General features: G+C 29.9%; 1 protein-coding gene across 1 annotated transcript; it reads left to right on the top strand.

Moving 5' to 3' along the window:
- The first annotated feature begins 135,519 nt into the window (after window positions 1-135,519).
- On the top strand, window positions 135,520-144,175 carry LOC149529668 (origin of replication complex subunit 3-like). Its single transcript, XM_089808173.1, has 4 exons — window positions 135,520-135,546; window positions 136,802-137,019; window positions 137,450-137,519; window positions 144,044-144,175. Exons 1-4 carry the CDS (start codon window positions 135,520-135,522, stop codon window positions 144,173-144,175), a joined length of 447 nt encoding a protein of 148 aa, XP_089664299.1.
- Window positions 144,176-144,179: the final 4 nt, after the last annotated feature.

Below are 144,179 nucleotides of genomic sequence, written 5' to 3' on the forward strand. Positions count from 1 at the left end.
AGATTTTGTTGAGATATTTAATTTAATAAAATGAGATATGCTCTCATAATTACTTTTTCTATTTAATTAAATAGTATTTAATTAATTAAAGACACTTTTGTTATTTAATTAAATAACTTCATTTAATTAATTAGGAATGGCTTCTCATTTAATTAAATAACTTTGTTTAATTAAATAGAAGTAAGTACTCCATTTAATTAAATAATTTTGGTTAATTATTTCAAAATTCTTTTCGAAACTAGTCAACTCAAGTCAACTATGGTTAAATCTGGTCAACTTTTGGTCAAACTTGATATTTGCATATGTGAATATGAGCAAATGTGAGTATGAATTCTAGCAACTATTCGATGCAAATTCTCATTCAACCTTTTAAAATGAAGAGATGAGGGTCTTTTAAATAGAATTTTTTGAAATTCATCAACAGTTGAGATCGATTTCAATCAACGGTCAGGATTAAAGGTGAAGTTCAATCATAAAGGAAGATTTCCAAATTAAAAGGAGTTAACAGATTTAATTTGAGTAAAATAAGGAGTTAACTGATTCAATTTGAGTAGAAAAAAGAGTTAACTCATTTAACTCATTTTTGATCAATAGTGAACTAGAAATTTCCTTTTTTGAACTGAAGAGAGATTTTGTTGAGATATTTAATTTAATAAAATGAGATATGCTCTCATAATTACTTATTTAATTTAATTAAGTAATCTTTAATTAATTAAAAACACTTTTCTTATTTAATTAAATAACTTCATTTAATTAATTAGGAATGGCTTCTCATTTAATTAAATAACTTTGTTTAATTAATTAGAAGTAAGTACTTCATTTAATTAAATAATTTCGTTTAATTATTTCAAAATTCTTTTCGAAACTAGTCAACTCAAGTCAACCGTAGTTAAATCTGGTCATCTTTTAGTCAAACATGATCTTTGCGTATGTGAATATGAGCAAATGTGAGTATAAATTCCAGCTACAATTCGATGCAAATTCTCATTCAACCTTTCAAAATGAAGAGATGAGGATCTCTTAAATACACTTTCCTGGAATTCATCATCGGTCAGGATTAAAGGTGAAGTTCAGTCATAAAGGGAGATTTCCAAATTAAAGAGAGTTAACAGATTTAATTTGAGTAAAATAAGGAGTTAACTGATTCAATTAGAGTAGCAAAAGGAGTTAACTGATTTAACTCGTTTTTGATCAATAGTGAACTGAAATTTTTCTTTTTGAACTGAAGAGAGATTTTGTTGAGATACTTAATTTAATAAAATGATATATGCTCTCATAATTACTTTTTCTATTTAATTAAATAATCTTTAATTAATTAGAGACACTTTTCTAATTTAATTAAATAACTTCATTTAATTAATTGGGAATGGGTTCTCATTTAATTAAATAGCTTTGTTTAATTAATTAGAAGTAAGTACTCCATTTAATTAAATAATTTTATTTAGTTATTTCAAAAAAAAATTTGAAACTAGTCAACTCAAGTCAACCGTGGTTAAATCTGGTCAACTTTTTGTCAAACTTTATCTCTACGTATGTGAACATGAGCAAATGTGAGTATGAATTTCAAAAACAATTCGATGCAAATTCTCATTGAACCTTTCAAAATGAAGAGATGAGGGTTTCTTAAATAGACTTTCCTAGAATTCATCAATGGTAGAGATCGATTTCAATCAACGGTCAGGATTAAAGGTGAAGTTCAGTCATAAAGAGAGATGTCCAAATTAAAGGGAGTTAACAGATTTAATTTGAGTAAAATAAGAAGTTAACCGATTCAATTTGAGTAGAAAAAGGAGTTAACTGATTTAACTCATTTTTGATCAATAGTGAACTAGATATTTCCCTTTTTGAACTGAAGAGAGATTTTTTTGAGATATTTAATTTAATAAAATGAAATATGCTCTCATAATTACTTTTTCTATTTAATTAAATAATCTTTAATTAATTAGAGACACTTTTCCTATTTAATTAAATAACTTCATTTAATTAATTAGGAATGGCTTCTCATTTAATTAAATAATTTTGTTTCATTAATTGGGAGTAACTACTCCATTTCATTAAATAATTTCATTTAATTATTTCAAAATTCTTTCCGAAACTAGTCAACTCAAGTCAATCATGGTTAAATCTAGTCAACTTTTGGTCAAACTTGATCTGTGTGTATGTGAATATGAGCAAATGTGAGTATGAATTCTAGCAACAATTCGATGCAAATTCTCATTCAACCTTTCAAAATGAAGAGATGAGGGTCTATTAAATAGACTTTCCTGGAATTCATCAACAGTTGAGATCGATTTCAATCAACGGTCAGGATTAAAGGTAAAGTTCAGTCAAAAAAGGGAGATTTATAAATTAAAGAGAGTTAACAGATTTAATTTGAGTAAACTAAGGAGTTAACTGATTCAATTTGAGTAGAAAAAGGAGTTAACTAATTTAACTCATTTTTGATCAATAGTGAACTGGAAATTTCCCTTTTGAACTGAAGAGAGATTTTGTTGAGATATTTAATTTAATAAAATGGGATATGCTCTCAGAATTAATTTTTCTATTTAATTAAATAATATTTAATTAATTAGAGACATTTTTCTTATTTAATTAAATAACTTCATTTAATTTATTAGAAATCACTTCTCATTTAATTAAATAACTTTGTTTAATTAATTAGAAGTAAGTACTCTATTTAATTAAATAATTTCGTTTAATTATTTCAAAATTCTTTTCGAAACTAGTCAACTCAAGTCAATCGTGGTTAAAGTTGGTGAACATTTGGTCAAACTTGATCTCTGCGTATGTGAATATGAGCAAATGTGAGTATGAATTCTAACAACAATTCGATGCAAATTCTCATTCAACCTTTCAAAATGAAGAGATGAGGATCTCTTAAATAGACTTTTCTAAAATTCATCAACGGTTGAGATTGATTTTAATCAAGGGTCATAATTAAAGGTGAAGTTTAGTGATAAAGGGAGATTTTCAAATTAAAGGCAGTTAACAGATTTAATTTGAGTGAAATAAAGAGTTAACTGATTCAATTTGAGTAGAAAAAAGAGTTAACTGATTTAACTCATTTTTGATCAATAGTGAACTGGAAATTTCCCTTTTTGAACTGAAGAGAGATTTTGTTGAGATATTTAATTTAATAAAATGAGATATGCTCTCATAATTACTTTTTCTATTTAATTAAATAATCTTTAATTAATTAGAGACACTTTTCTTATTTAATTAAATAATTTTATTTAATTAATTAGGAATGGCTTCTCATTTAATTAAATAAATTTGTTTAATTAATTAGAAGTAAGTACTCCATTTAATTAAATAATTTTGTTTAATTATTTCAAAAAAAAATTCAAAACTAGTCAACTCAAGTCAACCATGGTTAAATTTGGTCAACTTTTAGTCAAACTTAATATTTACGTATGTGAATATGAGCAAATGTGTGTATGAATTCCAGCAAAAATTCATTGCAAATTCTCATTGAACCTTTCAAAATGAAGAGATGAGGGTCTCTTAAAAAGACTTTCCTGGAATTCATCAACGGTTGAGATCGATTTGAATCATCGGTCAGGATTAAAGGTGAAATTCAGTCATAAAGGGAGATTTCCAAATTAAAGGAAGTTAACATATTTAATTTGAGTAAAATAAGGAGTTAACTGATTCAATTTGAGTAGAAAAAAGAGTTAATTGATTTAACTAATTTTTTTATCAATAGTGAATTGGGAATTTTCCTTTTTGAACTGAAGAAAGATTTTGTTGAGATATTTAATTTAATAAAATGAGATATGCTCTCATAATTACTTTTTCTATTTAATTAAATAATCTTTAATTAATTAGAGACACTTTTCTTATTTAATTAAATAATTTCATTTAATTAATTAGGAATGGCTTCTCATTTAATTAAATAACTTTGTTTAATTAATTAGAAGTAAGTACTCCATTTAAATAAATAATTTTGTTTAATTATTTTAATATTATTTTCAAAATTAATCAACTCAAGTCAACCGTGGTTAAATCAGGTCAACTTTTGGTCAAACTTGATCTCTGCGTATGTGAATATGAGCAAATGTGAGTATGAATTTTAACAACAATTTGATGCAAATTCTCATTCAACCTTTCAAAATGAAGAGATGAGGATCTCTTAAATAGACTTTCTTAAAATTCATCAACGGTTGAGATTGATTTTAATCAAGGGTCATAATTAAAGGTGAAGTTTAGTGATAAAGGGAGATTTTCAAATTAAAGGCAGTTAACAGATTTAATTTGAGTGAAATAAGGAGTTAACTGATTCAATTTGAGTAGGAAAAAGAGTTAACTGATTTAACTCATTTTTTATCAATAGTGAACTGGAAATTTCCCTTTTTGAACTGAAGATAGATTTTGTTTAGATATTTAATTTAATAAAATGAGATATGCTCTCATAATTACTTTTTCTATTTAATTAAATAATCTTTAATTAGTTAGAGACACTTTTCTTATTTAATTAAATAATTTTATTTAATTAATTAGGAATGGCTTCTCATTTAATTAAATAACTTTGTTTAATTAATTAGAAGTAAGTACTCCATTTAATTAAATAATTTTTTTTAATTATTTCAAAAAAAAATTTAAAACTAGTCAACTCAAGTCAACCATGGTTAAATTTGGTCAACTTTTAGTCAAACTTGATATTTACGTATGTGAATATGAGCAAATGTGTGTATGAATTCCAGCAAAAATTCATTGCAAATTCTCATTGAACCTTTCAAAATGAAGAGATGAGGGTCTCTTAAAAAGACTTTCCTGGAATTCATCAACGGTTGAGATCGATTTCAATCATCGGTCAGGATTAAAGGTGAAGTTCAGTCATAAAGGGAGATTTCTAAATTAAAGGGAGTTAACATATTTAATTTGAGTAAAATAAGGAGTTAACTGATTCAATTTGAGTAGAAAAAAGAGTTAATTGATTTAACTAATTTTTTTATCAATAGTGAATTGAGAATTTTCCTTTTTGAACTTAAGAAAGATTTTGTTGAGATATTTAATTTAATAAAATGAGATATGCTCTCATAATTACTTTTTCTATTTAATTAAATAATCTTTAATTAATTAGAGACACTTTTCTTATTTAATTAAATAATTTCATTTAATTAATTAGGAATGGCTTCTCATTTAATTAAATAACTTTGTTTAATTAATTAGAAGTAAGTACTCCATTTAAATAAATAATTTTGTTTAATTATTTTAATATTATTTTCAAAATTAATCAACTCAAGTCAACCGTGGTTAAATCAGGTCAACTTTTGGTCAAACTTGATCTCTGCGTATGTGAATATGAGCAAATGTGAGTATGAATTCCAAGAACAGTTCGATGCAAATTCTCATTCAACCTTTCAAAATGAAGAGATGAGGGTCTCTTAAATAGACTTTCTTCGAATTCATCAACGGTTGAGATCAATTTCAATCAACGGCCAGTATTAAAGGTGAAGTTCAGTCATAAAGGCAGATTTTCAAATTAAAGGCAGTTAACAAATTTAATTTGTGTAAAATAAGTAGTCAACTGATTCAATTTTAGTAGTAAAAGGAGTTAATTGATTTAACTCATTTTTGATCAATAGTGAACTGAAAATTTCCCTTTTTGAACTGAAGAGAGATTTTGCTGAGATATTTAATTTAATAAAATGAGATATGCTCTTATAATTATTTTTTCTATTTAATTAAATAATCTTTAATTAATTGGAGACACTTTTTTTATTTAATTAAACTTCATTTAATTAATTATGAATGGGTTCTCATTTAATTGAATAACTTTGTTTAATTAATTAGAAGTAAGTACTCCATTTAATTAAATAATTTTGTTTAATTATTTCAAAATTCTTTTCGAAACTAGTCAACTCAAGTCAACTTTTGTCAAATCTGGTCATAAAGGGAGATTTCCAAATTAAAGGGAGTTAACAGATTTAATTTGAGTAAAATAAGGAGTTAACTGATTACATTTGAGTAAAAAAATGAGTTAACTGATTTAACTCATTTTTTATCAATAGTGAACTGAAAATTTCCCTTTTGAAATGAAGGGAGATTTTGTTGAGATATTTAATTTAATAAAATGAGATATGCTCTCATAATTACTTTTTCTATTTAATTAAATAATCTTTAATTAATTAGAGACAATTTTTTTATTTAATTAAATAACTTCATTTAATTAATTAGGAATGGCTTCTCATTTAATTAAATAACTTTGTTTAATTAACTAGAAGTAAGTACTCAATTTAATTAAATAATTTCGTTTAATTATTTTAATTTTTCTTTCAAAATTAGTCAACTCAAGTCAACCATGGTTAAATTTGGTCAATTTTTGGTCAAACTTGATCTCTGCGTATGTTGATATGAGCAAATGTGAGTATGAATTACAGCAATAATTTGATGCAAATTCTCATTCAACCTTTCAAAATGAAGAGATGAGGGTCTCTTAAATAGACTTTCTTGAAATTCATCAACGGTTGTGATTGATTTCACTGATCGGTCAGGATTAAAGGTGAAGTTCAGTCATAAAGGGAAATTTTCAATTTCAAGGGCGTTAACAGATTTAATTTCAGTAAAATAAGGAGTTAACTGATTCAATTTGAGTAGAAAAAGGAGTTAACTGATTTAACTCATTTTTTATTAATAGTGAACTGGAAATTTCTCATTTTGAACCGAAGAGAGATTTTGTTGAGATATTTAATTTAATAAAATTAGATATGCTCTCATAATTACTTTTTCTATTTAATTAAATAATCTTTAATTAATTAGAGACACTTTTCTTATTTAATTAAATAACTTCATTTAATTAATTCGAAATGGCTTCTCATTTAATTAAATAACTTGGTTTAATTAATTAGAAGTAAGTACTCCATTTAATTAAATAATTTCGTTTAATTATTTCAAAATTCTTTTCAAAACTAGTCAACTCAAGTCAACCATGGTTAAAGCTGGTGAACTTTTGGTCAAACTTGATCTCTGCGTATGTGAATTTGAGCAAATCTGAGTATGAATTCTAACAACAATTTGATGTAAATTCTCATTCAACCTTTCAAAATGAAGAGATGAGGGTCTCTTAAATAGACTTTCCTAGGATTCATCAATGATTGAGATCGATTTCAATCAACAGTCAGGATTAAAGGTGAAGTTCAGTCATAAAGGGAGATTTTCAAATTAAAGGGAGTTAACAGATTTAATTTGAGTAAAATAAGGAGTTAACTGATTCAATTTTAGTTGAAAAAAGAGTTAACTGATTTAACTAATTTTTTATCAATAGTGAACTGAAAATTTCCCTTTTTGAATTGAAGAGAGATTTTGTTGAGATATTTAATTTAATAAATCGAGATATGCTCTCATAATTATCTTTTCTATTTAATTAAATAATCTTTAATTAATTAGAGACACTTTTCTTATTTAAATAAATAACGTAATTTAATTAATTAGGAATGGCTTCTCATTTAATTAAATAACTTTGTTTAATTAATTAGAAGTAAGTACTCCATTTAATTAAATTATTTCGTTTAATTATTTTAAAATTCTTTTCGAAACTAGTCAACTCAAGTCAACCGTGGTTAAATCTGGTCAACCTTTGGTCAAATTTGATCTTTGCGTATGTGAATATGAGCAAATGTGAGTATGAATTCTAGCAACAATTCAATGCATATTCTCATTCAACCTTTCAAAATGAAGAGATGAGGGTCTCTGAAATAGACTTTCCTGGAATTCATCGATGGTTGAAATCGATTTCAATCAACGGTCAGGATTAAAGGTGAAGTTCAGTCATAAAGGGAGATTTCCAAATTAAAGAGGGTTAACAGATTTAATTTGAGTAAAATAAGGAGTTAACTAATTCAATTTGAGTGGAAAAAGGAGTTAACTCATTTTGATCAATAGTGAACTAGAAATTTCTCGTTTTGAACAGAAGAGAGATTTTGTTGAGATATTTAATTTACTAAAATGAGATATGCTCTCATAATTACTTTTTCTATTTAATTAAATAATCTTTAATTAGTTAGAGACAATTTTCTTATTTAATTAAATAACTTCATTTAATTAATTAGGAATGGCTTCTCATTTAATTAAATAACTTTGTTTAATTAATTAGAAGTAAGTACTCCATTTAATTAAATAATCTCGTTAATGTATTTCAAATTTTTTTTCGAAATTAGTCAACTCAAGTCAATCGTGGTTAAATCTGGTCAACTTTTGGTCAAACTTAATCTTTGCATATGTGAATATGGGCAAATGTGAGTGTGAATTCCAGCAACAATTCGATGCAAATTCTCATTCAACCTTTCAAAATGAAGAGGTGAGGGTCTCTTAAATAGACTTTCCTCGAATTCATCAACGGTTGAGATCGATTTCAATTAGTGGTCAGGATTAAAGGTGAAGTTAAGTCATAAAGGGAGATTTCTAAATTAAACGGAGTTAACAGATTTAATTTGAGTAAAATGAGGAGTTAGCTGATTCAATTTGAGTAGAAAAAGGAGTTAACTGATTTAACTCATTTTTGATCAATAGTGAACTAGAAATTTCCCTTTTTGAACTGAAGAGAGATTTTGTTGAGATATTTAATTTAATAAAATGAGATATGCTCTCATAATTAGGTTTTCTATTTAATTAAATAATCTTTAATTAATTAGAGACACTTTTCTTATTTAATTAAATAACTTCATTTAATTAATTAAGAATGGCTTCTCATTTAATTAAATAATTTTTTTTAATTAATTAGATGTAAGAACTCCATTTAATTAAATAATTTTGTTTAATTATTTCAAAATTCTTTTCGAAACTAGTCAACTCAAGTCAATTGTGGTTAAATCTCGTCAACTTTTGGTCAAACTTGATCTCTACGTATGTGAATATGAGCAAATGTGAGTGTGAATTCCAACAACAATTCGATGCAAATTCTCATTCAACCTTTCAAAATGAAGGGATGAGGGTCTCTTAAATAGACTTTTCTTTAATTCATCAACGGTTGAGATCGATTTCAATCAACAGTCAGGATTAAAGGTGAAGTTCAGTCATAAAGGGACATTTTGAAATTTGTGAGGTCCCTCGCACATATTTTTTAAATATGAATTTCTCTGTCAAATCTGTTGTAGGAGATTTGAATGGATATGGAGTAATGTTGTAGGTTTTTAGATGTCCTAATGAAAATTGAGAACAACAGATACATCTATGCTTAAATATTTAAATATTAGAGAACGACTATGTTGTCTGGACTATTTAAACATTAAATTTGCACTAACAATAATACAAGGTGTTTCACTTAACGATGATGTTATTGATTTTGTTACCTCAATGATTATTCTTGTATTTAATCTGAATTAATGAATAAGTTTATGTCACATTGATTATGTAATGAATTAAATAGTTAAATAATTGAAGCATTATGTTTTGAGTTTGCCCCGATCCATCGTAGCATAGTGATACATTACTATTATTTTGATACTCACGACTCGAGATGTCGAGAAATTTTATGTTGCTAGAACATATGATATTATTTCATATTGTGTGATGTTATTTTCAGAGATTTGATGTCCGTCATTTAATGCTTTATGTATATGTATGTTGATGAATTAAGTAAAATGCAGGATTTACACATTTATTTTGGAATCTTTATGATTAAGGATATAAGTAGGATGCAAGAAACCTTGATTGATGTATGTTTCAATTTATGTGAATTTCTAACACGTATATATGTACATGTGATTTTCGAGACTACTGATGTGTACAATGAGTGTGCAGATATTTTAGCCAAAAAAATTGACAGAGGAACAGAACTGATCTCTATGTGTTAATTTTGAAAACATTGTTGTTCGTAAGTCAAGTATTTTAACTATGAGATGTATGTATGTATCCTTATGTGATTAGTAAATGTTAATGTTCGTGACTGTGTTCTTGTGGTGTCGCTTGACACTTGTGAATTGTTTATGTTCTTCAGTGTGCTGATTAGGATAAGCTGTATAACCTTTGGACCTATGTTGGCTTAAGTTAGTGTCAGTTGCTAATTGGGTTCTTAATCGAGTTTAGTCACCCTTAATTTAGATTAGTGCTTAATCTGCATTTTAGAGTTGTTAGTTGGTCCTAATTATTTCCTAGCTTTTGTTTGGTTCCAAACCTATTCCTAAGGCTTTAAAACATGAAATAATTATGCCCAAGGGGTATGGGTATGGGTTGGGGGTCTTTTCCAACCCCTAAGCCCCTTTTGTTGACTTTGGAGATCACTCAAAAAGTCTCATTTTACCTTTGTGCGAAAATTGCAAGTGGCTATCTTGAGTTACCTCACCTCACCTCCACTTAGTGTTTAACCATGGTGTAGGTTGAGTTAGAAGCTTCTTGATTTGTAGGTGGGTGGGTGTAGTTATTGTTCCTTTTGGGTGGTTGAGTTTGAGGCTTATTTAGAGGCCTTCCTTGGACTAGTGGAGGTTGTTACCCAATCTCTACATTTAGAGAGGAGTTCTTGAAGACTGAAGCAAGGAAAGGGAAACTCTATTCAAACTTGTTCATGGCCATTACCTCTTTGTGAAGGTTGGAATTCTAATCTCCCTTGTTCAGATTTCATCCTTGTTTCATGCTTATGCTACCTTGTTGTTGTTTCAATGGTTGTATGTTTGTGGGTATGTTGGGAAGATTTGAAAACCATGTTATTTTTTGGATGATTTCCTTTCATGTTTATGTTGCAATTTTGAGATTTTTCTTGCATGGGTGTTTTGGTATTACTCACCCTTGGAGAGGGCAGAAGTGACCAATTTTGGGAAAGGTTTGTTTAGTCAGACTCCAACCAGTGTAGGGTCTCTTCTCAAGATGAGAAGAGGGAGAAAGGGTAGGGTGTTATGGGCCCCTACCTGTTAGCACAAACCTTGTATGATTATGGTATGTTGAAATAGAAGAACAAAAGTTCTTGGTATATAGCCCTGATTGGGTATCTATTTGGTGTTGTGCTTGACTTCTCCTGGTTGGAAGAATCCACCTTTCCCTAGTCTTGATTCATAGTGAATTCTTTTGTGTAAACCATGTATGAATATGCATGTTTGATTGTCTCTTGGTTATGCTTGGTTGTCACTCGATCAGATTTTGTTCTCTCCACGGTTCTTAGAAATGTGTTGCAAAAAATGATGTTGATCCCTTGATAAGGGACTTGAAGGAAATTTATTTGATTGTTGTAAATTTTGGGATTGGAATCCTATGTAATTTGTATTTCAAAACCTTGTTTTAATGGCAACGACACCAGGTTTTCTTCCTGGTTCTTTCCCGACTGAGCCTTTGGATCAGGTTTGCCAATAAAATGGTGTTTGAGTATATATGCTTGCATTGAGTCGTATAGCTTTGTTTTCAGTTTTGCATATGTAAATTAAAAAAATTATATGTAATGGTGTTACCTTACTGCACATTTTTATGATTGGTAATCACATTCGTTTAAATTAGATTAATCAGATAACATGTTGATATATACTTAGCTATGCAATTTTAAGTTTAAAATATGTTAAGAAAATTTGCATTTGAGTTGTGCTTAAATTTTATAATTATACATAAGAGTGAGGAATTTAAGTGAATTTATTTGAATACTTGTTTATTACATTTAATCCTATTATCACTTTTAAATATTAAAACATAACTGGTTGGTGTTTTGGGCATGACATTTTGGTATCAGAGCCAGGTTTCGTAACACTGGGGCAATAAATGGGTCCATGTAAAGTGTGGACGTTTAAAACTACATGAATTAAACCTCCTCTAACATTTTTGTATTTGATTGAAAGAAGAATTAGGCCCATGAGATAAACAAACAAAACTTTAAACCCTATGTTATAATTCAAAAAAAAAGAAAAAAAAACATACTCCCTTGCCATAAAAATATAATTTGCATTCAAAATTTATACTTAACAAAAAAAAAAAAGAAGGACTTGCTAGAGCAAATGAGTCCTCTGGAAATTGTATGAGGAAAAACAAAAAAAATTATACCTTATTGTTACAGAAGATATTCTTGTTAGATTCTCTTTGAAAATCTATTACCAAATTTAATTAATATCAAAATAGATAAATAAATGCTTGTAAATCAATAAAATACCTTTTATCCTATGTATATCCTAAGTTTGTACCTAACAAACTTTTAAACATTACTACTTTGTCCCTAAGTCTTCATCGACCCATCCCACTTGGTCATTAAGTACATGGGGAACTCCACACATCACTCTCTGCATAGTACATCCCTAGGCGCCAAGTTGGAAGGAAGGGGAGTATAGGAATTTCAAAACAATCAAATCTATTAAAAGCTCAAAATCAATGGTGTCACAAGAAAAAAAATGCCCATCCACCTCGAATTCATCCCTTTGGTCGGCATGTGATGTGCAGGGATAGATTGGAGTTTAAAAGGTGAAGTCAATGTATTTAATCCAAGAATGAGGCTGGGCCATCATTAGATTGCAGTGACTTTATTATTTCTTTTTTTTTTCCTATGCGAATTCTGCCCAACAATGTGTGAATGCATTCTGACACTCCTTGGCAGGCATGTCATTATTACCCCATTTTTTTTAACGCGTTAGTTTGCAAGTGGTGAAGAATGGAGTTTTCAAAGCAAACATAGTTAACGTTTTCAATGCAGTGTTAAAATATTACTTTCCCCCTTTCATGTGCTTCGTTGCCAGCAATTTATGGACAACTTTTAAGGCCATGTACAGTCCCCTTAGCCTTTGACCTGCGCTTGGTAAAGCATGGGGAAGTGGGATTCCTACTTGCATGGCATGCCTAGGAAGTAGGGAGTTGGTGGATGTCTAGGGGGTAGGGCTAGTTAAGACTAGGTTAGTGGTTAGTGGGTGATAAGATAGGGTGTTAGGTGGTTGGTTAAGACATGATTAAAAAGTTAGGTAGTTTAAAAATTAATTGGGATTAGTATTATCTAAGTATTAGTTAAGAGTTTTAGTGTTATATTATATTGAATTTCAAAGCATATGCTAGGTAGAGTTGTTTAGTTGTAGGTTAGTTAAGTTTATGAATTTGATTGTTGTGAGTGTTGAATTAGAATTTATTAGGATTTATTTGGTAGGAGGGTTAGATTATTCTATTATTTTAATTAGTTTAGTTTAGAATTGTGATTAATTAAAGAGTTATTTAAATTAGTTTAATTTTAATTTAAAGTGTAATTTAGTATAATGTTATTTTAATATTAGCATTAATTAAATAGATTTATGTAGTTTATTTTGATGTTAGTATTAGTTGTTATTTTATTTTATTTTATTTATGTTAAAGTTAGTAAGATTAAATAAGTTAAGTTAAAGATTAGATTATTTGTAAATGTTTATTGTAGGGTTTAATTTTTATATTCATTTTGATTATTTAGTACGTGCCTATGTTTTAAATTTAGTGTTAAAATAATTATATAGGCATTAGATTTAAACGTTATTATTTTAGTGTTTTAAGTTTTTTTTTTTTAAATTTTTTTTACTAGTAGCATTTTGGTTTTAAATATGTACATCAATAAGATTATAGTTTTGAGTATGTTTAGTAATCGATTAATTTTGAAGTCTTACAATTTGACATTCTACAGATGTTTGGACAAACTTCAATAACTAGAAATAATTAAAGACGTGAGATTAAGTTATAAAATTGAGGATTAGAGATTTGATATTACAACCTAGGGTACAATTCTCTTGACACTAAATTTTTCCTCATATTCGAATTTTTCAAAAAGAAACCAATATTACAACAAAGGATTAAAGGAGCCTCATTTTAGTATCCTTGCATTTGCACTTTGAGTGAGTTCTGATCAAGGCAAACCCTTGTAGTAAACCCTAATTGCAGGGTGATGTCAATGAAGATAAGTATGTAGTTAGTATGAGGGATCAATTAGAGTTTGAGCGACATAGTCGTTAGACCACCATCTAAAATCAATTCTAGATCCCTGCAATGTTTTGGAAGACCTAAGATCCCTCATGTTCGTCAATGACCCTGGTATGGCCGCATTTTGTTAGTAATGTAAATTTTGTAAGTAATTGAATTTATGTCCTTATTTGGCCAATTTTAGATTTTGGTACTCTTAATGTTCTTCCTTTTTTCCATTAGTGTGATATGGGGCTTTTTAGCCAACTATGTTATTGATGACTCTATTTTGCCTCTTGATTATGCCTTTATTTCTTGATTAAAATTTTTCTATTGTGGCCACTCTTTATTTCTTTGTTTTTTTTTTTTTTTTACTTTTGCGTTGGAGGTTTCATCCTTGATGTTGAATTTAACTTGTGAGGCACTTTCTTTTAAATTTTGTTGGCAAAGTGTCATATGATGGGCCTACCAAAATAGGATTCCTGACAATTAAGTGGATGTTTAACATTAGCGTTTGGGGTTATTAGTGAGAGTATCTATGCCCCACCCTCTCTTAGGACTTGAGAATAGGACTAGTGTCATCTGTCAACTATTTGTGTAATGAAATTGCACCCAACATCAATTGAATAAGGTTATGGTTAACCAAAAGGACTTTTAGATGGAAAGGTGCATGTGAAGTGATGGACTCATTGGGTATCCTATCAAGAAATTAGTATGTTATGGGAACTCTAAAGTAAACATGTTTAACCTAAATAAAGAACCAAGTTGCTTTTTAAGGAAACCCCATTGGAGGGAGATTCATGCAGATTCTAGTTGTGCGACTTCCAGGAGGAAGTCAAAGACTAGTGGGGGAGGATGTGAGGTCCCTCCTCGCACGTATTTTTTAAATATGAATTTCTCTGTCAAATCTGTTGTAGGAGATTTGAATGGATATGGAGTAATGTTGTAGGTTTTTAGATGTCCTAATGAAAATTGAGAACAACAGATACATCCATGCTTAAATACTTAAAGATTAGAGAACGACTATGTTGTCTCGACTGTTAAACATTAAATTTGAACTAACAATAATACAAGGTGTTTCACTTAACGATGATGTTATTGATTTTGTTACCTCAATGATTATTCTTGTATTTAATCTAAATTAATGACTAAGTTATATGTCACATTGATTATGCAATAAATTAAATAGTTAAGTAATTGAAGCATTATGTTCTGAGTTTGCCCCGATCCATCGTAGCATAGTGATAGATTACTATTATTTTGATACTCACGACTCGAGATGTTGAGACATTATATGTTGCTAGAACATATCATATTATTTCATGTTGTGTGATGTTATTTTCAGAGATTTGATGTCCGTTATTTAATGCTTTATGTATATGTATGTTGATGAATTAAGTAAAATGTAGGATTTACACATTTATTTTGGAATATTTATGATTAAGGATATAAGTAGGATGCAAGAAACCCTGATTGATGTATGTTTCAATTTATGTGAATTTCTAACACGTATATATGTACATGTGATTTTTGGGACTACTGATGTGTGCAATGAGTGTGCAGATATTTTAGCTGAGAAAATCGATGGAGGAACAAAATTGATCTCTATGTGTTAATTTTGAAAACCTTGTTGTTCGTAATTCAAGTATTTTAACTATGAGATGTATGTATGTATCCTTATGTTATCAGTAAATGTTAATGTTCGTGACTATGTTCTTGTGGTGTTGCTTGACACTCGTGAATTGTTTATGTTTTTCAGTGTGCTGATTAGGATAAGCTGTGTAACCTTTGGACCTATATTGGTTTAAGTTAGTGTCAGTTGCTAATTAGGTTCTTAATCGAGTTTAGTCACCCTTAATTCAAATTAGTGCTTAATCTGCATTTTAGAGTTGTTAGTTGGTCCTAATTAGTTCCTAGCTTTTGTTTGGTTCCAAACCTATTCCTAAGGCTTTAAAACATGAAATAATTATGCCCAAGGGGTATGGGTATGGGTTGGGGGTCTTTTCCATCCCCTAAGCACCTTTTGTTGACTTTGGAGATCACTCAAAAAGTCTCATTTTACCTTTGTGCGAAAATTGCAAGTGGCTATCTTGAGTTATCTCACCTCACCTCCACTTAGTGTTTAACCATGGTGTGGGTTGAGTTAGGAACTTCTAGATTTGTAGGTGGGTGGGTGTAGTTATTATTCCTTTTGGGTGGTTGAGTTTGAGGCTTATTTAGAGGCCTTCCTTGGACTAGTGGAGGTTGTTACCCACTCTCTACATTTAGAGAGGAGTTCTTGAAGATTGAAGCAAGGAAATGGAAACTCTACTCAAACTTGTTCATAGCCATTACCTCTTTGTGAAGGTTGGAATTCTCATCTCCCTTGTTCAGATTTCATCCTTGTTTCATGCTTATGCTACCTTGTTGTTGTTTCAATGGTTGTATGTTTGTGGGTATGTTGGGAAGCTTTGAAAACCATGTTATTTTTTGGATGATTGACTTTCATGTTTATGTTGCAATTTTGAAATTTTTCTTGCATGGGTGTTTTGGTATTACTCACCCTTGGAGGGCAGAAGTGACCAATTTTGGGAAAGGTCTATTTAGTCAGACTCCAACTAGTGTAGAGTCTCTTCTCAAGATGAGAAGAGGGAGAAAGGGTAGGGTGTTATGGGCCCCTACCTATCAGCACAAACCTTGTATGATTATGGTATGTTGAAATGGAAGAACTAAAGTTCTTGGTATATAGCCCCGATTGGGCATCTGTTTGGTGTTGTGCTTGACTTCTCCTGGTTGGAAGAATCCACCTTTCCCTAATCTTGATTCATTGTGAATCCTATTGTGTAAACCATGTATGAATATGCATGTTTGATTGTCTCTTGGTTATGCTTAGTTGTCACCCGATCAGATTTTGTTCTCTCCACGGTTCTTAGAAATGTGTTGCAAAAAATGATGTTGATCCCTTGATAAGGGACTTGAAGGAAATTTATTTGATTGTTGTAAATTTTGGGATTGGAATCATATGTAATTTGTATTTCAAAACCATGTTGTAATGGCAACGACACCAAATTTTCTTCCTGGTTCTTTCTCGGCTGAGCCTTTGAATCAGGGTTGCTAATAAAATGGTGTTTGAGTATATATGCTTGCATTGATTCTTATAGCTTTGTTTTCAGTTTTGCATATGTAACTTTAAAAAATTAGATGTAATGGTGTTACCTTACTGCACATTTTTATGATTGGTAATCACATTCGTTTAAATTAGATGAATCAGATAACATGTTGATATATACTTAGCTATGCAATTTTAAGTTTAAAATATGTTAAGAAAATTGGCATTTTAGTTGTGCTTAAATTTTATAATTATACATAAGCGTGAAGAAGTTAGGTGAATTTATTTGAATACTTGTTTATTACATTTAATCCTATTATAACTTTTAAATATTAAATCATAACTAGTTGGTGTTTTGGGCATGAAAAAATTAAAGGGAGTTAACAGATTTAATTTGAGTAAAATAAAGAGTTAACTGATTCAATTTGAGTAGAAAAAGGAGTTAACTGATTTAACTCATTTTTTATCAATACTGAATTGGAAATTTCTTTTTTTGAACTGAAGAGAGATTTTGTTGAGATATTTAATTTAATAAAATGAGATAAGCTCTCATAATTACTTTTTCTACTTAATTAAATAATCTTTAATTAATTAGAGACACTTTTCTTATTTATTAAATAACTGCATTTAATTAATTAGAAATGGCTTCTCATTTAATTAAATAACTATGTTTAATTAATTAGAAGTACGTACTCCATTTAATTAAATAATTTTGTTTAATTAATTCAATTTTTTTTCGAAACTAGTCAACTCAAGTCAACTGTGATTAAATCTGGTCAACTTTTGGTCAACATTGAACTCTGCGTATGTGATAATGAGAAAATGTGAGTATGAATTCCAGCAAAAATTTGATGCAAATTCTCATTCAACCTTTTAAAATGAAGAGATGAGGGTCTCTTAAAAAAACTTTCCTAGAATTCATCAACGATTGAGATCGATTTCAATCAACGGTCTGGATTAATGGTGAAGTTTAGTCATAAAGGGAGATTCCCAAATTAAAGAGAGTTAACAGATTTAATTTGAGTAAAATAAGGAGTTAACTGATTCAATTTGAGTAGAAAAAGGAGTTAACTGATTTAACTCATTTTTTATCAATAGTGAACTATAAATTTCCCTTTTTGAACTGAAAAGAGATTTTCTTGAGATATTTAATTTAATAAAATGAGATATGCTCTCACAATTACATTTTCTATTTAATGAAATAATCTTTCATTAATTAGAGACACTTTTCTTATTTAAATAAATAACTTCATTTAATTAATAAGGAATGGCTTCTCATTTAATTAAATAACTTTGTTTAATTAATTAAAAATAAGTACTCCATTTAATTAAATAATTTCATTTAATTATTTGAAATTTTTTTTAGAAACTAGTCAACTCAAGTCAATTGTGCTTAAATTTGCTCAACTTTTGGTCAAACTTGATCTCTACGTATGTGAATATGAGCAAATGTGTGTATGAATTTCAGCAACAATTCGATGCAAATTCTCATTCAACCTTTCAAAATGAAGGGATGAGGGTCTCTTAAATAGACTTTTCTGAAATTCATCAACGGTTGAGATCGATTTCAATCAACGGTCAGGATTAAAGGTGAAGTTCAGCTATAAAAGGAGATTTTGAAATTAAAGGGAGTTAATAGATTTAATTTAAGTAAAATAAGGAGTTAACTGATTCAATTTGAGTAGAAAAAGGACTTAACTGATTTAACTCATTTTTGATCAATAGTGAACTGAAAATTTCTTTTTTTGAACTGAAGAGAGATTTTGTTGAGAAATTTAATTTAATAAAATGAGATATGCTCTCATTATTACTTTTTCTATTTAATTAAATAATCTTTAATTAATTAGAGACACTTTTCTTATTTAATTAAATAACTGCATTTAATTAATTAGGAATGACTTCTCATTTAATTAAATAAATTTGTTTAATTAATTAGAAGTAAGTACTCCATTTAATTAAATAATTTTGTTTAATTATTTCAAAAAAAAATTGAAACTAGTCAACTCAAGTCAACCGTGGTTAAATTTGGTCAACTTTTGGTCAAACTTGAACTCTGCGTATGTGAATATGAGCAAACGTGAGTATGAATTCCAACAACAATTCGATACAAATTCTCATTCAACCTTTCAAAATGAAGAGATGAGGGTCTCTAAAATAGACTTTCTTAGAATTCATCAACAATTGAGATCGATTTCAATCAACGGTCGGGATTAAACATGAAGTTCAGTCATAAAGGGAGATGTCCAAATTAAAGGGAGTTAACAGATTTAATTTGAGTAAAATAAGGAGTTACCTGATTCAATTTGAGCAGAAAAAAGAGTTAACTGATTTAACTCATTTTTGATCAATAGACAACTGGAAATTTCCCTTTTTGAACCGAAGAGAGATTTTGTTGAGATATTTAATTTAATAAAATGAGATATGCTCTCATAATTACTATATAAATTTAATTAAATAATCTTTAATTAATTAGAGACACTTTTTCTTATTTAATTAAATATATTCATTTAATTAATTAGGAATGGCTTCTCATTTAATTAAATAACTTTGTTTAATTAATTAGAAGTAAGTACTCCATTTATATAAATAATTTCGTTTAACTATTTCAAAATTCTTTTCGAAACTAGTCAACTCAAGTCAACCGTGGTTAAAGCTGGTGAACTTTTGGTCAATCTTGATCTCTATGTATGTGAATATGAGCAAATGTGAGTATGAATTCTAGCAACAATTCGATGTAAATTCGCATTCAACCTTTCAAAATTAAGAGATGAGGGTCTCTTAAATAGACTTTCCTAAGATTCATCAACGATTGAGATTGATTTCAATCAACGGTCAGGATTAAAGGTGAAGTTAAGTCATAAAGGGAGATTTCCAAATTAAAGGGAGTTAACAGATTTAATTTGAGTAAAATAAGGAGTTAACTGATTTAATTTGAGTAGAAAAAAGAGTTAACTGATTTAACTCATTTTTTATCAATAGTGAGCTGGAAATTTCCCTTTTTGAACTGAAGAGAGATTTTGTTGAGATATTTAATTTAATAAAATGAGATAAGCTCTCATAATTACCTTTTCTATTTAATTAAATAATTTTTAATTAATTAGAGACACTTTACTTATTTAAATAAATAACTTTATTTAATTAATTAGGAATGGCTTCTCATTTAATTAAATAAGTTTATTTAATTAGCTAGAAGTAAGTACTCCATTTAATTAAATAATTTCTTTTAATTATTTCAAACTTCTTTTCGAAACTATTCAAGTCAAGTCAACCATGGTTAAATCTGATCAACTTTTGATCAAACTTGACCTTTGTGTATGTGAATATGAGCAAATGTGAGTATGAATATCAGCAACAATTCGATGCAAATTCTCATTCAACCTTTCAAAATAAAGAGATGAGGGTCTCTTAAATAGACTTTCATGGAACTCATCAACGATTGAGATCGATTTCAACCAACGGTCAGGATTAAAGGTGAAGTTTAGTCATAAAGGGAGATTTCCAAATTAAAAGGAGTTAACAAATTTAATTTGAGTAAAATAAGGAGTTAACTGATTCAATTTGAGTAGAAAAAGGAGTTAATTGATTTAACTCATTTTTGATCAATAGTGAACTGAAAATTTCCCTTTTTGAACTAACGAGAGATTTTGTTGAGATATTTAATTTAATAAAATAAGATATGCTCACATAATTACTTTTTCTATTTAATTAAATAATCTTTAATTAATTAGAGACAATTTTCTTATTTAATTAAATAACTTCATTTAATTAATTAGGAATGACTTCTCATTTAATTAAATAACTTTGTTTAATTAATTAGAAGTAAGTACTACATTTAATTAAATAATTTTATTTAATTATTTCAAAATTTATTTCGAAACTAGTCAACTCAAGTCAACCGTGGTTAAATCTGGTCAACTTTTGGTCAAACTTGATCTTTGCGTATGTGAATATTAGCAAATGTGAGTATGAATTCCAGCTACAATTCGATGCAAATTCTCATTCAACCTTTCAAAATGAAGAGATGAGGGTCTCTTAAATAGACTTTCTTAGATTTCAATCAACGGTCAAGATTAAAGGTGAAGTTTAGTCATAAAAGGAGATTTCCAAATTAAAGGGAGTTAACAGATTTAATTTGAATAAAATAAGGAGTTAACTGATTCAATTTGAGTAGAAAAAGGAGTCAACAGATTTAACTCATTTTTGATTAATAGTGAACTGGAAATTTTCCTTTTTGAACTGAAGAGAGATTTTATTAAGATATTTAATTTAATAAAATGAGATATGCTCTCATAATTAGTTTTTCTATTTAATTAAATAATCTTTAATTAATTAGAGACACTTTTCTTATTTAATTAAATAATTTCATTTAATTAATTAGGAATGGCTTCTCATTTAATTAAATACCTTTGTTTAATTAATTAGAAGTAAGTACTGCATTAAATTAAATAATTTCATTTAATTTTTTCAAAAAAAATTTGAAACTAGTCAACTCAAGTCGACCATGGTTAAATCTGGTCAACTTTTGGTCAAACTTGATCTTTGCGTATGTGAATCTGAGCAAATGTGAGTATGAATTCCAACAACAATTCGATGCAAATTCTCATTCAATCTTTCAAAATGAAGAGATGAGGGTCTCTTAAATAGACTTTCTTCGAATTCATCAATGATTGAAATCGATTTCAATCAACGGTCAGAATTAAAGGTAAAGTTCAGTCATAAAGGGAGATTTCCAAATTAAAGGGAGTTAACAGATTTAATTTGAGTAAAATAAGGAGTTAACTGATTCAATTTCATTAGAAAAAAGAATTAACTGATTTAACTCATTTTTTATCAATAATGAATTAGAAATTTCCCTTTTTCAACTGAAGAGAGATTTTGTTGAGATATTTAATTTAATAAAATGAGATATGCTATCATAATTATTTTTTCTATTTAATTAAATAATCTTTAATTAATTAGAGACACTTTTCTTATTTAATTAAATAACTTCATTAAATAATTAGGAATGACTTCTCATTTAATTAAATAACTTTGTTTAATTTATTAGAAGTATGTACTCCATTTAATTAAATAATTTTGTTTAATTATTTCAAAATTCTTTTCGAAACTAGTCAACTCAAGTCAATCGTGGTTAAATCTAATTAACTTTTGGTCAAACTTGATCTTTGCGTATGTGAATATGACCAAATGTGAGTATGAATTCTAGCAACAATTCGATGCAAATTCTCATTCAACCTTTCAAAATGAAGAGATGAGGGTCTCTTAAATAGACTTTCTTAGATTTCAATCAACAGTCAGGATTAAAGGTGAAGTTCAGTCATAAAGAGAGATTTCCAAATTAAAGGGAGTTAACAGATTTAATTTGAATAAAATAAGGAGTTAACTAATTCAATTTGAGTAGAAAAAAGAGTCAATAGATTTAAATAATTTTTTATCAATAGTGAACTGGAAATTTCCCTTTTTGAACTGAAGAGAGATTTTATTAAGATATTTAATTTAATAAAATGAGATATGCTCTCATAATTACTTTTTCTATTTAATTAAATAATCTTTAATTAATTAGAGACACTTTTCTTATTTAATTAAATAACTTCATTTAATTAATTAGCAATGGATTCTCATTTAATTAAATAACTTTGTTTAATTAATTAAAAGTAAGTACTGCATTAAATTAAATAATTTCATCTAATTATTTCAAAAAAAAAATTGAAACTAGTCAACTCAAGTCGACCATGGTTAAATCTGGTCAACTTTTGGTCAAACTTGATCTTTGTGTATGTGAATATGAGCAAATGTGAGTATGAATTCCAGCAAAAATTCAATGCAAATTCTCATTCAACCTTTCAAAATGAAGAGATGAGGGTCTCTTAAATAGACTTTCTTCGAATTCATCAATGATTGAAATCGATTTTAATCAACGGTCAGAATTAAAGGTGAAGTTGAGTCATAAATGAAGATTTCCAAATTAAAGGGGGTTAACAGATTTAATTTGAGTAAAATAAGGAGTTAACTGATTCAATTTCATTAGAAAAAGGAGTTAACTAATTTAACTCATTTTTGATCAATAGTGAACTAAAAATTTCTCTTTTTAAACTAAAGAGAGATTTTGTTGAGATATTTAATTTAATAAAATGAGATATGCTCTCATAATTACTTTTTTCATTTAATTAAATAATCTTTAATTAATTAGAGACACTTTTCTAATTTAATTAAATAACTTCATTTAATTAATTAGGAATGGCTTTTCATTTAGTTAAATAACTTTATTTAATTAATTAGAAGTAAGTATTTCATTTAATTAAATAATTTCGTTTATTTATTTTAAATTTTTTTCGAAACTAGTCAACTCAAGTCAACCGTGGTTAAATCTGGTCAACTTTTGGTCCAACTTGATCTTTGCGTATGTGAATATGAGCAAATGTGAGTATAAATTCTAGCATCAATTCGATGCAAATTCTTATTCAACCTTTCAAAATGAAGAGATGAAGGTTTTTTAAATATACTTTCTTAGAAGTCATCAACGGTTGAGATCGATTTCAATCAACGGTCAGGATTAAAAGTGAAGTTCAGTCATAAAGGGAGATTTTCAAACTAAAGGGAGTTAACAGGTTTAATTTGAGTAAAATAAGGAGTTAACTGATTCAATTTGAGTAAAAAAAGGACTTAACTGATTTAACTCATTTTTTATCAATAGTGAATTGGAAATTTTTGTTTTTAAACTGAAGAGAGATTTTTTTGAGATATTTAATTTAATAAAATGAGATATGCTCTCATAATTACTTTTTCTATTTAATTAAATAATCTTTAATTAATTAGAGACACTTTTCTTATTTAATTAAATAACTTCATTTAATTAATTAGGAATGGCTTCTCATTTAATTAAATAACTTTGTTTAATTAATTAGAGGTAAGTACTCCATTTAATTAAATAATTTCATTGAATTATTTCAAAAAAAATTCAAAATTTGTCAACTCAAGTGAACTGTGGTTAAATTTGGTCAAAATTTGGTCAAACTTGATCTTTGCGTATGTGAATATGAGCAAATGTGAGTATGATTTTGAGCAACAATTCGATGCAAATTCTCATTCAACCTTTCAAAATGAAGAGATGAGGATCTCTTAAATAGACTTTCATGAAATTCATCAACGGTTGAGATTGATTTCAATCAACGGTCAGGATTAAAAGTGAAGTTCAATTATAAAGGGGGATTTTCAAATTAAAGGGAGTTAGCAGATTTAATTTGAGTAAAATAAGGAGTTAACTGTTTTAACTCATTTTTTATCAATAGTGAACAGAAAATTTTCTTTTTTGAACTAAAGACAGATATTGTTGAAATATTTAATTTAATAAAATGAGATATGCTCTCATAATTACTTTTTCTATTTAATTAAATAATCTTTAATTAATCAGAGACACTTTTCTTATTTAATTAAATAACTTCATTTAATTAATGAGGAATGACTTCTCATTTAATTAAATAACTTTGTTTAATTTATTAGAAGTAAGTATATAGTGCCTGCCTCTAGTTCACATTTTGTTATCATTGCTAAACTCTTTTAGAACTAGATTTATGTTGTTGGTTAACAACATTCTTTTGAGATTATCAGATATTGTGCTATGGATTCAGTTTATTATGTGATGAGATTACTTAGACTCTACATTTCATGTATGTATGATGATTATTTTTAGTGTTCAAAATTATTGATGATGATTATTACAATTCTTTCAATTACTAATAATGATTAGTAAGATGATTTATTATCATATGTGTTTTCTTATGGATATTTACCCCATACTTGCATGTGTATGGTGTGCGTGTTTTCTTTTGTATGGCGTGTCTGATGTGGTTAAAGAAGGGAGTCGTAGTCACCTGCTAGTCGAGATCTACACGATGCACCACTTCTTACCATTATCTGTTTAGTTTATTATATATTGTGTTTGTACATGCATAGTTTTTATGCAGGTTGCAGGTACCAGGTATCAACTTTTCTGAATTACTAGAATGAGCGTACCCTATCACATTATTTCATTGATAAAAGAGGCGAGATAAATTCTCAAGTCTAAATCTCAACCCTTTGAGCCATTTTTCCTAATTAGAAAATTAGGACAAGTATCTGAGTTGAATACCCACCGAATGTGTCGGATGACATATTTCATGATTTTTAACCCTTTAAATTTATTTTGTATGATTTGTTCTATGATGAGTTTTCATATTTTATCTTGGAGGTCTATGGTGAATTTTCCATTAATTAAGTCTTAATAAAGAGATTTAATTAATAAATTATTTATTTGAAAAAATTAATAAAATATCATGATCTTTGATATTTTGATTGTAATTAATTAAATGTGAATTATTGGAGAAAAGAAATTAAATAAAAGAAAACTAGAAATTAAAATTAATAATAATTATAAAATAATAATAAAGTAATAAATAAAATAATAATAATAAAAGTTATAAAAATTAAAATGAAAGTTATAAAATTTAAATAGAGATTATTTAAAAAGTAAATTGGAGTTATAAGCTTGCATGAGAATTAACATGTGTCAACAACACGGGGGTTAGTGCATCAATTAAGCACAAGGTGTCTACAACTCTATAACTCATCAAAAAAGAATTGGAAAAGACCCATGCTTAGTTGGTGACATCTTTCAACGGTTTCAAAAAGTATTCCAAAAGTTTCTTGAGAGCTCTTTATATTCAGGCATTCATAGAAGCTTAAAGAGGGGAGGTACAGAGCAGATGGAGCATTGGAGGATTCAGGAACTCTGAAGAAGGGAGCTTGCTCTGCAGGTTTTCTGAGGAAGAGCGAATTAGCATTAGAATTCGGGTAGATTCTTGTGATTTTTCTTATGCTATTTCTGCATCATGCATTCCTATCTTCTTCGTGTCTTCCATATGTCTTCTGAGAAATTTCATATTTTTATTGTATACATTTTTAATTTAGGCAATTAAATTTATTTGAGAATCTTATATGCATGGATTTTTAAAAAAAAAGAGAAAACGGGTTTGAGTTCAAATTAGAATCAAATTGAAATAGATTTGAAAATGGTTTCAAGATTTATGGCCAAATCCATTAGTGAAATTATTGGATAAATTTCGAAAAAAATTACCTTTTAAGAAGAAATTTTTGATTGTCTTATCGCTGCCCCTTGGATAGACCCAAACTCAGTCATTCATAACTTTTTATCGTGATCAAATTTATTCAATCGCTCAGGTCAGAATTGGCACAAATTGGCCCTCTTCAACATATTTAAACTTCAGCCCGATCCAACGGTTTATTAAGAAGATATGGCTGTCGTACTGAGACTTTTTTATTCAAAGACAGATATTTTTCCATTTCTAATAACCAAGAGTTCTTTATGCTTAAACTTCACAAAAATAATATATCAAAGCATGGAATGAATTAAGATATTATTGCAATCTTCTTTTATTAGAATCTTATTAGTATGCATTAGTTTTATATGGTTTATTATCTAATCTAATTAAATCAAATTTAATTAAGATTAGTTAATAGTAGAAGAAGTGTAATTAATTATTAGTCAATCTAAGTAAATAAATTTTTAAATGAGAGAAAAAAAATTTAAATTTTTTTTTTAATATAGTTTATATAGTGGACTTTCTGTAATGTATATTAAATACTATTTAATATATATTAAATAATTTAGAGATGGTAATTTTATATTAAGTTTTTAAATGAAGATACTTGAATGATAATGGATTAAGATTTAATTGACATGAAGTCACTATTATAACATTGTTATAATTTGAATTACTATGGTATTATTAATACGTTATATATTATTAACTAAATTATTGATATACCTTAATGGTATTAAGAGTTAACTAATGAAGCTTATGTAAAGTTCTCTAGATCAATTAATAATAGTTTTGATGAGTTTATTATTTATTAATGTTTGTTGGGACTAACAAACTATTAATAAATAATAGTGTAAATAGTTTAAATAGTTATCAATTAATACAATCAGAGTTAATCTAGAGGAGATTAGTTAATGATTGAAGTACTGTAAAAGATATTAATCAAATTGAATTGATTAATAATTTGGAGTATTAATTAATTGAATTATCGTACATAGGGAAAACTTATTTGAGATAATAATACTTGGTATTGGAGATTTATTATAACTTGTTATTATTAAAATAAAATGGGAACATTCTTGAAAGAATGACGAATGTGGTCATTATAGATTTATTAATAAGATTTCCAATATAGCTTGTTATTAAATATTAACAAGTTATTATTATTGAACTATGAATATGAATATTTGTGTAATAAATTATAGATGACTTTTAACTTACAAAATTATAGTTAGTTATTAGTCAATTGATATTAATTGGAATGTTGCCTTGGATATGTATTTATTAATTAAATTAATTAGAGTTAATTAGATTTAATTAATAATCAAGTTATGTAATAGTGTTTTAATTGATATGCTAATATCGATTCCTCTAGCAAAGTTGTAAAGTATTTACATCGAAGTTGATAAGTCGTACTCTCATGACTTAAATAACGACCTTAGATATTTTAATGGTGAGACTTAGTATTATTGAATTGGAAACTATTAGATGTCAATAGGTCATGGATGGTATACCTATGTTAATTCTTTGACTTAATTGATCATTTTAATAAAGTTATAATTCTTCTTAGTTTGATAATTGGTTCTTTTATAAATGAATAATGATCCTTGATTTATGAAGGAGAGGTTTACTACCTTACAACATAGATAAAAGATACATGTTTTGCAGCTAGAATGAGATTTAATTTTTAGTTTTGCCTTCGTTTAAATTTTTAGTAAAATTTTTGGTTTTGAAAGCTAAGTGTTGAAATATAAAAAATATGCAAGCAAAGGTTTTAAGTTCTATTTTTGTTCACCTAGTTTCAAGTTTTCAGTTTGAAAAAGATACACATGATAGTTTTAAGTTTTCATTTTATTCAACTAGTTAATAACTAGTAGCATTCCAATATACCCAGAGCTCCCAATGTTAAAACTCGAGCTCTGATATTTTAATTAAATAAATTCATTTAATTATTTCAAATTTTTTATGAAATTAGTCAACTCAAGTCAACCGTAGTTAAATCTGGTCAACTTTTGGTAAAACTTGATCTTTGCGTATGTGAATATGAGCAAATATGAGTATGAATTTCAGCAACAATTCGATGCAAATTCTCATTCAACCTTTCAAAATGAAGAGATGAGGGTCTCTTAAATAGACTTTCTTTTAATTTATCAATGGTTGAGATCGATTTAAATCAACGGTCAGGATTAAAGGTGAAGTTCAGTCATAAAGGGAAATTTCCAAATTAAAGGGAGTTAACAGATTTAATTTGAGTAAAATAAAGAGTTAACTGATTCAATTTGAGTAGAAAAATGAGTTAATTGATTTAACTCATTTTTTATCAATAGTGAACTGAAAATTTCTCTTTTTGAACTAAAGAGAGATTTTGTTTAAATATTTAATTTACTAAAATGAGATATGCTCTCATAATTACTTTTTCTATTTAATTAAACAATCTTTAATTAATTAGAGACACTTTTGTTATTTAACTAAATAACTTCATTTAATTAATTAGGAATGGCTTCTCATTTAATTAAATAAATTTGTTTAATTAATTAGAAGTAAGTACTCCATTTAATTAAATAATTTCGTTTAATTATTTAAAAAAAAATTTCAAAACTAGTCAACTCAAGTCAACCGTGGTTAAATCTGGTGAAATTTTGGTCAAACTTGATCTTTGCGTATGTGAATATGAGCAAATGTGAGAATGAATTTCAGCAACAATTCGATGCAAATTCTCATTCAAATTTTCAAAATGAAGAGATGAGGGTCTCTTAAATAGACATTTCTAGAATTCATCAACGGTTGAGATCAATTTCAATCAACGGTTAGGATTAAAGGTGAAGTTCAGTCATAAAGGGATATTTTCAAATTAAAGGAGGTTAACAGATTTAATTTAAGTAAAATAATGAGTTAACTAATTCAATTTGAGTAGAAAAAGGTGTTAACTGATTTAACATATTTTTTATCAATAGTGAACTAAAAATTTTTCTTGTTGAACTGAAGAGAGATTTTGTTGAGATATTTAATTTAATAAAATGAGATATGCTCTCATAATTACTTTTTTCATTTAATTAAATAATCTTTAATTAATTAGAGACACTTTTCTTATTTAATTAAATAACTTCATTTAATTAATTAGGAATAGCTTCTCATTTAATTAAATAACTTTTTTTAATTAATTAGAAGTAATTACTCCATTTAATTAAATAATTTAAGTTATTTATTTTAATTTTTTTTTGAAACTAGTCAACTAAAGTCAACTGTGGTTAAATCTAGTCAAATTTTGGTCAAATTTTGGTCAAATTTGATATTTGCGTATGTGAATATGAGCAAATGTGAGTATGAATTCCAGCAACAATTCGATGCAAATTCTCGTTCAACCTTTCAAAATGAAGAGATGAGGGTCTCTTAAATAGATTTTTTTGAAATTCATCAACGGTTGAGATCGATTTCAATCAATGGTCAGGATTAAAGGTGAAGTTTAGTCATAAAAGGAGATTTCCAAATTAGAAAGAGTTAACAGATTTAATTTGAGTAAAATAAGGAGTTATGTGATTCAATTCGAGTAGAAAAAAGAGTTAACTGATTTAACTTATTTTTTATCAATAGTGAACTGGAAATTTCCCTTTTTGAACTGAAGAGAGATTTTGTTGAGATATTTAATTTAATAAAATGAGATATGCTCTCATGATTACTTTCTCTATTTAATTAATTAGAGACACTTTTCTTATTTAATTAAATAACTTTGTTTAATTAATTAGAAGTACTCCATTTAATTAAATAATTTCATTTAATTATTTCAAAAATCTTTTCGAAACTAGTCAACTCAAGTCAACCGTGGTTAAATCTGGTCAACTTTTGGTCAAATTTGATCTTTGCATATGTGAATATGAGCAAATGTGAGTATGAATTTCAAAAACAATTCGATGCAAATTCTCATTCAACCTTTCAAAATGAAGAGATGAGGGTCTCTTAAATACACTTTCTTGGAATTCATGAACGGTTGAGATAGATTTCAATCAACATCAGGATTAAAGGTGAAGTTCAGTCATAAAGGGAGATCTCCAAATTAAAGGGAGTTAATAGATTTAATTTGAGTAAAATAAGAAGTTAACTGATTCAATTTGAGTATAAAAAGGAGTTAACTCATTTAACTCATTTTTGATCAATAGTGAACTAGAAATTTCCATTTTTGAACTGAAGAGAGATTTTGTTTAGATATTTAATTTAATCAAATGAGATATACTCTCATAATTAAATTTTTTATTTAATTAAATAATCTTTAATTAATTATAAACACTTTTCTTAATTAATTTAATAACTTTATTTAATTAATTAGGAATGGCTTCTCATTTAATTAAATAACTTTGTTTAATTAATTAGAAGTAAGTACTACATTTTAATTAAATAATTTCAAATTTTTTTTTGAAACTAGTCAACTCAAGTCAATCGTGGTTAAATCTGGCTAACTTTTGGTCAAACTTGATCTTTGCTTATTTGAATATCAGCAAATGTGAGTATGAATTTCAGCAACAATTCGATGCAAATTCTCATTCAACCTTTCAAAATGAAGAGATGAGGGTCTCTTAAATAGACTTTCTTAGAATTCATCAATGGTTGAGATCGATTTCAATCAACGATCAGGATTAAAGGTGAAGTTTAGTCATAAAGGGAGATTTCAAAATTAAAGAGAGTTCACAGAATTAATTGGAGTAAAATAAGGAGTTAACTGATTCAATTTGAGTAGAAAAAAGAGTTAACTCATTTAACTCACTTTTGATCAATAGTGAAATGGAAATTTAGCTTTTTGAACTGAAGAGAGATTTTGTTGAGATATTTAATTTAATAAAATGACATATGCTCTCATAATTACATTTTCTATTTAATTAAATAATCTTTAATTAATTAGAGACACTTTTCTTATTTAATTAAATAACTTCATTTAATTAATTAGGAGTGGCTTCTCGTTTAATTAAATAACTTTGTTTAATTAATTAGAAGTAAGTACTCCATTTAATTAAATAATTTCATTTAATTCTTTCAAAATTCTTTTCAAAAATAGTCAACTCAAGTCAACCGTGGTTAAATCTGGTCAACTTTTGGTCAAACTTGATCTTTGCATATGTGAATATGAGCAAATGTGAGTATGAATTCCAGCAACAATTCAATGTAAATTCTTAGTCAACCTTTCAAAATGAAGAGATGAGGGTCTCTTAAATAGACTTTTCTGGAATTCATCAACGATTGAGATCGATTTCAATCAACGGTCAGGATTAAAGGTGAAGTTCAGTCACAAAGGGAGATTTCCAAATTAAAAGGAGTTAACAGATTTAATTTGACTAAAATAATGAGTTAACTAATTCAATTTGAGTAGAAAAAGGAGTTAACTGATTTAACTCATTTTTTATCAATAGTGAACTGGAAATTTCTCTTTTAAAACTGAAGAAAAATTTTATTGAGATATTTAGTTTAATAAAATGAGATATTCTCTCATAATTACTTTTTCTATTTAATTAAATAATCTTTAATTAATTGAAGACACTTTTCTTATTTAATTAAATAACTTCATTTAATTAATTAGGAATGGCTTCTCATTTAATTAAATAATTTTGTTTCATTAATTAGAAGTACGTACTCCACTTAATTAAATAATTTTGTTTAATTATTTCAAAATTATTTTCGAAACTAGTCAACTCAAGTCAACCGTGGTTAAATCTGGTCAACTTTTGGTCAAACTTGATCTTTGCGTATGTGAATATCAGTAAATGTGAGTATGAATTTCAGCAACAATTCGATGCAAATTCTCATTCAACCTTTCAAAATGAAGAGATCAGGGTCTCTTAAATAGACTTTCCTAGAATTAATCAACGGTTGAGATCGATTTCAATCAACGGTCAGGATTAAAGGTGAAGTTCAGTCATAAATGGAAGTTTCTAAATTAAAGGGAGTTAACAGATTTAATTTGAGTAAAATAAAGAGTTAACTGACTCAATTTGAGTGAAAAAGGAGTTAACTGATTTAACTCATTTTTTATCAATAGTGAACTAAAAATTTCCGTTTTTGAATTGAAGAGAGATTTTGTTGAGATATTTAGTTTAATAAAATGAGATATGCTCTCATAATTACTTTTTCTATTTAATTAAATAATCTTTAATTAATTAGAGACACTTTTCTTATTTAACTAAATAACTTCATTTAATTAATTAGGAATGTCTTCTCATTTAATTAAATAAATTTCTTTAATTAATTAGAAGTAAGTATTCCATTTAATTAAATAATTTCGTTTAATTATTTCAAAAAAAATTTTGAAACTAGTCAACTCAAGTCAACCGTAGTTAAATCTGGTCAACTTTTGGTTAAACTTGATCTTTGCATATGTGAATATGAGCAAATGTGTGTATGGATTCTAGAAACAATTCGATGCAAGTTCTCATTCAACCTTTCAAAATGAAGAGATGAGGGTCTCTTAAATAGACTTTCTTCGAATTCATCAATGGTTGAGATCAATTTCAATCAACGGTCAGGATTAAAGTTGAAGTTCAGTCATAAAGGGAGATTTCCAAATTAAAGGGTGCTAACAGATTTAATTTGAGTAAAATATGGAGTTAACTGATTCAATTTGAGTAGAAAAAAGAGTTAATTGATTTAAATCATTTTTAATGAATAGTGAACTGAAAATTTCCCTTTTTGAACTGAAGACAGATTTTGTTGAGATATTTAATTTAATAAAATGAGATATGCTCTCATAATTGGTCTTTCTATTTAATTAAATAATCTTTAATTAATTAGATGCACTTTTCTTATTTAATTAAATAACTTCATTTGATTAATTAGGAATGGTTTCTCATTTAGTTAAATAACTTTGTTTAATTAATTAGAAGTAAGTACTCCATTTAATTAAATAATTTCGTTTAATTATTTCAAATTTTTTTTCGAAACTAGTCAACTCAAGTCAACCATAGTTAAATCTGGTCAACTTTTGGTCAAACTTGATCTTTGCGTATGTGAATATGAGCAAATATGAGTATGAATTCCAACAACAATTCGATCCAAATTCTCATTCAACCTTTCAAAGTGAAGAGATGAGGGTCTCTTAAATAAACTTTCTTTGAATTTATCAATGGTTGAGATCGATTTCAATCAACAGTCAAGATTAAAGGTGAAGTTCAGTCATAAAGCGAGATTTTCAAATTAAAAGGAGTTAATAGATTTAATTTGAGTAAAATAAGGAGTTAACTGATTCAATTTGAGTAGAAAATGGAGTTAACTGATTTAACTCATTTTTTATCAATAGTGAACTGAAAATTTCCCTTTTTTAACTAAAGAGAGATTTTGTTGAGATATTTAATTTAATAAAATGAGATATGCTCTCATAATTACTTAATCTGTTTAATTAAATAATCTTTAATTAATTAGAGACACTTTTCTTATTTAATTAAATAACTTTATTTAATTAATTAGGAATGGCTTCTCATTTAATTAAATATTTTTTTTTAATTAATTAGAAGTAAGTACTCCATTTAATTGAATAATTCCGTGTAATGCCCCGCCAAGGGATCCAAAGAATTTCACTAAGTTTACGAAACAATTTTTTTTTTAATCATGAAAGTAAAACCATACACAAAACTTGCAGAAGCAATAGTAACAATTCATCTGAAAGTAAACATAACATACATACATAACATATTACATTCTTTAAAGATCCCTTAACGTTGAATTACTTCTAATCATAACTATCCATCTAACCTCACATCCTTAGCATTGAGATAACAATGATACATCTAATGTTCTTAAACAATATACAAGTGTACATTTTAGATTGCTCAATCATCCACTATACATGTTACAAGGTATGAAAGAAAACTTAAAAGAATAAACATCTATGTAAATAAAGTACATCATCATCCAATATTAATCCATGATGCAATAACATAATGAGACCATAAATTATACATGATACATCATCACATCCATCATAAAAGATAACCATATATCACAAACATAACTAACTAAGTGCACAGTTCCTCCCAACCGTTAATAGCATCATTAGACCATCATGGATCCTAGCCATCCCTCCGTACGTAACATTCCAAAGCACTAAAGAGATCATTGGCTATAAACATAGTAGAAATGTCACTCCTAGAATATCCTACTAACATGCAAAGTAAAGCATAGGATACCATCATCTAACATATGCAAATCATCAATGTAAGAAACATACCAATAAATACATCCATCATAAGGTATATCATCTGTCATAATGATCCAAGAACAGAATGAAGATAAATACCAACCAATAATACTCCAACCACGGTGTCTCCGACGGATCTCAAATGATAAGAGTGGAAAATACACTACCACCCGACCGCGTGGTACCTAAGTGGTCCACTCCCACCGTACTGAGGAGATAATCTCAAGTCCCAAACAAGATATCAAAGCATAAATCACTAAAGTCCAGGAATCCTAAAAAGTATACGACTCAAAGGTTCCATCACACACAAAATTTGACATCTAATTCTCAGAGGCACACATAGACATGTAGGAAACCTACTCTGCAAGCAGAAAAGTGTCATCACATTTATCTCGTACAAGTTACCCTGGCAGTTAGCTAAACTCCACGGGTCCATACAGATCTCATGCGGCCACTAGTATCCTCTCATACTGACAAGGCATACTATGGAATGCAAGGTCGCAACCATGCATCTCACTACTCCCATCCTAGCCTGTACAAGTGCTCAAGGCATGGGCGAGAACCAAAACAATTATCTTTTTAGGTTCATTTAATCCCCATTTAGTGTGTAAATGTTATCACTTATTAGCCAAACTTACAATGAATTACCCTGGCAGCCACTTAGGGCCCCGACCCCCATTGTAAGCCACTTCCCGACACTACAAGTAGATTACCTACCCTAATGCTCATGGAATCATAAATCACCACAGTCCTATACAAGCGACTCTAAAGAAATCCAAAAGATAATCCATAAAAAGAATCATCAAATATCCGCAAAATAAGCATCAAATATCCATAATAAGAATCATCAAATCTCCAAGATAAGAATCATCAAAATCTCCATGAGCATCTGGAAAAATATCCATAGAAAATCATGACCACAACAGTTCTCTATTGGCAACCGAAGGCATCACTGATAATCATAAGTATCCATTGGTTCTCAATAACCAAAATAAATCATCACATCCATTGGTTCTCAACAAGCAACCAATAATATCTCAAAATAATCACCATATTCATTGGTTCTTCAGCAAGCAACCAAGAATATCTCAAAATCATACTGATCAAAGACTCCAAAATGGTTGAGTCAAACATGTCACAACATGACATCATCAAGAATAAATCCACATCATAGTCCCATCACGGTGACTAGAAAATAATCCAAGGATAATTGATCGATGACTCAAAAATGATTAGCTCAGGTATCTCATACACATACATCTCAGCTTCACACATGAAGACTGATGAACAAATACAAACATCTCATAGAGCATACAATCACATAACCATGGTTGGGCTTATAAAGATCGAGACCAAATAAGATCAACATTCCAACATATCTCATAACCTCCGAGCCTCTGGTAACAACCTAGGACTAGTCAACACTAGTCAACCCAAAAACCCAAAACAAGAAGCATATAGAATACACGATGCAAACACATGTTTTGGTTTTGCTATAATCTCATTGTTGAGTTAAGTGTAGAGTTTCATTTTTCCATTTTCAAGTGTAGAGGTTTCAGTTTCCATTTTCAAGTATACTTCAAATGTCTAAGTTTCATCATTTGACCTACAAGTCAACCCATTTGATTTCTCGATAGCATTATCCTTTCATTATTAAGAATTACATTCTAAGAATAACTTAAGGATAAATATTTACTCATTAAACTGATCATCATTGACCTTTAATTAAATTGTTCTCTTTATTTAACTATGATCCATATTACTAATTGATTAACTCTTCTATAATGTTACTTCAACTTTTCTCATAAATCAAGGATCATTAATCGTTAAATTATAAGAGAGCCAATTATCATCTTCGAATAAGATATCATAACTTAATTAGAATGGTCAATTAAATCCATCTATCATTCTAATAATTCTTAATTAATACTAAATTAAATATTATTAAAATTTAAGCCTTTAATTCAATCGTTATCATCATTGACAATCATATAATATCTAAAATCATAATTCAAGCCATAAGACTTGTCAACCTCAATATAGATAATTTACAATCTCGTCAAAAGATTTATATTAATTAAATCTCTATTACATAACTTAAGTATTAAATCTAATTAACTCTAATTAATTGATTTAATTAATAATTTCACAATCAAACCATCAACTCAATGAGTATTAGTTGACTAACAATAGTTTGTACGTCAAAGTCAACCTCAATCCAATACACAAATATTAATATTTTAATAATAATAATATTAACAAGTTACTTTGGAAATCTTATCCACAATAACTACATTCATATTTCTTAATGATTTCGTATTAATGATAATCATTTCCTAGTTAAATCTCTATCACATTTAATTATATTGACAACTCATTAACTAATTAAAATCATTTGTAATCCAAAAACTAATGTCTTTACAAGACTTCAATCATTAAATAATCTCTTCTGGATTATCTCTAACCCTTATTTATTAATAGTTTGTTAGACCCAAAAAACATTAAAATAATAAACTCATCAAAACTATTATTATTCGATTTAGAGAATCTTCATTAGTTAATATTTGACTAACCCTTAACACCATTAAGGTATATCAATAATTTACATAACGAATTAAGAATAACATATTAATTCAATTCATAGCATTGTTATGATATAGCAATGACTCCCTAAGTTAATTTATATAAACATGTAGCTCACCATTAACGATCAGATTATTATATTAATAACTCAATTAGGACTTGATGAAATATTATCAAAATTTGAAGCACTTAATGGAATTATCGATAACCATTCCATTATTAAAATTGATCTAAGGCTTATTACTATACTCTAATTATTAATCAATCTCAATTAAATTTGATTGAATTAATTAATAATTATAGAAAAACTAACTATAATTTATCATTTATTAATAGTTTGTTAATCTTAACAATCATTAATAAATGATCATTCCAATATTATAGTGATTAATATTTGAATCATATCTTCGTTCATTTAATCAACCAATCAAGAATATCAAATCCTCCATATCGATATCTCTTTCTATGTGATCTAAATTATTATTAATCAATAATTCATAATCAATTATAACTCATTGCCATATATATATATTTTATAGCATTGATGAAAAACATACATTAACTTTCAATATAAAACTATATTAATCATCTGAAAATTTAATTAGCTTGAGTATTCAAATCTCATTAATATTATATTATATATATACATATATATATAACAATTAATATTATATATATATATATATACATACATTACAACAACACATTATAATTAATAAAAAAAAATCAAATTGCATCACATAACAAACGGATGTATGAAAGTATCGACTCCATATTTTAAAAGGCTTGTGCAGGCTTTAAAGCCGCAGCCAAACATACATACATGGTCGGCCTTTGAATGATTGGGGCCTGCTGATCGCAGGTACCCTGCGATGATGCAGGTACTCTGCGATCACGCAGAGCCTGCATCCGATGTCGCCGCCAGTAAGGAATGGAGGGGGGGGTGCGGTGGTTAAAACCCCGCCCACCCATATATATATATATATAAATTTTTTTTTTTGAAAAAAATGTTTATTAAAACGTTATGCGATTCGGTTCATACAATAATTTTTTTTTGACTGCGATCCAGATTTAATAAATATAGTTTCTCAAATATATACATATATGTATACATGTGTGTGTGTGTGTGTGTGTATATATATATATATATATATATATATATATAATTTTTTATCAACTATCATTGTATTTAAAATACACATGTATATATTTATATATTTGCAGATTTACAAAAGAAAATATATAATTAGATCTAAAGGGCTTTTCTACATAAGAATTTTTTCCCTTTTAAATAATTGTTTCCTAAACATATCCATTAATTCATCCAATAGGTTTGACTATAAATCATCTTTCTCAATCTAATTCAAATTCGAACCCAAACCCGTTTAGATCTAATTTCTCTTTAACTGAATCTAGGGTTTTCTAATGTTTTCTACTCAACCAATAACATATCTAGATACCAATTTCAATTATAGATTCAATCACAAGAGTATTCAGACACACAGACATGATAAAGATAGGAAGAGAAATAGTGCAAAGAGAATATGCGATTATCATGAGTGCACTTGGACACTGATGCTAATTTTGCCATGCCTCAGAAGTCCATAGAAAATCCTTTCCTTCTCCATCATTCGCAATCCTTCCAAGATCCAAGCCAATCGAATCCTCCAAGTGACTAGAAGGAGCATAGAAGCATATAGAAAATATATGAGCATGAAGAAGAATATGAGCTTGTAGCTTGTAGCTTCCATAAGGCTTGTAGCTTCCATAAGGCTTGTAGCTTGTAGCTTGCATTAAGCTTCCATTTAAGCTTTCATTTTTTGCTTGTCCAAACACACAAGAAGAGCCTCTATTTAAAGGCCTCTAAGATGCATCTAGAGTGTCTCTAGAAACAACTAGAAGATAAGCATGACAACCAAGCATGAGCCTTCTCCAACCTTCTAGATAAGTCTTAAGGTTGTAGACACCATGTGCTCAAATAAAATGCTAACTTCTAAGTGTAGACAACTTATGCATTCTTAGAGTGAAAACTCCAGTGTTGTCTGCATGACAACTCTCGAGAATTTGCCAACTCCTATGTGATCAAATATTAAAATATTACACAATAATTAATTTAATATTTACTCTTTTCAATTTAATTTATTTATTTATTAAATCTCATGCACAAACTTTAATAATTCCACTTTTCAATCTTAATATATTTATATTTTAATCACATGAGATTTAGAATTCTTTCAATAATTTTAAATATATTTTTCACTTTTAAATTTTATTTTCCAAAACTTAATTGCTAAAATATTTATTAGCTTTAATAATATTATTATTTAGTCATTTATTAAAAATGAACTTCAAATATATTATTATTAAAATAAATATTGTCACATTCCAAATTTAAACTTTAAACTTTTATTTTTAAATTTAATTATTTTATTTAATTAATTTCCCAATTAATTAAATAAAATAAATATTAAAATACCATATTAATTTTCCATTGAATTAAACCATTAATTAAATCTTTTAATTAGGCTTAACTAATAGAAAATACATCAAAGACTCTCAAGGTAAAAATACGAAAACCCATCATAGCAAAAATACATACAAAATCAAACCAAGGGTTTATATCACGAATTACGTTATCCAACGTATTCGGAGGGTACTCAACTCGGATACTTGTCCTAATTTTCCAATTAGAACAAATGGCTTAAAAGGGTTGAGATTTGGACTTGAGAATTTATCTCCCCTCTCTTATCATTGAGACAGTGTGATAAGGTACGCTCATCCTGACAATTCAGGGAAGTCGATACCCGGTACCTGCAACCTGCATAAAAATCATGCATGTACAAACACAATGTATACTAAACTAAACAGGCAATGGCAGGAAGTGGTGCATCGTGTAGATTCCGACTAGCAGGTGACTACGACTCCCTTCCTTAACCACATCAGACATGCCATACAAAAGCAAACAAGCAAAGTAAACACGCACACCATACACATGCAAGTATGGGGAAAGTATCCATAATAAAACACATGATAATAAATCATCTTACTAATCATCATTAATAATTGAAAGCAAAGTAATGATCATCATCAATAATTGTGAACACTAAAAATAACCATCATACATACATGAAATGTAGAGTTTAAGTAATCTCATCACATAATAAACTGAATCCATAGTAGAATATCTGATAATCTCAAAACAATGCTGCTAACCAACAACATGAAACTATCTTTAAAAGAGTTTAGCAATGTTAGCAAAATGTGAACTAGGGGCAGGCACTACATTCTATTTAATTATTTCAAAATAATTTTTGAAACTAGTCAACTCAAGTCAACCGTGGTTAAATCTGGTCAAATTTTTGTCAAACTTGATCTTTGCATATGTGAATATGAGCAAACATGAGTATGAATTCCAGCAACAATTCGATGCAAATTCTCATTCAACCTTTCAAAATGAAGAGATGAGGGTCTCTTAAATAGACTTTCCAAGAATTCATTAACGGTTGAGATCGATTTCAATCAACGGTCAGGATTAAAGGTGAAGTTCAGTCATAAAGGGAGATTTCCAAATTAAAAGGTGTTAACATATTTTATTTGAGTAAAATAAGGAGTTAACTGATTCAATTTGAGTAGAAAAAAGAGTTAACTGATTTAACTCATTTTTTATCAATAGTGAACCGAAAATTTCCTTTTTTGAACTAAAGAGAGATTTTGTTGAGATATTTAATTTAATAAAATTAGATATGCTCTCATAATTACTTTTTCTATTTAATTAAATAATGTTTAATTAATTAGAGACACTTTTCTTATTTTATTAAATAACTACATTTAATTAATTAGGAATGTCTTCTCATTTAATTAAATAACTTTGTTTAATTAATTAGAAGTAAGTACTTCATTTAATTAAATAATTTCATTTAATTATTTCAAAATCTTTTTAAAAACTAGTCGACTCAAGTCAACCATGGCTAAATCTGGTCAACTTTTGGTCAAACTTGATCTTTGCATATGTGAATATAAGCAATTGTGAGTATGAATTTCAGCAACAATTCGATGCAAATTCTCATTCAACCTTTCAAGATGAAGAGATGAGGGTCTCTTAAATAGACTTTCTTGTAATTCATCATCGGTTGAGATCGATTTCAATCACAGGTCAGGATTAAAGGTGAAGTTTAGTCATAAAGGGAGATTTCCAAATTAAAGGGAGTTAACAGATTTAATTTGAGTAAAATAAGGAGTTAACTGATTCAATTTGAGTAGAAAAAGGAGTTAACTCATTTAACTCATTTTTGATCAATAGTGAACTGGAAATTTCCCTTCTTGAACTGAAGAGAGATTTTGTTGAGATATTTAATTTAATAAAATAAGATATGCTCTCATAATTACTTTTTCTATTTAATTAAATAATCTTTAATTAATTGGAGGCACTTTTCTTATTTAATTAAATAACTTCATTTAATTAATTAGGAATGGCTTCTCATTTAATTAAATAACTTTGTTTAATTAATTAGAAGTAAGTACTCCATTTAATTAAATAATTTCGTTTAATTATTTTAAAATTGTTTTCGAAACTAGTCAACTCAAGTCAACCGTGGTTAAATCTGGTCAACTTTTGTTCAAACTTGATCTTTGTGTATGTGAATATGAGCAAATGTGAGTATAAATTTCAGCAACAATTATATGCAAATTCTCATTCAACCTTTCAAAATGAAGAGATGAGGGTCTCTTAAATAGACTTTCCTAGAATTCATCAATGGTTGAGATCGATTTCAATCAACGGTCAAGATTAAAGGTGAAATTCAGTCATAAAGGGAGATTTCCAAATTAAAGGGAGTTAACAGATTTAATTTGAGTAACATAAGGAGTTAACTGATACAATTTGAGTAGAAAAATGAGTAAACTGATTTAACTCATTTTTTATCAATAGTGAACTGGAAATTTCCCTTTTTGAACTGAAGAGAGACTATGTTGAGATATTTAATTTAATAAAATGAGATATGCTCTCATAATTACTTTTTCTACTGAATTAAATAATCTTTAATTAATTAAAGACACTTTTCTTATTTAATTAAATAACTTCATTTAATTAATTAGGAATGACTTCTCATTTAATTAAATAACATTTTTTAATTAATTAGAAGTAAGCACTCCATTTAATTAAATAATTTCATTTAATTATTTTAAAAAAAAATTCGAAACTAGTCAACTGAAGTCAACCATGGTTAAATCTGTTCAACGTTTGGTTAAACTTGATCTTTGCGTATGTGAATATGAGCAAATGTGAGTATGAATTCTACCAACAATTCAATGCAAATTCTCATTCAAGATTTCAAAATGAAGAGATGAGGGTCTCTTAAATAGACATTCTTGGAATTCATCAACGGTTGAGATCGATTTCAATCAACGTCAGGATTAAAGGTGAAGTACAGTCATAAAGGGAGATTTCCAAATTAAAGGGAGTTAACAGATTTAATTTGAGTATAATAAAGAGGTAACTGATTCAATTTGAGTAGAAAAAGGAGTTAACTCATTTAAATCATTTTTTATCAATAGTGAACTGAAAATTTTCCTTTTTGAACTCAAGAGACATTTTTTTGAGATATTTAATTTAATAAAAAAAGATATGCTCTCATAATTACTTTTTCTATTTAATTAAATAATCTTTAATTAATTAGAGACACTTTTCTTATTTAATTAAATAACTTCATTTAATTAATTACGAATGGCTTCTCATTTAATTAAACAACTTTGATTAATTAATTAGAAGTAAGTACTCCATTTAATTAAATAATTTTGTTTAATTATTTCAAAATTCTTTTCGAAATTAGTCAACTCAGGTCAACCGTGGTTAAATCTGATCAACTTTTGGTCAAACTTGATCTTTGTATATGTGAATATAAGCAAATATGAGTATGGATTCTAGCAACAATTCGATGCAAGTTCTCATTCAACCTTTCAAAATGAAGAGATGAGGGTCTCTTAAATAGACTTTCCTATAATTCATCAACAGTTGAGATCAATTTCAACCAACGGTCAGGATTAAAGGTGAAGTTTAGTCATAAAGGGAGATTTTCAAATTAAAGGGTGTTAACAGATTTAATTTGAGTAAAATAAAGAGTTAACTGATTCAATTTAAATAGAAAAAGGAGTTAACTAATTTAACTCATTTTTTATCAATATTGAACTGAAACTTTTCCTTTTTGAACTAAAGAGAGATTTTGTTGAGATATTCAATTTAATAAAATGAGATATGCTATCATAATTACTTTTTCTATTTAATTAAATAATCTTTAATTAATTAGAGACACTTTTCTTATTTAATTAAATAACTTTATTTAATTAATTAGGAATGGCTTCTCATTTAATTAAATAACTTTGATTAATTAATTAGAAGTAAGTACTCCATTTAATTAAATAATTTTGTTTAATTATTTCAAAATTAGCCAACTCAAGTCAACCGTGGTTAAATCTGATCAAATTTTTGTCAAACTTGATCTTTGCGTATGTGAATATGAGCAAATGTGAGTATGAATTCCAGCAACAATTTGATGCAAATTCTCATTCAACCTTTCAAAATGAAGAGATGAGGGTCTCTTAAATAGACTTTCTTGGAATTCATCCACGGTTGAGATCGATTTCAATCAACGTTCAGGATTAAAGGTGAAGTTCAGTCATAAAGGAAGATTTTCAAATTAAAATGAGTTAACAGATTTCATTCAAGTAAAATAAGGAGTTGACTGATTCAATTTGGGCAGAAAAAGGAGTTAACTCATTTAACTCATTTTTAATCAATAGTGAACTAAAAATTTCCCTTTTTGAACTGAAGAGATTTTTTGTTGAGATATTTAATTTAATAAAATGAGATATCCTCTCATAATTGCTTTTTCTATTTAATTAAATAATTTTTAATTAATTAGAGAAACTTTTTTTTTAATTAAATAATTTTATTTAATTAATTAGGAATGGCTTCTCATTTAATTAAATAACTTTGTTTAATTAATTAGAAGTAAGTACTCTATTTAATTAAATAATTTCGTTTAATTATTTCAAAATTCTTTTCGAAACTAGTCAACTCAAGTCAACCGTGGTTAAATCTGGTCAACTTTTGGTCAAATTTGATCTTTGCGTATGTGAATATGAGAAAATGTGAGTATGAATTCCAGCAACTATTTGATTCAAATTCTCATTCAACCTTTCAAAATGAAGAGATGAGGGTCTCTTAAATAGACTTTCCTGAAATTCATCAATAGTTGAGATCGATTTCAATCAACGGCCAGGATTAAAAGTGAAGATCAGTCACAAATGGATATTTCCAAATTAAAGGGAGTTAACAGATTTAATTATAGTAAAATACGGAGTTAACTGATTCGATTTGACTGGAAAAAGAAGTTAACTGATTTAACTCATTTTTTATCAATAGTGAACTGGAAATTTCTCTTTTTGAACTGAAGAGAGATTTTGTTGAGATATTTAATTTAATAAAATGAGATATGCTCTCATAATTACTTTTTTTATTTAATTAAATAATCTTTAATTAATTAGAGACACTTTTCTTATTTAATTAAATAACTTCATTTAATTAATTAGGAATGGCTTCTCATTTAATTAAATAACTTTGTTTAATTAATTAGAAGTAAGTACTCCATTTAATTAAATAATTTCATTTAATTATTTCAAATTCTTTTTCGAAACTAGTCAACTCAACTCAACCGTAGTTAAATATGGTCAACTTTTGTTCAAACTTGATCTTTGCGTATGTGAATATGTGAAAATGTGAGTATGAATTTCAACAACAATTCGATGCAAATTCTCATTCAATATTTCAAAATGAAGAGATGAGGGTCTTTTAAATAGACTTTCTTGAAACTCATCAATGGTTGAGATCGATTTCAATCAACGGTCAAGATTAAAGGTGAAGTTCAGTCATAAAGAGAGATTTCCAAATTAAAGGGAGTTAACAGATTTAATTTGTGTAAAATAACGAGTTAACTGATTCAATTTGAGTAGAAAATGGAGTTAATTGATTTAACTCATTTTTTATCAATAGTGAATTGGAAATTTCCCTTTTTGAACTGAAGAGAGATTTTGTTGAGATATTTAATTTAATAAAATGAGATATGCTCTCATAATGACTTTTTCTATTCAATTAAATAATCTTTAATTAATTAGAGACACTTTTCTTATTTAATTAAATAACTTCATTTAATTAATTAGGAATGGCTTCTCATTTAATTAAATAACTTTGTTTAATTAATTAGAAGTAAGTACTCCATTTAATTAAATAATTTCATTTAATTATTTCAAAATTATTTTTGAAAGTACTCAACTCAAGTCAATCGTGCTTAAATCTGGTCAACTTTTGGTCAAACTTAATCTTTGCGTATGTGAATATGAGCAAATGTGAGTATGAATTCTAGCAACAATTCGATGCAAATTCTCATTCAACCTTTCAAAATGAAGAGATGAGGGTCTGTTAAATAGACTTTCTTTGAATTCATCAACGGTTGAGATCGATTTCAATCAACAGAAACGATTAAAGTTGAAGTTCAGTCATAAAGAGAGATTTTCAAATTAAAGGGAGTTAATAGGTTTAATTTGAGTAAAATAAGGAGTTAACTGATTCAATTTGAGTAGAAAAAGGAGTTAGCTAATTTAACTTATTTTTGATCAATAGTGAACTATAAATTGCCCTTTTTTAACTGAAGAGAGATTTTGTTGAGATATTTAATTTAATAAAATGAGATATGCTCTCATAATTACTTTTTCTATTTAATTAAATAATTTTTAATTAGTTAGAGACACTTTTCTTATATAACTTAATAACTTCATTTAATTAATTAGGAATGGCTTCTCATTTAATAAATTAACTTTGTTTAATTAATTAGAAGTGAGTACTTCGTTTAGTTAAATAATTTTGTTGAATTATTTCAAAATTCTTTTTGAAATTAGTCAACTCAAGTGAACCGTGGTTAAATTTGGTCAACTTTTGGTCAAACTTGATCTTTGCGTATGTGAATATGAGCAAATGTGAGTATGAATTCCAGCAACAACTCGATACAAATTCTCATTCAACCTTTCAAAATGAAGAGATGAGGATCTCTTAAATAGACTTTCGTAGAATTCCTCAACGCTTGAGATTGATTTCAATCAACGGTAATGATTAAAGCTGAAGTTCAGTCATAAAGGGAGATATCCAACTTAAAGGGAGTTAACAGATTTAATTTGAGTTAAATAATGAGTTAATTGATTCAATTTGAGTAGAGAAAGGAATTAACTCATTTAACTCATTTTTTATCAATAGTGAACTGGAAATTTCCATTTTTGATCTAAAGAGAGATTTTGTTGAGATATTTAATTAAATAAAATGAGATATGCTCTCATAATTACTTTTTCTATTTAACTAAATAATCTTTAATTAATTAGAGACACTTTTTCTATTTTATTAAATAACTTCATTTAATTAATTAGGAATGGCCTCTTATTTAATTAAATAACTTTGTTTAATTAATTAAAAGTAAGTACTGCATTTAATTAAATAATTTCATTTAATTATTTCAATTTTTTTTTTAAAACTAGTCAACTCAACTCAACCATGGTTAAGTCTGGTCAACTTTTGGTCAAACTTAAACTTTGCGTATGTTAATATGGGAAAATGTGAGTATGAATTCTAGCAACAGCTCGATGCAAATTCTCATTCAACCTTTCAAAATGAACAGATGAGGGTCTCTTAAATAGACATTCCTGAAATTCATCAATGGTTGAGATTGATTTCAATTAACGGTCAGGATTAAAGGTGAAGTTCAGTCATAAAGGGAGATTTCCAAGTTAAAGGGAGTTAACAGATTTAATTTGAGTAAAATAAGGAGTTAACTGATTCAATTTTAGTAGAAAAAGGTGTTAACTGATTTAACTCATTTTTTATCAATAATGAACTAAAAATTTCCCTTTTTGAACTGAAGAGAAATTTTGTTGAGATATTTAATTTAATAAAATGAGATATGCTCTCATAATTACTTTTTCTATTTAATTAAATAATCTTTAATTAATTAGAGACACTTTTCTTATTTAATTAAATAATTTTATTTAATTAATTAGGAATGGCTTCTCATTTAACTAAATAACTTTATTTAATTAATTAGAAGTAAGTACTCCATTTAATTAAATAATTTTGTTTAATTATTTCAAAATTCTTTTCGATACTAGTCAACTCAAGTAAACCGTGGTTAAATCTGGTCAACTTTTGGTCAAATTTGATCTTTGTGTATGTGAATATGAGCAAATGTGAGTATGAATTTCAGCAACAACTCGATGAAAATTCTCATTCAACTTTTCAAAATGAGGAGATGAGGGTCTCATAAATAGACTTTCCTGGAATTCATCTACGATTGAGATCGATTTCAATCAACGGTCAGGATTAAATGTGAAGTTTAGTCATAAAGGGAGACTTTCAAATTAAAGGGAGTTAACATATTGAAGTTGAGTAAAATAAAGAGTTAACTTATTCAATTTGAGTAGAAAAAGGAGTTAACTGATTTAACTCATTTTTGATCAATAGTGAACTGAAAATTTCCCTTTTTGAACTGAAGAGAGATTTTGTTGAGATATTTAATTTAATAAAATAAAATATGCTCTCATAATTACTTTTTCTATTTAATTAAATAATCTTTAATTAATTAGAGACACTTTTCTTATTTAATTAAATAACTTCATTTAATTAATTAGGAATGGTTTCTCATTTAATTAAATAACTTTGTTTAATTAATTAGAAGTAAGTACTCCATTTAATTAAATAATTTCATTTAATTATTTCAAAATTCTTTTCGAAACTAGTCAACTCAAGTCAATCGTGGTTAAATCTGGCCAACTTTTGGTCAAACTTGATCTTTGCGTATTTGAATGTCAGAAAATGTGAGTATGAATTCCAACAACAATTCGATACAAATTTTCATTCAACCTTTCAAAATGAAGAGATGAGGGTCTCTTAAATAGACTTTCCTGAAATTTAGCAACGGTTGAAATCGATTTCAATCAACGGTTAGGATTAAAGGTGAAGTTCAGTCATAAAGGGAGATTTCCAAATTAAAGAGACTTGACAGATTTAATTTGAGTAAAATAAGGAGTTAACTGATTCAATTTGAGTAGAAAAAAGAGTTAACTCATTTAACTCATTTTTTATCAATAGTGAAATGGAAATTTCACTTTTTGAACTGAAGAGAGATTTTGTTGAGATATTTAATTTAATAAAATGAGATATGCTCTCATAATTACATTTTCTATTTAATTAAATAATCTTTAATTAATTAGAGACACTTTTCTTATTTAATTAAATAACTTCATTTAATTAATTAGGAGTGGCTTCTCGTTTAATTAAATAACTTTGTTTAATTAATTAGAAGTAAATTTAATTAAATAATTTCGTTTAATTATTTCAAAATTCTTTTTGAAACTAGTCAACTCAAGTCAACCGTGGTTAAATCTGGTCAACTTTTGGTCAAATTTGATCTTTGCATATGTGAATTCAGCAAATGTGAGTATGAATTCCAGTAATAATTCGATGCAAATTCTCATTCAACCTTTCAAAATGAAGAGATGAGGGTCTCTTAAATAGACTTTTCTATAATTCATCAACAGTTGAGATCGATTTCAATCACAGGTTACAATGAGTTACCCTGGTAGCCACTTAGGGCCCCGACCTCCATTGCAAGCCACTTCTTGACACTACAAGTAGATTACCTACCCTAAGCTCATGGAATCATAAATCTCAAAATCATAAAAGATAATCCATAATAAAATCATCAAATATGCATAAAAGCATCAAATATCCATAATAAGAATCATCATATCTCCAAGATAAGAATCATCAAATCTCCATGAACATTTGAAAAAGCATCCATGGAAAATCATGACCACAACAGTTCTCTATTGGCAACTGAAGGCATCACTGATAATCATAAGTATCCATTGGTTCTCAACAAGCAACCAAAAATATCTCAAAATCATACTGATCGAGGACTCTAAAATGGTTGAGTCAAAACATGTCACAACATGACATCATCAAGAAATAAATCCACATTTCATTCTCATCATAGCGACTAGAAAGTAATCCAAGGATAACTGATCGATGACTCAAAAATGATTAGCTCAAGCATCTCAGATATATATACATCTCAGCTTCACACATGAAGGCTGAAGAACAAATACAAACATTTCATAGAGCATACGATCACATAACCATGGTTGGGCTTATAAAGATCAAGACCAAATAAGATCAACATGCCATCACATCTCATAACTCCCGAGCCTCTGGTAACAACCTAGGACTGGTCAACACTAGTTAACCCAAAACCCAAAATAAGAAGCATATAGAATACACGATGTAAACACATATTTTGGTTTACTAAATTCACATAGTTGAATAATGTGTAGGGGTTTCCAGTTTTCTGTTTGCAAGTATACTTTCAAGTGTATAGGATTTATCATTTGACCTATGCGTCAACCCATTTGTTCCCCGATAGCATTACCCTTTTATTATTAAGAATTACATTTTAAGAATAACTTAAGGATAAATATTCGCTAAACTGATCATCAATGACCTTAATTAAATTATATTTTATATTTAACCATGATCCATATTCTAATTGATTAACCATTCAACTTCTTTAGGATCATTATTCATTATATTATAAGAGGACCAATTATCATTTTTCGAATAAAAGATTATAACTTTATTAAAATGATCAATTACATCAATCAATTAACATAGGTCCATATTTTAATAGTCCTCAATTAAATATTACTAAGTCTTCACCATTAAATATCTAAGGTCATCATTCAAGTCATAAGAATAAGACCTATCAACTTGATATCAATATTTCTACAATCTTATTAAAAGAATTATATCAATTAAATCTTCATTACATAACATAATTATTAATCAAATCCAATTGACTTTAGTTAATTGATTTAATTAATAATTTCACAACCAAACCATCAACCCAATGAATATTTAGTTGTCTAATAACTAAATGTCAACCATACACAAATGTTCATATTCATAGTTCAATAATAATAACTTGCTAATATTTAATGACAACCTATATTGAAAATCTTATTAATAAATCTATAATGACCACATTCATCATGTTCCCATTTTTATTTTAATAATAACAAGTTATAATAAATCTCCAATACGAAATATTATTATCTCAAATAAATTTTTCCTATGTACGTTGATTCAATTAATTAATACTCCTCCAAATTATTAACCAATTCAATTTGATTAATATCTTTTAAAGTACTTCAATCATTAACTAATCTCTTCTAAATTAACTCTAACCAAATTTGTTGATATCTATTTAAACCATTATTTATTAATAGTTTGCTAGTCCTTACAAACATTAATAAATAATAAACTCTTCAAACTATACATACTCGATCTATAGAATCTTTCCATAGACTCATTAGTTAATATTTGGCTAATTCTTGACTCCATTAAGGTATTCAAACATATTAACCTATAACATAATAATTCAGTCTTAATTCAATATCATTCAAAGTTTCTAAATTTAAATCAACATAATATAAATTATCATCTTACAATTATTTAATCAATATTAAAATCAACCATTAGACTCCATTTTCTAATTGTTCTAATAATATTTTGTCTATATAAACATTGTTTGAAAGAGATCCCTATCACAAACCAATAAGACTCATTGTAGATTTTAACATGAATAATCTTCAAATTCTTAACATTATCATCTTCATTAAACAACTCTAAAATTGTTTAATATATATTAAATAGTATTCAATATACATTATAAAAAGTCCACTATATAAACTATATTAAAATCTCTTTTCTTTTAATTTCCTCTCATTCTAATTTCTTTCTCATTTGGAACTAAGATTTTTCTCTTATTTTCTTTTCAACCAAATAAAATATCTAGATTTCAATTTCAAATACAGAGAGTATTCAGACACATAAAACATATATGATGAAGATAGGAAGAGAAAGAGTGCAAAGAGAATATGAGAATATCACGAGTGCACCTGGACACTGATGCTAATTTTTCATGCCTCAAAAGTCCATAGAAAATCCCTTCCTTCTCCATCATTCACAATTCTTCCAAGAATCCAAGCCGATCCAATCCTCCAAGTGATTAGAAGAGCTAGAAGGAGCATAGAAGCAAGTAGAAAATATATGAGCATATGAATCTTCTTCCATGCATGTAAGCTTTGAAATTTCTATTTTTTTTGGCTTGTAGCTCGAGGCTTCCCATTAAGCTTGTAGGTTCCATTAAGCTTTTCATTTAAACTTCTATGAAAGCCTGAATATCAAGAGCTCTCAAGAAACTTTTGAAATGCTTCTTGAAACTACTAAAAGGTGTCACCAACTACGCATGGGTCTTTTTCAATTATTTTTTGATGAGTCATAGAGTTGTAGACACCTTGTGCTTAATTGATGCACTAACCCCCATGTTGTTGACACATGTTAATTCCCATGCAAGCTTATAACTTCAATTACTTTTTAAATAATCTCTATTTCAATTTTATAACTTTCTTTTTAATTTTTATAACTTGTATTATTATTATTTTATAATTATTATTAATTTTAATTTCTAGTTTTCTTTTATTTAATTCATTTCCCTCAATAATTCTTCTTTAATTAATTACAATCAAAATATCAAAGATCATGATATTTTATTAATTTTTTCAAATAAATAATTTATTAACTAAATTTATTTATTAAGACTTAATTAATGAAAAATTCACCATAGACCTCCAAGATAAAATATGAAAACCCATCATAGAAAAAATCATACAAAATAAATCTAAAAGGTTAAAAAAAATGAAATATGTCATCCGACACATTCGGTGGGTATTCAACTTAGATACTTGTCCTAATTTTCCAATTAGGAAAAATGGCTCAAAGAGTTGGGATTTGGACTTGAGAATTTATCTCTCCTCTCTTATCATTGAGATAATGTGATAGGGTACGCTCATCTTGGCAATTTAAGAAAGTCGATACCCAAAATCTGCAACCTGTATAAAAACTATGCATGTACAAACACAATATATACTAAACTAAATAGACAATGGTAAAAAGTGGTGCATCGTGTAGATTTCGACTAGCAGGTGACTACGACTCCCTTCTTTAACCACATCAGACATGCCATACAAAAGAAAACACGTAAGACAAACACGTACACCATACACATGCAAGTATGAGGTAAGTATCCATAGAAAAGTAAATATGAATAAATCATCTTACTAATCATCATTAATAATTGAAAGCAATGTAATAATCATCATCAATAATTGTGAACACTAAAAATAATCATCATACATACATGAAATGTAGAGTCTAAGTAATCTCATGACATAATAAACTGAATCCATAGCACAATATTTGATAATCTCAAAAGAATGCTGCTAACCAACAACATAAAACTAGTTCTAAAAGAGTTCAACAACGATAACAAAATGTGAATCAAGGGTAGGCACTACATCCACCCCCCCGGGATTAGGCTTACTCCTGAAAGCTTACAGGAATGAAAAACTAAGATACTCACTATGTGGGTCCTATTGAACCATTTCCCTCTGTAGGGAAACATGTTTCCACTAAGGATATTACAACACCCTCAGAGCAATATGATTCTGGTTTAATAGTAAATCAAAAATTATATTGATCCAACATTTATTCTTTTAACAACTACTAAAATAGATCCCTTAATTCATTCTAAACAAGAGCAACTTAATGATTACAAAGATAAATAGAGGTTTACTACCTTACAACATAGATAAAAGATACATATTTTGCAGCTAGAATGAGTTTCAATTTTTAGTTTTGCCTTCGTTTAGATTTTCAGTAAAATTTTTAGGTTTGAAAGCTAAGTGTTGAAATATAAAAAAATATGCAAGTAACAGTTTTAAGTTCTGTTTCAGTTCACCTAGTTTCAAGTTTTCAGTTTGAAAAAGATACACATGATAGTTTTAAGTTTTCATTTTTATTCAACTAGTTAATAACTAGTAGCATTCCAATATACCCAGAGCTCCCAATGTTGAAACTCGGGCTTTGATACCAAATGTAATGCCCTGTCAAGGGATTCAAAAAAATTTACTAAGTTTGTCAAACAATTTTTTATTTATTTTAAACATGAAAGATAAAACCATTCATAACATTTGCGGAAGCAATAGCAACAATTCAAATGAAAATAAACATAACATATATACATAACAGGCTACATTCTTTAAAGATCCCTTAACGTTGTATCACATCTAAATTAACTATTCATCTAACATCCCATCCTTATGAAATAACAATGATACATCCAATGTACTTAAACAATATACAAGTGTCCTTTTATAATTATATTTTAGTTTAGCTCAATCATCCACTGTACATATCACAGGGTATGAAAGTTTATAAGAATAAACATCCAAGTAAATAAAGTACATCATCATCATCTAATATTAATCTATGATGCAATAACATAAATAAAACTACATATCATACATGATACATCATCACAAAAGATATAAACATCCATCACGAAAGATAATCATCTATCACAAACATAAATAACTAAGTGCACGGTTCCTCCCAACCGTAAATAGCATCATTAGACCATCATGGATGCTAGCCATCCCTTCGTGTGTAACATTCCAAAGCACCGAAGAGATCATCAATATTAACATAGTAGGAATGTCACTTCTAAAACATCGTACTATCATGCAAAGTAAAGCATAATAAATCATCAACTAACATATGCAAAGTAAAGCAAATTATCAATATAAGAAACATACCAGTAAATACATCCATCATAAGGTATATTACCTATCATAATGCTCCAAGAATATAATAAAGAATAAATACCAACCAAGGATACTCCAGTCACGGTGTCTCGGACGGATCTCAAATGATAAGAGTGAAAATACACTAGCACCCGACCGCGTGGAATCTAAGTGGTCCACTCCCACCGTACTGAGAAGATAATCTCAAGTCCTAAATAGGATATCAATTCACGAAGCACAAATCTCTATAAGTCTAGAAATCCTAAAAGTATAATAACTCAAAGGTTCCATCACACAAAATCGACATCTAATTTCCAGACGCACACAAAGACATGTAGGAAACTTACTCTGCAAGCGGGAAAGTGTCATCGCAATTATCACGTACAAGTTACCCTGGCAGTTAGCTAAACTTAACAGGTCCATACTGATCTCATGTGGCCACTAGTATCATCTCATACTGACGAGGCATACTACGGAATGCACGGTTGCAACCATGCGTTCTCACTACTCCCATCCTAGCCTATACAAGCACTCAAGGCATGGGTGAGAATATCAAAATAATTATCTTTTTAAGTTTATTTAATCCCCATTTAGTGTGTAAATATTATCACTTATTATCCAAACTTATCATGAGTTACACTGGCAGCCACTTAGGGCCCCGACCCCCATTGCAAGCCACTTCCCAACACTACAAGTAGATTATCTACCCTAAGCTCATGGAATCATAAATCTCAAAATTATAAAAGATAATCCATAATAAAATCATCAAATATGCATAAAATCATTAAATATCCATAATAAGAATCATCAAATCTCCAAGATAAGAATCATCAAATCTTTATGAGCATCTGAAAAAGCATACATAGAAAATCATGACCACAACAATTCTCTATTGGCAACTGAAGGCATCACTGATAATCATAAGTATCCATTGGTTCTCAACAAGCAACCAAGAATATCTCAAAAACATATTGATTGAAGACTCCAAAATGGTTGAGTCAAAATATGTCACAACATGACATCATCAAGAAATAAATTCACATTTCAGTCCCATCATGGCGACTAGAAAGTAATCCAAGGATAACTGATCGATGACTCAAAAATGATTAGCTCAAGCATCTCAGATATATATACATCTCAGCTTCACACATGAAGGCTGAAGAACAAATAAAAATATTTCATAGAGCATATGGTCACATAACCATGGTTGGGCCTATAAAGATCAAGACCAAATAAGATCAACATGCCATCACATCTCATAACCTCCGAGCCTCTAGTAATAACCTTGGGCTGGTCAACACTAGTTAACCCAAAACCCAAAACAAGAAGCATATAGAATACACGATGCAAACACATATTTTGGTTTACTAAATTCACATAGTTGAATAATGTGTAAGAATTTTCAATTTTCTATTTGCAAGTATACTTTCAAGTGTATAGGATTTATGATTTGACCTACGCATCAACCCATTTGTTCCCCGATAGCATTACCCTTCTATTATTAAGAATTACATTCTAAGAATAACTTAAAGATAAATATTCACTAAATTGATCATCAATGACCTTAATTAAATTATCTTTTATATTTAACCATGATTCATATTCTAATTGATTAACCTTTCAATTTATTTAAAATCATTATTCATTATATTATAAGAGGACCAATTATCATTCTTCGAATAAAAGATTATAACTTTATTAAAATGATCAATTACATCAATCAATTAACATAGGTCCATATTCTAATAGTCCTCAATTAAATATTACTAAGTCTTCACCATTAAATATCTAAGGTCATCATTCAAGTCATAAGAATAAGACCTATCAACTTGATATCAATATTTCTACAATCTTATTAAAAGAATTATATCAATTAAATCTTCATTACATAACATAATTATTGATTAAATCTAATTAACTTTAGTTAATTGATTTAATTAATAATTTCACAACCAATCCATCAACTCAATAAATATTTAGTTGTCTAATAACTAAAAGTCAACCATACATAAATGTTCATATTCATAGTTCAATAATAACAACTTGCTAATATTTAATGACAAACTATATATAAAATCTTATTAATAAATCTATAATGACCACATTCATCATGTTCCCATTTTTATTTTAATTATAACAAGTTATAATAAATCTTCAATACCAAGTATTATTATCTCAAATAAGATTTTCTTATGTACGTTGATTCAATTAATTAATACTCTTCCAAATTATTAACTAATTAAATTTGATTAATATCTTTTACAGTACTTTAATCATTAACTAATCTCTTCTAAATTAACTCTAACCAAATTTGTTGATATCTATTTAAACCATTATTTATTAATAGTTTGCTAGTCTTTACAAACATTAATAAATAATAAACTCTTCAAATTATACATACTCGATCTATAGAATCCTTCTATAAACTCATTAGTTAATATTTGGCTAACTCTTAACTCCATTAAGGTATTCAAACGTATTAATCTATAACATAATAATTCAGTCTTAATCTAATATTATTCAGAGTTTCTAAATTTAAATCAACATAATATAAATTATCATCTTACAATTATTTAATCAATATTAAAATCAACCATTAGACTCCATTTTCTAATTGTTCTAATAATATTTTGTCTATATAAACGTTGTTTGAAAGAGATCCCTATCACAAACCAATAAGACTCATTGTAGATTTTAACATGGATAATTTTTGAATTCTTAACATTATCATCTTCATTAAAAAAACTCTAAAATTGTTTAATATATATTAAATAGTATTCAATATACATTATAAAAAGTCTACTATATAAACTATATTAAAATATTTTTTTTTTAAAATTTCCTCTTATTCATTTACTTAGATTGACTAATAATTAATTACTCTTCTTCTACTATTAACTAATCTTAATTAAATTTGATTTAATTAGATTAGATAATAAATCATATAAAACTTATGCATATTAATAAGATTCTAATAAGAGAAGATTTCAATACTATCTTTAATTCATTCCATGCTTTGATATATTATTTTTGTGAAATTTAAACATAAAGAACTCTTGGTTATGAAAAATGGAAAAATATCTGTCTTTGAATAAAATAGTCTCAGTACGACAGCCATATCTCTCTAATGAACTGTTGGATCAGGCTGAAATTTAAATATGTCGGAGAGGGTCAAGTTGCGCCACTTCTAATTGGAGCGATCGAATAAATTTGATCCCAATAAAAAGTTATGAATGACTGAGTTCGGGTCTATCCAAGGGGCAGCGACAAGACAATCTGTGATGAATTAAAATTTTTCTCTTAAAATGTAATTGTTCTCTAAATTTACCCATTCATCCATCTAATAGGTTTGTCCATACGCATTTGAAAATATAATTTGATAGAAAGATTACATATAATTATACGAATTTTCAACTTAAAATTTTTATTTTAATTCCAAATTTTATCTTTCTAATTTAATATAAATTTTAACCCAAACCTGATTAAAATCTAATTTCTTTCTCATTAGGAACTAAGGTTTTTCTATTATTTTCTATTCATCCAAATAAAATATCTAGATTCCAATTTCAAATATAGAGAGTATTCAGACACATAAAACAGATATGATAAAAATAGGAAGAGAAAGAGTGCAAAGGGAATATGAGAATATCACGAGTGCACCTGGACACTGACGCTAATGTGCCATGCCTCAGAAGTCCATAGAAAATTCTTTCCTTCTCCATCATTCACAATTCTTCCAAGAATCCAAGCCGATCAAATTCTCCAAGTGATTAGAAGAGCTAAGAGCATAGAAGCAAGTAGAAAATATATGAGCATATGAATCTTCTCCATGCATGTAAGCTTTGAAGTTTCTATTTTTTTAAACTTGTAGCTCAAGACTTCCCATTAAGCTTGTAGCTTCCATTAAGCTTTTCATTTAAGCTTCTATAAATGCTTGAATATCAAGAGCTCTCAAGAAACTTTTGGAATGCTTCTTAAAACACATGTTAATTCCCATACAAGCTTATAACTCCAATTAATTTTTAAATAATTTCTATTTAAATTTTATAACTTTCATTTTAATTTTTATAACTTTTATTATTATTATTTTATAATTATTATTAATTTTAATTTCTAGTTTTCTTTTATTTAATTCATTTTTTCCAATAATTCACATTTAATTAATTACAATCAAAATATCAAAGATCATGATATTTTATTAATTTTCTCAAATAATTTATTTATTAATTAAATCTATTTATTAAGACTTAATTAATTGAAAATTTACCATAGACCTCCAAGATAAAATATGAAAACCCATCATAAAACAAATCATACAAAATAAGTCTAAAGGGTTAAAAATCATGAAATATGTCATCAGACACATTCAGTGGGTATTCAACTCAGATACTTGTCCTAATTTTCGAATTAGGACAAATGGCTCAAAGGGTTGAGATTGGACTTGAGAATTTATCTCCCCTCTCTTATCATTGAGATAATGTGATAGGGTACGCTAATCCTACCAATTCAAAAAAGTCGATACCCGTTACCTACAACCTGTATAAAAATTATGAATGTACAAACACAATATATACTAAACTAAATAGACAATGGTAGGAAGTGGTGCATCGTATAGATCCCGACTAGCAAGTGAGTACGACTCCCTTCCTTAACCACATCAGACACGCCATACAAAAACAAACACGCAAGGCAAACACACACACCATACACATGCAAGTATGGGGTAAGTATCCATAGGAAAGCACATATGATAATAAATCATCTTACTAATCATCATCAATAATTGAAAGAAATGTAATAATCATCATCAATAATTGTGAACACTAAAAATAATCATCATACATACATAAAATGTAGAGTCTAAGTAATCTCATGACATAATAAACTTAATCCATAGCACAATATCTGATAATCTCAAAAGAATGTTGCTAACCAACAATATAAAACTAGTTCTAAAAGAGTTCAACAATGATAACAAAATCTGAACCAGGGGCAGGCACTACATTCAATCATAAAAGAAGATTTTCAAATTAAAGGGAGTTAACAGATTTAATTTCAATAAAATAAGGAGTTAACTGATTCAATTTGAGTAGAAAAACGAGTTAACTCATTTAACTCATTTTTTATCAATAGTCAACTGAAAATTTCACTTTTTGAACTGAAGAGAGATTTTGTTGAGATATTTAATTTAATAAAATGAGATATACCCTCATAATTAATTTTTCTATTTAATTAAATAATCATTAATTAATTAGAGACACTTTACTTATTTAATTAAATAACTTCATTTAATTAATTAGGAATGACTTCTCATTTAATTAAATAACTTTGTTTAATTAATTAGAAGTAAGTACTCCATTTAATTAAATAATTTCCTTTAATTATTTTAAAATTCTTTTCAAAACTAATCAAGTCAAGTCAACCATGGTTAAATCTTTTCAACTTTTGGTCGAACTTGATTTTTGCATATGTAAATATGAGCAAATGTGAGTATGAATTCCAACAACAGCTCGATGCAAATTCTCATTCAACCTTTCAAGATAAAGAGATGAGGGTCTCTTAAATAGACTTTCCTATAATTCATCAACGGCTGAGATTGATTTCAATAAATGGTCAAGCTTAAAGATGAGGTTCAGTCATAAAGGGAGATTTTCAAATTAAAAGGAGTTTATAGATCTAATTTGAGTAAAATAAGGAGTTAAATGATTCAATTTGTATAGAAAAAGGAGTTAACTGATTTAACTCATTTTCGATTAATAGTGAACTGAAAATTTCTCTTTTTGAACTGAAGAGAGATTTTGTTGAGATATTTAATTTAATAAAATGAGTTATACTCTCATAATTACTTTTTCTATTTAATTAAATAATCTTTAATTAATTAAAGACAATTTTCTTATTTAATTAAATAACTTCATTTAATTAATTAGGAATGGCTTCTCATTTAATTAAATAAATTTGTTTAATTAATTAGAAGTAAGTACTCCATTTAATTAAATAATTTTTTTTAATTATTTCAAAAAAAAATTTGAAACTAGTCAACTCAAGTCAACCGTGGTTAAATCTGGTCAACTTTTGTTCAAACTTGATCTTTGCGTATGTGAATATGAGCAAATGTGAGTATGAATTCCAGCAACAACTTGATGCAAATTCTCATTCAACATTTCAAAATGAAGAGATGAGGGTCTCTTAAATAGACTTTCTTCGAATTCATCAACAGTTGAGATCGATTTCAATCAACAGTCAAGATTAAAGGTGAAGTTCAGTCATAAAGGGAGATTTCCAAATTAAAGGGAGTTAACAAATTTAATTTCTGTAAAATAAGGAGTTAACTGATTCAATTTGATTAGAAAAATGAGTTAACTGATTTAACTCATTTTTGATCAATAATGAACTGAAAATTTCCCTTTTTGAACTGAAGAGAGATTTTGTTGAGATATTTAATTTTAAAAAATGAGATATGATCTTATAATTACTTTTTCTATTTAATTAAATAATCTTTAATTAATTAGAGACACTTTTCTTATTTAATTAAATAACTTCATTTAATTAATTAGGAATGGCTTCTCATTTAATTAAATAACTTTGTTAAATTAATTGGAAGTAAGTACTCCATTTAATTAAATAATTTCGTTTAATTATTTCAAAAAAAATTTCGAAACTAGTCAACTCAAGTCAACCGTGGTTAAATTTGGTCAACTTTTGGTCAAACTTGATTTTTGCGTATGTGAATATGAGCAAATGTGAGTATGAATCCCAGCAACAATTCGATGCAAATTCTCATTCAACCTTTCAAAATGAAAAGATGAGGGTCTCTTAAATAGACTTTCCTGAAATTCATCAACGGTTGAGATCAATTTCAATCAACGGTCAGGATTAAAAGTGAAGTTTAATCATAAAGGGAGATTTCCAAATTAAAGGGAGTTAACAGATTTAATTTGAGTAAAATAAGGAGTTAACTGATTCAATTTGAGTAGAAAAAGGAGTTAACCGATTTAACTCATTTTTGATAAATAGTGAACTGAAAATTTCTCTTTTTTGAACTGAAGAGAGATTTTGTTGAGATATTTAATTTAATAAAATGAGATATGCTCTCATAATTACTTTTTCTATTTAATTAAATAATCTTTAATTAATTAGAGACACTTTTCTTATTTAATTAAATAACTTCATTTAATTAATTAAGAATGGCTTCTCATTTAATTAAATAACTTTGTTTAATTAATTAGAAGTAAGTACTCCATTTAATTAAATAATGTCGTTTGATTATTACAAAATTCTTTTCGAAACTAGCCAACTCAAGTCAATCGTGGTTAAATCTGGTCAACTTTTGGTCAAACTTGATCTTTGCGTATGTGAATATGAGCAAATGTGAGTATGAATTCCAGCAACAATTCGATACAAATTCTCATTTAACCTTTCAAAATGAAGAGTTGAAGGTCTCTTAAATAGACTTTCTTGAAATTCATCAACGGTTGAGATCGATTTCAATCAATGGTCAGGATTAAAGGTGAAGTTTAGTCATAAAGGGAGATTTTCAAATTAAAGGGAGTTAACAGATTTAATTTGAGTAAAATAAGGAGTTAACTGATTCAATTTGAGTAGAAAAAGGAGTTAACTGATTTAACTCATTTTTGATCAATAGTGAACTGAAAATTTCCCTTTTTTGAACTGAAGAGAGATTTTGTTGAGATATTTAATTTAATAAAATGTGATATGCTCTCATAATTACTTTTTCTATTTAATTAAATAATATTTAATTAATTAGAGCCACTTTTCTTATTTAATTAAATAACTTCATTTAGTTAATTAGGAATGGCTTCTCATTTAATTAAATAACTTTGTTTAATTAATTAGAAGTAAGTACTCCATTTAATTAAATAATTTCGTTTAATTATTTCAAAATTATTTTCGAAACTAGTCAACTCAAGTTAACCATGGATAAATCTCGTCAACTTTTGTTCAAAGTTGATCTTTGCGTATTTGAATATGGGCAAATGTTAGTATGAATTCCAGCAACAATTCGATGCAAATTCTCATTCAACCTTTCAAAATGAAGAGATGAGGGTTTCTTAAATAGACTTTCCTGAAATTCATCAACGGTTGAGAATGATTTCAATCAACGGTCAAGATTAAAGGTGAAGTTCAGTCATAAAGGAAGATTTTAAAATTAAAGGGAGTTAACAGATTTAATTTGAGTAAAATAAGGAGTTAGTTGATTCAGTTTGAATAGAAAAAGTAGTTAACTGATTTAACTCATTTTTTATCAATAATGAGCTGTAAATTTCCTTTTTTGAACTGAAGAGATATTTTTTTAAGATATTTAATTTAATAAAATGAGATATGCTCTCATAATTACTTTTTTTATTTAATTAAATAATCTTTAATTAATTAGAGGCAATTTTCTTTTTTAATTAAACAACTTCATTTAATTAATTAAGAATGGCTTTTCATTTAATTAAATAACTTTGTTTAATTAATAAGAAGTAAATACTCCATTTAATTAAATAATTTTATTTAATTATTTCAAAATTATTTTTGAAACTAGTCAACTCAAGTCAACCGTGGTCAAATTTGGTCAACTTTTGGTCAAACTTGATCTTTGCGTATGTGAATATGAGCAAATGTGAGTATGAATTCCAGCAACAATTCAATGCAAATTCTCATTCAACCTTTCAAAATGAAGAGATGAGGGTCTCTTAAATTGACTTTCTTGAGATTCATCAACGGTTGAGATGAATTTTAATCAACGGTCAGGATTAAAGGTGAAGTTCATTCATAAAGGGAGATTTCCAAATTAAAGGGAGTCAACAGATTTAATTTGAGTAAAATAAGTAGTTAACTGATTGAATTTGAGTAGAAAAAGGAGTTAAATAATTTAACTCATTTTTTATCAATAGTGAACTGTAAATTTCCCTTTTTGAATTGAAGAGAGATTTTGTTGAGATATTTAATTTAATAAAATGAGAAATGCTCTCATAATTACTTTTTCTATTTAATTAAATAATCTTTAATTTATTAGAGGCACTTTTCTTATTTAATGAAATAACTTCATTTAATTAATTAGGAATGGCTTCTCATTTAATTAAAAAACTTTTTTTAATTAATTAGAAGTAAGTACTCCATCTAAGTAAATAATTTTATTTAATTATTTCAAAATTCTTTTCAAAACTAGTCAGCTTAAGTCAACCATGGTTAAATCTTGTCAACTTCTAGTCAAACTTGATCTTTGCATTTGTGAATATAAGCAAATGTAAGTATCAATTCGAACAACAATTCGATGCAAATTCTTATTCTACCTTTCAAAATGAAGAGATGAGGGTCTCTTAAATAGACTTTTCTAGGATTCATCAACGGTTGAGATCGATTTCAATCAACGGTCAAGACTAAAGGTGAAGTTCAATCATAAAGGGAGATTTCCAAATTAAAGGGAGTTAACAGATTTAATTTGAGTAAAATAAGGAGTTAATTGATTCAATTTGAGTAGAAAAAGGAGTTAACTCATTTAACTCATTTTTTATCAATAGTGAACTTAAAATTTCCCTTTTTGAACCGAAGAGAGATTTTTTTGAGATATTTAATTTAATAAAATGAGATATGCTCTCATAATTAGGTTTTCTATTTAATTAAATAATTTTAAATTAATTAGAGCCACTTTTCTTATTTAATTAAATAACTTCATTTAATTAATTAGGAATGACTTCTCATTTAATTAAATAACTTTGTTTAATTAATTAAAAGTAAGTACTTCATTTAATTAAATAATTTCGTTTAATTATTTCAAAATTCTTTTTGAAACTAATCAACTCAAGTCAACCATGGTTAAATCTGGTGAACTTTTGGTCAAACTTGATCTTTGTGTATGTGAATATGAGCAAATGTGAGTATGAATTCCGGCAACAATTTCATGCAAATTCTCATTCAACCTTTCAAAATGAAAAGATGAGGGTCTCTTAAATAGACTTTTCTTGAATTCATCAACGGTTGATATCGATTTCAATCAACGGTCAAGATTAAAGGTGAAGTTCAGTCATAAAGGTAGATTTTCAAATTAAATGGATTTAACAAATATAATTTGATTAACATAAGGAGTCAACTGATTCAATTTGAGTAGAAAAAGGATGTAGTGCTTGCCCCTAGTTCACATTCTATTATCATTGTCAAATTCTTTTAAGCTAATTTTATGCATTAATTAGTTTTAGAGATACTAGATTTACATTATTATGATATTATTTCATGACTTTGATTACAAATGCATCGGTTATTATTGCTTAGTTGATTTTATTCATGTGTTGTTAATGGTATTTTGATGATCCTAGTTAGTAAATGTGGTTTCTTTCATAAAAATGTTAACATGATGTCTTTAATGATGATTATGTTGTATTGATAGAGATGCATTATTATATGTACGCATTTGATCTTAGATTTGTGATTATTATAGTTACCCCATACTTGCATATGTATGGTGTGTGTTTATTTTATCTTTCTGTCTGACGTGTTTGATGTGGTTAAGGGAGGGAGTCGTAGTGACCTGCTAGTCGGGATCTACACGATGAACCACTCCCCGCTATTGTCTATTTAGTTTAGATATATTATATACATGTACATGCTCGTCTTTTATGCAGGATGTAGGTACCGGGCATTGACTTCCCTAAATTGCCAAGATGAGCGCGCCCTATTACAAATACTCAAATGGTGAGAATGGGAAGATAATGATCAGGTCCAATCCTAGCCATAAGCCTATAATACTTGTCCTGCAAGGAGGACTCATAACAGACTGTCTACCCTTTTTTAAACCCGTGAGTATTTTTGTGTGTATGTTTTTTTGTGAGTGTTTGATGTATTTTCTATTAATTAAGTCTAATTAATAGATTAAATTAATAATTTAATTTAATGGAAAATTATTATGATATTATGAATATTTAATTATATTTAATTAATTGAGAAATTAATTAAATATAAAGAATTAAATTGAAGATAAAAGTTTTAAGATTAAATTTAGAACGTAATAATATTTATTAATTTAATAATAATATATTTAGAGTTCATTTTTAAATAAATGCTAAATATTATTGTTATTTAAGTTAATAAATATTTATCAAATTAAAACGTTCAAAAATATATTAAAAAGGAAAAAAGATATTAATTTATGGAAAAGATTTAAGTTCACATGAATGAGTTTTAAATATAAGAGATTAATTTAAAAGATAAAAACACATGTGAACTTGAATAAAGGTATTTTAATAAAGTACGCATGAGATTAAAATTATAAATTAATTTTAAAAGCAAAGTCAAGTGGCTAGTTAAATAAAGTAATTTAACAGTTCACTTAAAGTGCATGAAGGAAAAATAAAATAATATTTTAATTAAAAGTGAATTAATTGTGCATGAAGAATTAATTAAATAAAATAATTATTATTTTAGAGTTGTGGAGACAGAAACCCTAAAGGTAGTTAAATTCTATATTAGAGGGTTTTGGGGTCATTATTAGGGGGACAGGTTTTCAGGGAACACACTTTTGGAAAGGGGAGCAAAGAAATCTTTGGAAGCTTGGAAGGGTTCAGATTAGCAAGAGTTTCACCAGATTATTAGCATCAGATCAAGGTAGGGTTTGTGAACCATTCTAGAAACACTTTTGGATCTTTGTCTTCTTCGTGCTTGTTGGAAATTGCTTTCTCAAATTTTATTGAATGAATCTTGCTACCTTTCTTCTGAATCTTTTACGATTTGATTTCTTCTAGGAATCAGGATTGAAAAACTATTTATAAAACCTTGTTTTACTTCTGAAAGAAATTTAGTATTAAATTAAAATTTGGATTTTGAATTATTAATGGAATTGGGAAATATTTCTATTTAGTAATCGAATAATTTAATAAATGATTAATATTACTTCTAAGTCTTCATATGTTATTATATGAACAAGAATGAGTTTAATTGCAAGGGTTAATTATGAAGGTTAACTGGAAAACTTACTTACTTGAAAACATGTATTAAACTGGAAATTTAAAACCTTAATTCAAACAAATACACGGGTGTATTGTATGAGTAATACTGAGAATCGTATACACTTGAACATACATTGAAACGCAAATTGAAACTTATATTGAAAATGAAAATTAAAACCTTACATTAATTCAACAATATATTATCAATCAAATCCAACTGTGAGACTATGATATTTTCTATATACTATCTATATTTCTTTTTGGATTTTGGTGTTGTTTAGATGTCAACCAGTCTAGGATGTACACCAGAGGTTTTGTGAGATTTCTTGGATACTATTATGTGGCTAGATGTTATGATGATTCTTGTGATTCAAATTGGAGTTTATACTTATGAGATTTGTTTTGTGAGCATTTATGTGTATTTGGATTTAGTTTGATCCATCTTGTTATCAGGTTGCCTATTAAGGAACCAAGTTTGATCTTTATGAGTGTTGTGGTATGGGACACAACTATGTTTTTATGTGCTTAGGAGAGGTTGTCTAGGTACGTGACTTGGGAGTGGTTTGCATAGGGGTCCGGGACCCACAGTGGTTAGTACCAGGGTAACCTAATGCAAGTTATTAATAAGTGATAATCTAGTAATTAAAATTTATGGGGGGAAACACACTAAAAAGATAAGTTAGAGATATTTGATCTACCCATGCCTTGAGTGCTTGTATAGACTAAGGATGGGAATGAGATGAGTGCCTCGTCTTCTTGAGAGGGCTTTCTAGTTTTCCATATGTGTGATGTTGGGGGTCCGGGGTTCAGAGTAACCAGTCCAGGGTAACTCAACGCTTGAGAGTCTGGGGTCTATTAAGAGATCAGTCCAGGGTAACTCAAGCAGCCATGTGATGACACTCTCTAGTATGTAGCCTGAGTCTCCTCTGTAGATTTTGTGTGTACCTCTGGTGGTGTACTTATTGTTGGTGGTGTATCTATTGTCAGATGTGTTTATTATGGTTATTTACTTTCATTGATGATGATTGGTGATTTATGGATGTTGTACTTTTGACATGTGGTTTTTGAATTGAGATGATTATCTTTCGTTGAATTTATCTTAGGATCTTGGTATTTGGTTTATACTTGATTTGTGTATGATGTTTGGTTATGTGGTGTCGGTATTGGATTGAGTGTTCTTTCTTTGGATTATTTTATCTTCTTGAGTAGCATGTGTTACCTTTGAGGTAGTTTTTGCTATTAGGGGTACCTTGCCTAGGAATGTTTTATGTTTGATAGCCATATGTGGATCGTTCATTATCTTCCCTGCACGGTGGGAGTGGAAGCCTGACTAGGTAACCACGCGGTCGGGAGGTAGTGTCTTCTTACCATTTGGATCCCCCTTCACATTGACAGTTGTTGGATGTTCATTGCAGAAGATGTAACTTTATCATTCTTATTTCTTATCTCAGAGACTTCTTTTCAGTTGATGTATATATGTTATCATGTATTATGATGTATTGTATCTATTCTCACATACCCTGCGACATGTGCAGTGGATGTTATTTAGTGGATGTACTTTCATTGTATTAGATATACTTATGCTTTTCTTATGTGGTTATGTATCTATTATTTCTTTATGATCAGGAGACATTGTACTTGGAACTTAAACTAATTAATTTAAAATCATTAAATGTGACTCAACGTAAAGGAACTCTTGAGGAATTGAAACTATATCTGTAATTGCAAATGTGTATATGTTGTGTATGTTCATATTGCTTCCTCATTAATGTTATCTTGATGTTGTTTAAAATTCAAAAAAAAAAATAGTTCAATAAACATTGTAACATGTTAGGTTTATTTCTCTTGGGTTCCCGAGCGGGGCGTTATAAAGGAGTTAACTCATTTAACTCATTTTTAATCAATAGTGAACTGAAAATTTCCCTTTTTGAACTGAAGAGAGATTTTGTTGAGATATTTAATTTAATAAAATGAGTTATGCTCTCATAATTAATTTTTCTATTTTATTATATAATCTTTAATTAATTAGAGGCACTTTTCTTATTTAATTAAATAACTTCATTTAATTAATTAGGATTGGCTTCTCATTTAATTAAATAACTGTGTTTAATTAATTAGAAGGAAGTACTCCATTTAATTAAATAATTTTGTTTAATTATTTCAAAATTCTTTTCGATACTAGTCAACTCAAGTCAACCATGGTTAAATTTGGTCAACTTTTTGTGAAACTTGATATTTGCGTAGGTGAATATGAGCAAATATGAATATGAATTCTAGCAACAATTCGATGCAAATTCTCATTGAACCTTTTAAAAGGAAGAGATGAGGGTCTCTTAAATAGACTTTCTTGGAATTCATCAATGGTTGAGATCAATTTTAATCAACGATCAGGATTAAAGGTGAATTTTAGTCATAAAGGGAGATTTCCCAATTAAAAAGAGTTAATATATTAAATTTATAGTAAAATGAGGAGTTAACTGATTCAATTTGAGTAGAAAAATGAGTTAACTGATTTAACTCATTTTTTATCAATAATGAACTGGAAATTTCCCTTTTTCAACTAAAGATAGATTTTGTTGACATATTTAATTTAATAAAATGAGATATGCTCTAATAATTACTTTTTCTATTTAATTAAATAAACTTTAATTAATTAGAGACACTTTTCTTATTTAATTAAATAACTTCATTTAATTAATTAGGAATGGCTTCTCATTTAATTAAATTACTTTGTTTAAGTAGTTAGAAGTAAGTACTCCATTTAATTAAATAATTTCGTTTAATTATTTCAAAATTATTTTTGAAACTAGTCTACTCAAGTCAACCGTTGTTAAATCTGGTCAACTTTTGGTCAAACTTGATCTTTGCGTATGTGAATATGTGCAAATATGAGTATGAATTCTAGCAACAATTCGATGCAAATTGTCATTCAACATTTCAAAATGAAGAGATGAGGGTCTCTTAAATAGACTTTTCAGAAATTCATCAACGGTTGAGATCAATTTCAATCAACAGTCAGGATTAAAGGTAAAGTTCAGTCAGAAAGGGAGATTTCCAAATTAAAGGGAGTTAACAGATTTAATTTGAGTAAAATAAGGAGTTAGCTGATTCAATTTGAGTAGAGAATGGAGTTAACTGATTTAACTCATTTTTTTTATCAATAGTCAACTGGAAATTTTTCTTTTTCAACTGAAGAGAGATTTTGTTGAGATATTTAATTTAATAAAATGAGATATGCTCTCATAATTACTTTTTCTATTTAATTAATTAATCTTTAATTAATTAGAGACAGTTTTCTTATTTAATTAAATAAATTCATTTAATTAATTAGGAATGGCTTCTCATTTAATTAAATAACTTTTTTCAATTAATTAGAAGTAAGTACTCCATTTAATTAAATAATTTTTTAAAAATTATTTCAAAATTCTTTTCGAAACTAGTCAACTCAAGTCAACTGTGGTTAAAGCTGGTCAACTTTTCGTCAAACTTGATCTTTGCGTATGTGAATATGAGCAAATGAGAATATGAATTCCAGCAACAATTCGATGCAAATTCTCATTCAACCTTTCAAAATGAAGAGATGAGGGTCTCTTAAATAGACTTTCCTTGAATTCATCAATGGTTGAGATCGATTTCAATCAACGGTCAGGATTAAAGGTGAAGTTCAGTCAGAAAGAGAGATTTCCAATTTAAAGGGAGTTAACAGATTTAATTTGAGTAAAATAAGAAGTTAACTGATTCAATTTGAGAAGAAAAAGGAGTTAACTGATTTACCTCATTTTTGATAAATAGTGAACTGAAAATGTCTCTTTTTGAATTGAAGAGAGATTTTGTTGAGATATTTAATTTAATACAATGAGATATGCTCTCATAATTACTTTTTCTATTTAATTAAATAATCTTTAATTAATTAGAGACACTTTTCTTATTTAATTAAATAACTTCATTTAATTAATTAGGAATGGCTTCCCATTTAATTAAATAAATTTGTTTAATTAATTAGAAGTAAGTACTCTATTTAATTAAATAATTTTGTTTAATTATTTCAAAATTCTTTCCAAAACTAATCCACTCAAGTCAACCGTGTTTAAATCTGGTCAACTTTTGGTCAAACTTGATATTTGCATATGTGAATATGAGCAAATGTGAGTATGAATTCCAGCAACAATTCGATTCAAATTCTCATTCAACCTTTCAAAATGAAGAGATGAGGGTCTCTTAAACAGACTTTCCTAGAATTCATCAACGGTTGAGATCGATTTCAATCAGCGGTCAGGATTAAAGGTTAAGTTCAGTCATAAAGTGAGATTTCCAAATTAAAGGGAGTTAACAGATTTAATTTGAGTAAAATAAGAAGTTAACTGATTCAATTTGAGTAGAAAAAAGAGTTACTTGATTTAACTCATTTTTTATCAATTGTGAATTGAAAATTTTTTTTTTGAACTGAAGAGAGATTTTGTTGAGATATTTAATTTAATAAAATGATATATGCTCTCATAATTACTTTTTCTATTTAATTAAATAATCTTTAATTAATTAGAGGAAATTTTCTTATTTAATTAAATAACTTCATTTAATTAATTAGGAATGGTTTCTCATTTAATTAAATAACTTTGTTTAATTAATTAGAAGTAAGTACTTCATTTAATTAAATAATTTCGTTTAATTATTTTAAAATTTTTTTTGAAACTAGTCAACTCAAGTCAACCGTGGTTAAATCTAATCAACTTTTGGTCAAACTTGATATTTGCGTATGTGAATATGAGCAAATGTGAGTATGAATTCCAGCAACAATTCAATGCAAATTCTCATTCAACCTTTTAAAATGAAGAGATGCGGGTCTCTTAAATAGACTTTCCTAGAATTCATCAACGGTTGAGATCGATTTGAATCAACGATCAGGATTAAAGGTGAAGTTCAATCATAAAGGAAGAATTTCAAATTAAAGGGAGTTAACAGATTTAATTTGAGTAAAATAGGGAGTTCACTAATTCAATTTGAGTAGAAAAAGGAGTTAACTGATTTAACTCATTTTTTATCAATAGTGAACTGGAAATTTCCATTTTTGAAATTAAGATAGATTTTGTTAAGATATTTAATTTAATAAAATGAGATATGCTCTTATAATTACTTTTTCTATTTAATTAAATAATCTTTAATTAATTAGAGACACTTTTCTTATTTAATTAAATAACTTCATTTAATTAATTAGGAATGGCTTCTTATTTAGTTAAATATCTTTGTTTAATTAATTAGAAGTAAGTACTCCATTTAATTAAATAATTTCATTTAATTATTTCAAAATTCTTTTCGAAACTAGTCAACTCAAGTCAATCGTGGTTAAATCTGATCAACTTTTGGTCAAACTTGATCGTTGCGTATGTGAATATGAGCAAATGTGAGTATGAATTCCAACAATAATTCGATGCAAATTCTTATTCAACCTTTCAAAACGAAGAGATGAGGGTCTCTGAAATAGACTTTTCTAAAATTCATCAATGGTTGAGATCGATTTCAATCAACGGTCAGGATTAAAGGTGAAGTTTAGTCATAAAGGGAGATTTCCAAACCAAAGGGAGTTAACAGATTTAATTTGAGTAAAATAAAGAGTTAACTGATTCAATTTGAGTAGAAAAAGGAGTCAACTGATTTAACTCATCTTTGATCAATAGTGAACTAAAAATTTCCCTTTTTGAACTGAAGAGAGATTTTGTTGAGATATTTAATTTAATAAAATGAGATATGCTCTTATAATTACTTTTTCTATTTAATTAAATAATCTTTAATTAATTAGAGACTCTTTTCTTATTTTATTAAATAATTTTATTTAATTAATTAGGAATGGCTTCTAATTTAATTAAATAGCTTTGTTTAATTAATTAGAAGTAAGTACTCCTTTTAATTAAATAATTTCATTTAATTATTTCAAAATTCTTTTCGAAACTAGTGAACTAAAGTCAACCGTGGTTAAATCTAATCAACTTTTGGTCAAACATGATCTTTGCATATGTGAATATGAGCAAATGTAAGTATGAATTTCAGCAACAATTCGATGCAAATTCTCATTCAACCTTTCAAGATGAAAAGATAAGGGTCTCTTAGATAGACTTTCCTAGAATTCATCAACGGTTGACATCGATTTCAATCAACGGTCAAGATTAAAAGTGAAGTTCAGTCATAAAGAGAGATTTGCAAATTAAAAGGAGTTAACAGATTTAATTTAAGTAAAAAAAGGAGTTAACTGATTCAATTTGAGTAGAAAAATGAGTCAACTTATTTAACTCATTTTTGTTCAATAGTGAACTAAAAATTTCCTTTTTTGAACTGAAGAGAGATTTTGTTGAGATATTTAATTTAATAAAATGAGATATGCTCTCATAATTACTTTTTCTATTTAATTAAATAATCTTTAATTAATTAGAGACACTTTTCTTATTTAATTAAATAACTTCATTTAATTAATTAGGAATCGTTTCTCATTTAATTATATAACTTTGTTTAATTCATTATAAGTAATTACTCCATTTAATTAAATAATTTCGCCTAATTATTTCAAAATTCTTTTCGAAACTAGTCAACTCAAGTCAACCGTGGTTAAATCTGGTCAACTTTTGGTCAAACTTGATCTTTGTGTATGTGAATATGAGCAAATGTGAGTATGAATTCCAGCAACAATTCGTTGCAAATTCTCATTCAACCTTTCAAAATGAAGAGAAGAGGGTTTCTTAAATACACTTTCCTGAAATTCATCAACGGTTGAGATCGATTTCAATCAATTGTCAGGATTAAAGGTGAAGTTCGGTCATAAAGGAAAATTTTCAAATTAAAGGGAGTTAATAGATTTAATTTGCTTAAAATAAGGAGTTAACTGATTCAAATTGAGTAGAAAAAGGAGTCAACTGATTTAACTCATTTTTTATCAATAGTGAACTGAAAATTTTCCTTTTTGAACTAAAGAGAGATTTTGTTGAGATATTTAATTTAATAAAATGAGATATGCTCTCATAATTACTTTTTATATTTAATTAAATAATCTTTAATTAATTAGAGACACTTTTCTTATTTAATTAAATAACTTCATTTAATTAATTAGGAATGGCTTCTCATTTAATTAAATAACTTTGTTTAATTAATTAGAAGTAAGTACTGCATTTAATTAAATAATTTCGTTTAATTATTTCAAAAAAAATTTCAAAACTAGTCAACTCAAGTCAACTGTGGTTAAATCTGATCAACTTTTGATCAAACTTGATCTTTGCGTATGTGAATATGAGAAAATGTGAGTATGAATTTCAGCAATAATTTGATGCAAATTCTCATTCAACCTTTTAAAATGAAGAGATGAGGGTCTCTTAAATAGACTTTCCTGGAATTCATCAACGGTTGAGATTGATTACAATCAACGGTCAGGATTAAAGGTGAAGTTTAGTGGTAAAGGGAGATTTCCAAATTAAAAAGAGTTAATAGATTTAATTTGAGTAAAATAAGGAGTTATTTGATTCAATTTGAGTAGAAAAAGGAGTCAACTGATTTAACTCATTTTTTATCAATAGTGAACTAGAAATTTCTCTTTTTGAATTGAAGAGAGATTTTGTCGGAATATTTAATTTAATAAAATGAGATATGCTCTCATAATTACTTTTTCTATTTAATTAAATAATTTTTCATTAATTAGAAACAGTTTTTTTACTTAATTAAATAATTTCATTTAATTAATTAGGAATGGCTTCTCATTTAATTAAATAACTTTGTTTAATTAATTAGAAGTAAGTACTCCATTTAATTAAATAATTTCGTTTAATTATTTCAAAATTCTTTTCAAAACTAGTCAACTCAAGTCAACCGTAGTTAAATCTGATCAACTTTTGGTCAAACTTGATCTTTGCGTATGTGAATATGAGCAAATGTGAGTATGAATTTCGGCACCAATTCGATGCAAATTCTCATTCAACCTTTCAAAATGAAGAGATGAGGGTCTCTTAAATAGATTTTCCTTGATTTCATCAACGGTTGAGATCGATTTCAATCAACAGTCAGGATTAAAGGTGAAGTTTAGTCATAAAAGGAGATTTCAAAATTAAAGGGAGTCAATAGATTTAATTTGAGTAAAATAAAGAGTTAATTGATTCAATTTGAGTAGAAAAAGGAGTTAACTCATTTAACTCATTTTTTATCAATAGTTAACTGAAAATTTTCTTTTTTGAACTGAAGAGAGATTTTGTCAAGATATTTAATTTAATAAAATGAGATATGCTCTCATAATTACTTTTTCTATTTAATTAAATAATCTTTAATTAATTAGAGACACTTTTCTTATTTAATTAAATAACTTTATTTAATTAATTAGGAATGACTTCTCATTTAATTAAATAACTTTGTTTAATTAATCGGAAGTAAGTACTCCATTTAATTAAATAATTTTATTTAATTATTTCAAAATTATTTTCGAAACTAGTTATCTCGAGTCAACCGTGGTTAAATCTAGTCAACTTTTGGTCAAACTTGATCTTTGCGTATGTGAATATGAGCAAATGTGAGTATGAATTCCAGCAACAATTCGATGCAAATTCTCATTCAACAGTTCAAAATGAAAAGATGAGGGTCTCTTAAATAGACTTTCCTGAAATTCATCAATGGTCAAGATTGATTTCAATCAACGGCCAAGATTAAAGGTGAAGTTCAGTCATAAATGAAGATTTTCAAATTAAAGGGAGTTAACAAATTTAATTTGAGTAAAATAAGGAGTTAACTAATTCAATTTGAGTAGAAAAAGGAGTTAACTGGTTTAACTCATTTTTGATCAATAGTGAAATAAAAATTTCCCTTTTTGAACTGAAGAGAGATTTTTTCGAGATATTTATTTTAATAAAATGAGATATGATCTCATAATTACTTTTTCTATTTAATTAAATAATCTTTAATTAATTAGAGACACTTTTCTTATTTAATTAAATAACTTCATTTAATTAATTCTGAATGGCTTCTCATTTAATTAAATAACTTTGTTTAATTAATTAGAAGTAAGTACTCTGTTTAATTAAATAATTTCGTTTAATTATTTCAAAATTCTTTTGGAAACTAGTCAACTCATGTCAACCATTGTTAAATGTGGTCAACTTTTGGTCAAACTTGATCTTTGCGTATGTGAATATGAGCAAATGTGAGTATGAATTCCAGCAACAATTCGATGCAAATTCTCATTCAACCTTTCAAAATGAAGAGATGAGGGTCTCTTAAATAGATTTTTTTGGAATTCATCAATGGTTGAGATCGATTTCAATCAACGGACATAATTAAAGGTGAAGTTCAGTCATAAAGGGAGATTTCCAAATTAAAGGGAGTTAACAGATTTAACTCATTTTTGATCAATAATGAATTCGAAATTTTCCTTTTTGAACTGAAGAGAGATTTTGTTGAAATATTTAATTTAATAAAATGAGATATGCTATCATAATTACTTTTCCTATTTAATTAAATAATCTTTAATTAATTAGAGACACTTTTCTTATTTAATTAAATAACTTCATTTAATTAATTAAGAATGACTTGTCATTTAATTAAATAACTTTGTTTAATTAATTAGAAGTAAGTATTCAATTTAATTAAATAATTTTGTTTAATTATTTTAAAATTCTTTTCAAAACTGGTCAAGTCAAGTCAACCGTGGTTAAATCTGGTCAACATTTGGTCAAACTTGATCTTTGCGTATAGGAATATGAGCAAATGTGAGTATCAATTCTAGCAACAATTCGATGCAAGTTCTCATTCAACCTTTCAAAATCAAGAGATGAGAGTCTTTTAAATAAACTTTCCTAGAATTCATCAACGATTGAGATCGATTTCAATCAACGGTCAGGATTAAAGGTCAAGTTCAGTCATAAAGGGAGATTTTAAAATTAAAGGGAGTTAACAGATTTAATTTGAGTAAAATAAGGAGTTAACTGATTCAATTTCAGTAGACAAAGAAGTTAACTGATTTAACCCATTTTTGATCAATAGTGAACTGTAAATTTCCCTTTTTGAACTAAAGAGAGTGTTTGTTGAGATATTTAATTTAATAAAATGAGATATGCTCTCATAATTACTTTTTCTATTTAATTAAATAATCTTTAATTAGTTAGAGACACTTTTCTTATTTAATTAAATAACTTCATTTAATTAATTAGGAATGACTTCTCATTTAATTAAATAACATTATTTAATTAATTAAAAGTAAGTACTCCATTTAATTAAATAATTTTATTTAATTATTTCAAAATTCTTTTTGAAACTAGTCAACTCAAGTCAACCGTGGTTAAATCTGGTCAACTTTTGCTCAAACTTGATCTTTGCGTATGTGAATATGAGCAAATGTGAGTATGAATTCCACTAACAATTTGATGCAAATTCTCATTCAACCTTTTAAAAATGAAGAGATGAGGGTCTCTTAAATAGACTTTCCTGGAATTCATCAACGGTTGAGATCGATTTCAATCAATGGTCAGGATTAAAGGTGAAATTCAGTCATAAAGGGAGATTTCCAAATTAAAGGGAGTTAATAAATTTAATTTGAGTAAAATAAGGAGTTAACTGATTCAATTTGAGTAGAAACAGCAGTTAACTGATTTAACACATTTTTTATCAATAGTGAACTGGAAATTTCCCTTTTTGAACTGAAGAGAGATTTTATCAAGATATTTAATTTAATAAAATAAGATATGCGCTCATAATTACTTTTTCTATTTAATTAAATAATTTTTAATTAATTAGAGACACTTATCTTATTTAATTAATTAGGAATGGCTTCTCATTTAATTAAATAACTTTGTTTAATTAATTAGAAGTAATTACTCCATTTAATTAAATAATTTTGTTTAATTATTTCAACATTCTTTTCAAAATTAGTCAACTCAAGTCAATCGTGGTTAAATTTTGTCAACTTTTGGTCAAACTTGATCTTTGTGTATGTGAATATGAGAAAATGTGAGTATGAATTCTACGAAAAATTCGATGTAAATTTTCATTCAACCTTTCAAAATGAAGAGTTGAGGGTCTCTTAAATAGACTTTTCTGAAATTCATCAATGGTTGAGATCGATTTCAATCAACGGTTAGGATTAAAGGTGAAGTTCAGTTATAAACGAAGATTTTCAAATTAAAGGTAGTTAACAAATTTAATTTGAGTAAAATAAGGAGTTAACTGATTTAATTTGAGTAGAAAAAAGAGTTAACTGATTTAACTCATTTTTTATTAATACTGAATTGGAAATTTCTTCTTTTCAACTGAAGAGAGATTTTGTTGCGAAATTTAATTTAATAAAATGAGATATGCTCTCATAATTACTTTTTCTATTTAATTAAATAATCTTTAATTAATTAGAGACACTTTTCTTATTTAATTAAATAACTTCATTTAATTAATTAGGAATGGCTTCTCATTTAATTAAATAACTTTGTTTAATTAATTAGAAGTAAGTACTCTATTTAATTAAATAATTTTGTTTAATTATTTCAAAAAAATTTATGAAACTAGTCAACTCAAGTCAACCGTGGTTATATCTGGTCAACTTTTTTTAAAACTTGATGTTTGCATATGTGAATTTGAGCAAATGTGAGTATGAATTCTAGCAACAATTCGATGCAAATTCTCATTCAAATTTTCAAAATGAAGAGACGAGGGTCTCTTAAATAGACTTTTCTAGAATTCATCAATGGTTGAGATCAATTTCAATCAATGGTCAAGATTAAAGGTGAAGTTCAATCATAAAGGGAGATTTCCAAATTAAAAAGAGTTAACAGATTTAGTTTGAGTAAAATAAAGAGTTAACTGATTCTATTTGAGTAGAAAAAGGAGTTAACTTATTTAACTCATTTTTTATCAATAGTGAACTTGAAACTTCCCTTTTTGAACTAAGGAGAGATTTGTTTGAGATATTTAATTTAATAAAATGAGATATGCTGTCATAATTACTTTTTCTATTTAATTAAATAATCTTTAATTAATTAGAGACACTTTTATTATTTAATTAAATAATTTTATTTAATTAATTAAGAATAGCTTCTCATTTAATTAAATAACTTTGTTTAATTAATTAGAAGTAAGTACTCAATTTAATTAAATAATTTCGTTTAATTATTTCAAAATTCTTTTCAAAACTAGTCAACTGTGATTAAATTTGGTCAACTTTTGTCAAACTTGATCTTTGCGTATGTAAATGTGAGCAAATGTGAGTATGAATTCCAGCAGCAATTCGATGCAAATTCTCATTCAACTTTTCAAAATGAAGAGATGAGGGTCTCTTAAATAGACTTTCTTGGAATTTATCAACAGTTGAGATCGATTTCAATTAACGGTCAGGATTAAAGGTGAAATTCAGTCATAAAGAAAGATTTTCAAATTAAAGGGAGTTAACAGATTTAATTTTAGTAAAATAAGGAGTTAGCTGATTCAATTTGAGTAGAAAAAGGTGTTAACTTATTTAACTCATTTTTGATCAATAGTGAACTGAAAATTTTCCTTTTTGAACTGAAGAGAGATTTTGTTGAGATATTTAATTTAATAAAATGAGATATGCTCTCATAATTACTTTTTCTATTTAATTAAATAATTTTTAATTAATTAGAGACACTTTTCTTATTTAATTAAATAATTTCATTTAATTAATTAGGAATGGCTTCTCATTTAACTAAATAACTTTGTTTAATTAATTAGAAGTAAGTACTCCATTTAATTAAATAATTTTGTTTAATTATTTTAAAATTCTTTTCGAAACTAGTCAACTCAAGTCAACCATGTTTAAATCTGGTCAACTTTTGGTCAAACTTGATCATTGCGTATGTGAATATGAGCAAATGTGAGTATGAATTCCAGCAACAATTCAATGCAAATTCTCATTCAACCTTTCAAAATTAAGAGATGAGGGTCTCTTAAATAGACTTTGCTAGCATTCATCAACAGTTGAGATCGATTTTAATCAACGGTCAGGATTAAAGGTGAAGTTCAGTCATAAAGGGAGATTTTCAAATTAAAGGGAGTTAACAGATTTAATTTGAGTAAAATAAGGAGTTAACTGATTCAATTTGAGTAGAAAAAAGATTTAGCTAATTTATCTCATTTTTGATCAATAGTGAACTGGAAATTTCCCTTTTTGAACTAAAGAGAGATTTTGTCAAGATATTTAATTTAATAAAATGAGATATGCTCTCATAATTACTTTTTCTATTTAATTAAATAATCTTTAATTAATTAGAGACACTTTTCTTATTTAATTAAATAACTTCATTTAATTAATTAGGAATGGCTTCTCATTTAATTAAATAACTTTGTTTAATTAATTAGAAGTAATTACTTCATTTAATTAAATAATTTCTTTTAATTATTTCAAAATTCTTTTCGAAATGTAGTGTCTGCCCCTAGTTCACATTTTTTTATCGTCGCTAAACTCTTTTAGAACTAGTTTTATGTTGTTGGTTAGCAGCATTCTTTTGAGATTATCAGATATTGTGTTATGGATTTAGTTTATTATGTGATGAGATTACTTAGACTCTACATTTCATATATGTATAATGATTATTTTTAGTATTCGCAATTATTGATGATGATCATTACATTGCTTTAAGTTATTAATGATGATTAGTAAGATGATTTATTATCATATGTGCTTTATTATAAATACTTACCCCATACTTGCATGTGTATGGTGTGCGTGTTTGCCTTGCGTGTTTACTTTTGTATAGTGTGTCTGATGTGGTTAAGGAAGGGAGTCGTGGTCACTTGCTAGTTTGGATCTACATGATGCACCACTTCCTACTATTGTCTGTTTAGTTTAGTATATATTGTGTTTGTACATGCATAATTTTTATGCAGGTTGCAGGTACCGGGTATCGACTTCTTTGAATTGCCAAGATGAGCGTACCCTATCATATTATCTTAATGATAAGAGAGGAGAGATAAATTCTCAAGTCCAAATCCCAACCCTTTGAGCCATTTGTCCTAATTGGAAAATTAGGACAAGTATCTGAGTTGAATACCCACCGAATGTGTCGGATGACATATTTCGCGATTTTTTAACCTTTTAGATTTTTTTTGTATGATTTGTTCTATGATGGATTTTCATATTTTATCTTGGAGGTCTATGGTGAATTTTCCATTAATTAAGTATAATAAATAAATTTAATTAATAAATTATTTATTTGAGAAAATTAATAAAATATCATCATCTTTGATATTTTGATTATAATTAATTAAATGTGAATTATTGGAGAAAAGAAATTAAATAAAAGAAAACTAAAAATTAAAATTAATAATAATTATAAAATAATAATAAAGTAATAAATAAAATAATAATAATAAAAGTTATAAAAATTAAAATGAAAGTTATAAAATTTAAATAGAGATTATTTAAAAAGTAAATTGGAGTTATAAGCTTGCATGAGAATTAACATGTGTCAACAACATGGGGGTTAGTGCATTAATTAAGCACAAGGTGTCTACAATTCTATGACTCGTCAAAAAAGAATTGAAAAAGACCCATGCTTAGTTGGTGACACCTTTCAGCGGTTTCAAAAAGCAATCCAAAGGTTTCTTGTGAGCTCTTGATATTCAAGCATTCATAGAAGCTTAAATGAAAAGGTTAATGGAAGCTACAAGCTTAATGGAAGCCTCGAGCTATAAGCTTAAAAAAAAATAAAAACTTCAAAGCTTACATGCATGGAAGAAGATTCATATGCTCATATATTTTCTACTTGCTTCTATGCTCCTTCTAGCTCTTTTAATCACTTGGATGAGTCGATCGGCTTGGATTCTTGGAAGAATTGTGAATGATGGAGAAGGAAGGGATTTTATATGAACTTTTGAAGCATGGAAAATTAGCATCAGTGTCCAGGTGCACTCATGATATTCTCATATTCCCTTTGCACTCTTTCTCTTCCTGTCGTCATCATATATGTTTTATGTGTCTGAATACTCTCTGTATTTGAAATTGGAATCTAGATATTTTATTTGGATGAGAAGAAAATAATAGAAAAATATTAGATCCAATTAAACAGAAATAATTAGATCTTAATCGAGTTTGGGTTCGAATTTATATGGTGAAATTAGATAGACAAGATTTGAAATTAAAATAGAAATTCTAAGTTGAAAATTCGTATGATTAGATGTAATCTTTCTATCAAATTATATTTTCAGATGCGTATGGACAAACCTATTAGATGGATGAATGGGTAAATTTAGAGAACAATTACATTTTAAGAGGAAATTCTTAATTCATCACAGATTGTCCTGTCGCTGCCCCTTGGATAGACCCGAACTCAGTCATTCATAACTTTTTATTGGGATCAAATTTATTCGATCGCTCCAGTCAAAATTGGTGAAACTTGGCCCTCTCCAACATATTTAAATTTCAGCTTGATCCAACAGTTCATTAGGGAGATATGGTTGTCGTACTGAGACTATTTTATTCAAAGACAGTTATTTTTCCATTTCCCATAACCAAGAGTTCTTTATCCTTAAAATTCACAAAAATAATATATATCAAAGCATGGAATGAATTAAAGATATTATTGAAATCTTTCCTTATTAGAATATTTTTAATATGTATTAGTTTTATATGGTTTATTATCTAATCTAATTAAATCAAATTTAATTAAGATTAATTAATAGTAGAAGAAGTGTAATTAATTACTAGTCAATCTAGGTAAATGAATCAGAAAAAATTAAAAGAAAAGAGATACTAATGATTTAGTTGTTATTCATTGATTGGTTCGAATATCAATCATTATAATTGAATATTGAAATTATTACTGAGTTATTATTTATTAATAATTGTTAAGTTTAACAAATTATTAATGAAAGATAGTATATATAAGTTTATATCATTATTAATTGATTCAATTAAGTTCAATTTAATTGAGATTAGTTAATAATTGAATTATAGTATTAAGAATTTAGTTGAGATCAAATTAAGTGGAGAAAAATACAATGGAAATGAATTCATGTTATCATGAATGAAATTGTGATTAATGAAGTTGGTGATCATTATACTTAGAATCATCAAAGATTATTTTGGACAAATGATTACCTATTGATTATTGGTAAATCTTATTCAGGGAACGATTTTTAAGGAAGTTATATTTAATTTACTAGTGACATCATTATTAGCAAAAATAATAAAGAATCTGTTATCGTAGATTTATTTTAACTTGTTATTAGTTATTAAACTATTACTAATCCTAATGTTAATGAAATGGAATATAGTTGATTGATAATTAGTTGAATCAAATGAAGTTTAACTAAATGATTATCAATAATATGGGTTTGTCAAAGAAAAGTTAGTTTTCATTGATAGAATGGCGAAGGTGGTCATTATAGATTTATTAATAAGATTTCCAACATAGCTTGTTATTAACAAGTTATTGAACTATTAATATGAATATTTGGATTGTAGATGACTTTTTACGTACAAACTATTGTTAGTTATTAGTCAACTGAATTTGTAATTATTAATTGAATTAATTAGAGGTAATTAGATTTAATTAATAATTAAGTTATGTAATAAATTTTTTAATCGATATGATATATCGATTCTTTTAGTAAAGTTGTGTAGTATCTACATTGAAGTTGATGAGTCTTATTTTAATGATTTGAATAATGACTTAGATGTTTTAACAGTTATTAGTGACAATTTAATAATGATTATAATTAAGAGGCTTAAGTGTTAGAGATGCTTAATTGAGTTTTAACCATTAAAATGTTAATGGATCATGGAATTATGCACCTAAGTTAATTGGTGGATTAAATTGATCATTTTAATTAAGTTATAATCTTCTTAATTGAAGATTGATAATTGGTTCTTTTATGAATGAATAATGATCTTTTGATTATGTTGAAATGTAAAAGTAACATTAAGGAAGAGTTGATCAATTAGTACTATGGATCTTAGCAAGTAAAGAAAATGATTTAATGAGTAAATATTTATCCTTAAGTTATTCTTAGAACAATGCTATTGGGGAACAAATGGGTTGACTTGTAGGTCAAATGATAACTTTATACACTTGAAATTATACTTGCAAATAGAAAATTGAAAACTCCTACACATTATTCAACTAGGTGAATTTAGTAAACCAAAACATGTGTTTGCATTGTGTATTCTATATGCTTCTTGTTTTGGGTTTTGGGTTGACTAGTGTTGACCAAACCTAAGATGTTACCAGAGGCTCGGGGATTATGAGATGCGATGGCATGTTGATCTTATTTAGTCTTGATCTTTATAAGCCCAACCATGGTTATGTGATTGTATGCTCTATGAAATGTTTATATTTGTTCTTCAGCCTTCATGTGTGAAGTTGAGATGTATATATATCTGAGACGCTTGAGCTAATCATTTTTGAGTCATCAATCAGTTATGCTTGGATTATTTTCTAGTCGCCATGATGGGACTGAAATATGGATTTATTTCTTGATGATGTCATGTTGTGACATGTTTGACTCAACCATTTTGGAGTCTTCGATCAATATGATTTTGAGATATTCTTGGTTGCTTGTTGAAAACCATTTATCTTGAGATATATTTTGGTTATTGAGAACCAATTGATACTTATGATTATCAGTGATGCCTTCAGTTGCCAATAGAAAACTTTTGTGGTCATGATTTTCTATAGATGCTTTTTCAGATGCTCATGGAGATTTGATTATTCTTATCTTGGAGATTTGATGATTCTTATTATGGATATTTGATGCTTTTATGCATATTTGATGATTTTATTATGGATTATCTTTTATGATTTTGAGATTTATGATTCCATGAGCTTAGGGTAGGTAATTTACTTGTAGTGTCAGGAAGTGGCTTGCAATGGGGGCCGAGGCCCTAAGTGGCTGCCAGGGTAACTCATTGTAAGTTTGGTTAATAAGTGATAACATTTACACACTAAATGGAGATTAAATGAACCTAAAAAGATAATTGTTTTGATGTTCTCACCCATGCCTTTAGTGCTTGTATAGGCTAGGATGGGAGTAGTGAGAACGCATGGTTGCAACCATGCATTCCGTAGTATGCCTCGTCAGTATGAGAGGATACTAGTGGCCGCATGAGATCAGTATGGACCCGTGGAGTTTAGCTAACTGCCAGGGTAACTTGTATGTGATAATTGCGATGACACTTTCCCATTTGCAGAGTAGGTCTCCTACATGTCATTGTTGTGCCTCTGGAAATTAGATGTCAATTTTGTGTGATGGAACCTTTGAGTTAGTATACTTTTAGGATTTCTGGACTATTAGAGATTTATACTTTGTGGTTTTGATATCTTGTTTGGGACTTGAGATTATCTTCTCAACATGGTGCGAGTGGACCACTTAGGTTCCACGGGGTCAGGTGGTAGTGTTTTTCCACTCTTATCATTTGAGATCCGTCTGAGACACCGTGGCTGGAGTATCCTTGGTTGGTATTTATTCTTCATTATGTTTTTGGAGCATTATGATAGATAATATACCTTATGATGGATATATTTACTGGTATGTTTCTTATATTGATGATTTGCTTTACTTTGCATATGTTTGTTGATGATTTGTTATGCTTTACTTGCATGTTAGTAGGATGTTTTAGGAGTGACATTCCTACTATGTTAATACCGATGATCTCTTCGGTGCTTTAAAATGTTACGCACTGAGGGATGGCTAGTATCCACAATGTTCTAATGATTCTATTTACGGTTGGGAGGAACTGTGCACTTAGTTATTTATGTTTGTGATATATGGTTATCTTTCGTGATGAATGTTTATATCTTTTGTGATGATGTATCATGTATGATATGTAGTTTCATTTATGTTATTGCATCATGGATTAATATTAGATGATGATGATGTACTTTATTTACTTGGATGTTTATTCTTTTAAGATTTTCATACCCTGTGATATGTACAGTGGATGATTGAGCTACACCAAAATATAATTACAAAAGGACACTTGTATATTGTTTAAGTACATTGGATGTATCATTGTTATTTCATAAGGATGGGATGTTAGATGAATAGTTAATTTAGACGTAATACAACGTTAAGGGATCTTTAAAGAATGTAGCCCGTTATGTATATATGTTATGTTTATTTTCATTTGAATTGTTTCTATTGCTTTCACAAATGTTATGAATGGTTTTATCTTTCACATTTTTTTAAAAAAAATTGTTTGACAAACTTAGTAAAATTCTTCGGATCCCTTGATGGGGCATTACATGAAAATAGTCAACTCAAGTCAACCGTGGTTAAATCTGGTCAACTTTTGGTCAAACCTGATATTTGCGTATGTCAATATGAGTAAATGTGAGTATGAATTCTAGCAAAAATTTGATGCAAATTCTCATTCAGCCTTTCAAAATGAAGAGATGAGGGACTCTTAAATAGACTTTCCTAAAATTCATCAACGGTTGAGATCGATTTCAATCAATGGTCAAGATTAAAGGTGAAGTTCAGTCATAAAGAGAGATTTTCAAATTAAAGGGAGTTAATAGATTGAATTTGAGTGAAATAAGGAGTTAACTGATTCAATTTGAGTAGAAAAAGGAGTTAATTGATTTAACTCATTTTTCATCAATAGTGAACTGGAAATTTTCCTTTTTGAACTGAAGAGAGATTTTGTTGAGATATTTAATTTAATAAAATGAGATATGCTCTCATAATTACTTTTTCTATTTAATTAAATAATCTTTAGTTAATTAGAGACACTTTTCTTATTTAATTAAATAAATTCATTTAATTAATTAGGAATGGCTTCTCATTTAATTAAACAACTTTGTTTAATTAATTAGAAGCAAGTAGTCCATTTAATTAAATAATTTTGTTTAATTATTTCAAAAAAAAATTTGAAACTAGTCAACTCAAGTCAACTGTGGTTGAATCTGGTCAACTTTTGGTCAAACTTGATCTTTTCGTATGTGAATATGAGCAAATGTGAGTATGAATTCCAACAACAATTCGATGCAAATTCTCATTCAACCTTTCAAAATGAAGAGATGAGGGTCTCTTAAATAGACTTTCCTGAAATTCATCAACGGTTGAGATCGATTTCAATCAACGATCAGGATTTAAAAGTAAAGTTCAGTCATAAAAAGAGATTTCCAAATTAAAGGGAGTCAACAGATTTAATTTGAGTAAAATAAGGAGTTAACTGATTCAATTTGACTAGAAAAAGGAGTTAACTCATTTAACTCATTTTTTATCAATAGTGAACTGGACATTTCCCTTTTTGAACTGAAGAGAGATTTTGTTGAGATATTTAATTTAATAAAATGAGATATGCTCTCATAATTACTTGTTCTATTTAATTAAATAATCTTTAATTAATTAGAGACACTTTTCTTATTTAATTAAATAACTTCATTTAATTAATTAGGAATGGTTTCTCATTTAATTAAATAACATTATTTAATTAATTAGAAGTAAATACTCCATTTAATTAAATAATTTTTTAAAATTATTTCAAAAATTTTTTTGAAACTAGTCAACTCAAGTCAACCGTGGTTAAATCTGGTCAACTTTTGGTCAAACTTTATCTTTGCGTATGTGAATATGACCAAATGTGAGCATGAATTCCAGAAAAAATTCGAAGCAAATTCTTATTCAACCTTTCAAAATGAAGAGATGAGGGTCTCTTAAATAGACTTTCCTGAAATTCGTCAAAAATTGAGATCGATTTCAATCAATGGTCAGGATTAAAGGTGGAGTTCAGTCATAAAGGAAGATTTCCAAATTAAAGGGAGTTAACAGATTTAATTTGAGTAAAATAAGGAATTAACTGATTCAATTTGAGTAGAAAAAGGAATTAACTGATTTAACTCATTTTTCATCAATAGTGAACTGAAAATTTCCCTTTTTGAACTGAAGAGAGATTTTGTTGAGATATTTAATTTAATAAAATGAGATATGCTCTCATAATTACTTGTTCTATTTAATTAAATAATCTTTAATTAATTAGAGACACTTTTCTTATTTAATTAAATAACTTCATTTAATTAATGATGAATGGCTTCTCATTTAATAAAATAGCTTTGTTTAATTAATTAGAAGTAAGTACTCCATTTGATTAAATAATTTTGTTTAATTATTTCAAAATTCTTTTCAAAACTAGTCAACTCAACTCAACCGTGGTTAAATCTGGTCAACTTTTGATCAAACTTGATCTTTGCGTATGTGAATATGAGAAAATGTGAGTATGAATTCTAGCAACAATTCGATGCAAATTCTCATTCAACCTTTCAAAATGAAGAGATGAGGGTCTCTTCAATAGACTTTCCTGGAATTCATCAACGGTTGAGATCGATTTCAACCAGCGGTCAGGATTAAAGGTGAAGTTCAGTCATAAAGGGAGATTTACAAACTAAAGGGAGTTAATAGATTTAATTTGAGTAAAATAAGGTGTTAACTAATTCAATTTTAGTAGAAATAGGATTTAACTGATTTAACACATTTTTGATCAATAGTGAACTGGAAATTTCCCTTTTTGAACTGAAGAGAGATTTTGTTGAGATATTTAATTTAATAAAATGAGATATGCTCTCATAATTACTTTTTCTATTTAATTAAGTAATCTTTAATTAATTAGAGACACTTTTCTTATTTAATTAAATAACTTCATTTAATTAATTAGGAATGACTTCTCATTTAATTAAATCAACTTGTTTGATTAATTAGAAGTAAGTACTCCATTTAATTAAATAATTTCGTTTAATTATTTCAAAAAAAATTTTGAAACTACTCAACTCAAGTCAACCGTGATTAAATCTGGTCAACTTTTGGTCAAGCTTGATCTTTGCGTATGTGAATAGGAGCAAATGTGAGAATGAATTCCAACAACAATTCGATGCAAATTCTCATTCAGCCTTTCAAAATGAAGAGATGAGGGTCTCTTAAATAGACTTCCCTGGAATTCATCAACGGTTGAGATCGATTTCAACCAGCGGTCATGATTAAAGGTGAAGTTCAGTCATAAAGGGAGATTTTCAAACTAAAGGGAGTTAACATATTTAACTTGAGTAAAATAAGGAGTTAACTGATTCAATTTGAGTAGAAAAAGGAGTTAACTGATTTAACTCATTTTTTATCAATAGTGAACTAGAAATTTCCCTTTTTGAACTGAAGAGAGATTTTGTTGAGATATTTAGTTTAATAAAGTAAGATATGCTCTCATAATTACTTTTTCTATTTAACTAAATAATCTTTAATTAATTAGAGACACTTTTTTTATTTAATTAAATAACTTCATTTAATTAACTAGGAATGGCTTTTCATTTAATTAAATAACTTTGTTTAATTAATTAGAAGTAATTACTCCATTTAATTAAATAATTTCATTTAATTATTTCAAATTATTTTTCGAAACTAGTCAACTCAAGTCAACTGTGGTTAAGTCTAGTCAACTTTTGGTCAAACTTGATCTTTGCGTATGTGAATATGAGCAAATGTGAGTATGAATTTCAGCAACAATTCGATGCAAATTCTCATTCAACCTTTCAAAATGAAGAGATGAGGGTCTCTTAAATAGACTTTCCTAGAATTCATCAACGGTTGAGATCGATTTCAATCAGTGGTCAGGATTAAAGGTGATGCTCAGTCACAAAGAGAGATTTCTAAATTAAAAGGAGTTAATAGATTTAATTTGAGTAAAATAAGGAGTTAACTGATTCAATTTGAGTAGAAAAAGGAGTTAACTGATTTAACTCATTTTTTATCAACAGTGAACTAGAAATTTCCCTTTTTGAACTGAAGAGAGATTTTGTTGAGATATTTAATTTAAGAAAATGAGATATGCTCTCATAATTACATTTTCTATTTAATTAAATAATTTTTAACTAATCAGAGACACTTTTCTTATTTAATTAAATAACTTCATTTAATTAATTAGGAATGACTTCTCATTTAATTAAATAACATTTTTTAATTAATTAGAAGTAAGTATTCCATTTAATTAAATAATTTCATTTAATTATTTCAAAAAAAAATTTGAAACTAGTCATCTCAAGTCAACCGTGGTTAAGTCTGGTCAACTTTTGGTCAAACTTGATCTTTGCGTATGTGAATATGAGCAAATGTGAGTATGAATTCCAGCAACAATTTGATGCAAATTCTCATTCAACCTTTCAAAATGAAGAGATTAGGGTCTCTTAAATATACTTTCCTGGAATTCATTAACGGTTGAGATCGATTTCAATCAGCGGTCAGGATTAAAGGTGAAGTTCAGTCATAAAGGGAGATTTCCAAATTAAAAGGAGTTAACAGATTTAATTTTAGTAAAATAAGGAGTTAACTGATTCAATTTGAGTAGAAAAAGGATTTAACTGATTTAACTCATTTTTGTTCAATAGTGAACTGGAAATTTCCCTTTTTGAACTGAAGAGAGATTTTGTTGAGATATTTAATTTAATAAAATGGGATAAGCTCTCATAATTACTTTTTCTATTTAATTAAATAATATTTAACTAATCAGAGACACTTTTCTTATTTAATTAAATAACTTCATTTAATTAATTAGGAATGACTTCTTGTTGGATAATGTTGTCCTTGATGTCACACAAATGTCATATCAGTCATTAGTCTCAAATTCACCAAGCTCAGACAGTTTGCAATAAAATCTACAGTATCAACTGAGCTCACTCGGTCATCGAAAGAAATGTGGAAGACAATGTTAACCAAGCTAACTCGGTCAAACAAAGGAAAGGTGAAAGAAAGTGATCACCGAGCTCGCTCTGTAAATGAAGGAAATGAGGAAGTCAATATTAATCGAGCTTCACTCCGTCTCCAAAGGGATGTTTCCACCGAGCTCACTCGGTCATCAAAGGAATTATGGAGAAGTCAGTGTTAACATAGCTTCACTCGGTCTCCAAAGGATAGTTTCCACCGAGCTCACTCGGTTATCTCAGGAAACTTAGTACTTACCGAGTTCTCCCAGTGATTGAAAGATTGTCACGAAATTCACCGTATTCACCGAGCTCAGTCGGTCAACACAGGAATTATTTTTTGAAAATGATTACCGTGCAGGGTCGGCCAGTATAGGGATTTGCAAATTAATTATTTCTAGCTAACTATTGCGTTTGTTTAGTCAGTAATTCGAGCTGACTTAGATAATCTGTAAGGTATATATCGTTATTCCAGTTATGAATTAAATGTGTGAGATCATAAAATGGAAGTTATGAATGCAAATTAAAGTATGAAATGATAAGGTGAATGTTGAGCAAAGTTTGATGAAGGATTTGATGTGTTGAAGGAGCTGTAAAGTTGCATTTGATCAGTGAGGATCCAGCCAAGCATAACAGAGATCTGTAATCAGCAAAGATAAGTTGTACCTTATGTCAGGTCACTTCATTGTTACTTTCTAACCATTGTAACAGTGAATTCAAAATCTCTTAACAGAGTTAGTTTAACAGCCATTCAATAAATCCTCTAACAAGGTGATGGTTCAGTTGAATTGTTCTAAAGACCTCTAGCAAGGGTACTCCTAACAGGTTGATTAAATCCTTTAACAGGGTCACATCTAACAGTGTGTTTTTGTAACCTTTAATAGGGTTGGCTCCTAACAGGGCTCACTTCAGAAGAGTGAAAAATAGTATCTAGTTACATTGGTGGTTTTTCCCATATTGAGTTTCTACGTTATATCTGGTGTCTCTTGTGTTCTTAATTGCTAAATTTCTTTGTGGATGATAACATATCAGTCCTTAATATTTGTCATTTGCTGCATTATCAAGTTTTAGCACTTCATATTAATCAGATCGAGGAGATATTCAGACATCTTAGGGACTGTGAAAATTTTTAGAGTAACTGATTCACCTGCTTCCCCTCTCAGTTACTCTATTCTCATTTCCAACAATTGGTATCAGAGCATTTGGTGCTTGCAAGAAGAGATTTCAAGGATCTAAGCCAAAGATCAAGATGTCTTACAAAAGAGAAATTTCAAAACTCAATCGAGATAACATCTCTGCATGGCAAAGATTTTTGAGACTTCATCTGGCTACTGTTGGTGACACTGGACTAAAATACCTTGAAGAAAAATATGAAGAACCTCCTGGCACATTGTCTGTCAATGACATTGCTGAAAAGAAGACTCACAACAATATGATGATAGACATAGCACCTGCTCTTAGTTATGAAGAATTTGATGACATTAAGGACTGCAAAACTACCTTTGAGATGTGGAACAAGCTAAAAGAAATCTATGGAGGAGATGATAATGTGAGAAGAGAAAAAGCAGAAAGTCGAAGAGGAAAATTTGATCAAATGAGGATGAGAGAGGATGAAAACATTGCAAAGTATGTTGTTAAAGCATGTGTGAGTGCGATCAGAGCATCTGGAGGTGATATCAAAGGAGAAATAGTTATAAGCAAAGTTCTCAGAACCTTGCTTCCGGTTTATGCAATCAGAGTTTTTGCAATTCAAGAAAGAAGGTGTGAAGGAAATCATCAAATAAATCTTGAGGCCATAGTTGGAAGACTAACTGCATTTGAACTAGATAACTTTGACAACTATGTTCTAGCTTCCAAGAACATTGAATCAGCATTTCTAGCCAAGCTCTCACTCAAGGAGAAAAATAAAAAGGAGAAGGAATCTTAATAAAAAAGTGAAAATGAATCAAGCCAAAGTTCAGATAGTGACTTCAAAGTGATTGAAGCTCTACTAGCAAAGAAATATTCTAGAGGCAGAGGAAAATACAAAGGTAAAGTTCCCCTAATCTATTTTTCTTGTGAAGAAATTGGTCATATTGCAACAAGGTGTCCAAACAAGCAAAACCATGATGAAAAGAAATGGAATGGCAAGAAAGACTTCAAATCATCTAAGAACAAAAGTAAGAAATCATGCTTCATGGCTGAAAATTCTAAAGATTCTGATAATAGTGAGGATGAAATCATTTATATTGCCGTTAAAGATGATTCTGATAGTGATGAGGAAGATAAAATGGCACTTGGTTATCATATAAGTAACAATGATACATGGATTATAGATAGTGGTTGCTCACATCATATGACTGGTGATAAAATTAAGTTTGATCAGTTTGAAGACTATGATGGTGGCAGTGTAAGGTTTTGTAATAATGAACCTTGTTTCATAAAAGGAAGAGGAAGAATCTATCTAACCAAACAACTTGTATGTAATAATGTGTATTGGGTTGAAGGTCTTAAACATAATTTGCCAAGTTTGGCACAGTTACTCAATACTAGATTCAACATGGAATTCATGCATGGAAAGGAAAGACTGTTAAATCAGCAAGGAAAGCTGATAGGATCTGGCACCCAAACTAAAGGTAACTTGTTTTATCTAGAACTCGATGAATGCTCATTGTTTATTGCTCAAATTGAAAAAAGTTGGTTATGGCATAAAAGATTGTGTCATGTCAATTTTGATAATCTAGTAAAAATAAGAAAATTCAAAAAAGTGAGAGGCATTCCTAACATTAAGAAACCTGAGGTTGGTCTATGCAAGAATTGTCAGATTGGTAAAATGGGAAAGACTAGTTTTAAAAGTAAGAACTATCAGTCTGAAGATATATTAGAAATTGTGCACACTGATTTATGTGGACCCACTGGAATAGAAAGCTATACTGGAGAAAAGTTTTTCATTCTTTTTGTTGATGACTACTCAAGAATGATGATTGTCATGTATCTAAGGAATAAATCAGAAGCATTTGAGAAATTCAAAAGGTATTTAGCAAGAGTAGAAAAAGAAACGGGAAAAAGACTAAAATGTTTAAGGTCAGATAGAGGTGGTGAATTCATCTCACATGAATTCAACAACTTTTGCATTGAAAAGGTATTAAAAGACAGGTCTCAGCACCAGAAACTCTTAAACAAAATGGAATAGCTGAAAGAAGAAATAGATCCATCATGGATTGTGTAAGAACCCTGATGATAGAAAATAACATTGCTATCAAATACTGGAAGAAAGCCATTAGCACTGCAGTTCATACCTTAAACCGAGTATAGTTGAAGAAGGACTCATTCAAAAATCCCTATGAATTATGGTATGGCTACAAACCCAATGTAAGTTATCTGAAAGTATTTGGAAGAAAATGTTTTATTTTGAAAGAATCTAGAAAAGGAAAATTTGATTTAAAAGGTGATGAAGGAATATTTTTAGAATATTCTTGCAAAAGCAAAGCATATAGATGTTTAAATCTATCCACTCACAAAGTCATAGAAAGTGCACATGTGAAAGTTTATGAGTTTGCAGACAAATCTAAGGAAGAAAGCAAAAAGGTACCTAAATATTACATAAGATTTGTTTACATTGAACCTGATACTATACCAAGCATACCGTTCACTCAAGAATCCTCAACTCTCGAGTCATCAGTAACCGAGTTACAAAAAGTTCAAACCTAGCCACAGCAACATTCAGACATTACCAGGCAAGTATCTACCGAGTCTGAAGTGCTTGAGCAAATTTTTACAGAGCCAGAACAGCCTGAACATGAAATTGAAGCAGAAGGAGATAGCAATGAAACTCATTCAAGAGGCAAAGAACTTGTATTAGCTAAATATGTCAGAAAGGGAGATTTCCAAATTAAAGGGAGTTAACAGATTTAATTTGAGTAAAATAAAGAGTTAACTGATTCAATTTGAGTAGAAAAAGGAGTTAACTCATTTAACTCATTTTTTATCAATAGTTAACTGCAAATTTTCCTCTTTGAACTAAAGAGAGATTTTGTTGAGATATTTAATTTAATAAAATGAGATATGCTCTCATAATTATTTTTTCTATTTAATTAAGTAATCTTTAATTAATTAGAGACACTTTTCTTATTTAATTAAATAACTTCATTTAATTAATTATGAATGGCTTCTCATTTAAATAAATAAATTTGTTTAATTAATTAAAAGTAAGTAAACCATTTAATTAAATAATTTTGTTTAATTATTTCAAAATTCTTTTCGAAACTAGTCAACTCAAGTTAACCGTGGTTAAATTTGGTCAACTTTTGGTCATCCTTGATCTTTGCTTATGTCAATATGACCAAATGTGAGTATGAATTCCAACAACAATTCGATGCAAATTCTCATTCAACCTTTCAAAATGAAGACATGAGGGTCTCTTATGGACTTTCCTGGAATTCATCAACGGTTGAGATCGATTTCAATCAGCGGTCAGGTTTAAAGGTGAAGTTCAGTCATAAATGAAGATTTCCAAATTAAAGGGATTTAACAGATTTAATTTGAATAAAATAAGGAGTTAATTGATTCAATTTTGGTAGAAAAAGGAGTTAACTCATTTAACTCATTTTTTATCAATAGTGAACTGAAAATTTTCCTTTTTGAACTGAAGAGAGATTTTGTTGAGATATTTAATTTAATAAAATGAGATATGCTCTCATAATTACTCTTTCTATTTAATTAAATAATGTTTAATTAATTAGAGACACTTTTCTTATTTAGTTAAATAACTTCATTTAATTAATTAGGAATGCCTTCTCATTTAATTAAATAACTTTGTTTAATTAATTAGAAGTAAGTACTCCATTTAATTAAATAATTTTTTTTAATTATTTCAAAATTCTTTTTCAAACTAGTCAACTCAAGTCAACCGTGGTTAAATCTGGTCAACTTTTCGTCAAACTTCATATTTGCGTATGTGAATATGAGCAAATGTGAGTATGAATTCCAGCAACAATTCGATGCAAATTCTCATTCAACCTTTCAAAATGAAGAGATGAGGGTCTCTTAAATAGACTTTCCTAGAATTCATCAACGGTTGAGATCGATTTCAATCAGCGATCAGGATTAAAGGTGAAGTTTAGTCATAAAGGGAGATTTCCAAATTAAAGGGAGTTAATAGATTTAATTTGAGTAAAATAAGGAGTTAATTGATTCAATTTGAGTAGAAAAAGGAGTTAACTGATTTAAGTCGTTTTTTATCAACAATGAACTAAAAATTTCCCTTTTTGAACTGAAGAGAGATTTTGTTGAGATATTTAATTTAATAAAATGAGATATGCTCTCAAAATTACTTTTTCTATTTAATTAAATAATATTTAACTAATTAGAGACACTATTTTTATTTAATTAAATAACTTCATTTAATTAATTAGGAATGACTTCTCATTTAATTAAATAACTTTGTTTAATTAATTAGAAGTAAGTACTCCATTTAATTAAATAATTTCATTTAATTATTTCAAAATTCTTTTCAAAACTAGTCAACTCAACTGAACCATGGTTAAATTTGGTCAACTTTTGGTTAAACTTGATCATTTCGTATGTGTATATGAGCAAATGTGAGTATGAATTCCAACAACAATTTGATGCAAATTCTCATTCAACCTTTCAAAATGAAGAGATGAGGGTCTCTTAAATAGACTTTCCTGGAATTCATCAACGGTTGAGATTGATTTCAATCAACGGTCAGGATAAAAGGTGAAGTTCAATCATAAAGGGAGATTGCCAAATTAAAGGGGGTTAAAAGATTTAATTTGAGTAAAATAAGGAGTTAACTGATTCAATTTGAGTAGAAAAAGGAGTTAACTGATTTAACTCATTTTTTATCAATAGTGAACTGGAAATTTCCCTTTTTGCATTGAACAGAGGTTTTGTTCAAATATTTAATTTAATAAAATGAGATATGCTCTCATAATTACTTTTTCTATTTAACTAAATAATCTTTAATTAATTAGAGACACTTTTCTTATTTAATTAAATAACTTCATTTAATTAGTAAGGAATGGCTTCTTATTTAATTAAATAACTTTTTTTAATTAATTAGAAGTAAGTACTCCATTTAATTCAATAATTTTGTCTAATTATTTCAAAATTCTTTTCTAAACTAGTCAACTCAATTCAACCGTAGTTAAATCTGGTCAACTTTTGGTCAAACTTGATCTTTGTGTATGTGAATATGAGCAAATGTGAGTATGAATTCCAACAAAAATTTGATGCAAATTCTCATTCAACCTTTCAAATTGAAGAGATGATGGTCTCTTAAATAGACTTTCCTGGAATTCATCAACAGTTGAGATCAATTTCAATCAATGGTCAAGATTAAAGGTGAAGTTCAGTCATAAATGGAGATTTTCAAATTAAAGAGAGTTAATAGATTTAATTTGAGTAAAATAAGGAGTTAACTGATTCAATTTGAATAGAAAAAGGAGTTAACTGATTTAACTCATTTTTCATCAATAGTGGACTGGAAATTTTCCTTTTTGAACTGAAGAGAGATTTTGTTGAGATATTTAATTTAATAAAATGAGATATGCTCTCATAATTACTTTTTCTATTTAATTAAATAATCTTTTATTAATTAGAGACACTTTTCTTATTTAATTAAATAACTTCATTTAATTAATTAGGAATGGCTTCTCATTAAAGTAAATAACTTTATTTAATTAAATAGAAGTAAGTACTCTATTTAATTAAATAATTTCGTTTAATTTTTTAAAAATTTTGTTCGAAACTAGTCAACTCAAGTCAACCATGGTTAAATCTGGTTAACTTTTGGTCAAACTTGATCTTTGTGTATGTGAATATGAGCAAATGTGAGTATGAATTCCAGCAACAATTCGATGTAAATTCTCATTCAACCTTTCAAAATGAAGAGATGAGAGTCTCTTTAATAGACTTTTCTGGAATTCATCAACGGTTGAGATCGATTTCAATCAACGGTCAAGATTAAAGGTGAAGTTCAGTCATAAAGAGAGATTTCCAAATTAAAAGGAGTTAACAGATTTAATTTGAGCAAAATAAGGAGTTAACTGATTCAATTTGAGTATAAAAAGGAGTTAACTGATTGAACTCGTTTTTGATCAATAGTGAACTGGAAATTTCCTTTTTTGAACTGAAGAGAGATTTTGTTGAGATATTTAATTTAATAAAATGAGATATGCTCTGATAATTACTTTTTCTATTTAATTAAATAATCTTTAATTAATTAGAGACACTTTTCTTATTTAATTAAATAACTTCATTTAATTAATTAGGAATGGTTGCTCATTTAATTAAATAACTTTGTTTAATTAGTTAGAAGTAAATACTCCATTTAATTAAATAATTTCGTTTAATTATTTCAAAATTCTTTTCGAGACTAGTTAACTCAAATCAATCGTGGTTAAATCTAGTCAATTTTAGGTCAAACTTGATCTTTACGTATGTGAATATGAGAAAATGTGAGTATGAATTCCAGCAACAATTCGATGCAAATTCTCATTAAGCCTTTCAAAATGAAGAGATGAGGGTCTCTTAAATAGACTTTCCTGGAATTCATCAACGGTTGAGATCGATTTCAATTAGCGGTCAGGATTAAAGGTGAAGTTCAGTCATAAAGGGAGATTTACAAACTAAAGGAAGTTAACAGATTTAACTTGAGTAAAATAAGGTGTTAACTGATTCAATTTGAGTAGAAAAAGGATTTAACTCATTTAACTCATTTTTCATCAATAGTGAACTGAAAATTTCTCTTTTTGAACTGAAGCGAGATTTTGTTGAGATATTTAATTTAATAAAATGAGATATGCTATCATAACTACTTTTTCTATTTAATTAAGTAATCTTTAATTAATTAGAGACACTTTTCTTATTTAATTAAATAATTTCATTTAATTAATTAGGAATGGCTTCTAATTTAATTAAATAACTTTGTTTAATTAATTAGAAGTAAGTACTCTATTTAATTAAATAATTTCATTTAATTATTTTAAAATTCTCTTCGAAACTAGTCACCTCAAGTCAACCGTGGTTAAATGTGGTCAACTTTTGGTCAAACCTGATCTTTGCGTATGTGAATATGAGCAAATACGAGTATGAATTCTAGCAACAATTCGATGCAAATTCTTATTCAACCTTTCAAAATGAAGAGATGAGGGTCTCTCAAATAGACTTTCCTGGAATTCATCAATGGTTGCGATCGATTTCAATAAGCGGTCAAGATTAAAGGTGAAGTTCAGTCAGAAAGGGAGATTTCAAAATTAAAGGGAGTTAACAGATTTGATTTGACTAAAATAAGGAGTTAACTGATTCAATTTGAGTAAAAAAAAGAGTTAACTCATTTAACTCATTTTTGATCAATAGTGAACTAGAAATTTCCCTTTTTGAACTGAAGAGAGATTTTGATGAGATATTTAATTTAATAAAATGAGATATGCTCTCATAATTACTTTTTCTATTTAATTAAATAATCTTTATTTAATTAGAGACACTTTTCTTATTTAATTAAATAACTTCATTTAATTAATTTGGAATTGCTTCTCATTTAATTAAATAACTTTGTTTAATTAATTAGAAGTAAGTACTCCATTTATTTTAATAATTTCGTTTAATTATTTCAAAATTCTTTTCGAAACCAGTCAACTCAAGTCAACCGTGGTTAAATTTGGTCAGCTTTTGGTCAAACTTGATATTTGGATATGTGAATATGAGCAAATGTGAGTATGAGTTTCAGCAACAATTCAATGCAAATTCTCATTCAACCTTTTAAAATGAAGAGATGAGGGTCTCTTAAATAGACTTACCTGGAATTCATCAACGATTGAGATAAATTTCAATCAAAGGTCAGGATTAAAGGTGAAGTTCAGTTATAAAGGGAGATTTCCAAATTAAAGGAAGTTAACAAATTTAATTTGAGTAAAATAAGGAGTTAACTGATTCAATTTGGGTAGAAAAAGGAGTTAACTGATTTAACTCATTTTTGATCAATAGTGAACTAGAAATTTCCCTTTTTCAACTGAAGAGAGATTTTGTTGAGATATTTAATTTAATAAAATGAGATATGCTCTCATAATTACTTTTTCTATTTAATTAAATAATTTTTAATTAATTAGAGACACTTTTCTTATTTAATTAAATAACTTCATTTAATTAATTAGGAATGGCTTCTCATTTAATTAAATAACTTTGTTTGATTAATTAGAAGTAAGTATTCCGTTTAATTAAATAATTTCATTTAATTATTTCAAAATTCTTTTCGAAACTAGTCAATTCAAGTCAACCGTGGTTAAATCTGGTCAACTTTTCTTCAAACTTGATATTTGCGTAGATGAATATGAGCAAATGTGAGTATGAATTCCAGCAACAATTCGATGCAAATTCTAATTCAACCTTTCAAAATGAAGAGATTAGGGTCTCTTAAATAGACTTTCCTGGAATTCATCGACGGTTGAGATCGATTTCAATCAACGGTCAAGATTAAAGGTGAAATTCAGTCATAAAGGGAGATTTCAAAATCAAATGGAGTTAAAAGATTTAATTTGAGTAAAATAAGGAGTTAACCGATTCAATTTGAGTAGAAAAAAGAGTTAACTGATTTAACTCATTTTTTATCAATAGTGAACTGGAAATTTCCCTCTTTGAACTGAAGAGAGATTTTTTTGAGATATTTAATTTAATAAAATGAGATATGCTCTCATAATTACTTTTTCTATTTAATTAAGTAATCTTTAATTAATTAGAGACACTTTTCTTATTTAATTAAATAACTTCATTTAATTAATTATGAATGGCTTCTCATTTAATTAAATAAATTTTTTTAATTAATTAGAAGTAAGTACTCCATTTAATTAAATAATTTCATTTAATTATTTCAATTTTTTTTTGAAACTAGTCAACTCAAGTTAATCGTGGTTAAATCTGGTCAACTCTTGGTCAAACTTGATCTTTGCGTATGTGAATATGAGCAAATTTGAGTATGAATTCCAACAACAATTCAATGCAAATTCTCATTCAACCTTTCAAAATGAAGACATGAGGGTCTCTTAAATAGACTTTCCTAAAATTCATCAATGGTTGAGATCGATTTCAATCAGCGGTCAGGATTAAAGGTGAAGTTCAGTCATAAATAGAGATTTCGAAATTAAAGGGAGTTAACAGATTTAATTTGAGTAAAATAAGGAGTTAACTGATTCAATTTGGATAGAAAAAGGAGTTAACTGATTTAACTCATTTTTTATCAATAGTGAACTGGAAATTTCCCTTTTTCAACTGAAGAGAGATTTTGTTGAGATATTTAATTTAATAAAATGAGATATGCTCTCATAATTACTTTTTCTATTTAATTAAATAATTTTTAATTAATTAGAGACACTTTTCTTATTTAATTAAATAACTTCATTTAATTAATTAGGAATGGCTTCTCATTTAATTAAATAACTTTGTTTAATTAATTAGAAGTAAGTACTCCATTTAATTAAATAATTTCATTTAATTATTTCAAAATTCATTTCCAAACTAGTCAATCATGGTTATATTTGGTCAACTTTTGGTCAAACTTGATCTTATTGTATGTGAATATGAGCAAATGTAAGTATGAATTTCAGCAACAATTCGATGCAAATTCTCATTCAACCTTTTAAAATGAAGAGATGAGGGTCTCTTAAATAAACTTTACTGGAATTCATCAACGGTTGAGATCGATTTCAATCAACGGTCAGGATTAAAGGTGAAGTTCAGTCATAAAGGGAGATTTACAAACTAAAGGGAGTTAACAGATTTAATTTGAGTAAAATAAGGTGTTAACTGATTCAATTTTAGTAGAAATAGGATTTAACTCATTTAACTCATTTTTTATCAATAGTGAACTGGAAATTTCCATTTTTGAACTGAAGAGAGATTTTGTTGAGATATTTAATTTAATAAAATGAGATATGCTCTCATAATTACTTTTTCTATTTAATTAAGTAATCTTTAATTAATTAGAGGCACTTTTCTTATTTAATTAAATAACTTCATTTAATTAATTAGGAATGGCTTCTCATTTAATTAAATAAATTTGTTTGATTAATTAGAAGTAAGTACTCCATTTAATTAAATAATTTCTTTTAATTATTTCAAAATTCTTTTTGAAACTACTCAACTCAAGTCAACCGTGGTTAAATCTGGTCAACTTTTGGTCAAACTTGATCTTTGCGTATGTGAATATGAGCAAATGTAAGTATGAATTCCAACAACAATTCGATGCAAATTCTCATTCAACCTTTCAAAATGAAGACATGAGGGTCTCTTAAATAGACTTCGCTGGAATTCATCAACGGTTGAGATCGATTTCAATCAGCGGTCAGGATTAAAGGTGAAGTTCAGTCATAAATGGAGATTTTCAAATTAAAGGGAGTTAACAGATTTAATTTGAGTAAAATAAGGAGTTAACTGATTCAATTTGAGTAGAAAAAAGAGTTAACTGATTTAACTCATTTTTTATCAATAGTGAACTGGAAATTTCCCTTTTTGAACTGAAGAGAGATTTTGTTGAGATATTTAATTTAATAAAGTGAGATATGCTCTCATAATTACTTTTTCTATTTAACTAAATAATCTTTAATTAATTAGAGACACTTTTCTTATTTAATTAAATAACTTCATTTAATTAACTAGGAATGGCTTTTCATTTAATAAAATAGCTTTGTTTAATTAATTAGAAGTAATTACTCCATTTAATTAAATAATTTCGTTTAATTATTTCAAAAAAAATTTGAAACTAGTCAACTCAAGTCAACCGTTGTTAAGTCTGGTCAACTTTTGGTCAAACTTGATCTTTGCGTATGTGAATATGAGCAAATGTGTGTATGAATTCCAACAACAATTCTATGCAAATTCTCATTCAACCTTTCAAAATGAAGAGATGAGGGTCTCTTAAATAGACTTTCTTGGAATTCATCAACAGTTGAGATCAATTTCAATCAGCGGTCAGGATTAAAGGTGAAGTTCAGTCACAAAGAGAGATTTCCAAATTAAAAGGAGTTAACAGATTTAATTTGAGTAAAATAAGGAGTTAACTAATTCAATTTTAGTAGAAAAAGGAGTTAACTCATTTAACTCATTTTTGATCAACAGTGAACTAGAAATTTCCCTTTTTGAACTGAAGAGAGATTTTGTTGAGATATTTAATTTAATAAAATGAGATATGCTCTCATAATTACTTTTTCTATTTAATTAAATAATTTTTAACTAATCAGAGACACTTTTTTTATTTAATTAGATAACTTCATTTAATTAATTAGGAATGACTTCTCATTTAATTAAATAACTTTGTTTAATTAATTAGAAGTAAGTACTCCATTTAATTAAATAATTTCGTTTATTATTTTAAAATTCTTTTCGAAACTAGTCATCTCAAGTCAACCGTGGTTAAGTCTGGTCAACTTTTGGTCAAACTTGATCTTTGCGTATGTGAATATGAGCAAATGTGAGTGTGAATTCCAGCAACAATTCGATGCAAATTCTCATTCAACCTTTCAAAATGAAGAGATTAGGGTCTCTTAAATATACTTTCCTGGAATTCATCAACGGTTGAGATCGATTTCAATCAGCTGTCAGGATTAAAGGTGAAGTTCAGTCATAAAGGGAGATTTCCAAATTAAAAGGAGTTTATAGATTTAATTTGAGTAAAATAAGGAATTAACTAATTCAATTTGAGTAGAAAAAGGAGTTAACTCATTTAACTCATTTTTTATCAATACTGAACTGGAAATTTCCCTTTTTGAACTGAAGAGAGATTTTGTTGAGATATTTAATTTAATAAAATGAGATATGCTCTCATAATTACTTTTTCTATTTAATTAAATAATCTTTAATTAATTAGAGACACTTTTCTTATTTAAGTAAATAACTTCATTTAATTAATTAGGAATGGCTTCTCATTTAATTAAATAACTTTGTTTAATTAATTAGAAGTAAGTACTTCATTAAATAATTTTGTTTAAATATTTCAAAATTCTTTTTGAAACTAGTCATCTCAAGTCAACCGTGGTTAAATCTGGTCAACTTTTGGTCAAACTTGATCTTTGCATATGTGAATATGAGCAAATGTGAGTATGAATTCCAGCAACAATTCGATGCAAATTCTCATTCAACCTTTCAAAATGAAGAGATTAGGGTCTCTTAAATATACTTTCCTGGAATTCTTCAATGGTTGAGATCGATTTCAATCAGCAGTCAGGATTAAAGATGAAGTTCAGTCATAAAGGGAGATTTCCAAATTAAAAGGAGTTAACAGATTTAATTTGAGTAAAATAAGGAGTTAATTGATTCAATTTGAGTAGAAAAAGGAGTTAACTAATTTAACTCATTTTTGATCAATAGTGAACTGGAAATTTCCCTTTTTGAACTGAAGAGAGATTTTGTTGAGATATTTAATTTAATAAAATGAGATAAGCTCTCATAATTACTTTTTCTGTTTAATTAAATAATATTTAACTAATCAGAGGCACTTTTCTTATTTAATTAAATAACTTCATTTAATTAATTAGGAATGACTTCTTGTTGGATAACGTTGTCCTTGATGTCACACAAATGTCATATGAGTCATTAGTCTCAAATTCACAAAGCTTAGACAGTCTGCAATACAATCTACAATATCAACTGAGCACACTCGGTCATCGAAAGAAATGTGGAAGACAGTATTAACCGAGCTAACTCGATCAAACAAAGGAAAGGTGAAAGACAGTGATCACCGAGCTCACTCGGTAAAGGAAGGAAATGGGGATGTTAGTATTAACCGAGCTTCACTCGGTCTCCAAAGGGATGTTTCCACCGAGCTCACTTGATCATCAAAGGAATTATGGAGAAGTCAATGTTAACCGAGCTTCACTCAGTCTCCAAAGGATAGTTTCCACCGAGCTCACTCGGTTATCTCAGGAAACTTAGTACTTACCGAGTTCTCCCGATGATTGAACGATTGTCACGAAATTTGCCGTATTCACCGAGCTCAATCGGTCAACACAGGAATTATTTTCTGACAAAGATTACCGTGCAGGGTCGGCCAGTATAGGGATTTGCAAATTAATTATTTCTAGCCGACTATTGTGTTTGTTTAGTCAATAATTTGAGCTGACTTAGATAATCTGAAAGGTATATATGGTTATTCCAGTTATGAATTAAATGTGTGAGATCATAAAATGGAAGTTATGAATGCAAATTATAGTATGAAATGATAAGGTGAATGTTGAACAAAGTCTGATGAAGGATTTGATGTGTTGAAGGAGCTGTAAAGTTGCATTTGATCAGTGAGGATCCAACCAAGCATAACAGAGATCTGTAATCAGCAAAGATAAGTTGTACCTTATGTTAGGTCACTTCATTGCTACTTTCTAACCATTGTAATAGTGAATTCAAAATCTCTTAACAGAGTTGGTTTAATAGCCATTCAATAAATCCTCTAACAAGGTGATAGTTCAGTTGAATTGTTCTAAAGACCTCTAGTAAGGGTACTCCTAACAGGGTGATTAAATCCTTTAACAGGGTCACATCTAACAGTGTGTTTTTGTAACCTTTAACAGGGTTGGCTCCTAATAGGGCTCACTTCAGAAGAGTGAAAAACAGTATCTAGTTACATTGGTGATTTTCCCATATTGGGTTTCTACATTAAATCTGGTGTCTCTTGTGTTCTTAATTGCTAAATTGCTTTGTGGATGATAACATATCAGTTCTTAATATTTTTCATTTGCTGCATTATTAAGTTTTAGCACTTCATATTAATCAGATCGAGGAGATATTCAGACATCTTAGGGACTGTGAAAGTTTTTAGAGTAACTGATTCACCCGCTCCCCCTCTCAGTTACTCTATTCTCATTTCCAATAATTGATATCATTGCATTTGGTGCTTGCAAGAAGATATTTCAAGGATCTAAGCCAAAGATCAAGATGTTTTACAAAAGAGAAATTTCAAAGCTCAACAGAGATAACTTCTCTGCATGGCAAGGATTGATGAGACTTCATCTGAGTACTGTTGTTGACACTGGACTAAAATACCTTTAAGAAAAATGTGAAGAACCTCTTGGCACATTGTCTGTCAATGACATTGCTGAAAAGAAGACTCACAAAAATATGATGATAGACATAGCACCCGCTCTTAGTTATGATGATTTTGATGACATTAAGGACTACAAAACTGCCTTTGAGATGTGGAACAAGCTAAAAGAAATCTATGGAGGAAATGATAATGTCAGAAGAGCAAAAGCAGAAAGTCTAAGAGGAAAATTTGATCAAATGAGGATGTGAGAGGATGAAAACATTGCAAAGTATGTTGAAAGAGTTAAAGCATGCATAAGTGCAATCAGAGCATCTGGAGGTGATATCAAAGGAGAAACAGTTATAAGCAAAGTTCTCAAAACTTTGCTTCCAGTTTATGCAATCAGATTTTCTGCAATTCAAGAAAGAAGGTGTGAAGGAAATCATCAGATAAATCTTGAGGCCATAGTTGGAAGACTAACTGCATTTGAACTAGATAACTTTGACAACTATGTTCTAGTTTCCAAGAACATTGAATCAGCATTTCAAGCCAAGCTCTTACTCAAGGAGAAAAACAAAAAGGAGAAGGAATCTCAATCAGAAAGTGAAAATGAATCAAGCCAAAGTTCAGACAGTGACCTCGAAGTGATTGAAGCTCTACTAGCAAAGAAATATTCTAGAGGCAGAGGAAAATACAAAGGTAAAGTTCCCCTAATCTATTTTTCTTGTGAAGAAATTGGTCATATTGCAACAAGGTGTCCAAACAAGCAAAACCATGATGAAAAGAAATGGAATGGCAAGAAAGACTTCAAATCATCTAAGAACAAAAGTAAGAAATCATGCTTCATGGCTGAAAATTCTAAAGATTTTGATAATAGTGAGGATGAAATCATTTATATTGCCGTTAAAGATGATTTTGATAGTGATGAGGAAGATAAAATGGCACTTGTTTCTCATATAAGTAAGAATGATATATGGATTATAGACAGTGGTTGCTCACATCATATGAATGGTGATAAAATTAAGTTTGATCAGTTTGAAGACTATGATGGTGGCAGTGTAAGGTTTTGTAATAATGAACCTTGTTTCATAAAAGGAAGAGGAAGAATTTGTCTAACCAAACAACTTGTATGTAATAATGTGTATTGGGTTGAAGGTCTTAAACATAATTTGCTAAGTGTGGCATAGTTACTCAATACTAGATTCAACATGGAATTCATGCATGGAAAGGCAAGACTGTTAAATGAGCAAGGAAAGCTGATAGGATCTGGCACCCAAACTAAAGGTAACTTGTTTTATCTAGAACTCGGTGAATGCTCATTGTTTATTGCTCAAATTGAAGAAAGTTGGTTATGGCATAAAAGGTTGTGTCATGTCAATTTTGATAATCTAGTAAAAATAAGAAAATTCAAAAAAGTGAGAGGCATTCCTAACATTAAGAAACCTGAGGTTGGTCTATGCAAGAATTGTCAGATTGGTAAAATGGGAAAGACTAGTTTTAAAAGTAAGAACTATCAGTCTGAAGATATATTAGAAATTGTCCATACTGATTTATGTGGACCCATTGGAATAGAAAGCTATACTGGAGAAAAAATTTTCATTCTTTTTGTTGATGACTACTCAAGAATGATGACTGTCATGTATCTAAGGAATAAATTAGAAGCATTTGAGAAATTCAAATGGTATTTAGCAAGAGTAGAAAAAGAAACAGGAAAAAGACTAAAATGTTTAATGTCAGATAGAGGTGGTGAATTCATCTCACATGAATTCAACAACTTTTGCATTGAAAAAGGTATTAAAAGACAAGTCTCAGCACTAGGAACTCCTGAACAAAATGGAATAGCTGAAAGAAGAAATAGATCCATCATGGATTGTGTAAGAACCCTAATGATAGAAAAGAACATTGCTATCAAATACTGGAAGAAATCCATCAGCACTGCAGTTCATACCTTAAACTGAGTACAGTTGAAGAAGGACTCATTCAAAACTCCCTATGAATTATGGTATGGCTACAAACCCAATGTAAGTTATCTGGAAGTATTTGGAAGCGAATGTTATATTTTGAAAGAATCTAGAAAAGGAAAATTTGATGTAAAAGGTGATGAAGGAATATTTTTAGAATATTCTTGCAAAAGCAAAGCATATAGATGTTTAAATCTATCCACTCACAAAGTCATAGAAAGTGCACATGTGAAAGTTGATGAGTTTGCAGACAAATCTGAGGAAGAAAGCAAAAAGATACCTGAATATTACAGAAGATTTGTTTACATTGAACCTGATACTATACCAAGCATATCGTTCACTCAAGAATCCTCAACTCCCGAGTCATCAGTAACCAAGTTACAAAAAGTTCAAACCGAGCCACAACAACATTCAGACATTACCAAGCAAGTATCTACCAAGTCTGAAGGGCTCGAGCCAATTCTTACAAAGCCAGAACAGCCAGAACATGAAATTGAAGTACAAGGAGATAGCAATGAAACTCATTCAAGAGGCAAAGAACCTGTATTAGCTAAATATGTCAGAAGACATCATGCACCAGATTAGATCATTGGAGACAAGTCTGAAGGAACCTTGACAAGAAGCAAGCTGAAAAATACTTGTTTACTTGGTGATTTTGAACTTAGAAGCATTAAAGATGCATTGACAAATGATAGTTGGATTGAGGCAATGAACGAGGAAATAGAACAAATAGAGAAGAACAAGACATGGACTCTAGTACCCAGGCCTAAAAATAAGAATGTGATTGGAACCAAGTGGGTATTCAGAAACAAGTTGACTGAAGATGGTAAAGTATCCAGAAACAAAGCCAGATTAGTATGCAAAGGATACTCTCAAGAAGAAGGCATAGATTATGGAGAAACCTTTGCTCCCGTTGCAAGATTGGAAGGAGTCAGAACCTTACTTGCATATGCTACTCGCAAAGGATTCAAAGTTTATCAGATGGATGTCAAGTCAGCATTCCTCAATGGAATACTGGATGAAGAGGTTTGCATTGAACAACCTGAAGGTTTTGTTGATCCAGACAAAAAGAACATGGTCTGCAAATTACACAAGGCACTATATGGTCTGAAATAAGCCCCTAGAGCATGGTATGAAAGATTGCATAACTATCTTATTCAGATTGGTTTTCAAAGAACTAATGATAATAGTAGCTTGTATATAAAGGAAGGACCAGATAATAAGATTGTCCTAGTAGAAATATTTGTAGATGATACTGTCTTCACAGGGCATGATGATCTTTGCAAATAATTTTTAGAAAAAATGAACAAAGAATTTGAAATGTCTATGTTTGGTGAAATAAAATTCTTTGTTGGTCTCCAAATTCAACAAAACAAGAATGGCATCTACATCACTCAATCAAAATATATCAAAGAGATATTGAAAAGGTTTGGTATGGAGGACTATAAACCTATTGGAACTCCTATGTGTACTAGATTGAAACTTACCAAAGAGGTAGATCAAACATTGTATAGGTCTATGATTGGAAAATTGCACTAAGTAGTTCATACCAGGCCAGATATTGCCCTTGTTGTTGGTATTGTTCCAAGATTTTCAGCAAAACCAAGAGAAACTCATCTGATGGCAATCAAAAGAATAATGAGATATTTGAAAGGAACTGAAGATTATGGCTTATGGTACAAATTTGGAGGTAATTTAGATTTGAAAGTGTTTACTGATGTCGATTGGGAAGGAAACCTTGATGATAGAAAAAGCACAAGTGGAGGAGCATCCTTTCTTGGAAAAAGATTGGTTTCTTGGACAAGAAAAAAGCAGAATTGTACATCCCAATCTACAGCAGAGGCAGAATATGTTGTTGCAGCAGTAAACTGTTCAAATATTGTTTGGTTTAAGCAGTTATTGCAAGGAATGAAGATGGAAATCAAAGAACTAGTTGTCATGTTCTGTGACAATACTAGTGCAATCAACATATCTAAGAATCCAGTGATGCATTCAAAGACCAAGCATATTGCAATAAAATATCATTTTGTCAGAGAACTGGTGCAAGACAAGGAGATCAGATTAGAATATGTCCATACAAAGGAACAAATTGCTGACATGTATTCAAAAAGCCTTTACCTAAGGATGCATTTTTGTATCTTAGAGGTAAGTTAGGGGTCATTCCCCTATCTTAAGTTCACTAAAAATGAGCTCTAGTGATGCATCAACGCATGAAAGATTGGAGATCTATCTGTTGATGTAGTTTAATCAAAAATCATTGCATATGAATCAATACTAAAGGTACATTACAATACACTTAACTTCTGTCGTCTTTGGCATGTGTTGTCAAAGAGGGAGAGATTTACTATCATATCCTTATAAAATTTGTGAAATCTGAAAAGTTTGTTAAGTTTGTCATGAAGTCCCTTAATAGAGGGAGATTATTGAAAGAGGGAGAAGTCTGTTATCTTGTTGGACTTGTTTTCAAAAATTTCATTCTATGACATGTTGTGTTGCCATCAATGCCAAAGAGGGAGATTGTTGGATAATGTTGTCCTTGATGTCACACAAATGTCATATCAGTCATTAGTCTCAAATTCACCAAGCTCAGACAATCTGCAATACAATCTACAGTGTCAACCGAGCTCACTCAGTCATCGAAAGAAATGTGGAAGACAGTGTTAACCGAGCTAACTCGGTCAAACAAAGGAAAGGTGAAAGACAGTGATCACTGAGCTCACTCGGTAAACGAAGGAAATGAGGAAGTTAGTATTAACCGAGCTTCACTCGGTCTCCAAAGGGATGTTTCCACCGAGCTCACTCGATCATCAAAGGAATTATGGAGAAGTCAATGTTAACCGAGCTTCACTCGGTCTCCAAAGGATAGTTTCCACCGTGCTCACTCGGTTATCTCAGGAAACTTAGTACTTACCAAGTTCTCCCGGTGATTGAAGGATTGTCACGAAATTTGCCGTATTCACCGAGCTTAGTCGGCCAACATAGGAATTATTTTTTGAAAAAGATTACTGTGCAGGGTCGGCCAGTATAGGGATTTGCAAATTAATTACTTCTAGCCAACTATTGTAATTGTTTGTTTAGTCAGTAATTCGAGCCGAATTAGATAATCTGAAAGGTATATATGGTCATTCCAGTTATGAATTAAATGTGTGAGATCGTAAAAAGGAAGTTATGAATGCAAATTATAGTATGAAATGATAAGGAAAATGTTGAGAAAAGTCTGATGAAGGATTAGATGTGTTGAAGGAGCTGTAAAGTTGCATTTGATCAGTGAGGATCCAACCAAGCATAACAGAGATCTGTAATCAGCAAAGATAAGTTGTACCTTATGTCAAGTCACTTCATTGTTGCTTTCTAACCATTGTAACAGTGAATTCAAAATCTCTTAATAGAGTTGGTTTAACAGCCATTCAATAAATCCTCTAACAAGGTGATAGTTCAGTTGAATCATTCTAAAGACCTCTAGCAAGGCCACTCCGAACAGGGTGATTAAATCCTTTAACAGGGTCACATCTAACAGTGTGTTTTTGTAACCTTTAACAGGGTTGGCTCCTAACAGGGCTCACTTCAGAAGATTGAAAAATACTATCTAGTTACATTGGTGGTTTTTCCCATATTGGGTTTCCACGTTAAATCTGGTGTCTCTTGTGTTCTTAATTCCTAAATTGCTTTGTGGATGATAACATATCAGTTCTTAATATTTGTCATTTGTTGCATTATCAAGTTTTAGCACTTCATATTAATCAAATCGAGGAGATATTCAGACATCTTAGGGACTGTGAAATTTTTTAGAGTAATTGATTCACCCCCTCCCCCTCTCAGTAACTCTATTCTCATTTCCAACAGCAAGATTGGACATATTGGAGGCTTTCGATTTGGAGGACAGATTGGAAGAGAAGATGAGTGTTGAGATGGCTAGTCTTGGAGAATAGATCGAGTCTTTGAGGGAAGAGGTCCATTCTTTGAGAGATAGTCAAAAGGTCAACCACTTGATACAAGGGGGAGGACAAGACAGCAAGTCTTCTAGGATTGGTGAGTATGACGAAGACTACGAAGACACCAACCTAGATAACTTCTTTTGGAATGCGAAGGAGTCTCTAGTAAGTTCACCAAACTTAAGCGATGAAGATCAAGTCAAAGAGGTGATGACACATTTGATAGGAAGTGCTAAGTTGTGGTGGAGGACACATTAGTTGGATTGGTGTTCTGGCAAGCCAGTAAAGGACATCAAATCTTGGGAAGATTTGAAGAAGGCTTTGCATGACTAGTTCAGGCTAGGTTATTTAGATTGGATCATCCGGACAAAAATGTAGAACCTAAAGCAGAATGGCACCATCCGAGACTATGTCAAAGTGTTTCAAGTGTTGGACTTGGAGTGCACCAAGTTGAGCAATTTTTAGCATTTGTACCTATTCACTAAAGGCTTGCAACCTTGGGCAAAAGAGGAGATCAGAGGTCAAAAAGTTCAAACTCTTGCGGAGGCAATCATGGTAGTAGATGGCTTGCTCGATTATAAGGGAGATACTGCAAAGGACTTTAGGAAAGCACGTGAGAACCATGGGAAACGGTTCCGCCAAAATGATAAGAAGGAAAATGCTCCTAACCATGAAGGCAAGCAAAAAGGAAAGAAAAGACATCAAAGACAAATGGCAAAGGTAACACCAAGAAGAAAGAGGTAGCCTCAGAAAAGAAAAAGAACTAAGACTTGGGTTGTTTCATTTGCAATCAGACTGACACTAGGCTAGGGAATGTTTGAATAGGAGTAGGATTAGTGCGATTATGGGAGAGGAAGCCAAGATGCCCGAAATGAGCACCTTGCAACTTCTCAACTCGATGCACAATTCATCTAGTGCACCCAAAGCCGATTGACATGAGTTGTGTTACTTGGAAACCTTCTTTGGGGGAAGGAAGGTAATGGTGATGGTTGACTTAGGGGTGACACACAACTACATTTTGGCAAGATAGGCTAAGGGGCTTGGCCTTAAGATGGAAGAAACATCAACTCAGTTCAAGGTAGTCACCGCACCGACAAAGAAAGTCAGTGGAGACATCCACAAGGAGATCATTCAAGTTGGATCTTGGCAAGGAACAGTGGACTTGGTCACCATTGACATGGATGAGTTTGATTTGATCCTTGGACATGAGTTCTCAAGGACGACATTTGTAGCAGTGGTGCCACACTTGAATTGTATTTTGGTACTCGATCCAACTAGGCCTTGTCTGATACCTACGATGAAGAGCAAGGATAGAGAGAGGGGCCTTAATACGTTGAGTGTAAAACAGGTTTGTAAGAGCAATTGGGATGATTTATACTTAGCTTCTTTGCTTGGAGGATGGGATGAAGGAGAGTCATCATCAACTTCTGACACTACAGCCATTCAAGAAGTATTGCTAGAGTACATGGATCTCATGCCCAAAAGCTTTCCATCAGTGTTGCCCCCACAAAGACATGTGGATCATAGGATTGAGTTGCAGGAAGGAGCTAGATTGCTTGCAAAAGCTCCATACCGCATTTTAGGATTGAAGATGGTTGAGCTGAAGAAGCAGTTGATAGATCTTATCGAGGTTGGTTATCTCTATCCATGCAGATCACCCTATGTTGCACCAGTCTTGTTTCAACGGAAAAAGGAAGGGACTCTTCGACTTTGTGTGGACTACAGGGCGTTGAACAGACATTCAAAACCAAATATCCACTCCCCTTGATAGTGGATAGTTTCGATCGCTTGGTGGATGCACGGGTGTTTAGCAAGTTGGACTTGAGGCAGGGATGTTACTAGATTAGGATCACACTGGGTAACGAAGAAAAACCAACCATAATGACTAGGTATGGGATTTATGAGTTCATGGTGATGCCTTTCGGTCTAACCAATGCCCCTACGATGTTCACCACTCTGATAAACGATGTATTCAGGCCTTTGCTAGACAAGTGTGTGGTTGTTTACTTGGACGACATCTTCTTCTATAGCAGAGATTTGGCTGAGCACAAGGAGCATCTAAGGGAGGTGTTCAAGCTGTTCAAGATGCATGATCTGTATGTTAAAAAGGAGAAGTGCATGTTTGCACAAGAGGATGTGCTATTTTTGGGACACATTGTTGGGCGAGGAATGATCAAGCCAGATCTGAAAAAGTTGTGCTATCCAACATTAGGAACCCTTGCACATGTTCATGAGGTGAGGCAGTTTCTCGATCTAGCCAAATACTATCAGAAGTTCATAGAGGGCTACTCCAGTATCATTGGCCCATTGACCGATCTACTGAAGGAGGATAGAGGTTGGAAATGGGGCGATACACAATAGATGGCATTTGATACGTTGAAGGCAAGACTAACTGAGAGTTTGGTCCTAGCTTTGCCGAAGTATGGAATTCTATACAAGGTACAGATAGATGTGTCCGATTATGCCATGGGAGGCATCCTGATGCAAGAAGGTCATTCGATTGCCTTTGAGTCTAAGAAACTCAATGACAGGGAATGAAACTATCTGACACATGAGAAAGAGATGACAGCTATAGTGCATTGCCTAAGGACTTGGAGACACTACTTGTTGGGGGTTTTGTTTGTGGTTAAAATAGATAATGTCAGCTCAACCTACTTCAAGACTCAATCTAAGCTTACCCTAAAGATGGTGGGTGACAAGAATTTCTGGCAGAATTCAATTTTGAGATGGTGTATAATCTAGTCTGACATAATGTGGTTGCCAATGCACTTAGTAGGAAGGCATAGTTGGGAGCTTAGGAAATATTGGGCCAAAGTCAAGTGTTGCCGTCCGAGGAAATGATCGAGAAGATCAAAATAGGGGTAGAATATGACTTGGAAGCTTGGAAGATTGTGTTATAGGTTCAAGCTGGCAGAACTAGGAGGTTCACAATCCATGATGGCATTCTTTACTATGCTAAGTCTAGAGTCTATCTGCCAAAATGGGGAGATGTTCGCAAAGAAGTTCTGCACGAGTGTTATGACTCTGCTTGGGTAGGACATCTAGGACAAAAGTGAATTATGGCTTTACTAGAGAGAGGGTTTTATTGGCCAAGTATGTGTGATGATGTGGACCGTTATGTGCAGACTTGTCTTACATGCCAACAAGACAAAGCAGTCACAATGCAACTAGCTAGTTTGCTTCAACCTCTACTTATTCCGATTCGACCTTGGGCTAGTGTGAGTATGGCTTTCATCACCCAGCTGCCCAACGTTAAAAGATTTCTCAAGAATCATGGTGATTGTTGATCGATTCTTAAAGTATGCCATTTTTGTGGCTTGCAAAACTCCCTATAAAATGGAGGATGTGGCGGATCTATTTTTCAAAAATGTGGTAAAATTTTGTAGCTTTTCATTAAATATTGTAAGTGATTGAGGTTTGAGATTCACTTTCGCATTTTGGCAAGAGTTGTTCAAAATCTTGGGCACCCGTTTGTTGACGAGTTCAAGGTTCCATCCTCAAAAAGATGGGCAAACAGAATGGATAAATGACATCCTTGAAGATTATCTTAGGCATTTTGTAGCATCAGACCAAAGGAGTTGGCCAAGATTGTTGGATGCAACTCAATTCTCCTACAAATTTCAAAGGAGTGAAGTTTCTAAATACAACCCTTTTGAATTGGCAATGGGGCAACAACCACTTACACCCCATACTGTGATGGCAGGATATTAGGGACTCAATAGAAATGCTACAAAACTCATTCAATCCTGGAATGAAAGAGTTGATCCAGCAAGGTATCATTTGACTCAAGCTTTTGATTGGATGAAGAAGTTTGCAGATAGGCATCGGTAGAAAGTTGAGTTCAATGTCGATGACAAGGTATTGCTATGGGTATACCAGAATCAATTCAAAGCACTGAAAGGGCTGAGTGCTTCGCTGGTAAGATGTTGGGACGGTCCTTTTGAAGTGGTTCGAAAGATCAACAATGTGGCACACCAACTCAACTTACCACCACACGTGAAGGCTCATCTTGTTTTTCATGTCTCTCAACTAAGAAGGCATCATCCTGATGAAGAGGACTTAGTGAGGAATATTCTGAATAGGGGCCCAACAAATGTGGTTGATAATCTAGACCGGTGTGTGAGTCAAGTGTTAGCCATGAGAACTCGTGGAGGAGGGAAATGTGGTATTCAGGAATTCTTAGTAGTATTTGATGGACAAGGTCATGAGACAACTACTTGGGAATGTTGTGAGACTTTGTGGCAAGATGAAGAATTGATTATGGAGCTCCTCACAAATGGGAACTCATTTAGACCTACCTAAGGATTACATGTTTGGACATCCCGAGCACAAGTAGGTTGTGTAGGTGTCGAGGATGTCACCACTAGTTTAGTGGGGGAGGATCTAAGGGGTTTGCACTTTAAGGCTGACTTGATGGGCAAGTTTATTAACTCAAATGATAGACTTGGTAACTCTGTGTGAAGCAGAGGTGATTTAGGTCCACACCGTGGGCAATGTGCTAAGTGTGGAGATCATTGAGGCTTGATGATGCATTGATGTGCAAGATAGGACTAGTGGGGTTTCTATTAAATCCTTGAATAGCGTTCACTTGGTGGCTGACTTAGGCAGTTCAGGTCCCAGCATTAATGTAACAGGCATGTTGCATGGGGAGTTAAAATGGCTTTGGTCCCAAATGTGTAAAGGCTAGATGGAAGGATTCCACTATAAAGGAAACATGGCATTCATCCATGAGGTAGTTAGTCAGAATCGAAGACAAAAGTCCAAGGCAGAGCAATCAATAATTTGGGATCAAGGCAGTGGTTAGTGAATTTAGATTTTGGCAAAAAAAAGTGGAGCAGCGAAGGACATCAAGTGCAAGAGTTGGTCTTGATCACTGACTTGTCAAAATTGTATATGGGCTGTTGCATTTCTATGAGTGTGGAGCTCAATGTAATAAGGACAGCTAAGAGGCTTTAGTCGATCCATTATAAGGAGGCGATCTGTGTTTGTTAACACTCAATCCTATCTGCTTATTCATTGTGAGTTGGTTACTTTTGAATCAAGCATACTTGGGGAGATCGCCCCACCAAATATTATGGTCTATTTTATTTGCATTGCACATGTTATACATTGACTTTACCTTGCATCTAAAAATGGGAGATCTCAGATCTGTAGTTAAAGCTTCCGCATAAGCGCATTTTTGGAACAAGCATAGTCTGGTATCTTGTATGTGAGCTCGGCTTGCATTATTTCGCTAGGATAGCTAGTGTTGCATGGTTCACCTCCCACGGATCGTGAAACGGTAGACATGTTTTTAGCGAAGCATTTTTTTTTAGACATAGTCATGGTATTGAGTGGAAGTATGAATGCCAATGCAATAAAGATGTGGACAAAGGAAATCAGTGAAATATGCAGAGAATGTGTGGGAAGATATTTCGGTTTTAGTTTTGAATAAATATTTGATACCCTAGAATTTGATGTGTGGGGGGTCTTAAGAAAATGCAGGTGGGCATTTGGAGTGCTCTAGAAATGGTTTAGCATTAATTCTTTACTGGCAAGGGAGTGGTATGATGAAAGTGTTGTCCAATGTTGTGTATGAAATATGTAGGAATTGATAATGATTACTAAGAAAGATTGGATAAAGTGTTGATGAGATAGTGTGATGAAACAAATAATGTGCAAGGGAAAATCATGAGGACAGATGAGCTAGCTAGGAAGCTTACACCTAAACTACTTTCATACATTGGAAGGGCTATGATCCATTGGACTCAAGGAGGCTCAAACATTGAGTGGATGCAATTCATTTTGGTGGGGAGATGAGTTCAACTTTTGTTAAAATTATGGGATAGTCAAGCCTCTACATTGGTGACTTTGAGATTGTAATTGACACACATTCTGCTGAGGATAGTCTTACTTAATGTGAGAGCATGCTAGGATATCAAGACCATGAGAAATTGCTTGACAATGATGACATAACAACCACCTTGTCCATACATATAAATTAATCAAATAGGGAAATTGAGGTCTACGATGACATTGATGAAACCCTTGTGAGGAGTGATGAATCATGTGCTCTTTATAAAAAAAGCTCACTTATACATGATAGTGATCTAGAAGACCAATCAAAGACAAAATTTCAGGTTGATGGTGTTTGGTTGACCAACTAGAAAATGTATTTCAAAATGACAATGATTCTTTGAAGAATCAACTCAAAGTTAATGATGATATAGTGGCTGCAGCTTTAGTATCTCATGATGGCACTTATAGGATCATTAAAGTTCCATATAGGAAGGCTCAAATAGGAGGAAAAAAGTGGTATGGGAGGTGATTCTTATGTTGTTGATTTACATGTGGTCAAAGTAGTCTTTTGAATCTTTGAGATCAAATTATTTATGTTGACTTTCAGACAAGGATTATATTTTAAAGGTTGCTGAATATATGTCGATCAGCTGATGAGAAAAGAGAATGATGCTCATGGGACATTGGACAATACGGGGGTTTCCCTTCAAGAAGTGGAAAAGCAGATTTTGGGGACTGATTAGTTCTAGGAACAAGAAATCAAGGAAAACACTGATTTTTCTTAGAGAGGTGATCAAGGAACTTGATAGTATTTATTAGACTTATGACTTGGATAGCTACCTAGGAGACCAAGTAGAAATTATTTTGTAACTACTAGAACTTCAATATGAGTTGGAAAACATTCAGTTGGTTGACAATTGTTTGTTTAAGATGGATACTGATTTAACATTTAATAATCCACTTTTTGAGTTGGATGAGAAAGGTCTTTCTGATTTCCATGATGAGGATGAGATTGTGAAATGTCCCTTTACTATTTTTGTATGATATTTCATACCTCTAATCATATTTTCAAGATCAAACAACTAATTTCACAAAGATCCACCAAATTTTTCAAGAAACCCCAAATCGGGTATGCTGAAAATAGTGCCAAAAGCTTCACAACTTCACAAATTATTAATAAACCTGAAAATGGACCATTTTACATAAATTTCAGAAGCATAACAGCCTACAAAATGATATTTCCAGATCTGTATAGCCTTTACACAACAACTCACAAATGTAGGACAAAAACTATGCTCATCGGGCTCCCGAAATTAACACAAAAATGCTCAGAAACACCACAAAAACACTAATAATCTATCTCAGAAGTTTAATCATGTCTCAATACATATATTTAGCTCTATTTTAACACCTTAAAGTCTAAAATACAGCAGCAACCCAAACTGATATGAAATACTCAACTGAAAACACCAAACTCATACAAAAAACACACCCGAAAACCCACAAATCTGCACTGTTCAGCACAAAAGCAAACTCTGTATGAGCATGCACATGGAATGGCTTCAAACTCCCATCCTTAGCCTTCTTGGAAACCTAAAAACTCCCATTCTTGGGTCTCCTTGGAAACTTGCAAACTCTCATTCTTGGGTCTCCTTCTCCACAGGTTTGGCAGCCTCTGAAGAATAACAAAGAATGAGCAAAAATCAAGTTATGGAATCAGCCCAAAATGCCTCCAAACCCCTTAAAAGAGGGAATAACCATAACTCACATCCAAGAGAGGTTAATGAAACATATTTTAATATTAATTTTCATTTATTAGTCCAACGATTTCCAAAGATTAACCCCCTTTTTTCAAAACTTCACTTTCTTGGGCCTGCCTGCCTTAGCAAAGATTATTATTTCTTAATTATTTGAAAAGGGGACATGAAAATTCCTCCCCTCAAAAACATTGCTTGTCCTCAAGCAATGGCTGAACAATAAACCAATCAATCCATCTGGATTCCAAATGTAGTCATGAACTATACTACTACAAATTAACACAAGCTCCTACAATATCCTCTGCAATATGACCAAGAGGAATCCATAATCAAACTGACAATTATAGCTCAACCAAACTCCAAAATCACCACTACCATAGTAAAAAACCCATGAGACACAAACTCTTAGAACATTAGAACCCAAGTAAAGTGGACAAATCAAACTACCAACACAGTAAATACCATCAACACATCCCACTAGCCTATACGGAATGTACAATCCAACTCTACAACAATGGTGAATGCTCTCGAATGAAACTGTTCCAAGTATGGAGAATCCACACACTGTACAACTCCTGCAGTCAACACAACTCTGCAAATCACCGACCACTGTCTTATAACCATAGCTCCCATGCACCCCTGATGGTAAAAAACCATCAGAAGATAAATAGCAAGAAATGGAACCCAAACCAAATTTCCTGCCATCGACTCCTCAACACAAGGATCAAATGCTAACTGATGTACATACCCTGCAATATAATGTTGATAAAAAAAACCAACCTTAGTCAACAACTCACCATGAACAAGTGATACAACCCACTGTGATTGATCACCAGCTAAGTCAGGAGATGTCATAGCCAAAGGAGTAGAATCAATAACAACACCTACTGAAGCATCACTCCAAAACTCCTGCTCTAAGTCATGTATTATCAAGCTATCAACTACAGAACCTATCGCCATGTTGTACCCATCACAACTCTCATCCCGAGGCATCAAACTATCCCATAATTGATGATAAGAACTAGGAACCAAAGTACATCTCTGTATCATCATCTCACCAACATGGTCATCAAAGGTAAATTGATGAGCATACCTCACAATGTAATGCTGATAGAATGCGCCAATCTCAGTCAGTGGCTCAGACTGCAATCTAGATGTAACTAACTACAATCGATCACTAACTAAGTTGGAACTCACTACTACCTCTAAAGACATCACCAAGGGAGTAGTATTACTAGCACGAACCATGCCAACTATCGGCTCACCAACATCACACATAGTCTTTGATACAACATCTCTAGTCTTTATGCCATTAGTGCTAGAGGTCACCACCATGTCAGGCATACCACAAAAATTTGCTACAGCACCCAACTCAACTGAACCTAACTCTAGTGGGAATGAACCTAATATGCCAATGTTAGTATCAAGGATGGATGCATCCCCATCTCCACTGTCTCTGACAATCTCGGCCATGGACATCCTCAGATCACCAAACACCACAGCTTGTGACTGTATAGAATCAGGTAAAGACTGTAGTCACTCTAACTTCATGGTCACCTTAGCCAAATGAAACTATGACTCCTTGAAAGCCAACTGTGTACTCTCAAGAATCTCTGAAGTCACCTCAAGCTGCTCAGTAAGCTCACTCACCTCATCTTCCTTGGCCAACAATGCATCATATGCTGTACTACCCCACTCCATAAGATAATCTCTGTCAGCTACCAACTACATATAATTTTGTCTCAAAATCTGAATAGCCTCCCATAAAGAGTGGATCTCTGTCAAGGAAAGATAACTGCCTTCCTGCTCATCACTAGTAGGAGAACCCCATCCATAAACTGCTAACAACTGACGAGCAGCATCAAAATGTTGGCAAGTGATAGCAATGTCTCGGTCACTAACTCTCAACTGATTAGACACATGATGGCACTGGCTTGACTGTCTCCTACAAATCTCCTCTGATGCACTGTCTAAAGGAGTATCCTCAAAGTCACTAGTCTCTAGAGTATTACAAAATCCATATCCTGTGAATCAAATCTAAAGCTCATATCAACATACGGAGTATCAAAAACATTAGCACTGCTATCCAACTCCTCTGTACCCAAGGAAACTAATTCTTCAAAACTGCCCACTACATCCTCCTAGATGTCATCAATGCCAATATGATCTTGAGACTCATCTATACACACTGCCAAATATGAAATATCATCAACACATTCCAGCAAGTATGGTCGACTGGATATATGAACAAAGACCAACACCGATGTATAAAAACTAATACCAACATCAGATAAGCTCCTGGTACAAGAAAATATAACACCGTGCAATCTGCTAATCAAATCCATGATAGCACCCAAACAATCATTGCTACCAAAAAGTGTTAAAGATTTCCAGTCAACTGAATCCCAAATGCCAATATAAAAATCTCGAGTCCATATCCATAAACCATAATCAGCTGGTAACTCAAGCAAAATCCTCACCTGAGTAATGTGACCAATACCAACTAATTCCACATACCTGTTTGACATTATCCCTATATCCTAGATGTGAATGCAAGATGAACTCGCAACATTATCAATGTCCACATATGATCTACCATTCACAGAAAGCTGAGTATTAGGAGTGCAAGATGAAACTAAACTCAATTCCATGCCATGCTTATCCCCATGTCTCTCCCAGTCTTGTAATGCCAATGGAGTATTCACCAAAGAAGCTCGAGTGTCCTCAAGCTCGTGAGAAAGCCTGTCAACTTCTTCCTCCTTCCTCCTCAAGGCATCTGAATAGTCTCTGACAAGGCTAAGAAGATGGTCACGATATGATAGAAGATGTAAATAACTCAACTTCATCGTTCCCATTCCTTCCCTAATCGCTTGTAAGTCAACACAAGGAGACTTTTCCTGAACTCCCTTATGTCTACCCTGTAACTGAATCATCTGAATGTGATCCTCTATCATATCTTGCATAATGTCATGATGAGATAATGAAGTCACAATACTATATTTGTTCACCTTCAGCTGGCTGGACAAATCATGTGGAGTACTACTTGCCTCAACCTCATGTGATGAAGCATCTAACTGTGCCTGGTACTCTTTCTCAGCAAAGTCATGAATGCTCAATGTCTGTTCATCTCTACTAGGTATCTCACCATCATGCACAAAAACATCCTCATAATCATCATCTAAACCCACTACCTCCTATGGCAGAGTAGAATCTGAGACCTTTGCTTGGCTATAAGCTAGTTTCTCAAAATCCTCATGCAAGTTCTTGGGAATTGTGTCATCTGTCTTGTGAGAAAATCTGCCAAATAGAAATCCAGTCAACTTATCCACCTTAACTAGGTCGGACAACATGTCATTCATTATACGGTGGTGCTCAATCAACTGTTCAGACATGTCATGGCTTATTTTTATAAGTTTATCTCGAATGTCTAAATAACCATCCTTTCTACTGTTTTTACTCTGGATATCAATTGTCCAAGATCATGTCCTCTGAGACTCTGTACTATACCTGTCCATTCTGGATAAAGTAGAGTGTAACCCCAATAGGATATAACTTCTTCAAACACCAAGAACTAACATGCAAATGATTTGAAGTAGCATGCAACCATAGATTTTGACATGCAACTGATTAGAAGCAACATGCAACCACCAAATTCACCAAGAACTAACATGCAAATGATTAGAAGTAGCATGCAACCATAAATTTTGACATGCAACTAATTAGAAGCAACATGCAATCATAAATTATGACATTCAAGATCTGGGTAGTTGTCAAAACTGACATGCAAGATCTGGGTAGTTGTCAAAACTGACATACAAGATCTGGGTAGTTGTCAAAACTGACATGCAAGATCTGGGTAGTTGTCAAAATTAATATGCAAACTTCTACAACCACCAAATTCAATAAGAACTAACATGAAAATGATTAGAAGTAGCATGCAACCATAAATTTTGACATGCAGCTGATTAGAAGCAACATGCAATCATAAATTATGACATGCAAGATCTGGGTAGTTGTCAAAACTGACATGCAAGCTTCTACAAACCCTCAGGCTAGCAAGATCATGGCTCTGATACCACTGAAATGTCCCTTTACTGGTTTTTTATGATATTTCACGCCTCTAATCATATTTTCAAGATCAAACAACTAATATCACAAAGATCCACCAAATTTCTCAAGAAACCCCAAATCGGGTATGCTGAAAATAGTGCCAAAAGCTTCACAACTTCACAAATTATTAATAAATTTGAAAATGGAAATTTTTACAGAAATTTCAGCAGCATAACATCCTACAAAATGACATTTTCAGATCCGTATAGCTTTTACACAACAACTCACAAATGTAGGACAAAAACTATGCTCATCGAGCTCCCGAAATTAACACAAAAATGCTCGGAAACACCACAAAAACACTAATAATCTATCTCAGAAGTTTAATCATGTCTCAATACATATATTCAGATCTATTTTAACACCTTAAATTCTTAAATACAGCATCAACCCAAACTGATATGAAATACTCAACTGAAAACACCAAACTCATACAAAAAACACACCCGAAAACCCACAAATCTGCACTGTTCAGCACAAAGGCAAACTCTGTATGAGCATGCACATGGAATGGCTTCAAACTCCCATCCTTAGCCTTCCTGGAAACTTGCAAACTCCCATTCTTGGGTCTCCCTGGAAACCTGCAAACTCCCATTCTTGGGTCTCCTTCTCCACAGGTTTGGCAGCCTCTAAAGAATAACAAAGAATGAGCAAAAATCAAGTTCTAGAATCAGCCCAAAATGCCTCCAAACCCCTTAAAAGAGGGCATAACCATAACTCATGTCCAAGAGAGGTTAATGAAACATATTTTAATAATAATTTTCATTTATGAGTCCAACGGTTTCCAAAGATTAACCCCCTTTTTTTGAAACTTCACTTTCTTGGGCCTGCCTGCCTTAGCAAAGATTATTATTTCTTAATTATTTGAAAAGGGGACATGACAGATTGATTGCATGATTTGGGGCCTAGGTGTAGTTTCTAGTGACAATTCTTGGTCACAAGGATGGAGTAGTGGAACAATTTCCAGAGTTAATACTTATGCTCATTCTTTAATCAACTTATATGCGGTTTCAGATTCTAACTTACATATGAGTTGGATGGATTTTATGCCCCCAACAACTAGATAGATCTTGGTTGAGGATTGATGAGAGCTATATTTTTATCATAGGGGATGGGTTTTTGGTCCCTCCTTTACTCGTGACACCTATGAACTTGGGGACATTTTAGATTGATGATTGTGGTGTTAGCCTTACCACACCTTTGGTGTTGATCTCAACTATTGAGCAATTTGCTTGTTACATCGACAGTTTAGGATGGGCAATTTATGATTTATTAAATGTAGGGTGATATGCATTTCAATGGGAGATCACTCACAAATTTAGAATAGTCTAGTGCTAATAGCTACTAGAAGAATCTTAAGGGTTGCGCTTCACGGAAGATGGCAGAGTAACTAAGGGTTAGGAAACCAGATCTAGATATACCTTTAAGGTTGGGATTTAAATTAAAGGTTAGAATGGTATAGTTAGATTTTTTATTGTTATGATTCTAACAATTGTTTTGCAAGTATTACTTGTCCCAAGATAATCCTAATAGTGGGCACATTACAATGGTATTAGAGAAATGATCTCACCATCCTGTAGGGTAATCACAATTATGAAAAAATTGATCAGACTATTGAATACAAGTAATAATGAACCCTGTAAATATATATTTGTATATATAAGTGATTTATGTTGATCTAGGAGAGCTAGAGTAAATCCTCATGAGATAGGTGAATTCCAAGATGGGTATGAAAGTGAAGTCCCAATGCCTTGAGGGAGCATACTCATAGATGAGTGTCTAGCACCCTGCGACATTAAAATTCTCATCCTTTTAATGGAGAACATGCAAGAAGCAGGGAACACTTTATATTCAAGTCATTTATCAAAGAGATTATCAAAGAGATCATCAAATGAATTATTATCTACAACAATAAGATATTGAAACTATTTAGATCAATCATGCATTCATGTTGGAACAATCAATCAAACAATTTAAGTTGGCTTGATTAGGCAACTCATCGAAAATAACAAATTGCTCCAACTTGGACATTATGAAATCTATCAATCAAGCAACGATTATTCATTATAATTATTCAATCATTTGATAGTAAAGAAGAATCACTATTACATTCACCATTCTAATTATCCTATATTAAATTAAAATTAAATCACTCATAAACATTCAATTGATTATATCATCAAATTCAAACTTTGACTAGGTGTTGGCTAAGATCTATTGGATATGATGAAAATAGTAATTGCTTGAGGACAAGCAATTTTGGGAGGGTAGGATTGTAATATCCCCTCAAATAAGAAAGTCTAATACTAAATCAAAATTGATATCCCTAATTATAACTGATTATAAGGTTGTACATGTGTAATAGATAATTGATTGATCAACAAAACAAATACATATGTTAATAAAATATATAATTATCGATGTATAATCCAACCACATTACTCTTTTAATATAAATAAATTAGTATTCATAATAGACACCAATAAATAAATAATATTAGATAATTAAATAAATACATCTAAACTAGATAGCTATTTGGCATCTAAATCCTAATAGATATATTAACAAAATAATAATATATCTATTCATAATATTCACACTTTATTTAACAAAATAACATAGGCTGTTTGATAAGACTTGAACCTTTTGGGTGCATATATATTTGACATCACTAAGGGAGCATTTAAAGGAGGGGTAGAGAATATAAAAAAGAAGAAGACATCATATAATATAATAAAAAAAGTGAGGAACGAAAACAATGAATAACGAATGATTAAGAGAAAATAATAATACATTTCCACCCAATAGAAAGTCAAGCAATAGAATAGAAAGCATATATGGCAATAGTATGAAAAATTAAATGAGATAGTAAAACTTAATGTAGACTAACGTAGAATCACATCTCCATCCAAGAATTCACATTGTCCATTCAAACATGGATTTTGGCAATCAAGGAATATTTCTATTTAAATTAAAAGACAGTGTGTTGTTTACTTTAGGAAGGATAGGAGAAAAGCTATGTGGACTACATATAAGGTTAAATAAGGTAAGCATATATTTTATTTCTATTAAAATGAAATTATTTATTTTCATATAAAATGAAGGATTACTATTATTTTAATTTTATATAGATGAAGAATTATATTTTATGTAAAAAATTATCTATCTATCTATCTATCTATCTATCTATATATAATGAATTTATAAATGAGAAAATTTATAAATGAATACATGTGTGAATATTATTATGAAAAGTAGATTTTATGAAGTGGTCAAATTATCTTCTTATGGGAGAAGAAATTGACCTTAAACACTATAGTGTCAGTATATGAGACTAACACCATGGAGATTGAGGGGATTCCTATCATGGTGCATGTGAGGCGTTAAGGTCTCCGTTTGACCACTATGATTAGGATTAATAGATAATCTCTATGTGCCAATATTCTGATAATGTCAACATATGCATATGTGATTGGCCTTGGATAGAGAATGTCTCGTCCAAGAAGAATCTTAAGGGTTACGCTTTAGGGAAGACGATGGAATAAATAAGGGTTAGCAAAGTTGATTTGTAGATGCCTTTAAGGTTGGGATTTAAATTAGAGGGTAGAATGGTATAGTTAGATTTTGATAAGTAGGATATAATCTCCACAAGAAGTCAAATTGTGATATTGCTATTAGGATTTAACTATGTGATTTTGAGTCAAACTCATTGAGCCATGCTTCATGATTAGTGATTCAACATGAATCCATCTCTCATGAGAATAAATGGAACACTCATCACTCATTGGATCTAGGTGATGCTCACAGGGGTGAAGCATCGGGACTTCCTGGGAGGTCACCCAGCCAAGTACTACTCCAGCCTAAGTGTGCTTAACTATGAAGTTTCCTCCATGGTTAATCCCAAAGCTTGCAACCCCATTTGCAAAACCTTCACCAAGTGTTGTGCCTTATGAACGATTCATTAGAAAGCCCCTTAAGCTCATCAATTGATAAGTAGGAGATTATTTCCACAACAAGTCAAATTGTGATATTGCTATCAGGATTTAATTGTATTATTTTGAGTCAAACTCATTGACCCATGTATCATGAGCAGTGATTCAACATGAATCCATCTCTCATGAGAATAAATTGAACACTTAGCACTCATTGGATCTAGGTGATGCTCACAGGGGTGAAGCACCGAGACTTCTTGAGAAGTCACCCATCCTAGTACTACTCCAGCCTGAGTGCGCTTAACTACGAAGTTTCCTCCATGGTTAAACACAAGGCTTGCAACCCCATTTGCAAAACCTTCACCAAGTGTTGTGCCTTATGAACCATTCATTAGAAAGCCCCTTAAGCTCATCAATTGATAAGTAGGGGATAATTTCCATAGCAAGTCGAATTGTGATATTGCTATCAAGATTTAACTGTGTGATTTTGAGTTAAACTCATTGACCCATGTTTCATGAGTAGTGACTCAACATAAATCCATCTCTCATGAGTGCTAAGTGTTCCATTTATTCTCATGAGAGATGGATTCATGTTGAATTAATACTCATGAAACATTGCTATTTTGATTTTATTGATGAATTTTATAAATTTCAGCCTTTGAAAATCAGAAAATTACACTCAAGAAATACACTCTTTCTATGAAAACTTAGAAAAAAATTAGAAGAAAATCTGTGATCAAACTAAAATAATTTAAATTCTTCAAGTATTTAACAAATTTCTTCTTGAAAAGCTCTTTATTTCCCTTCCTTCTATGATTTTGAACTGATTTTTTCTACTTCTTTGCTTCAATTTTGAGCGGAGAACTACTTCTTTCTTCTGCAAACCTGTAAGATGACTTTTGAAAAATGAATTTCATTTTCGATAAATGCTCTTTTTGTAGATGTTGAAAGTCTTTCTTGCAAGGACCGATTTTCTGTTTGCTCTTCTTTTTCTTAGAAAAAGAATTTGAAAAGAATTAAAGAAAACTCTTTATTGCTTTATTTCCCAATAAGCTAATTATCTTTGATTTTGTCTAGTTGGCAATTTCTTTTATGCGTGTTTTCACATGAAAGGGATGGACTTAGTATGAAAGCAAAAAAAGTTTAAATTTTCCCAAATATCATTAAGGCAATAGTGTGTATAGTTTAGCTTTTCTTTCACTTGTTTTTATTCTTCATGTTGACATCTTAGAAACTTCAAACCCATAATTTTCATCTTCCGTCCTTCTTGTTTTAGCTTTCAACACTCATGCTTCTAAGAACTTGTTAAGGAAATCAATCTTTTTGGACTCTAGGGGAGTTTTCAATGTCTCATTTCATTAGCCCCAAATTTCAATTATGGAAGTTGGTTTTAGTCATTGATGTCAAAGGGGTGATAATTAAGTCACAGGGAGCAACTTTATTCAAGCCAAGGGGAGCAATATTACTTCAGAGCTTCGTTGTGTCATTTCGGTTTCAGATAGAGTTTCCATCATGGACAAAGGGGGAGATTGTCGAGTATGTTGTCATTGATGTTAAGGATTGACGATTGGGTTCGTCCTAATTTCAAATGATTATTCTAAGTTATAGAGATTTGGATTGAGCTACTTGATTGATTGCTTGGGTTGCTCGGTTGTGTGGTTGAGCTACCTAGTTAGCTACTTGAGCTACTTGGCTACTTTAGATATTTTATTGCTTCAAAATGTTATAGGAAATTGAAGGCTCACTGCTTGGGTGTTTGATGAATTTCATTTCTCTTGTACATTTAGGAAAGAACTTGCATGATTTAACCTTTGAGGATGATACCTTGTTGAGTTTACTGGTTTTAGTGGCAAAAGATCCTCCCTAGCTGATTTATTGTGGTTTCAGTTTTAAAAATCACAGTGGAGCTTCATTAAAGTTTGTAGTTTTCCACAGAGATGTTTAGGTTTGTTGATATATTCTGAAGTTTTGCAAATTGATTTTGCTATTGATACAGAGTGCTTTGATGGGATTGAAAGTATTTCAAGATAGGGTTTGCTTAGGCCATACCATTGTCTAGTAAAGGTTGTGCCATTCATGTTTGTTGGACAAGTTGCAAAAGAGTTTTCTTATCATCATATTTGTAGTTATTTATGTTTCCTATAATAGGGTGACATTTTTGAAAGATTTCTTGATGGTCATTATTGTATGCATAATTTTCTAAGCAAGATTTATTAGGCATAGTATTGTTGGAGAGATGGTGTAGAAACATGGAAGCAAATCATTGCCTTAATGACATGATTCTCAGACCTACAAAGGCTAACCCTTGGGATTTGGCAATGCTTTTTGGGGTTTTCATTTGATTTTTAAAAAAAATCCGTAGAACTCACAATAAATTGCTCGAACCTTGAAAAGTCACGCCTTTGATAAAAATGATGGAAGGATAGAAAATACAAGTTATTTGCCTATGATCCTGATTATAAGTTAGATCTGTCTTGTGCTTTCATCCTCCCTGCTAGGTATGAAAATGACACCCTCTCACTTACAATCTATTAGAACTGCTATGATGGAGATATCTGATGATTGAGGTTTACAAATTTATAAATGATTCTCATTTCTTATTTGCACCACCCTTTACATCTTAGAGAACTTTGTATTCTATCCGGTTCAGAATGATAGTCTTTGAAAATCTTGAATCTACCCACTTGTCACCTAAGGAAATCATAAAAAACCTAGAAATAAAGTTTTGTGGATTTTACAATAGATACCTTGAACAAAGAACTGCCTTGGATAAAACTATTGACCCAAATTATTCATAAGTAATAGAGATACTTGTCAAAAAAACTCATTTGGGAATGAACCCCTCATGAATGTGGGGAGTGCACAACTTTGAAATTTATTAAGGGTGATGGTCGCAATTGGCCCCTTAAGAATCTTGTGTTTTAACAAAGTGTTTTAATTTTTAATTTTGCTCATTACTTTTTGACGTGAATGTAGAACAACAAGTGTGGCTGCAACTAGATTTCCTACATTATTTTACTAATATCTACATATTTTGGTTTAGGTTCTCCAACCCTGCTTCAGTGTGAGATTGGCCATGCAGTCCTGTGTCAACAAGGGGTATGGTTCCCTTGTTCTTCTTGAGGGACAATATTTCTATCACCATATTTGAGGACACCATGTCCAAGTTATCTCTCATGGACTTTTTGATTAGGCTGATTGAGCTTTATGAATATGTGGCTTGTGTAGTGCCTGCCCCTAAGTCGCATTTCTGTCATCCTTACCAAACTCTTTTAGGCCAATTTATGTTTGATGATTAGTATTATTATTTTAGAGATTATCAGATGTTGTTTTACACTCAGTTTATTATATGATGAGATTACTTGGTACTCTATATTTCATGCATGTATGATGATTATTCAATGGTTTCAGTTATCGATGATGATTAGTTAGATGGTTTATTATTCCGTGTGCTTCTTATGGATACTTACCCCATACTGCATGTGTATGGTGTGCATGTTTGTTTTATTTATGTATGGTGTTTCTGATGTGGTTAAGGAAGGGAGTCGTAGTCACCTGCTAGACGGGATCTACACGATGCACCACTTCCTGCCATTGTCTGTTTAGCTTAGAATATTGTGTTTGTACATGCGTGAATTTTATGCAGGTTGCAGGTACCAGGTATCGACTTCCCTGAATTGCCAGGATGAGCGTACCCTATCGCATTATCTCAATGGTAAGAGAGAGGAGATAAACTCTTAAGTCCAAATCCTAAACCCTTTAGCCAATTGTCCTAATTGATAATTAGGAGAAGTATTTGAGTTAAGTACCCTCCGAATGCATCAAATGATGTAATTTCGTGATTATAACCCTTTTTGTTTGATTTGGTATGTGTTTTTCTATGATGGGTTTTCGTATGTTGCTTTATGAGTCCTTAGTGTATTTTCTATTAATTAAGTCTAATTAAAAAGGTTAATTAATGATTTAATTTAATGGAGAATTAATATGATGTCTTTAATATTTAATTAATTGAGAAATTAATTAAATAAAAGAATTAAATTTAGAGGTTAAAGTTCAAAGATAAATTTAGAACAGAATAATATTTATTTAATTTAATAATAATATATTTGGAGTTCATTTTTAAATAAATGCTAAATATTATTGTTATTTAAATTAATTAAATATGTTATCAATTAAGTTCTAAAATAAATTAAAAGTTGAAAGATATAAAATTATTAAGAATTCTAGACTGCATGATCTAAGCATGAGTTTAAATATGAGAAATAAATTAAAAGATTAAATATTAGAAATTAATAATGTTATTTTAATTTCATAAAGTGCACATGAGATTAAAGTAATAAATTAATTTAAAATAGAAGTCAAGTAGAATATTAAATAAAGTTATTTAATAAATTAACTTAATGTGCATGAAAGTTGAATGCAAAATAAAAGAAAAGTTAATAAAGGTTAATTTGGGGTTAACTCAGTTGTGCAAAGAGTCTTCTCAGGTGAACGCACAATTAGTGCCCCGATTTGAGGAGAAAATTGCTTATCACAATGTTGGGGGTTCATTCTTGGGGGACATGAATTGGGACACGTATTTGGGATGGGAATTTTTGGGAGACTACTTTTGGAAGCAAATTTCAGAAGGCTGATACCAAGAAAGTTTTCCAGAAGAAGGTTACTGAGAGGAGCGAATTCTCTTACAATTCCTGGAGATTGCATAATAGCATCAGGATCAGGTAGGGTCTTGTGTTTTTTGATTATCGATTAAATACGCAATTATCCTTTCCTGTCTTCTTCGTGTCTGGGGTTTGTAAATCTGAATTCTCTGTGATGAATGTTTAAACATTACGATATTGGAATTTATCAGATGCTTGTTTATGAACTTCTGTATACATGAGATTTAAATGGGAAGGGTTGAATCTAATACCGAAATTCTCAATTAGAAGTTCAAATGGTTGACTATATTTTCTATATCAATTTAAAGAAGGAAACAATTTTTCAATGCATATATTTATATATATATTAAAAGAAATTATATATATATATATATATATATATATTTATAGATTTATATATATATCCTTAATTAATTGGTTTATTAATAAAATCTTTTATAAACAAATTGTATTCTTGTAATAAAAATAAAATAAAATAAAATAAAAATATACATATACATATATGTATATTTTTAATTAACAATTTTAATGGTACAATGTCGGATCTAATAAAATGTATTTAATTAAAAAAATTTATAGTATTGGGGAGGGGCGGCTTAACCACCCCCTGCCCCCTTTATGATTGCAGCAAGCGACTGTTGTACGCAGTCGTACCTGCTGACGTAGGATGGCTACGACAGCAGTCCGACCCTGCACTGTCGGCGGGTAGCGATTATTAAATCGCTTACCACATGTTTTTAATAAAACATATCTTATGCCATACGAAATTCAAAATTCGTTACTGTTATAAATTTTGATTAATATTAATAATTTTTAATTAAATAAAATTTATGATATTATTTAATATTAATTTTCATTATTAAATTTCAACAATATTTTATAATTGTTATATTAATAATAAATGTAATATATATTTAAATAAAATATGGATTAATGTTAATTAAATATGATTTAATATTTAATTAAGAATAGAAGTTATTATTATCAAGTATTTAATTATTCATTTTAATAAAATTGTAATTATTTTATTTAAATCATTAATAGATACTATTTGATAAAATTGTATAATTAGACTATTGACTTAATGAAAGTTATTAATGTGGGTTTAAATAAAGATAATTTTTAATAAAGTCATAATTGTTTTATTTAAAATCATTAAAGATCATTTTTATAACTTATAAATAAAAGATTATCCTTAGAATATTTATAGGGTAATTGTACAATCATGTAAATATAGAAATGGGTTAATTGTAAGGGCTAATGGTGAAAACCTAGATACTTGAAATCGACGTTAAACTGAAACATAAACCTTACTTTAACTCAATTATATACTTTCAAATCCAATCTCTGAGACTTTGATGTTTTCTATGTGTTCTCTTTGTTTTGGGGTTGTTCTAGTATTGACCAGTTTAGGTTGTTACTAGAGGCTCGGGGTTGTGAATGTGATGTCATGATGATTTGGTCTCGATCTTTCTTAACCCGACCATGGTAATGTGATGAAGTGCTCTATGACATGATTGTGTTTACTATTTGTTATTGCTTTCCAGTTTCCTTGTGTGAAGCTGAGGTGTATGTATTTGAGATACCTAACTTAACCATTTTTGAGTCTCGATCAGTTATACTTGGATTGCTTTTCGGTCGCTTGAGAGGACTGAAGTGTTTGTTATGTTCTTGATGATGTCATGTTTTGACTTGACCATTTTGGAGTCTTCGATCAGTATTGTAATTTATTGTTGGGATACTTTCTGGTTGCTCATTGGAGAACCATTGGTTTTGTGATCTATCATTGATGCCTTCAGTTGCTAATAGAGAACTGTTGTGATCATATGATTATTATATGATGCTTATCTGTTGCTCATGAAGAAATGATGTATTTTTGTGGCTTATCCTTTATGATGTTTTTCAGTTGTTTGTATAGGACTGAGGTGATTTTATTATGATTCTTTGATTTGAGATTTCATGAGCCTAGGGTAGGTTATCTATGTGTAGTGTCAGGAAGTGGCTTGCAATGGGGATCGGGGCCCTAAGAGGCTGTCTGGAGTAACCCATTGTAAGTTGATTTAATAAGTGAAAACATTTACACTAAATGAGAGAAAATGAACCTAACAAGATAATTGTATGTTCTCTCCCATGCCTTGAGTGCTAGTATAGACTAGGATGGGGTAGAGAGAACGCTTGGTTACGACCTTGCATTCCATAGTATGCCTCGTCAGTACGAGAGGATACTAGTGGCCGCAGGGATCAGTAGAGACTCGGGATTCCTAAGGGATTGCTCGAGTAACTTCTACACGACTTTTGCGATGACACTTTCCCGCTTGCATATTAGGTTTCCTACGTGTCTTTGTGGTACCTCTAGGTTTAGATGTCGATCTTTTTAGGAACCCTTGAGTTAGCATACTTATAGGATTTCCTGAACTTAGAGAGTATTTATGATTATAGGTTTTGTTATCCTATTTGGGACTTGAGACTATCTCCTCAGCATGGTGGGAGTGGACCATTTAGGTTCCACGCGGTTGGGTGGTAGTGCTTTTACTCTTACCATTGAGATCCGTCCATAGTCACTGTGGCTGGAGTTTTCTTGGTTGGCATTTACCTTCACTATGTTCTTGGATTATTATGATGGATGGTTAGATTTTATGATAGATGTTTTATCATTATGGATGTATGGATGTATCATGTATGGTGAATAGTTTCATATATTTTTACTGTATTTTGTATCATGGATTTGAGGATGTTGTATCTTTATCTTTACATATGTATATTCTTTTAAGCCTTTCATACCCTGTGACTTGTACAGTGGATGATTGAGCATTCCGAATTAATTTGCCAAGAGGCATTCGGAACAAATGTATATTATGGACATTGGACCTTCTAATTATTCTTTCATATGTAGGTGGTAATTGTTAGACTTAGAATTTAATTAAATTTAAACGTGACTCAATGTCTTGGGATCCTTAAGAAATGTAACTTGCAATGTATGTTTGTCGATGATTACATGTTATTGCTTCCGCTACTATGTGTTTGATGTGTATGTTATACTTTCTTACTTTAAAAAAAAAAAAATGTTTAGCAAACTTAGTGAAACTTTAAGTTAATTCTTTTGGATCCCTTGGCGGGGCATTACAGCTTGTAGACCCTCCTTTCTAGAGTTGGACAAGGCTTTAGTTGAGAGAGTTGAAACCCTTCTTTTCCAGTGCATCATTAGGTGCCACAAGTCCACTCCTACCAACATCATTCTGGGTGAGTTTGGGGTCCATCCTTTAAGGTTGGGTGCCGGATCTAGTTTGGTTCCTCCATTGGTTTTGGGGCTTCGTAGATTCAGTTGAGGGGACAATCTTTTTGACACCATATTTGAGGACACCACGTCTAAGTTCTCTCATGGACTTTTTGATTAGGTTGATTGTGCTTTAGGAATATGTGGCTTGTAGACCCTCCTTTCTAAGTCAGACTAGGCTTCAATTGAGAGAGTCAAAACCCTTCTTTTCCAATGCATCATCGGGTGCCACAAGTCCACTCCTACCAGCATCATTTTGAGTGAGTTTGGGGTCCATCCTTTAAGGCTGGATGCCAAATCTAGTTTGGTTCCTTCATTGGCTTTGGGGCTTCACAAATTCAGTTGAGGAACATCACAAATACTCTTACCTAGCTTATTGCTTGTTAGATTCGATTCTGGATGACAAAGCAACTAGTCAGACCCAGTGTTGGTATGCTCAAGCCTTTGCTCTGTTCCGCTCGATGGGGATCAAGATAGACCACCTCCCCTAATTGAGTGAGCATGTCAAGATTGACATTTACAAATGGTATGTTACTACGGCATGTGTTAAACTCTCAGAGGGGGCCTTACCCCATGGATGGCCTTTTATGCAAGGCACTAAATGGATATTCATGATGGGATTATTGTGCATTTGCCTTACCCCGCTTGATGTTGGACACACACTCTTTGCTTTTATTTGGGCTCTTCAAGGTGGGCTCCCATTGGTTTTGTATACAAATTGACCACCAACATGACTTAGAGGATTGGATCTATTGCCTTTGTGACTAGGTGGAGATAGAGACAGAGACACATTTATTTTCCACTGCCCCATATACTATGAGATCAGAGGGAGGTTCTACTGCCTATTTAGAGGGTGTCAATCTCTTTCATCCTTCTTCAAATACATTGATCAATGGTGTCTTGCGCTCTATCTCTGAGAGGCCATGCGTCTTTGGGACCACACTTTGCAGCTTCTATTCTCTTTGAACTAGAATGCTGATCAACTCATCAACTCCTTGTTCACGCTGGTGTCTTGGCTAAGGGCACCAAGCGTTTGCTTGGCCCTCCTACTCTGAGACATTCCAGGTCCATGAGACCTTGTAGGGGTTACATGTGGTAATAACACCCCAGTTCAAGCAACTCTTTGTAGTGTCTCACGGCACCCCCTCAATAGACCTTATCCTCCGATTCTAGGCTACTTCTCGTTGACAGGTAGCGACTAGTGTGTTGTTGCTCTCTGCTTCCGTTCTTTTCTTGGGTTCTTGCTTTGGCTTGTTCTTGTGTTGCTTTGTTCTTTACCTGGGCACCGTTCGGTGTTCCCGCTACTAGTTACTCCTCTATTTTGTAGTTTTAGTCCCTTAGACCCTCTATGTGGTCTCTCGTTGGACATTAATAAATTTATCTTATCTTATCTAAGGATAGTTCATGATTCTTGGTCTATGAAGTGGAATGAACTTTAATTTGGTATATATGTGAAGAAATCGGTAATATGGTTCTGAATTTTAATAATACACTTATATTTAAATCTTTTAAAAAAATGTGAAAAGCATATTATTTTTAATGTTCAATAAATTTTGCAAGTTATTTTTGAGTCACAAGTTCTTAACTTTTTTGGAGACGCTGAGCTTTAATTGTGGAAGGTTACTAAAATGGTGGAATTTGTTTGCAAGTTATGGAGAAAATCTATGGCATTATAGAGCCTCGCACAATCCAAAGCATAAGCCGTATGAACAAAGCCTTTAGCCTAATTAATTATAGCTTTATTACTTTTTGTGGTAAAAAATAGATTTGTAAAAATCATTCAAAAAATAGTAAAAAGAACATAGAAAGAAACTTGAACAATTTTGTGGTGAGGTTGCAAAATTAAAAGCTAGGACATGGTGTAAGCATGGGTACCTGTTATTGGCCATTTTTTCTGTAATTCAATGCTTAATATGCTTCTAAAGAGCTTCAACTTAACTATAACTTGATTCCTCCTGAAAAAAGAGTTGTACTTACATAAATGGAGGCCCAACAAACTACAGCCCAGGTACAAACAATTCAAACAATGCTAAAGAATCATAGATAGAAACTTGAACAATTTCCCAGTAAGGTTGCATAGTCCAAATATAACTACCCTTTTCTCCTGCAATGAATGCTTCCGTTGCTCCTTAGTCATTTATAAAAGTGATTAGCACAACCTTACTAGGCTCCGGTGCCATGTCAATGGATTAGAATCTTTAATTTAAGCAGATTATCATTTAGCCACAAATTAGAAAGTAACCAAGAAGTAAATAAAGTTGTGTACTTATAGTACACAGTACATTGTATATATGTGAAGGTAACATTTTTAGGCAACAAAAGCCAGAAAACATCATTCATTATAAGAGGAAACTTGCATCAATATCTGCACCAATACAAACATATAAAGAACCTGTGCTTCCTGGTATTTTATTCCTGCATTTCTTTCCTTATAATGGCCTCCAAAAACTACCTCTCGTACTCTTCCATTGCCTCCACATACACAACAATGTACACAAGATACTGCCAATAATATCTACCACTTAAGGTAGTCCTCAAATATGGGTGGTGGATATAGTAGTTGCTCAGTTGAGGGGTTGGCGAACTTTTACCTTATAATTGATTTTGGCTATTAAGTCGGGTAGTCTCTATTTGGTATAATCAATTGTTCATTTTAGGGGTTGGTTTTGGATTATATATACAAAGTTACTTTTATGCATTTGATTATCAGAAGCAAGTTGAATCTTCATACTTATTCTAGCCCGTGGGACAAATATGAGAACAACAATGTGTGTGTACAGATTTTTGATTGTAAATTTGATTTCTATTCTTATGTATTCTTTTTGAACAAGTAGAAAAATAGTATTTTCTAGTCATTCTGAACATAGATATATTAGAGAGATATTTGAAAATTTTCTTGATGCAAGGCTCTAAAATTCTCGCATATGGACACTGCAATTATTATTATTTTTGACTATGAAAATAGCTAGTCTCAATGATAATGTAATTGTGTAATTTAAATTTTTTTTTAATGGGATTTGACCTGTACTTTTACTTTTGTTCATCTCAAGATGACCTCCATGGTTAGTTATACAGCAATGCCATTTTTCCTTTTGTTTTTAAACATTCTGATTTTTGAGAGCTGTGCTTGTTTTATTAACATTGTTCATGATATTGTAAAACAATATTTAGATTTCAAACCTTAGGGCGGGTTTGCATTTTAATCTTTAGATTGTCACACCTGTTGAACATTTAATGATTCAAACCTATTTCTTTATCTGCAGTGTCTATATGAAGTGGGGAAGTATGCCAAAATTTGCCTCATGGACATATATGCTGAGGCACTTTATTCACTGCCTTCATCATTTTCACATAAATCAGGTAAAAAGGAGGATGGAAAAGATTCTAGTAACTGTGTATACAGCATAGCTGATATTCATAATAGCAAGTTTTCAGATATGACAAAGGGAAAGTTCATTGGTCTTGTGATCAGAAAGCTAAGGTATGTTTTTGGTTGATGGATGAAAACCAATTATTTTGATCAGAATTGAACTTGTTGGTTGTTCTTGCTTGCTTATAAAATGTGTTCTTGAGAGATGATTTGTAGAGAGGAAACAAGATCATTTGTCATTTATGTATCTAGTTATATCATTACGGCCTAAGGTCATCTCATAAAAAAATGATTAGCTTTTATAAAAATTGCCTCGGCTATACAAGTATTGCATAATACAAATGCATGTATATTGACATTCAATACTTTTTCTTGGCGATGCCTTCAATTATTTTTCCCTTTACCATGCTTATTGTTTGTTAAACTGTTATATTATAGAAATCTACTAACCGTGATACACAAACTTGTTAGTTTGTATCTGAAAGCACAATTTATAACTATGGCTGGAGCTAATGAAATTGATTTTTTCTTAATGGTCCAGGGATTTGCCATTGCCATCGTTAGCTAGTGTCCTTCAGGAGTGGGAGAAGCTGACGGACGGAATGACAGAGGTATGCTTGATGTAAATCATGATGCGGGTTATGCATTAATGCAAAAAATCTCACTAATAATTTATTGGCTATCAATAGTCGCATTCCCTATAGAATCATTTGTAATGAATTGTAAATTCTCTTTGATTCTTATATCTTCGAATATATGGTTTTCTGCAGTCACATTTAGCTAGTGATTATTTTTAGTGTCTTGGTTGTGGCTTATTATTATAGCAGGGATGTCATTTTTGCATCCCCCTGCGGTATCCTTTTTTTTGGCAAGCTTGGAAATGGTTCCTGAAATGGCTAGAAGTCCTGTACTCATCCTAGGGAATTTTCGCCATCTTCTATTACCAAACCATTTTTGGACTGTCAGTGTTAAAAAATAAGATATTTTTGAATTTGGAAAAAAGATTGCCTGGTCCACAAGGACACCCAGACGACATTTAACAATACCAAAACGTTCTCTACATATGAAACAACTAGAAAGAAGAAACATAGATGCATTTTCACATTTGTAAAGGAGAAGCAAACAAGAGAAGGGGCAGCTTGAAGGAGTGAACAACAGTTGAAAGGGGAGGTTAAGGCATCAAATCTACTTTATTTAGACTCCTAGATCTACCATCTATTGATTATGGACAATTATATCTTATTGCAGACTTCTTGTAAGAACTTGTAATGCCACACAAGACATAACCAAAAGAATCTAAAACAAAATACAATTCCATAAATGCAATAATTTTTTTTTTATAAAATCATCTCAACACAAGTTCCAATACAAGGACTGAATCACTCTTATACAGAAAAGTTCCCAATGAAAGAGAATATCGTCCAAATACATTTTCATTACAATAAGAATACATAAAGAGTTCAGAACTATAATGAAATACAATTTCATTTCTTGACACCTATGTCCAATATAGGAATTCTAAATACTGATAAAAAAAAAAAACTTCGATAAACATCCTTAGCTACTTGAAACTCGAAGCACCTGAAAACCACACAGAAAGCAACATAACACAAATAGGGGCTCAGTACATACTGAGTTTAAAAGCGAAATCCATTTGCATACATGTTAGTACCAACATATAGATATCCAAAAACAGATTTCTAATCCATCTAACATAGTGCAAATCTGGTAATAATATGCAAGAAGTAAACAATTACTTTGTATTGCTAAATTAAACCCGCACTAAGAATAACTCATAAATGAAACATATATATTCTGAGGTGTCATCGTTATGGCACTAAGTTTCTGCATCCAAATATGGTATGCTCTTAGTCATCATATAACGGTATTCTCTATTTTACTTGTCATTGACTGAATAGAGACATGCCTTTTCTCCGTACTTAACCATATAGATTTAAGTCATAGGTAAGGCCAATTATCTTTTATGTGAAATTAACCCACCCAATTTATTTTAAAGTTATCATTGAATTAATTAACTGAATAGGATAAACCAAATTCAGCCACCTCGATATACGTTCATCATAGCTATTCTTAAACACACTTCAAACAGATTCACTAAGAATGCACATGTAATGAATAACTATTCAATATAACCCGTAATACTACATTCCTTATCAAATCGAAACACATCCTCTTCTGCCAATTCCGAAAGTAAACTTAGGTCATTACAACAACAGAAACCAAAACTATAATACGAAGATCCCATAAATGTAATTAAACTGACTTAACCATTTAATGACATTTATCGAACCTTAATACTATACAATTGAATATTGCTGATATAAAAAACTAACTTATCTTTCGTAATGACTAAGATATTAAAGTAATTTATGATAATAATGAAATTTCATTAATCACATATCATAAATTCACCTTTTTATTTGAAAACAACTTTTCTATTCAACAATGAATTCTAACAGTTCTGTAATCAAATATGTAATAGAATACATCTTTCGAAATAAAAGACTTCTATTTTAAAGCATTTAATTTCAACGAAAACGTATTAAAGCTAATGAAATAATTCTTATCCATTTACACATTCTTGACAGATTACCTATCTTCAAGGTTTATTCAATATTTATACAGAGATCAAAGACAATGATGTCGACTTAACATCTGTGTATATATATATATATCATCCTAATGCAAATTATTTTGTTTCACGAAAAGTTTTCATGTAAATCTTTCAGCATTTTATACAACTATTTAACAATATGTCAATACCCTGATTATATATGTATGTTTGTTTTCAAAATTACAATTTATATGTTATGTCAAAATATCATTCTTGTCAGTGATAAAAAAACAAACAGAATACAACTTCCTTTGAAAATCTTTAACAAAGATCGACTAATGCTTTTAACATGTTTACTGCCGACTGTTCTTACTGAAATTAACTACAACCTATAGTTGCATATTGACATTAAAACCAACTATATACAATATCATTGAACCTCAATTTAATAATAGAATTTCCAAATCAAATTTCATTTGCGACACAAGACAAATGTTTGACAAAATGTCGTTGCCTTCAATTCCTACTAACAATACTTCAGAAAAAAAACCTCATCGTCTACAAATGGATTATAACTGCTATGCACTAAGATTTTGACATCCTAAATACATACGGTAAACATCGTATTCATTCAAGGATAACATAGACACAAAATCCCAACGACACAATGTTTGAAAACTCATATTGCTCGATATCCAAATATGGATATGTGCAGAGCTCGACTCCAATTGTCCAACCCTACATATACCCACACTTGGGTATCGACAAGTGTAACTTAAAACTGAACTTCCCAATTTCCTTAAAACAAAATTAACACCCATAACAGTAAAAGGGTAAAGGTTAGGAACTGCCCCCTACCTCAAAACTCAGCAGATGAATAAAAACATTCAACTCAGAGCTCCAAAATTCTGCTCGACTCCGAAGCCCCAATCAGAACAAAATCTCCACAATGCAAAACAACTGAAACCAAATTTCCAACCGCAAGAAAACTTCCATTGAGTTCCCTTTTGCTCAATTACATAAGCAAGAAAATCCTTCCAACAGAAACCCCACATCTTTCCGGAAACCCAGCAACAACACACACAGGTGTTACTCGAAACAGAGGAAAAAGACCCAAATTCAGGTCATTTCCATCAAAATCCTCTTTCAAACAGCAAAGGCCGACATTCCTTCAAGGATAGTAAAGCCTCCATAAAAGAGCATTTAATAAATCTGCAACTCCCAAAGAGTTGTGCATACGGCTTTCCTAATAGCCTCCGCCATTTTGGCCTCAAAAAAACAATAAACATTTTTTTTTACCTATTGAAATCATGTGAAACCCTCTAGGGTTTTATGGTAAATGGTTTTAGTCAAATATAAATAATAAGTGCATAAAAAAATCACCCCCAATGGTTATTGCCATAGTATTTAAACATTGCAAGCTCCCAAAACCATTACTCCACACAAGAATTTATGTGAATATATGTGCGAATATCTCAAACCTATATTTATATGAATTTTGTGTGTGACTTATCAAATTATCCCTTTATATAAATATATTCACAAGTCAAGAACTTAAAGGCGTGGAATGAATTTCAAAATCAACACTACAACTAAAACAGATCAGCTGTAAACCCGAGAATAGTCCAATTGCAATACAAAAGCAGTATCCAAAATATATGTATCTCATAAAACCAAAACTAACCTATCTAATATAACAAAATAGTGTTCAAAATATAAAATCTCCTAGCCACAGAACTTGTGTCAAAACAACATCTGAAGTGAATAAAGAGAAACAGGAAGAAGTAGGGTTAGGCATGACAGAACCCCAATTGGTTCTAACTTTAATAGACACCAAATAACTTCACTTTTCTGATGACTAAATTTTTCAAACACTTTGCATGCAAGTTCAGATATCACTGTAATGTCCCTTGGTAAATGTGAATCCGTTTTGCTTATTTGAGCTCCAAGGAATATTGTCAAACACTTGTCTATGAACCTTTCAATTTGCTACTGAACTAATGTATTGTGTATTTTTGCATGTTTTGATGACTGAAAAGAATTCAAAGAAGTAATCTATATATAGAAATGAACGGAATGCAATGCTACAGCTAGATGCAATCTTTCAGTGAATATATATATATATATATATATATATATATATATATATATATATATATATGTATGTATGTATGTATGTATGTATGTATGTATGTATGTATGTATGTATGTATGTATGTATGTATGTATGTATGTATGTATGTATGTATGTATGTATGTATGTATGTATTTATGTATGTGACGGGATTGGCACGAGTAGTGCTCCTACAACTTAGTGGACATTATTATGCACACCTGGCATGTTAACATCAAACTTTCTTTAACTGAAAGAGATGCAAGTAATAACCTACAACAGTTTGTCATTAAGACAAAAAGTTGGTATGCAATTTCCAACTTTATTTAATTTTGAAAACTATGATTTGCTGATATGAAATGACTGATTACAACTCTGATTGCAATGATGAAACTAGTGACTGATTATATTGCAATTAAGCTCATACAGATGCCCTAATGGCTGATATGAATTTCTATACTTATGCTTCAGACTTACAATCTAAATACTTGCATATTTGAAGGATAAAACCTAGAATGAACTGCAAGTTTGAAAAGGGTTATGACTTTAAATACTAGAACTGCAAACTGGCAATCAAAATCCCATAAAGTATGCAATCTACACTCGAAAAACTTTAACCATTGCTTGATATAGACCCCACGTGCCAAGAGGAAGGTACTGTAGCAATTACTGTTCACAGGTACTATAAAGTCACTGTTCGTGGGTACTGTAGTGGCTATTAAATAATTAAATCTGATATAGAATGGCTGGCAAGAATGAATTTCCAAGTCTGCTATAGATATACCTTCCAATCCTGAAAACCCTAGATGAAATTCTTCACCTTTAAGCACAAATAAAACTCTTGATTTAAGCTCACTTAATGCCAAATTCACTTAATATTTTCACCATCTCAAAAGGGTTACAACTCTGGGAATTACCAATTCTCCAGGGTCTTGAATCCTGAAACCATTGGGTTGAAACTCGACACACAAAATAACAAATTCTCAAATGCACAATAGGATAATTTCACCCTTCTCTTAGAAGGTATTTATCAATCCCATATGAAAATTGAGCCACATATAATTTATCATATGGGGTTTCATTGCAAGTTTGAAATATAATACTCTATTTTATTTCCTCCATTAGATGCGTAACAACATAATGTAAAATCTATTTTAATAATCGTTTGTATTTCCCATTAAATTGACAATTTACTGCATTCGTCATATGCACTTAGGGTCCGTTTGGTTCGTGGAATTTAAAAAATCAGATTTCTACAAACCTTGGTTTAGTCAAATCAAGGTTTTGCAAATCTTCATTCCAATTTTTGGGATTTTACTTGGAAGATGTGTGTGAAGACACATTTTTATGTGTAAACTTGGAGTTGGAAGGCAAATTTCAAAAAGTAGTCCAATCTATTGTATTTACACTCCTTAAAAAACATAACCAGGTTTTGATTTTCAATTCCTGCTTGCTAGTAGGAAGTTGGAAAACCTGGTTTTGAGGCAAGATTGGAAGTCTGGTATGCTGATTCCATTTTGCCAATTTTGAAACAAACGCAAAAGTTTTCAAATCCGGATTTTGAAAAAGCAAATTCCTGTCATCTTCCAGGAACCAAATGGACCCTTAGTAATCATTAAATAATCCCCTTTTAATAATAAAGTCTTACTTTATACAAAATAAAAATGTCACAACTCCAAGATACTCATTATTTATTGATTTTAACTCAACCTGGGAGTTAACCATTGTATCCAAGGTGCATCCAACTTCCTTATTAAAAATAGTAAGGGTCTGTCTCTTACATTCACTGATTTTGTATAAGTAATGTTATTTTTGAGGATTGCTTGCAGATGTAATTATTACGATAATAGACAATTATCTATTATTAGTTAATGGTAATCTATTTGTAGTCTATTGTAAAATATTAGAATGTTTCTAATATTTTGTTAGCTTTAGTTAGTTATAGCTTTTTTTAGCTCTCTTTCAGCTAGAATAGAATGTTTCTATTCTTTATGATCGTTTCCTAAGGAAACATCATTCCATTCTTTTGTATATAATGACCTCTCGGCCTTTGTTAATAACAAGTAAGTATTTTACCAATTACTTCGTAATATGGTATCAGAGCCAATAATTTTTTCTAAAAATTTATAATTTCATTTGAAATTGTTTGTTAAAAATTTTTGAAATTATTTTTGAGATTTTTTCACAAAAACCCATCTAGGGTTTTTGCTTTTTAGATACTTTCCTCTATTCAAATCTTGGAGATTAGTAATGAAAACTCGCATATGCATTGGTCTCGGCTAAGGTTTCAAGAAAAAACTTTGAAAATTGCGACTTGGTCTTTGGCAGCCCATGATTTCCATGTATTTGTAAATTAGTGTGTCCAATGGTTGTTCATATCTGATCGAATTTGCATGTCTTCCATTGACAATTTGTTTTCAACTAGCGACATAAACTCCTTGGCACAGCTCGCGATTATCTTTGCAAATTGCGTCATTTTCTGCAAACGACTTCTTCTGCAATCGGTCCTAAAAAATGCGCGCCTTAACTTTGTTTTTCAACAAACATCTGTAGATTCAGTGACGCCTCAGCCAACATGAACAT

The sequence above is a fragment of the Cupressus sempervirens genome, chromosome 11, assembly GCF_028749045.1.
Source record: "Cupressus sempervirens isolate cs-2001-9-10 chromosome 11, ASM2874904v1, whole genome shotgun sequence".
NCBI classification, from domain to species: Eukaryota; Viridiplantae; Streptophyta; class Pinopsida; order Cupressales; family Cupressaceae; genus Cupressus; species Cupressus sempervirens.

Excerpts from the sequence above, each read along its gene's own strand:
- LOC149529668 (XM_089808173.1), top strand. The coding sequence starts at position 135,520 with ATGGAGGCCCAACAAACTACAGCCCAG. Across the intron at positions 137,020-137,449 it reads CTTGTGATCAGAAAGCTAAG|GGATTTGCCATTGCCATCGT; the intron begins GTATGTTTTTGG and ends TTAATGGTCCAG. Across the intron at positions 137,520-144,043 it reads TGACGGACGGAATGACAGAG|CTCGCGATTATCTTTGCAAA; the intron begins GTATGCTTGATG and ends TCCTTGGCACAG.